Source organism: Zosterops lateralis (assembly GCF_965231275.1).
Source record: "Zosterops lateralis genome assembly, chromosome: Z".
Taxonomy (NCBI): domain Eukaryota; kingdom Metazoa; phylum Chordata; class Aves; order Passeriformes; family Zosteropidae; genus Zosterops; species Zosterops lateralis.
In genome coordinates, this window is record NC_139800.1 from 56,189,337 (window position 1) to 56,302,468 (window position 113,132).

The 113,132-nt window shown below is 39.2% G+C and overlaps 1 protein-coding gene across 1 annotated transcript; it reads right to left on the reverse strand.

Annotated features, from left to right (window-relative positions):
* Positions 1 to 27,570: 27,570 nt before the first annotated feature.
* On the reverse strand, positions 27,571 to 101,075 carry PRDM6 (PR/SET domain 6; the record flags this gene model as incomplete). The annotated part of the gene is made up of 7 exons (XM_083883820.1): positions 27,571 to 27,685; positions 34,808 to 34,984; positions 45,540 to 45,882; positions 49,046 to 49,170; positions 52,780 to 52,907; positions 91,271 to 91,578; positions 100,553 to 101,075. 7 exons carry the CDS (start codon positions 101,073 to 101,075, stop codon positions 27,571 to 27,573), a joined length of 1,719 nt encoding a protein of 572 aa, XP_083739946.1.
* Between the last annotated feature and the right edge of the window lie 12,057 nt (positions 101,076 to 113,132).

The following is a 113,132-nucleotide window of genomic DNA, read 5'->3' on the forward strand; positions in this document are numbered from 1 at the left end:
TTTAATTTGAGGACATGGGTTTAGGTACTAAGCATCCTGCCTGCCCACATGTAAATCCTATGTATCCCTGCCAGGTTGATGGGAGCAGAACTCTTCAGTGAGTCTGACAGGGCCAGATCCTGAAGCAGCCAGCAGGAGAGAGAAAATTTTTCTAAACCCATTTGCAAACAATTTTCACTAAACACTTCCGTAAACCTTCTGGGCTCTGTAATTCAACACTGGCTTTGAGCTCCAGCTTTTTATTGGCAGTGTATCTTGGCTTGATCTCATGCCTCCACTGTTAAAAGCCAAGTTTTGAAAATTAAACTGTTGGGTTGACTATGGGTTAGATACACCCTTGATCCAAGTACAGCAGTTTTTGAATCTGTTTGTACTGATTTACAATGAAATCAGTCTTTCAATCTTTTTTTTTCCAGTTTTCCCCCTTTTTCTATAAGAATAAATAATAAAATCTGTTCATTTAAACTGGTTTGCTTTCTATTTAATTCTGGAATTCTTATGGGCATATGTGGCTCTGACTGTTGTAAGACTGCTGTTTCCAGTGCTTTCAGATAATTCCCCTCCCCCAATCCCTCTCATGGCAAAAAAGTATTTGATGTGAATAGAACAAAAGATGATGGAAATGAATGAGATTGTGCAATGGAGACATACTTTAGGAATCAGGCAAAGATGGAAAGAGCAAGGAGCAAAGATGTCATCCATATTCTTTCTGATCAGCAGTGAGGACGCATGACAGTTTTTAATTTAAATCTTGCAGTTTACTTGTCATGAGAAAAAGAACCTGGTGAGATTAATTAGTTTAACTTAGTTTTGAATTTAATACAAAGAAATCTTCACACAATTCTGTTCTATCATCTGTGGGCCTCATGTGACACCTCACTCTTGTGCTTCCATGTGTTCTGCTGTTGCCCTGCAATGACATTCACTTTTCATGTTGTCTTTCCCATGGACAAGAGGCAATGTCTCTATTCCCAGCTCTCAAGGCCACTGAGTGTATTGGCAGTGCATTGGACTTTCTGTGTCCTTAAAATGAAATGCAGACAGGAGGTAAACGATGAAAGATTTGCCACCTGTGTCATGGGATAAGGGCAATTTAAATCAAACAGAAGATATATGTATATATGAAATATGTATATGCATGTCTGATTTTTTTTTTTTACTTTTACTGGCTTGTGTTACTCCCTTCGTTTTTCCCTGACTAATAATACAATACCGTGTTAGTTTAAAGCTAACTTAGGAAACTATGTAGCATAAGGGACTCATAATTTCATATTCTTCTGGAAACCTGCGGAGAGACTCAAAGTATTCCCACAATGAGGTGGACTAAGTGTTTGCTGGTGAGACATCATATGGCAGCTTTGAGATGTCTATCACTCATCATACCAGTTTTCTAATTTTTTTCCCTTACAATTCACTGTATCTCTTGGGAAAGTTTACCTTAGAAAACCTTGTGGAAGTAGAATGAAATGTTTTGGTCTGGTAAATGGAAAATTGAAGTTTTGATCACTTTCCTCACCCTAAATACCACAGAAGCTCAGCACTGCTCTCCTGTCAACCATCCTGTCAAGCAGACAGGTGCTGCTCCAGTTCTGCACTCATTTAATCTGGGATGCATTTGCATTTCTCATTAATTTGTCAGCTTCCATTTGGGGAGCATTCTTTCACAAATATTTGAAGAGGCTGTGCCTAATAGGATCATTCAGGCAGTTGTTGACCACAGTGTCACAGGGGTGGGAATGCATCCTTGGGAAAAAATTCATGCACATTTGTGTGTGTGTGCAAACTTATGCACTTTTCCTCACACACCCCTTCCTTCCTCTGCTCCTCGAAAACCCTGTGCCTTCAGGGGTACACATGGACTCAGTGCATGTGCAGCACTAGAATCTCACTGAAGCTAAAGTTTAACTTCCTCATGTGAATAAAACTAATGGTGCTATTTAAATACAATAAAAACATGCAGAGTTTCACTGCCAAGTTGTGTAAGGTTACATTGCAATGTGTCGGCTGTAAAGATTTCTAAGGAGCCTGTTTTCTTGAGTAATAGCAGTTGGAGAAACAGACTTATCTGGAGAATGAGACTGTTATAGGTTTCTGTAAGTCAAACCCTAGCCAAAGAGAAGTTCCTTAATATCCATTTTCCACTTCAACAGTTTGTGGCACACACACTGGGCTAAATCCTGCCCAGCTTGCAGAAGCAGCCCACTCAAATTGATGCTAGCATGACCAGCCCTGTGTCAATGTAGAAGATATCTCAAGTGACTCCATTCAAGAAGGAATAGAAGGGTTTGCTGCTTTCTGAACATAAATATTGGAAGTAGTGCCAGTCCCAAATTTCTCTTCTAGATGGGCTCAAGCCATACAGGGTTCCAGATAAACCAAGCTCATGGGAAGTGATATAAATCTAATGGAATGGAGTATAAAAAAGCAGTGGATCCACAACTACCATTTTTTGGTGTTCTAATCACCCCTCTTGCACTCTCAGGCAATGCACACCATTAGTGAGTGTCCTTGGAGTTCAAAAGAAGTGATCACTGAAAGCTCTTCAAGGTGGGTTTGAGATGGCTGTAAGTATATTTCCCTTTAAATTTCCACTTGTGGTTGTTAGTACCAGGGAAATGAGGCTCCCATCCAATCCAGATTCTTGCCACAGCTGGGCATGAGACTGGCTCAGCTTCCTCCTATTTGGGGAATATTTGGTCAGGATAAAAAGAGCTGCTTTGGGGAATCCCCTCTTATGCAGAGCTATCACAAGCAGTAGGTGTCAGCTGGGAGGTGGTGTGGCAGGGTGCAGTGTGAGCCCCCACAGCTGAGGTGTGCCTGAGGGGAGCTGGCTCGTGGTGTCACTGCTCCCTGGCATGGCACCCAGCTCTGCACCACAGCATGTGGGGCTGCCCTCTGTGACAGCCCTGCCAGCCAAAAACATGGGCATCTGAAAAGGGTTTTTTACAGATTCTATTAAATGTTATTATTCACAGGAAGCCTTAGAAAAATCTAACACTGTATTCACTTCTGAGGTATAATAGATGTAAAGTCTTTTTTTTAAATCATTTTAATGCGATCATTTGTTGGGCCTTAGGGTAAAATTACATTTCACAGCTCCCTTGTTCCCATGCTATGTTAAAAAAGAGATTGATGTCTGAAATTTCAACTGTATTTGTCTTACGAATTTGTCTGACTCCCTGGAGAATAATTGTCTCATATCATTTGAAGGCTGGTAATTCCTTTGGAATGACCTCTGTGTTATAATTACAGCAAGGGTATTAGCATGTAGCTAGTCAAAGTGAAAGTTAATGTTCTTGGTTTCTAGCTTTGTTATTTTTATTAAACTGTTCCCCTTTAAAAGAAATACCTGGAGATATGGACTCTTACTCAAAAGAGCTTTTTGCAGATAACACAAAATGTCATTTTTCCTGCAAAACACTTACATGCATTAACAATTATCTGAAGGTTGCAATGTATTCTTAAAGTCATGTGCATTTCTGGAATATATTAGAAGAATTGGAGACTTCAACATGTCATTTGCCTCAGGATTATTTATTTTATCCCACTTCAAATGTTTTGAAATTTTTTGAATATATATTCAGCCATGGCTCATGTAGTTTTTCTATCATGATATGGGATTGAACTGAGAATAACCTAAATATACCTTCTCCTTGGGAAAGAAAATCCTGCAGAGCTGGGAAGAAATCTGGAGAAAACTGGTGAGCAGATCAAAAAGCATAGAGAATTAGAGATGCACTTGCAGAAGTAACAAGAAAGAGGATGCAATTGAGCATACAGCTTTGTCCTGTTTGTGTTGGTCTCTGTGGACCATCAGCCCTGAGTCTGAGCTGTGCTGGGGCTGCGTGGGGGGGTTCAGAGGGAAAACGCCCTCTGCAGCCCTGGGGGCACTGTCACTGATGTGCAGGCACTGGGATGTAGAATTACTGTTACCATTACAACGATTTACATGCTCAAATCCTGTCTGCCTGGGCAAGGTGATAAATACCTCAAAATATTATACATTATAGAGCCTATTCTATTCTTAATTTACAAGGTTAATTGCCTATACTAAGCCCTCTTAGTGTTGCTGGGAATTTATTTTATAAATTTTCAGCACACCCAGAAAGGACATGGGAGTTAATCTGTCGTGATTCTTCTCTCTAGGGGCAGGACCAGCATCTTACTTCCCACAACCATAGTTTTTACGCACATTTTTGGGTGATATTTGAAGGTAAAAATGTGGTTTGGTGAGTGGGATGGGGCTGCATGCTTCATTTAAAAAGAAAACATAGGCTCAGCTTAATACATTTACTGCATTATAGTTGTGAAATGGGAACATTTATCATTTGTTATACTAATAGCTGAGATATTATTAGTATTTTTTTAGCCTCTGCCCACTGTGAAACTACAATATCTTATAGTGGATATCCATTATTTATTAGTGGATAGGTTTTCATACAGGTTATGGCCTTAGACTAGCCCAGTTACAACTCTGAAACATTAGACTAGCCCATTGTCATTATTAATGTATACATATTTATAACTGTTTAATAATGACTAAAAAAATGGTAACACACCATCTTTTGTATTCTCTTGAACAATGTCCTTGCTCAATGTCCTTGAACAAAATCTTCTTTTGTCCAGTGAGCACAAAACTAAAACTGAGACATCTGAAACCAGATGATGAATCTTTCAGTATAGTCCTTGCACTTGTAGACAACAAGAAAGTTTTGGTCTATGTTTCAGCAGCTGAGTTCATCTCTATTTTTTCTTTGTATTTTGTGATAGTTCTGGAGGGCTCTGCCTATTTTCCAAGCTAGTATTGACAATATAAAATTTCACATTTTTTGGCTGATTTAAAACATATATGCTTTTTTAAACTTAGAACAGGAGGGGCTCAAATTCATGTCATAAATTGCCTAGAAGTCTTACAAACGTATGGGCATAAAGTCACTAAAAATAAAGCTTCCCCAAGTTCTTTTAGTTAAATGACTGGATATATTTGTAAAGCAGTCTTGCATGGAGGCAGTATGGTGACAGAATTAAAGGCAAATGAGAAACTTTGTTGAAGCTTAATGAGAATTAATGTTTTGGCCACTGAAATTGATGGATATGTTGGAAAAATAGTTAAAGTGCTTGCTGTGTTAATGTCAGCTGACATAACAATTGTTTCCAGAGAACCAGACTTCTGAATCCTCATATAAAGCACTGGGGAACTTGAACAACACAAAAGAATGTAAGGTTTGGAGAGAATGGGGGCAGGGGAAGGAAAGAAAAACATTATATAAGTTTAGCTACTTCCAGCTCATTTTTCCCCATTGAAATAATGAATATAAGGATGTCTCAGCAGCAGTCCAAGCCAAGTTTAGAGAGAGCTTCAAGACTGCTATCATAAGCCTAAGAACCATCCTGTGCATTTACCAAGCTGCACCAAAATCATATTTGTAGACCTACATTGAAATGAAAACTGGTTTATTGGATGAAAGGTAATAATGACCTTGGGGAAAAAAGCTAGTCTCTTGACTAGCTGAAAACTGAGTTCCTCACTGAACTCAGAGGAGCCATAGCAGTACTCCGAGCCTAGTGCTGTGCATGCTCAGCAGGGAGGCAGAAAGTCAGCCCTGACCTTTTTCCACAGCACAAGCCCACCACTGCCCTGCTCAGTGGAAATGGAGAAAGCAAAGAAGTATTCTCAGTGGCTGCAGCCTTGGACCCAAACACTCCATTGCTCTGAAGTTTTCGGTCTTCTGTGCCATGCTTCAGCCTCCAGGCATCAGCCGTGCCCTAGGGGTCCCTGATGGCTCCCAGAAATCTCACACCCTTTGTAAACTCCTTTCTATAAGGAAATTTGTACTTTTTTTTTTTTTTTTTTCCTAAGTGCATCGTATAATTCAAGATGCTACAGAAACCACTTTATTTGGTCTGGATCAACCAATATTTGAGCTGGCAACCACCCACAAAGATCCTCTGCCATAGTTATCATGTTGCATACACTCATTAACCTCCTTGTATAAAATAATGAGTAGAATATGTACAATGTTACCAGGTTTTTTTAAGTTCAAAACCCAGAAGAACACACAAATCACCAAAGGAAAAGTTTACAGCACTGGGGTAAATTGGAGGACACATCTATTTCTGTGCCAGTACCAAAAAAAGCATTTTCATTGTGAAGAAAGATGTCTTCATTCTCACACAACGCACAAATTAATATCCTGATGGTTTCCCATGGACTGAAAACTTATTAGTGGAAAACGAAAAAAGATACACTATCTCTCCTTTCTCTCCCCTTCATATTTTTTTTTCTGAAGCTGTGTAGAGGGCTCCATGCCATTTGTTCTCAATCGTTAAAGTATCAGGGCAGTGAGGGGATCTAAACAACAGGTTTTGTGCAAATAGGAGCTTTGTAGCTTTTGCCTCAACTCCAGTGTTTAGCTCTTGTGATAAAGCACAGCTAAGAAAGGGGTTTTGATGGAATGACCCTTGGTTTCCACCCACTACTTGGGCTGTGATAGTCAAGATTGTTCTTCCAGTCTATTTCAGTGACTGTGAGAGGCAGCTGTGAATCATTGTGAAGTATAATATGTCCTTACTGCACGTTTTTTAAGACCCTGACCTAGTGAGGGCAAGTTCTTCATTACCAACTTAAAGTTTAGGTTTTAAAGCTTTGATGGTCTCCATACAAGGCAACTCTGTGGGCTGCTGCACTCCCAGTGTACATGTTGCTTGCATATAAGGTACTTCCATCAGTTTTAAAGTGGCCAGCTTCATTCTTGAAAATGCTTAAATAGCTACAGATTATATTTCACAAGATAACGGCTCTGACTATTCACAACTGCTTATATGTTGCTTTGGTCATGGAGAGTGTTAGCTGTTTCTAGAAAAGGGTGATGACTCTGGTAACTGCAGGCCTGTCAGTCTCACCTAAGTTACTGGCAAAATTACAGAGAAGATTATTCTGTTATTTAATGAAAAATCCCTGAAAGAGGGGATTGTCCTGCTCTGCTGTGCACTGGTATGGTTTCACATGCAGTATTGTGTGCAGTTTTGGGTGCCACAATACAAAAAACACATTGAGCTGTTAGAGAGGGTCCAAAGGAGGGCCATGAGGATGGTGAAGTGCCCTGAGGGGAAACTGTGTGAGGAGTGGCTGAGGTCACTTGGTCTGTTCAGCCTGGAGAAGAGGAGACTGAGCTGAGACCTCACTACAGTTACAACTTCTTGTGAGGGAAATAGGAGGGGCAGACGCTGATCCCTGTAGTGACAGGAGACAGGACATGAGAGAATGTCCTGAAGATGTGTCTGGGGAGGTTTAAGTTGGATATCACGAACAGCTCTTCATCCAGAGTGTAGTTGTGCACTAGAACAGGCTGCCCAGAGAAACGGTCACAGCACCAGCCTGACACAGCTCAAGAATAATTTGGACAACATTCTTCGTCACATCGTGTGATTCTTGAGGTTGTCCTGTGAAGGGCCAGGAGCTGAATTTTGATGATCCTTATGGGTCCTTTTCAACTCAGGATATTCCGTGACTGAATGATTTTTAATCCCCATTGCAAACCTCATTTTAGAAGGGTTCAACTGCCCCGGCTTCAGCTTTCCCATATTTCTTCACATAGAAAACATGAGAAAAATGTGAGTCTCTTTCCTTGCGTGGGGAACAGATTGCTGGCAAACCAAAGCCTACAGTAGCCTTGCGGCAATTCCACTTACCAAGAGGAACATCATTTCTGTTTGGCAAAGGCCCCACTGAACATCACAGTGCCCACATATTTTCCTGTTCTATGTGTTCAATACAGGTTGAATGACCAAGACACAGCTGTGCTCACACCACAACTCTTTCAGAGGATGGTGGTGGCTGGGATGCTGTTAGCATTAGACTGAGCTCCCCAGGTTGCCATCAGAGACTCTCTGAAGGGAAAAGTTTAGGAACAATTTAGAAATTATAGACCAGATCATAGACCTATCATAAACCTTTCATCAGTCAATAAAACTGGCTTTCCTTTTCATAAAAAAAGCTCTCAAACATTTTTGTCTTATAAAAAGAATATTGATGCTGGAACCCTGAAAACTTCATCTGAACTTTTATTTTCTCTGCTTTTCTTTTCATTTCCTGTTTTTCTTTTCTTTCTATGTGGTGAGTGCTTTCATGAGACCTTTAATTCTTTTTGATCCACTTATGGGTGAGGTGCCTCAAATAGCACCTCCATCTTGCCTATCTCTGATTTCTAGCAGCAGGTCACCAGGCAGCCATGACCTCTCAGAAGCTGTGAGAGGAATGTTGTCTTCAGTCCTCTGCATCATCCAAAGCTGAGGAGGAGCACAAGATTAGGGGGGAAGAAATATGGCAATTTCAACTCCTCTACCATTTTTAAGGCTTCTTGAAGGATCATAATGAGAATGGCACACACTGAATGACCTTCTTGCTGTCTTTGCAAGAGAAACAATCTTTCTGTGAAGTGCTGGCGCCAATATCATCAGGAGATACTCCAGCCAATACACAGAGCAGGTGCCATGTTTTTCCATTTCAGTTAATTTTCCCTTCACAAGTGGAAAACAGAAGCCAGTTGTCCAGTTGTCACCCCTGGATAAGCCCCACCTTGCCTCATGCTGCAGCCTGCAGAACTGCCTGGTGTTTTCACTGCTGAAGCTGAAGCCCCAGCACTGGGCACAGGGTTCATGCATTGTGAAGGCAGTATTCAGGAAATATGTAGCTGTGTTTTCCCAATGTTTGTATAGTGGTAAAGGTTTTCTTTTTTAATATAAGTCTTTCTTGTAGGGAGAAAGGCAGTGCTTATGGCTGCTTGTGTTATACCCAGCGGTTGAGTATCTGCATTTAATTGTTGACAATCAAATATTACTACAGGAAATAATGATAGAAAAGAATTACAGTTATTTTCCCCAGGGTGGTGCTGCATAGGCAAAGTAGAGTGCCTCTCATGTGATTTGATTACTGTAATATACTCATTTAGCATTTGTTGACACATGGGTACTTCAGGACAAATCCTACTATAAGTTTTAACAGCATAAATATTTTGAGTCTATCTGTCATGAAGAAAACTGAAGAAATCAGAAATACAGAAAAAAAAGGAAAAAAGAAAATCACATAACTTATTATGTGAGTAAGTTGTGAATTTTTGTGAATAACTTATTTGCGAATAATTTGACTCATTCCATCTCTATCTCTGTACCATACAGAGATGACAGCCCTGGATTGATGACAGTCAGGAAATCAGTTCTCTATACCATTGTCCTCTTCCCATGGCTCAAACTTTTACAATTTAATAGTAGGGAATTTTAAATTATTGCTAGACAGTTGATTGAAAGTTGCTGTACCTGTTTTCAAAATGTTGTAAGTAAAAATTGATGTGATTTTGAAAATGGAAAACTATTGTATGAAACTCTTCAGCATCAAGAGAGCTTCCTGGACTATGGCCATAAGCTGCATTTGCTCAAGTCAATTTTGCATTAATCAGTGTGCCTTCAAGATTACGTCCTGTGTTTTTTTTATTTAGTGGGTCATATATTTTAAAAAGTGCCTTTAAGTGTTTTGATGAAACACATTAAAAATCCACTGTAATGCCTAGGTGGCTGACAATGTTAATATATAGCAGGTACCTTTGCCTTTGCAGTTTAAATAATCTGGAGGAGACGCTTCATTATTTATTTTTAAATTTTATCACCAGAGATCTGTAATATCTGAAAATCAAAGTTATGGTACTTGTCTTCAATACTTTCAAAAATACTAATGAATGTTTTTCAGTCACTCAACCACAAAATCAGACTTTTAAAGGAAGTTTTCCAACCAGAAAGTATATAAAAATGGCCTGATGTTCTTTTACACCACCAAGAGACCATGAAAATTAACCCTGGCTATCTTTGTGCTGCCTATAGAGTCCACAGAAGAAGTAGTGTAACATTTAGCAAAGTGGCAAAAGTCAGGCCATGGTGTATTCTGATTTTCTAAATATTCATGGGTCTATGTTTTTCTATATTCTATCCAAACATTTTGCTCACAAAATGGACTATTCACAACAACCAGACTTCATCTGAATTTCCCAGTTTTTTTGTGAAGAGATCTGCCTGTCTTGGAGGCCCTACCAGCAGCAGAAGAATTTTGTAATCTTTCCTCCACTCCTGGGTGCAAAGATGAGAACAGGAATAAAGGCTCTAGGGTTCAACCCTCCATTCTAAGTTAACACAAGTGTGTGCAGGCAGACACATGTCATCTTCAATACACAAATGACAATAATGAAAGACAAAGCAGTGTGCCTATGCTGCTTTAGCCAGTAAAAATCTCTTGACACCTCACATTGGAGCTGGTGGTTCTTTAACACAACTCTCTGTGTAGGGAAGAGCTCTCTCCCATACCTTGACCAGGAAGAAAACTAATTTTATGCTTCAGACTGCAAGCTGCAGAGGCACAAAGAGACCTCCCAAGAGAGCCTTGGAATCTCTAGGGATGTGGCAGAACTGTGTGAATATGGAAGCAAGTGCAGTAGCCAGGTTAAAAGACGTGTGCTTCAATTACTCTTTAATAGGAATCCAGACAGTTGGTTTTTTAGGGGTCTCTAAAATGACATTTTTGCAGGAAGAAGACAAACCCAAAACCCTGCAGCAAGAGCTGCCTTGTTCATGTCCTGGAACTGTCTGTCTACTGAGCTGAACTCCTGTAGGGAGGCAGCCTTCTCCTGCAATGGGGCCTCCAAGGCAGGAAGAAAGGATGGCTGTAGCAATTTACACATTCTGGAGGCCAGGATGTAGGGACCCAAGCTGTGAATATGAATATTCACGAAAGTTATACACACAGCTAAATGCAAAGCCTGACTGGCTTCAGCTCAGTCTAGGATTTGAGCACATATTTTGTTTCAATGTTTGTCTATCCAAACTAATTTGTCCATCTCTAGTAATTTTGCCCAGTGGGTCCCATCTCACAGCTTTTAGTCTTTATTCAGGCTATAAGCCCATTGACCTCAGTAAAAGCTGTGCCAGGATAAAGATTGAATGGGGACCACAGGACTCAGGCTGAATATCTTGAATAGCATTTAGATATGATTTCTGGTATAAAGTTCTCCAATATTTTTAAAATAAAATCACAGAAGTGGGAGGATGATAACAACTTCAGGCACATGTATCAGAATAATCACTTCTCAAATGTAGACATGAGGTAAAAGATAGGTAATAAACCTTTTGAAAGAAATACAGTCTATGTAACATGCTGGGAGTGGTCAATGGTAAACAAGTTCTGGCAGAGTTATGTGAATACACAGGGATTATTTAGTACTTTCCTCTGACTAGAAGCAGGACCACACAAATACAGGCCTGTCACAAATACATATGACGGGAATGATGACTCCAATTCATTACATTTAGTGGGATTCCACATGTTTTGATGGGCTGCTGACCTACTGCAACATTATTAAAATGTACTGGGATGCATTTTTTAAATTACAGAGGAAAAATGAGAGGAGCCTTTAAAAGGCCTTGCATGTACAGCCAAGTTCACAGTTGGTGCAGCTCTCTGAGGCTATACCACCAATAAGGCTGAGTAAAGCCCTGGGACTGGAACAGAAGTGCTCAATGACTGCTGTCCTACAGAAGGTCATTTAACAAGTTTTACAAACTGTCCTTTAGCTATATTTGAGTTGCTATTATTTTGCATTATTGTGCAGTTTCACATCCCTTTCTATGCCCAGGCACTGTTAGAGGCTTTCCTGATCTTGGTTGCCATTTGTTAAAAGTAGGGGGACTCCCCCACTCAGGGTGGGAGAGAAGAAAAGATGAGAGGGCTGCAGACAGGGACTTTGAAGAAATTGAATGTTAAAGCTGGAGATCTAGTAAGCTTGAACTCCACTATTTTGGCTAGCTCTGAAGTTGAAATTTGTAGAGTTTTCTTGGCCTTCCATCTAGATCTGACCTATCCTCTGAGAGTATGTGGATATTTTTGGCTTTTTAGAATATTCTGCACAGATCACAGATCAGAAAAATTACAGCTGGCAAAAACCTCTCTTCATTTATCTTGGCTGCCTGTCTGTGAAGGATCATTCCCTAGAGTCTGTTTTTGTAGTATTCATAACACAGTCTAGAACTAGTGAAAAGTGGAAAGTTTCTCCAGAGAAGCCTACTATTTAAGAGAAGGGCTTGATTTGGATTATTATTTTTGGTTGTTGCTGCTTTGTTTTGTCTGGATGAAACATGCTAGAACTTACACAGTTGTCCAGCAACTCTCTGTACACCTTGGTGCAGGAGAAGATTTGCATGGCTATTTATTTTTGTGGTAACCTGTGCTTTATACAGATCTGATGAATCTGTTAACCACCATCTGAGCTGATTTCCACCTGGGTGAGAAAGAAGGACTACTGCATGACATGTGAATAATACATCACAACAGAGGCTATAATTTAGTATTTGCACTGCAGCAGCCCTTTCTTCTGTCTGGATGCTTCTAGGTTGCATGGAAATGCACTTCAGGGGAGCTCCCCCAGTGCTTACCCAGAAAGGTGAGCTGTAGGTGGTAAAAATCCATTGGGCAGCCTGGTTGCACTGCATTTTTTCTCCCTACTTTTCACACCATGTGGAGTTGTAGGCTCAGCTCTCTGGATCCTGCCTGGCTAGTGGATGGGTCACAGAACAGCATATTGCTGGTCTGATTGGGAATAAGAAGGTGATTATATCATGTCCTCACAGAATTGTATTTTGCTGGGTTAAAACAGAGAAAAATAACCTCTACTTTTCTCTTGTTTTGAATTACCAGTCCAAGGTTTAACATAATGTTTTACAAATTGCATGAGCTCCATATTGTAATTGCTTTTTGACAGGTCTGACTCTGCTTCATTAACTGGCTCCTTCTGGCAATAACACTTTCACCCATCAAATTTACCTGTTCTTAACTGTCTTGAAAGAAACTCCAAACTGTGAGTAGTAGTTAATACTTCTCTCTGTACCACATCTGGTATTGTTTAAGGTTATGCATACGCTCTTAACAGTCCTTTTCCTTTCTGCAGTACAAAATGAAACATATCGATTATAATTTGTTTCTACTCCCTTTTATCTTTTTTTTTAATCAGAACTTGGAAGAAAAATATTCAAAGAGTACTTTTCTCTATTTTTGATTTGTTTCTGCAACGAGCTAATTTCTATGAAAAGTAACCTTCAATGAAGGTGAAAGGATAATTTTCATTGCTATTTTGCCAAATGTATGTTTCCCCTTATGAAAATCCTCTAATAATCTCAAAATATTAGATAGAGATTTTACAGTTAGGGCACAGAATATAAATCTAAGCATCCCTCAGAGTTCTGTAGCATTAGGAACCAATCTAATTTTGCTCTTGGGGTTATCACAATGACCTTGTGAAGCATGTGGATGGCTTTCAATAAGAGGGACTGAAGGCCGCAAGTCAGTAAATGTTATTGTCTTACAGACAAATGAGTGCAGCAGCATAAGTCTGAGAACATGAAATTTCAGTGAAGTCAGTGGGATTTACCTTGTTCATGAAAGAGGAACTGCAAGGGAAATTGACAAGTGACAAAAGTTTCTTCTGTGTCCCTTGATAACTGTTAGACTGGACTTGCTGTTCAGTTTTTTCCTACTTTCTACTTTTTTCAAATTCAGAATACAAAGAGTTTAAGGATCCAGTTAGCTTCTATGACAGATCTGGCACCCAAATTATTAAAAAGAGTTTGTTTCTTAAAGTACTGTGCTGATGTTATTTTTGATTTGGAATTTGTTTTTCTTAATATCCTCTGGCATTGCAGGGGAAGAATCAACAAAACTCTTCCAATGATAAGGCTCAATCTAACCTGGGAAATGTTTAACAGTACGCAGTTCCCATGAGAGGTGTCCCATCTGACTCTGAAATGCAGTGGGGTCTAGGAACTTTTGGACCCTTTTTCCCTACTTCAACTGCCTCTTTTAGGTTTTCTGTCTGCACAGCCCAGCCACATCCTTGACCCAGATCAAAAATGGAACTAAAATTGTGGCATGTGCCATGCAGTGCAGCTCTCCTTGATACAGCCTGAAGGACTATTTTATACTTTATTAAGTTAATTAAGGTTTTGAACTGGATTTTAAGATATGTTCTTCCATCATATTGGCTTTTAAACAATTTCCTAACTGCGTTCTTTCCACCTATGGAAGAATTTTCTTCCAGCCCACTGCCTACACATGTCAAAGGTGCTCTTCAAGCTATTTCCATTTCAATCTGCTTCCCATTTCTTTCTTCCTTTCTGAAACAAGTGCTTCTCTTGCACTAGATTAACCATCATCTCCCTGCCTGCCTTCCTGGAATGTTTTGTTCTATGAGGAGGTTCCCAGCTGGGCTTCGGAATTAGGAGGAGAGAGTGACTGACCTGTCTTTCATAGTGTGGGTAGTGTTTGAATGTGCTTTGTGCAATTCCAGCAGCAAAGGAAACAGTAAAATTCTAGGAAAATGAGAACTGTATCTACTCAATTACTTCCTTTGCTTCTGTCTTCCTCAGTAACTTTATTGGGGAGTGAGGTTATTTGGGAACAGCTTTCTTGGCAAGGACAAATACTACTGTAGTGATGCAGCTATACTATCCCTTGGCCTCATGGCTGGTGAATTACCATTTCTTATACCATGCCCAAAACTCACCTAATTTGATCACTTCTTTGTTCCAAAAGGTATCTGTAAATGATTCTAACGTGATATTCATGGACAACATCTTTATTCTGTTACAGTTATCTGAAAAAGAAATATAAGCAGTGAATAAAATTCAAATGTCTTTTGACAATAGCCTTATGGAATGACAAGTAAAATTATCCAATAGAGATGGGTTGTGCCTTTCTTTGCACAGTGAAATTTTATTTTCTGATCACACTTTTCATGAATAGAAGGCATTTAAGTGCCACCAGTATTACCCTGCGATTCATTGTACTTGCAGTACCATAGGATGATGAATTCAGACATATCTGCTGGGAACCAAGCATTATCAAGAGGATTTCACAGAGGAAAACTAATTATTTAAAGGAGCAGCTGAAATGTATTTCTGTTCTGAATGTCCCCTAGAGCCTGGCTAGTAGGGACATTCAGCCCATAAATATGGACTAAACTCTATTTTCATAATTGATTTGCAGTACATCTTTAAGTGCTAAGGAGGCCAGGTGGTTCAGCAATGACTGCAGCTTGATTCCTGTACAATAAAGAATCTGTGCATGCTGCACTCAGGCAAGTTATACCATGGACAGTTGAGGCCGATAGGAATCCATGTAATAATTCTCACTCCATCATTTTCGAACATTAGTGACTTACAGGTCCTGATCTTAGTTCTGAATTTGCCTTCGTTTTCATTGATTTTGTGGTATATCTCATGCCCACTGCAGTAAATTACTGAGATCATAAATGATGACTCATGAAGCTGAGAGTGAAGTCAATGCCATTGGGGTGAACAAAATTAATGGATGCTGGTGGATGATCTTTGTGCTTTCCTGTATCTGTTGTTTGAACCTTTTCATTGCACATAGGCCTTAGGAAGCCTGGCGACGTGATCACAAAAAATAGGTTCATGGCTCAGAGTTTTGTTGTATCTCAGTAAATAAGCAGAGGGCTGAGGAAAGGGGGTGCAAGAAGGATTTCAGTATTTTTTTGTAAAACTTCTCTATTTCTTAGGTAACAAGGTGATGCTGATCTAGTAGTTCCAGGATTGTGATCTTTACAGCAGTAGGCCAGCAGAAATTGAGGTAACATTATCTAGGACAATTATAAACTTTCAGCAGCACAAAGTTGATCAATATTTGGAATATCTTTCCCCTTTTTCAGGGCAGGAGGGAAGAATCGTTATTGTTGTATTTATTGAGTACCGCTGAGGCAATCTTCATGCTGCCCAAAAGCCTGGCATAATCTTTCCTTAGGAGGCTAAGTCACTCATAGCAATGAGTGGACTCTTTGAGAAATACTTTCCATTCTGCTTAATCCACAAATTGGGAAAAGCTCTTCACTAACTTCAACAATGGAATCTTTTTTGAGGAGAAATATAGTCCAACTGGGGATAAAGGTGCTTGCATGGACTTACAATAAAAAAGGGCTCTTTGATAGACTTAAACCAGTGTTACTGGCCATCCAAGTTGTCAGTTACCACAGATACCACAGAACAACATCTCAGTTATAAGATGTGCAGCAATAGAGATTATATTGATTTGCAGTTTGGTGGCTGCAAAGTAACCACTGGTGTTTGGATGGCTGTGTGCTTCACCAACACAGATACAAGTCAGCACCTGCTACCATGAATGTGACAGGAATCTTTCATAGTCCTCATCATATCAAGAGACCTTACCAGAAATGATGCCCAGTTGGCTCCAGTCAATGACAGTGTCCCTGTTCTAAAGGATACTGGGTTTTTAAGAACTGCGAGGTCAGTCTTAAGGCTTCTAGATATGTCAGTATCTAAGAGGGGCACCATATGAAAGTAGTTCCAAGGACAAAAAATACGATGTTAAAGAAACTATTTCTACTAAGCATGAACAGTATCTGAAAGAAACACATTGGGAACTGAAATTAGGCCATTCCTTGTTGCTTTTGATGTTGTCACCATTGCAGTGGTCAACAATGGAACAGCGCTTGAATGGGAAAGTATTTGGTCACAGAGTGACCCCTCTGATAAAATACAATACCAGTGCAAGCCTTGGGATTTCCAACACTGTAAGCCATATAGAGAAGCATTGTTTTAGAAAGGTTGCCAAATCTAAAAGGTCTTTTAAATTCTCATAAAAAGCCTAAGAAATTTATGACTCTGTTGCTAGATGTGGAGGCCAAGTAAACTCACAATGTTGATCTTAGTTGTGTTTAAATTTCTCCTGCCTTCTGGAACTTTGAGCTGTAGTGGAAAGAAAGCATTTACTTCTAGCAGTTTTAAGCATTTGGAAACACAGGAGTATCATGGAAGAGCATTAAAAACATAAATTATATCATACAAATGGTCCCAGAACTGGTGTTGGGTACCTTTCCTCTCACACACTGCAGATACATAGTGACATGTGCGGGCACATTAAAAAAAAGCTCCTGAACAAAATGTGGTGCCACCCCCTTGGCTATTGGCTTTCTCCATCAGGATGCACTCATTTAAAATTTCATTGCAAGCAAACAAATAAACACAAAGCTTGAGCTTCTAACCCTGAAGGTCCTTGCTGAAAACATGATTGCCTTTGTTAGACAATTGATATTTAAAGACATTCTTTGTTTTCTGTCTATATACATCCTTTTTGATCCTTTTAAGTTTAGGATGGAATACAGAATGTGGTCTTCCTCCTCTTGGGCTTTTGATTGCCCTGCAAGTTTCACATTTAGGAAAGAGTCTATTCAGCTTTTCTAGAGATCAGAAGTTACAGGGTGCTCATGGAGCCCCTTGAGCAGGGCAGATGAACATGAGGGTGCAATCTCCCTCTCCAAGGCAGGATATGCTGGACAAAATCTCTTGGGCAGAATGGCAGTCATTTGGAAAGGTTTGGCTAAAAGAAGCTTATTTTTCATTCCTTTATGCTGCGTTTAATTTTAAATGCAGGTTAAAGATTGTCAAAAAGTCTCAAGTACTGCCATGTGTAAGAACAGTCAAATGATCTATCATGTGGAAGATTACCTTGATTTAATGCAGGGCAAAATGCAGATTGTTGAACCCAGGGACAAATTAAACACTTATCTCAATAGTAAATTTAATGAAAAAATTATGTGTGACATATACATGTTCTGGTTAAGGTTATTAAAGTTAGACAGTAAGATTTCCTGCTAGAATTTTTTTCTTGTTTTGACAAGATCTCAACTTTATCACTTTATTCCCTTACCTTTTTAACTTCTTTTCACTTTTGAAAAGTCTGGATCTTTTGAAGAAGAAATAATTAATACAGATTAGGGGGAAAGAGAATCAGGATGAATGCCTGCATGTGTTCCTGTACACACAGAAGGAAGAGAGTGTGTCACCATGAGTTAAACAGAGCAGTAAGACTATATGCTACTAGAGACACTTATATCAAGAAAAAACAGGATAGGCAAAAAGAGTATAAAACCATCATGGCTTAAATCTGGCCTAGATCTTCAGTTACCTGTTAATTTAAGCCATCTCTTAAAATCATTACAAATCATACTATGTTTCCAAATGTGAAAATATTTATTTCCATGAAATCAGGATTTTTTTCCTGTTGCTTTTCCCCCCCCTGCTTTCATTTATTTTCTTTTTCATGCCCCTCCCAAAACCCACGCAAGATTTTTTTTGCTTGAAAGGCATGTTTCTCTCTCCTTATGGCAAATCCTTGGTTTTGTGCTAGACGCAAGACCTAAGCAAAAAAAAAAAAAAAAAAAAAAAAAAAAAAAAAAAAAAAAAACCTATGCAAGAAAAAATACTCTTTACTCTCTGAGCAAAATTTCATGTGATTCTCCCCAGAAAAGACCCATTGTTGAAATTTTGTTCTATAATGTAGTGAGATCTAGTGTTTTTCTTTGTTTTAGTATAGACTGATTTCATTCTTCAGTAGCATAGATTATTATTACTAGTTTTTTCTATTTCTGATGAAAATACAGATTAATTATTAAAATACATGTATTATTAAAATATATGACTATGGTTAGGCAGAACCACAGGTACATTTTATTTTATATTGAAGCGGAATAATTTTTCTGATAGTTCACTGCATGTGTGCTCTGAACAAGAATATGTTGCCTGCAAAAATAGATCAGTGAGGAAAGAAAAAAGATTTGGCGAGGCTGTGTTTATTGTTCAATAAATCACAGTCACTATAAGTGACCTGCTGACTTCAAGTTCTTTAGGTCAAGGAACCCTTTGCTATTCTGCAACTTCACCTCTTTGCTGAGCCTCTTAATCAAAAGTGTAAAGCCAGAAAGAACATCAAACAATCAAGAGCTGGATGATTGGATTGGTTATTTTAAATGACTACAGCTATGGTTGTGACAGATTTGAGGATAGATTGCATCATCTCAGCCTCACTAAGTAGGTTGAATAGGTTGAGCGTTTTGTGAAAAACAGCTCCCCTCCCTCCAAAAGAAATTTACATGAGGCCATCACTCAAGGTACTTTAGCAATTAATTTACTACACATGTAAAAACTGCAGGGATTAGGAAAATATTCCAGTGTAGTGATACCTCAGCTTTGCTATAATAGAAATTAAAGATATTTTTTAACGTCTTTACTATTGACACATATATGCTGTGCTGTTATATTCAGGCTTAGTAATTCAACCTGGTAATTTATATTGGTGCCTGTGATTTTACCTGTGCTGCTCATGATACATTCAAATGTGAGAGGACTACAAACCAAATTAAGGCACAAAGAAATTAAGATTGATGCAGATTCCCTTCCTCTTCTACAATTTCTGAAATGTACAATTTCCATGATGGCAACATCAAAACAGAAAACAAAATAAAACCAAAACCAACATCTGGATCGTTACCGTGGGGTTGTTTTAGATAACAAGCCAATAATATAAAGGAAGCTATCCTGCCTTTTACTGGGGTGGAGCCAAATCTGGGAATTTTTACATCTGAAGACAATCTAGAAGTATACTAGAAGCATGCTACTTACTGGAGTATCCATGGGACTGCCACGGGATTTTGTAGGCAAAGAGGCCTTGTGCTTAGGCTGCTGGCAGAAAGGGAGCTAACCAGCAACCTCATTTAACACAGGAAAATACTAAACTAGAAAGGTGCCAGCAAACAAAGGAGAGGGAAGAGAAAAGCCACACATGGCTTAAAATTCTTCCATAATCTACAGAATAACTTGTTAATACATATCATGTGCACAATGCATCCCCTCCACTAGGACTTAACTTGGGGTGAATTAAGACATGAATGACCATGCAAGATTGATAAAGTATTTTTGCAGCCATGGTAAAAAGTAAAACAATGATTTTAAAATCAACAATGTTATTCAAAAGCTTATACAGAAGAACCAGCCATTAAATTCTATGGAGAATCATGATCTGTAGTATAAAAATGTTACTAATTTTTTGCTTAGTAATTGGATCTAAACAGGAAGCGTCTCTTGAAATATTTTTAGATGAAAATGAACTCTTGAAGAGAGGAATCTTGCATAAATCAGCCCATTTTATAGAGATGTTTTAAATTATTTTCCCCTAAAACTTACAGAAGATATTTCTCTCTTCTTTTTTCTCTTCTTTTTTCCTTTTTTTTTTTTTTTTTTTTTTTGGGGGGGGGGGAGGGGGGAGGGTCTCTTTTTTCCCCTCACTTCAAGTAAACCCTTTATTTTTCTATAGAGCAAATTCTGAGAGGAAAAAATGAAAATTAGTCTGAAAAATCTTTATTGATAATGTGCACTTGAAGGAAGATCTTTCTCTAGGAGCTCTGCTATTAACACAGAGCAAAGCAAAACTAGGACAATGGAGGGCAGATAAAATACGGCTCTAAACTACCTTCAGAGCTTAAGTGCCTCAGACCTGCTTACCTCCCATAAAAAGACAAACGCAAACAAGTGCAGATACCCTCCTATCATTAGGTTTTAAATATAAACAAGCTCAACAAACTCTTTTCAGTTGTGTCTGCCTGTGGTCATGGAGCATATATCTTTGTCACATAAGATATTCCAAAAACTGAGATGGGAGTTACATGGTGTTATTATCATGGACTGATCAGACACTGCTGCAGTACTTCTTTGTGCAGAACTATGGTGCAATTACTATTACAGCAATATCTAATCCAAATTCTTGAGAATTTTATGCATAAGTAGAAGAAATTTGCTTTATATATTTTAAAGAAAAATAATATAATTAAGAGAGATCCAAACAAACATATAGACATTACAAATATGGCTCAGTGGATGGATTTATTGCACTCTTTTTTGGCTTGATAGAAAGCATTTTTCTAATGAAAATTTTTACTTATTGCATATATAATTACTTTTATGTCATGGGAAATACAGAAAACAATTGTCCGGTTATAAGGCTAATAAAAAGGGAAAAAAATTAAATAGCTTCCAGAAGAATTATTTGATCTCTGTAGTGTGTGCTTTAGGCTAAAATGTTCTTGGCTTCCTAAAAAAAAATAAATTCCAGGTTGAAAACTCTGCATGAGTGTTATAGTTTGACTCATTCTATTGAGGCTAAGATTATAAAAAAAATTATTTCTGTGACTTGTTGTGCCAATATAAACAAATACAAATTCCTTCTCTGGTCATTTGCAAACTTATTTGGAGATACTCTAGAGATGAGAAGAATGATTGAATGCAGTAATGTCAAAGGGGAAAAGAAAAATAGAAGTATAATAGATGAAAATTATAACAGGCAAAATGGGAGGGGGAAGAAGACTAAAGACTGGAAAAAGTTTAAATCCATGGAGAAGTATTGGTAACACTCATCTGCTGTGGCTAGTGGAGAAGACAACACTGGGGACAAGAGTAGTGATTCAACTACAGCCATAATGGATGGCCCAGGCTTCACTAATATCCTTTTCCAAGACAGCTAGTGTCTCTAAAGTTATGTTATTTGTAATTAAAAAAAAAAAAAAGTCCAGGTTTGTCAATGCCTTCTTCAAAGATGGGACACACTGAGTCCAAAGATTTTGATTCCTTTGGTGATAAACTGTATGTTCCTCTTCCCTTCCTATGTCCTTGGACCAGTTCCAACTGTATTTGGTTATCTAGGTCTTCCACACCATTAGTTTTCTGATGTACTTACATGAGTAGGAAATCACCTGTGGTTGTTTCAGATATCTCTGTTCTTTGTTTTACATCTACATCAGTGATTCAGATTTAGAGCAGAGCAGCTGCTTGCGGCTGTCCCTTGACTAGCTGGTCAGGGATTGTCCTCAGGGTGGCCATCAGGAAATACTGAGAAGAAAAATAATGCCCCCCTCTGATGCACTGGCTTGTAGCATGCCTAATTTTGAGGCACCTAATTATTGTTGTACAATAGTTGGTGTCTATTTTCACCAGACATCTGGGCATGTTAAGGACCCTGCATTATATTGGTTAGTTCAAAGCCAGACCCCCTGCAACCATGGAACATGAGTTTGGCCAAAATGCTCTCAAAATGTTTTGCTGCCTGTCTCTTAGCAATTATGGAAGCAAGTAAGTCTGAGGACGGGGAAATCAACACTCATTACATGGAGGTCAGAGTGCAGCTTCAAGATCTGCGTGCCATCAGTTCAAGTGTAGCTTGGGTTTGTAGTGTTAAGAAGTCATTGGACTTGCTTTAACTGGCAGATGCCATTTGGTGCCAAGGGAGTTACCTCAGCACTGTGTGCAGTGACCGGGATGCTGTTGATGTCTTGCCTACTTGTATGGGAGAAAGTGTCCACTTTATTTGAAAAAAAAAAACCAGGAAAAACCAAACATTAAAACTGATGCTATCTAGCTTTCCTTGTCTTTTGCACTTTAATATCACATTGATTCTTCCCCAGATCTCATTGAACACATTCAGAGACAAATTAAATAAGCAGCACAGTGCTGGTCCTCAGTGCTGTTAAAAAAGTTCAGTAAACAAGATAAAAGAAAAATATTAGATCTGAGTCTCACCCCTTCTAAATCATGTACCCAAAGAGTTTCAAGGTGGTGGACCCCAGGACTTTTCTATATCATAGCCTGGGCCATCAGCCAAAGGACTCCTCCACTCGCTACCCCCTTTAGACATTTGTGTCTCATTAGCTCATGACAGATTATGTGGGTTTGGTGATATAATCTCATATAGCATGACTCAATACAATTCTTGTTAGAAAGAACTTTCCTTGGATGTATAGAAACTCGCCCTGAATGATTGAATATCCCTGCTACTTGCAAATCAGCAGGCAGTCTGCTGGCCGATTTACCTGAGTATTTTCTCAAATACAGTAGTTTTGCACAATTATTCTACTATGGTGGTTCTTGTGCTTATGTAAAAGGTCATATAACATGAAAAATGACAGAAACAGACATATTTTTTGCATACTCAAGTAATGTTTTTTCAAGTGGAACTTAGCGGACTAATCGCTGCTCTTCGACACACACAGTGGCAGTGAAATAATGCTGAAAAAGGCACTGAGGGTCCTTTGCAGTGGAGCATGGTTACTGCTTTTAGCTACAGTTTTAGAGCGACTTCTGAAGAATGAGTTCAGAGCCCACATCAACTGGAAGTTTGAAATTCTGTCTTAGTCCACTAGATGGTGATCCTTTTAATCAGGATTCAGGTAACTGAAAATTACTCAAGCCATCAACCACAAAAAAGCTGGGGACTCGAGTGGGCAGAACAGAAAAACTTGATAATAATAATGCATTATTTACATCATAAATGGCTGAAAACACCTTTTGGAAGCTGTTGACAACTACAGCAAGGCATGCTGATTATTTGAGGCTACCTTCAATGCACAAGCATTCAAGCATATCTGATTTTCTGCAGAACACAGACAAAATTCCATAAGTAATATTAAGATAAGACAAAGTCTTAGGGTACAGTAATAGAAATGTTTTATTAATCAAATATATTTACATTTCTTCATCTTCCTTTTAAATGTGTGCCTGTTTCATTTAAACACAATGTAATCTTTACATTTGATATCACAAGAATACAGCTACATGCATGACTTAATTGGTCCTTTACAGTAAAAAAAGAGGCAATTTTATGAAGTTTAAAAAATGCAAGCAAACTGTTGATATTTCTAATTACAGTGTCATTTTTGGGTTTATTACAACACAGGACCCCTTCAGTATAGTCCACATCTATAGGGTGGATTTATGGATGTTTTCAGATTGACTTGATGAGGTTGAAACTTCCAAAATGTAGGACAAAAAGAACATTCATGCCATCCCAGATTTTTATATTTTCTGGAATCTTATCCACAGAAAGGACTTGCATGGAACAGAATAGCATTTGAATTGTAATATCTAAAAATCAGAGCAACTTAACTACTCTTAAAAGCAATGAGGACTTAATTTTGGACATTCTCCTATTTATTTGTTTGAAATCATACCATTTTTTCAGCTATAAGACAGCATCACATAACACAATGGCACCATTAAAAAAATAAATATGAATTCAAAGCAGAGATGATGTTACCAAAAGTAAAAGTATAGATATAATTTCTTGTAAGTTTCTAGTACGTAATGTGCTGTAATTATTGTATTATTTCCAATTCAGGTTTCTTCATGGGAGGAAAATCAAAGTGTATTTAAAACTATCATCTTTAGGGGCTATAAGCAGGTTTATAAAGGACCTAAAGTCTTTCTGAAAAGTGTAACTCTATGAACATATAAAATTTAATTCCATACTGAAAAAGAATCAGAACTAGGCACGATTTTTAAATATGATTTCCAACATGTTCAGGGTTGGACAAAAAAAAAAAAATCGAAATCCAAAAATTTGTATTTTTTTACCAGACTACAAAACAGAGATGCCAAGTGCTTCAGAAATTCTGAAATGGCAGGCACATAATCACTACATTTAAAGATAATTGTATTACACTTACTGCTTCAGATTACTGTGTGCAAACACATATTGTATGCTTAATAGAACCTAAATGTACAGTTGTTCTGCTGATACATGAACTGAAACTCACTCAGCATTTGGGGATTCCAGACAGGAGCTGAATTCTGTTTAGTCCAAACCTAGAATGTATTTTAGCTTGTTCAAGTTGGTTTTACATTTGCCATACTGTAACAAAAGGCAAAATGTGGTACTCAAGAAAATGCCTCTATGAAATTGTGGGTTTTCACTGTATTACTTCTGTATGCTGCCAAATCTCTTGTGAAAATGCAATGTATAAAATAATACAATAATTAAAATTATGTTTAGGCATATGGAAAAACATAGTGATTTACACTAGAGAGAATTATTTGGAAGGAAAAAAAAATAAGATCTGCAGACATACTACTCTAGTGCATTTAAAAAAAATCCAGTATAATCTTGAAACAATTGACCTTTACTTCAAACCTATTCAGCAGAACATTTAGACAGGTTTAAATGAAAACATACAAGTAAGCCTACCTGTAGTCAGCAGGGAACTTGCAATATTTGTAAGCACATTCTTAGGTACTATTTGCACCACAGGATTCAAATACAGTGGAGTGCTCTTCACTGCTACAAGCCTCACCCCTGACCATGAGAGCATGGTTAGATAATGCAACAGCACAACTCACTGATCTAACATAGCTCACATTTGCTTTTCAGAGCATGACATTTTCCCAATTACTCCATTTATAAATTTTCTGATCTCTTGTTCTTTTTTCTGTTTGCTTGCAGAAATGATCAATAGATATTGTTCAAATAGTTAACAAAAATAGATATTGTTCAAATAGTTAACAAAAAGTTGGTGCCCTACCAGAATGTTACTCTACATTAAGTCACTTAAGGGAAAATGTGAACTACCAGATATGAGTGTCTGAAAGGTTTAGGATTTTATTTTGGTTTATTCTGTTTCATCAACTTTGCTAGGAACAAAACAATGTTCAAATAGTCACCTTTAAGTTACAAGTCTTCCTACCCAGCTTCCCATGCTTCCATGAACCTAAAAACAAACAAACAAAAAACAAACACACAAACAAACACATTTATATAGTAGCTAAGAGTTTCTCATAGTCTTGAGGATAGAATCAGGCAGGTGACAGAATCGCTCACTCCACATATCTCTGTACTCAGAAATAGAGCTGAAAACTCATAGGGATGAAGCTTCTTTATGAGATAATCTGTAATTGTTAAGAACAATGATAAATTTTTTTCCACAAATGTTTTTTACATTTTTAATGGCCAAACACAAATACTCCTGAAGTAATTCCCTGCAAAACATTGGAAACTCCATATTCTGCAGTGTAGTTTTTAGAATATAATAAATGAACATCATGCAGTATGGATGTCTTAGCTTTTAAATTCCTTTTAAATGCATTTGAATTTTATTGTAAGCTCCTTTTCTGCTTGAGCTCTTTGCAGAATTCATAAATGGTCTGAACCTGGTGTTAAATTTGTAGCTGATTCTGTCTAGCCCTTTACAGAACTGGATACTTTATTCTCTAAGTATTTAAAATCATCCCCATAAATGTGTTTAAAATATTTAATATAATCAACTGAGCCCTTATGAGCCACTCAGCACTTCAGTTTTGGTACAAAACTGAATTATTCTGTTTTCATCCCCATATTCTCCACAATTTTATTTTGTAGTTTTACCATATAGTAAAGCACGACCTCAGACTGTTAAGGTTTTGCTTCTTGGTGGTTGTGATTTTGTTTCTTTTATCTTAATTTTTTTTTTCTTTTTTTTTTTCTTTTCATTTTTTTTTCATTTTTTTTTCCCTTTTTTAAAACATTTTTATCAATCTACAGTTCTAGCATTGAGACAATCAATATATAAACAAAAGCCACTGGTCTCCAAAAGTGAAAATATAATTTAATTAGACAAAATTGTGAAATCTGAAATACTTCATGGATAAAAGCATGGAAAAAAGCCAATACGGAAATTGTTAAATCAGACCAATGTAATGATGTCTGAGCTTTTTATATTTATGTTGGGAATATTTTGGCTTTCTTTCATTCATGGTACCAGCCAAATTTCCATGAAGTGAATGCTATAAAGCCTCCAAGAAATTCACAAAGTATCTGTATTCAGACTTATCTTTTGTTTTGAAGTTCAACCCAACTGTATTGAAAGCTTCATCTAATACAGGAGCATTTCCAATTTGATCCAGATAACAGACTAAAAATATCAATGGACTATAGTTTGGATTTCTGATTGGTTTTCCTAGAAATCAACATTACATTAAATCAGTTCCCCCAACCAAAAGTATCTTCGTGGTTTTCTGCTCCTTGTAATATGATTTACACATGGACTGGAATATTTAGTGTTTAAAAAACTTTCTACCACCTCTGTCTTTCATAGCTATTAGGTTGAATTTGAAAGCTCTATTAATTTAACACAGTTTTCCTATTTGTTTCTCTATATAATGAATATTTGCAAGTATACAACATTCCTCTTTTTTTTTGGTTTTTTTTTGGTTTTTTTTTTCTTTTGGGTTTTTTTTTCTTTCTCAGAATATCTATGCGAATGCCAATGCAAACTACTTGCATGAAAAAGTGCACACAGTGTGAGGCATGAGACTATGGAAATGGAATGCCCTTTGGTCTGAGGCGGCTGACACTGACCCAGGTATAGCTCATGATCACTTTCCATCCCACACAGCAATTTCTATTACAGCCATGTCAAAACCAGCTTAGCCCAGCCCAGCCAAATGTACAGATTACATCTGGGTCCTTTGAGTCATGCTACAAAAAAAGGTGCAACAATAAACAAGTCCATGTGCATTCTCAGTCATAACTATGAGCAGAAGAACCCTTGAGATCCCTCATTTTGGCATTAAATAACAATTATAAAGGCTTTTCGAATTAAAGCAATACATGAAGGGACTTCAAATGTTAGCAGTCCCAAGTAACTTGTCAATTGAAATAAGACTCATCCCTAGTCATAAATAAATAATCTCTTTCCTGGTCTCACTTCCATGCCAGGATCAATATCTCTTAACATCTTACTTATTTTATTACTGCTTTTGGTTTTCTGGGACTGATTGAAAGTTGCTCAGAGGAAATCTTTGGTTTTGCTTAAGTGTCCGTGACATTTAATCATGACTTTCCTTGCAGTTTAATTCCAACCAGTCAATCAGTTAATCCACTTCAATTGATTCTGTGCTCTCTGTTATTGGCTTGCACTCATTGGGCATCCTCTGGTGTCGACTCAGCTGGGTGGCTTGTGTGAAGCTCCTCTCACACCTCTCGCACCTGGTGAAGGCAAGAGAGAAAATTGAGACCAGGGAGCTGCTCTGGAGGGGGGGTGATGGGCTTTGTCTCATCCTGCCTAATCAGAACAGACACTCAAAAGTGGCTTCAGATTTTACTGGCTCAAGAGGTTTAATTGGTGGCTACTTCCAAGGCCTTGATGCCTATGATGGGACAAGGCCTGTCTGATTCAGAACAGAGGAATCTGTCAATAGACAGGGGGAAGGTGATTTCTCCAGAGAGGCCTGTCCTGCTGTAGCTCTGATCACTGTCAGTTCAAATAGATAAAGAACAAAAAGAGATTTTTAGGAGTGAGCCATCAAAGAGGCAGCTTGTCTGCAGTTTTCTGCTCTGTATCCTCTAAGAGAAATTGATGACAAATAGAATTTCACCTTCTGCTTTTATAAAATCCACAATTGCCTGTTGGAGGGTGAGAAATCACAAAGAAGTAATCCTTCAGTCCTCAAACAAGAGCAAACTCTTTGTTTATCTGATTTGATCATGCAGTGGCATTCATTTTAAAAAGGCACACAGAGATAGCTGTTACTCAATTATCTGTGAACATCCACACTATATGAAAAATCTGTAGATTGAGCAAAAACTCGTAACAGCCATCAGTGTTTCTTCACTTTCATTTTGTCTCTCTTTCTGCCCTGTCCTCTCTTAGAGAACCATAACCTGCAAGAAAAACAGTGCGTGAATGAATGAACAAATCCATTGAACTTTGGAGAGGACAGAATAGGGGCTATTGTTGCCTTGGAATTAATCCCTCATCCCTGCCCTTAAAGACAAAATACTGTATTTAATCTCCCAAATGCTGCCTTCTTGATTTGCATTCTGAACACTAGAATCAGACACTAGTGTTTGATGATTCACAAACAAGAAAAAATGTTTTATAAGTTTCATTTTTTCTTTTTCCTTACTATATGTTAATAAACTATCTATTTACTTTTAAATTGAACCTATTTTATCTTTTTATCCCAAAATCCTATCTCCCAATTAGCAAACAAAATTAAACAAATGTGAAACCACCACTAAAATAGAAGCAGATCTTTCTTCTATGGTACTTGCTCCAAAAGCCATCTTTGGTTTAATGCTACCATGTCACATTTTATCTCCAAATATGATTTTCATAAAAGTATCACTGCAATGAATTCTTCACCTTCAAAGAAGTGAGGAAAATAACAGACTCAGCAATTCATTTTAATCTTTCTCTCTTTACTGATGTGAATGATAGAAAGTGAACTGTCAGTGATCTGCTTATAAAAAATAAGATATTTACACATATGTATAATTGTGAGTATTCTTCGCATAAATAATTTTTAGTGATAAAGTTCTGCTTCAGGACTATTTAGCACAGATGTTACAGAGTAGTTCATCCAGGTTACTGTGCCAATCTAAAATGTCAACACTTTTAAGTTGTATTTCCTTGATTTTCTTTCATGGAATATTTTTAGAATCCTATGCCACTGTTAAAAACTGCACTGTGATCTTGACAAATGTAAAATGTCAGCTTTAATGTATCAGACCTATCAGCTCAATGAAAATAACTCAGAAGTATTGATTACTTAATGATTTTTGGGGTATTCATTAATGTCTACGTGCAGATCATCCACTCTCCAGAGCTCCTGAAGTGCTGATGACACATTAGTGCACTGCTGATTGTTTATTAGAAAACTGATTACTTACTGGATTAGTGTGTCAAAATATACTACCTTTCATTGCCTGACAAACTTGCAAATTATTGTATTATTTTTATATACATACATATATATCTATCACAGAGGCATTATAATCAATTTTATGGCAAGGGGGGTTAACAGTCTGTATGAGATATTACTGACTACTTGAACTTGATAGTTTTGTTATTTTGATGTCTACAACGACAAGTACTTTGCTTGATGAGTAATAGGAGGCTTGGATTCTTGCCTAACTAAGCTGTAAGTGATACAGTTGCAAAAAAAACCCTATAAAATCAGGTGTGGCAACCCCTGATTTTGAGAGCCTGGCCAAATAAACAAAATACAGGGTTAACAGGATGCCTAGACACCATTAATGACTTAGATAAAGGCTATAGAGTGATCAAAAGACAGTGCTACCCACTGAAATAATTTGCTGTGGCAGGCCTCCTTACCCTGTCTGGAGCTTGTCTGGGGGGCTAGATTTGGGCAAGCATTCACTCAGCACCTTACACTGCTAGGGAAAGTGCTGAGCAAGGTTTACCATATTTCTTTAAAATACAACTTCCCATCCTTTGTCCACAAGATTCTTCTGCGGTGGGAGTGCTCTGCCTTCCCAGCTACAGGCTGATACACTAACATAATGGCACAGGAAAGAAGGGTGCTAAAGAAAGAACAGAAAAAGGATAAATCCCTCAATACAAGCGTCTACCCTTTATGAATAGGAAGGCTGTGGGTGCCAAGCGTTGCTGCTGGTCAAACTGTGATTTTTGCACTTACACAGCCCTTGGGCAAAAGTCAGAATAAAGCCTCTGGCAAGGCACTTAATTTCCCTGTCTTTCTCTTGTACCTGGATAACCTTCAGATAGTATCCAAGGTGCCTAGGATTTTCTAGGCACTTAAAAATGATGTGGGTGTTGCTTTCAGGACCATAGTTTTTGATATATAAGTACCTGGCTTATGGGCAGAGATCTGTATTAGGCTCCTGATTCCTCTTTTCAATGTGGTCCAGAGAAGTTGTTGCTGGATACAAACTGATAGAAAAGGTGAAGATAATAGTGTCACAGCAGTCAGCATTACTGTCTCACAGTAGGTAGGAATGGGAGGAAGGGCAGGAATATTTTTCTTCTGGACTGTGATGTACCCTGTGATGCAGTCTCTCCCTCTACTAACATTCCTTCCCAGTCCATCATAGCAGAATAACCATTCCCATTAACTCTGTCCATGAGATTGGTGAGCATGTGTGTGGTTTTGTGTGCATGTTCTTGTACTGTAACCCACACATGTTTAATGTCGTGTTGGAAAGTTGAACAGCAGTCAAAATTGTCTGAAAGGAAAGAGAGTCTATATCTCATGTGACCACACACCAACCAACCCTTGGGCTGAGCCCAAGCCTGAATGCTAGACATACCAAGTTTTGGTTAAACCTGCCCTGTAGATACCAGTATTGGTAATAATGCCACTTATTAACCAAGATACAATTTAATTTCCACTTAGGGCCATCAGATGGCATTTGAATGGAATTTAAACAGGCCCATAATTTAAACAGCATATAGGTCAAAAGCAATTCCAAAGTCCTCAAAAAATTAGGTACCATCAGTGAAAACTGGATCCATGTTACCTTCTTTTACAATGTATGTGTACAATTTAATTGTAGGGAACAATGTACTATAGCATTCCATCTCCTCAGCTTCAAGACTTCACTCTGCCACAAGGTTTTATGGTATGATTTGCTTGGGTAGATGTGGTAAACAGAATTGTTCTTAAGTTCACAAAGTGCACCAATAGTTTTGGGATATTTCTACAGTACTGGGGTTTCCAATTTTGTTTAGATAGCCCTCATTGTTATGGATCTGCTTGTTTGTTTCATAGTGCTTTCAAAACGTTGACAGTAAGGATTATAGAGAGGATTGGTTTAATTTGCACATTTATGTCAACCTCTCTGAAGGGCTTTGGATGGAGGAAATGCTGAGAGTCTGTTTTTTTTTAATTGCAAAGTATTAATTTGATACTCTCAAAATATATTTTAAGATTTCATTCAACAAGTACATTTAACACTACATTTTAAACTCCTTTGGAAGGGTATCAAAAATTCAAGAAAAAATATTAACCAAAAAGAATCCCTCTTGACAACACTGAGATGTCACTGCAGGTACAACATACATATTCAACCTAAAATGAATGCTCCCCAGTTTTGCATTTCAGTAAGAAACAATGTAAAAAAATGTAAGCTATTGCAAGCTGAAAGAATCTCTCCTCTTAATTCTTTTGGGTTGACTCCTAAATACTAGATCTTTGCATAACCTTGATTCTGCAGGCAAGTCCCCTCGCTATTTTTTAATTTTGCTGAAATAGAAGAAGGTAGTGGGGGAGAATTTAAGAGAATGGGGGTGACAAATAATTTTCCTTTTTCTCCTGCATTTTAATTTACTTAAGAGCTTTGTTCCCAGACTAGCAGCCATAGTGGAGACTTCAGTAAGATAAGAATACACAAAAACTTTACAGTGGTGAGGCTGGCTTGATAGCTCGTGATGACATGAAAAGTCAAATTCAGCTAAAGTTCCGACTACAGATAACCTCACTTAGCATTGTTATCTTAATGAAAAGCAAATAGCAAAGTCTTCCACCATACATCCAAAGTTACCTAGGACCTACAAAGAAAATGTCTTCTCACAGAAAAAGCTTTTTAACCAATCCCAAATGTCTTCTTACAAAACAATTAATCTGAAATATTTTTTAAAATAGTGTCACCATATATTCACCATTTTTAAGACCAGCTTCTGGAAATAATACGCATAGAAACATACTAAGTGCTTAACATATCTGACTTGATCCATGTTCACTGTGAAGTGTCATATGCTACTTATGAACATAGCTGCCTTGCTGCATTAGAAATCATGAGATTGAATTCACAGCAGAAGCACATTTAAAATTGAACCTAGTAACACCTTCAAAATGAAACTTTTTATTTTGAAAATAAATTAGCTAGAATTTAATTTATCACTATCCATGCATGGCAATTTTTTCTAATATTAAAAACATTATTTAGAAGACAAGTGTACATCACCACAAATACAAACTTCTCTGAGGTACAGAAACACTGTCTCAAGTGGGCTTTTCCATCTTGGGTTTTTCTTTTGGTAAGTGTACACTCAAAATTCCTTCATAAACAAACATTTTAAACCTAAATTGCATGATCAAGAGACAAAAATTTTGTTTGTTCTATTTATAGTTCTTGCTTAATTGAATTTGTAGACGGTTTTTTCCTAAACTTTCTTAATACCATATCTTGTACACCTCTTTTCCAAAGGAGGATCTAAACAGTGATGAGACATCAAGATGAGCTGCAGCTCTCTCTTTTTCCTCAAGCAGAGATAGTAGATTGATTTTTTGATAAGTTTTCTGCCACTCCTCTCTCAAATGCAAGCAATCCTGCAAGAGAGACAAATCTGCCCTTTTGAACAGCTTGCAGGAGCAAGGCTTGTTTGTGCTCTTATCCGACTAGCAGGAATGGGAAGACCTGCAGCTCCAGTTTTAGCTTCACATGAAGTTACTAGTCAGCCTACTGCCAATACTTAAACAAGCCTTTCAGAGAGAAAATGGTACTACTGTTTCTTGTGGTTAAGGAAGAAACTAAAGAAACATCTTGCACAATTGAAATTATGTCATACATCATAAAGAACCAGGACAAAGTATACACTTTTTTTTTGTTGCTCAGTCCAGCAACTTAAGGATTAGTCAGATATGTCCTGGAATACTTATGTGCTTCCACATGAGCAGGATGGAATAAAAATACAAACAAAGAAACAAATCCCAGACCACTGGTTAGTTGCATGACATACATTAAGCTCTTTCACAAATAAAATTGTTCTGTAATCAAGCCCGTTTTGGAAAAGAGTGAAAAAATTAGTAAACCAAAGGGGAAAAAATTACTCTAAATGGGGCAAAATAGCAGATCTATTGGAAACATGACAAAAACAGGATGTTAAGGAAAAAAATTAAGTGGAGCCAACAAGGTTACACATAAGTAACACCTTAACATTAAATGAAATCTATTTTCCATTTTGACCTGGAAACCTCTTCCATTAATTACTAAAATCTATTTACACAGCAACTAGATAAAATCAATCTGATTGCTCACACCACTTTTGGCTCACTTTCTGTGGGCTCTGAGCATTCAAGAGACTGGCTCAAAAGAAGATGATATTTAGGTGCTCTGAATTTCCATGTTTTCCCTCCTACAACACTGTCCTAGCCCTGATTTCTGCTATGCAAGTTCTTCTGTACTGGATATGCAGCATTTTTTCCTGGCTCTGTCCCCTTGCCCCAGCAAAGACATGTATGGGGGCCATGCTTCCTTCCAACCTTATATGGAGGCAAAGCGTGCACCAGTATCTCTGTTGGGCTCATTATGAGGGATTCTGACAGGCTCCATGGCTGAGCTCTCTTACATTAACCAGATCAAAAGCACAGTTTGGCAAAAGCAGAAAATAAAAAAAAGACAAACAAAGAAAAGTAGACAGAGAACAGACAGTACTCAAAGAACTGGGAGAGGCTCAAACCTTCTTCTACATTTACTCCCCTTCCTCCTAGGAACATCCAGGAAGCTTTCAAAAGAAGTGATATCAATATCTTAGGTGGAATTACTCCAGTTGACCACATACACACACTCTGAGCCTGTCAGTTCAGCCAAGACAAAGACATAAGTGTGGGATATATTTCTTCTGCTTTGGAGAACACTCCCTGTTACGTAGGCAGAGTGTTCACAACAGAAGGCAAAATATACCTGGATCAGCTGCACTGTGGCTGGAAATGAGCACTGCTGGAAGATTTCTGAGACAGATATGTGCTTAGCTTTAATATCAGTAATTAAAAACTTCAGAAATTAACAGTCTGTTTAATGTAAAATCATCTTTATTAGGTGACTTATTTTTTTCTTGTATCTTGGACATCTGAACACTATCAATTTATTACTATGATCTTTCAAAACTTATGCCGCAACTCAGAGTTACATTTTCTATCCAGTGATTCTGAGACTAAAAGAAGGTGCATATTTGCCCCTCATATATAACTAGAGCCAAATTAGCTTTTAAGTGAAGTTCCATCTACCTCAGCATATAGATATCAAAAACTCATAATAATGTTCTCATAGCATGTCTCAGTCTTGATCATATTTTTAGGTGTGATTCTCTGGCAGCAGCTTGCCACTTAGTTAAAACAATCAAGGTATCATTAGAGAATGGAAAATTGTGCAAGGCTTTCAAGAAACCCAAAATCAAATCCGTATGAATTCTGATTTTAACAGCACCACTAGATGTTTTAACTTTTGGTCTGACCTTGGCTTTCAAGGGAACCTCTGCCGAGTGCTGGTGACACTAGTGAGCAGCAGCAATGCATTTCCCTCCCTAATCTCAGCTGGCAAAAGCCGCTGGCTTCAAGTACTTACTTGAAGGGCTTTTCCCCAGTGTGTGTCCGGATGTGGTTGTTGAGTGTTGTGGCACCAGCGAAGGCGCGCCCACAGTAGCCACACTTGAAAGGCCTGTCGCTGGAGTGCGTGACAACGTGGTTCCTTAGCTCTGAGGGCTGGGAGAAGGACTGGGAGCAGTGACCACATTGGTAGGGCCTGCAATGGGAGAGAGAAACAGCATGCCATCAGTGCTTTCTGCTGGCATGAGCAGGAAATCACACACAAGGGAGCTCCTGATCTCCCAGTAATTTCCAAAGAGAACTGTGGGTGCACATCTCTGGCTGTTTCTTGGGGAAACACATACCCAAAACTTCACAGTCTCTTTAACAAATGCAAAATTCTTGGGCAGGAATTAAATGAGAGCCCACAAACCATAATTCAGCAAACTAGTGAGGCTGCACTGCACATCATACGCCTGCTTAATTCTCTCAAACTCAACACGGTACTCTTTGATAAAAAAAAAATACCCACACACACTGGAGCCGAGGGATTCATGACATCCTCTGTCTGTTGGTGCCAGCTACAGCCTTACTTACAAATGCATGTCTGATGGTTATGTGTATATCCTAGCTGTATTCTGTAGCTGTTCACAATTGAACTCCTCATCTTGCTTTGGAGGTAATTTTAGAGATCACTTATTTCAATTAGAGACTTGGAAAAAATGACCAATATATTACAATTATCTTTCTGTTTTCTTATTTCAGTTGAAAATTTTTACATTTTATTAAGATGTTTTTCCCATCCAGACTGAAAATGCCTTTTTTAGGGATCTTGAAAGAAAACTCAAACCTCACATTTTCAACAACACATCTTGTTAAAAGTAAACAGAACAAACAAACACACAAAACTGACCAATATGTTACAAATTCAGAATCATAACAAGCGGACTGCAAACACAGATAAAAAAGGATACAAGACAGCAATGTGAGACTGGTCTGCTGAAATGCTAACTAAAATAAAATGCCAAGAAATCATGTCTATATATTTCTCTTTGTTAAAAATGGCTTAATATCAACACCCTATGGGGTTTTTTCCCATTTCCCATTTGTTTTAAATTAGTAGCAGAATCCTGAATGCTTATCAGATGTTTTGCTAAGAAAATTACGATTTTTTTTTTTTTCTGGAGGGATAAAAATGATTTTTACCCTAACAACATTTTAATTCTTGGTGTCTGCATTTCCAGAGCCAATGGCCACCACAACTTAATTGCTCTCTCTGTAATAAATGTATATGTTTAAATGGCTAGAAACCAAAACTAAAGGGAAAGAGACAATGGTGACCAGGCATGTACAATTCAATTAAGTGCAAAATAAAGTGAACTATCTCATTTGTCAAGTGAACTGCTTAATTGTGGCTACTTGCATGACTGAACACAAATACTATTATTTTACAGTGCTTCAGAGCACTGAACCCTGATTGTAGAATTTTTTAGCTTGATTAATAGCTCAGTATTCATCAATAACTCAATAGCTTACAATTTTAATTACTTGCATTTGAAAATCTAGCTACTTTCCAACAAGTTTGAAAGCAATATATAAAAGCTGTGGAAAGGTAATTTAGACGATATGGCCCTTAAAGATACATAGATATATGTAAAACAATATTCACAAAAACCCCAAACCAACAACCAACCAAACCAAATAACCTCCCAAAAAAACCAAACAAAAATAAACAAACAACAGCAACAAAAAAATCACACCCAAAATCAAGAAAGTATTTATCTGTTTCTCTTACTGGAAGGTAAGAAGCAATATGTCCAGTTTTCACCTTTCTTGGAATCCAAAGTCAATTTGCACAGAAAATATTTATCAAATTTGGTATGAAATTTCAAGAGTTGGTAAAACAGAGATAATTGTTAAATGCAGTAATAAAACACTTTTAAGCAAAACAATGCAATAATATATTCTGTATCTGAGAAACATTGATTTTTTTTTTAATAGTGAAAGAGACCATTAACATCTATTAGCCTCTGGTTATCTATTTTTAACAGCAACCACAAAAAATGATACAACGCTACATAAAACCAATTAATCTTTTATTTTTTTAAATGATAAATTAAACAATGTGATTAATTTAAAGCAGTGAAAATTCACACTGTAACTGGTCTGTAAACAGTCAAAATTTCAAACCAAATATAAGTGAACATTGTGGTGCCAAACAATATAAGCTCATTGGCTCAAAAGAAATGCCTTCTTTACAAAATATTTAGAATAGATTTCACTGGCTTACACTCAAGAAAATAAGCCCTATAAAAAAATTACCTATTGTTAGATCACTTTGACTGATTTTTTCTGATTCATCTACATCTTGGGAGAAAAACTATTAAAGAAGTTTTCTTTCTCTTTGCAGAGGATACATTTATGCTGTTTATATCAGGTAATTCTAATTAAAATTAAAATGTGTAATTTTTTAAAGCTTAGAAAAATGACACACATTAGGCAAAATTAATTTTAAAATGAGAGCCTTAAAATGCATTCAAATACTTAAAAATGCTTTAATTTGCATAATTGTGGATTTAAATATGTCAACTTCTGATAACTTTTGGATACTACTGTTTTTCAAAGAGCGAAAAAATTTACATCAATAAGTACAAAAATTATCATTCTATTCTCTGGTAACCATTTTACTGTGCTCAGAATTATTTTTTTTTTCTTGGAAGAAAATAAAATCAATATGTTATTTTTCAAAAAAAATGAATGCAGTGCTGAAGGACTGAGCAGGAGCAATGCTTGGTTCAGTGAGCACATTGACATGGGCAGAGCACGCCTGCCTTTGATGTAGCAGTTATGTCTTCTGCCATCACTTTTGTCTGCACTGGGACAATGAATTAAGCTGGTGACCTCGCTATAACAGAGTTTTGCAGACAAGAACGAACAGCGACAAAATGACAGAAATGTTGGTCTTCATAGGCTGTATGTTCAAAAATCCACTGCTGGACTCCCAGCTCGGAAAACCTCATTTCCTTGGAATAATCAATTGTACCTTCTTGAGCTTTGCAGTATCCATGTGAATCAAAATCTTACCAGATAGTAATTTTAAGTTATAGTTAAGAACAGCTAAACTGATTATAGCAATCTGCAGATGAGAATGATGTTCTGACAGCCATCAAAATAGTTCTAAAGTTTTTTTATTAAACACCTAGTTACATGGGAGCTTTTAGTTCCACATCTTTCTTTTTGAGCTTAAAGAAAGGAAATCTACTTACCCCAAAGAAAAAATTCCTGTTGGAAAAGTTTTACTGTTGTTATTAAACCCATTATTGATAAGCTCTCTAGGTTTACTGGCATTTAGAATCTATCAGCTTTTCCTAGAGATGATAGTCCTACAGTTTCTGACTATATGATGGCCCATATATGAACACAGGCAATCTAAAGTGAAATTCTAGAGCAATTCTAATGTAATATTTTCAGGTTTTGTGATAATTTATACTTTGAGCTTTTCCAGGTTGTTCAAGACACATTTTTCAAAATGAAAACACTAAGAAATAAATTTTACTCTTTAAGCTAGACAATCTCTTGAATGGTTTTGCTCTTTAGTGATGTCTTTTCCTGTCTTAAAATTTTCTTAATTTTGCAGTTGATATTTTTCTGGGTGAAACTACATCATGTATGGGACCAGTACAAAATTCATGCCTCCCTATAAGGCTTACTGAACCTCACCAAAGCTCATGCGTTGGGCAGGGAATGTAGAACCCCTAACTTGTACAAAGCATTTTAAGATAATAGAAAAATCCATATGCTTTCATCTGGAATAGCTACTGAAAAACAGCTGCACATTTAGATTAATTCTTTCTAGATTTTCGTTTAGCAAAACTGATATAGCTTTATTTGTCTTTTACTATTCCTCTGTCAAAAGAATATCTTTTCCAAATTCTGACTCCTAAATATATCTAAGTGTTATAAATTTATTTTCTACATCATAAATCATTAAGTCTTTGAATTTTTAGAACTTGAAAAATCCAATCATTATTTTCCACTGCATTTTCAAATTATTTCCTTAGTGATGATTGGGTTTTTAGTGTAGCATCTTCAGAAGCAAATTTGCTTTTTTCAAGGGGCATATGGAATTCTAGTGCAATTCTTAGAAGAGAAATTGCTTGTAAAAGTGAGTTCCTGAATACTCGTAACTTTGTCATTGAAACTCTCTTAGTCCAGTGAGACAAAATAGCACAGCACAGCACTCTTTTCCCTCAGAAAGAGCTAGAAAAGCACCAGCTGAAAGGAGAGACTAGCATGTGATTGAAAGTGCTTTTCTCCCTGTTGACAACTAAGAAGTAAAAAAACAACATGATCATAGATTTATAGAATGGTCTGTATTGAAAGGGGCCTTAAAGACCACCTTGTTTCCAGTTCCTTGCTATGGACAGGGACACCTTCCACTCAAGGCTCCATCCTATTTGGCCTCGATCATTCCCAGGATGGAGCATGGTCAGCTTCTCTGGGAAAATTTCAAGTCTGTCTCATTGCTCTCACACTGAAGAATTTTTTTCTTATATCCAGTCTAAATTTGCACTCTTTCAGTTTAAAGTCATTATCCCTTGTTCTATCACTAAATGTCTTTACAAAAAGTCTCTCTCCAGCTTTCTTGCAGGCTCCTGTGGGTACTGGAAAGCTCATATAAGGTGTCCTTGAGCCCTTCTGTTCTCAACAGTGAACAAGCTCTCTTCAAGCTCTCTTCATCTCTCTGATCATCTTTGGGATTGTCCTCTGGACTCTCTCAAGCAGATCCACATCCTTCTTATGTTGGAATCCCCAGAGTGCTTCAGGTGGGGTTTCACAAGAATTGAATAGAGGGAGAGAATCACCTCCTGCCCATGCTGCTTTTGAAACAGCCCAGGACATATTTGGCTTTTTGGGTTGCAAGTGCACATTTGGCTCATGTCCAACTTCTCATCCACCAGCATCTCTAAGTCCTTCTCAGTTGATCTCACTCCATTCTCCACTCAGCTTGCACTTGGCTTGGGATTGCCCTGACCCAAATTCAAGACCTTGCACTTGCTCTTGTTGAACTTTGTGACATTCGCACAGTCCTCCCACCTCTCCAACCTGCCAAGGTCACGCTGGATGGTATCCCTTCCTTCCAGAATGTCACCTGCCCCACAGAGCCTGGTGTCATCAGGGAACTTGCTGACGGTGCAGTTGATCCCACTGTCCCCGTCTCCAGTAAACACTGCTGTGCTAAATTGCATCAGTCCAAATAGCAGCCCTTGAGGAACATCCCTGGTCTCCACTTGGAGGTTGAGCCATTGACCACAACTCTTTTGAGTGCAACTTTCTAACCAATTACTTATCCATTGAGAGATCTGACCATCAAATAAATCCATGTCCCTTTAGAGACAAGGCTGCTACATCCAAACACTGAGGTAGAAGACCTCAGCCTCTATATTTTATTTACTAACTCTGTAAACACTGTTGTAGAAGGCTACCAAATTTGTCAGGCATGATTTGCCCTTAGTGAAATTGTGTTGGCTGTCATCAGTCACAACATTTTTTTCCACGTGCCTTAACCTAGTTGCCAGGGGGATCTGTTCCATGCTCTTTCCAAGTACTGAGGTGAGACTGACTGCCCTGTAGTTCTCCAGGTCTTTCTTTTAACAATAGAGGTTATGTTACCCCTTTTAGAACCAGAAGGAGCTTTACCAGATTGCCATGATTTCTCAAATATAACAGTGGCTCAGCCACTTCATCCACCATTTCTCTCAGGACACACTTCTCACCAAGCCCCATGGGCCTGCACATCTTCAAGATCTTTAGATGGTCTTCAATCTGATCGTTTACAGCTAGCAGTTTTTCATTCTCCCAGTTCCTGCCTTTGCCTTCTGTGACATGGGTGGTGTGACTGGAACATTTGCCAGTGAAGTTACTGACTACTCAGCCTTTTCCATGTCCCAGGTCACCAGGCCTCCTGCTTTCTTCTAGAGAGGGCCCACATTTTCCCTGGTCTTCCTGTTGTTGTGTAACAGAAGCTTTTGTTGTCCTAGATGTCCCTGCCCACATTTAATCCTAGCAAGGCTTTAGCTGTCCCGAAGAGATTCCAGACTGCTTAGGCAATCTGTCTGTATATCTCCCAGGCTACCTGTCTGTGCGTGCATCCTCTGGAGGCTTCCTTTTTTTATTTTAATTCATCCAGGAGTTCCCCATTCATCCATGCAGGCATCCTGGTGGTTTTGCCTGACTTCCTCTTTGCTCCTGGGCTTGGAAGAGGTGATTGATCTCACAATCTCAAAGAGTGGGACACAGGGCTCCCTTAAACTCAGGACAGTGTTTCTCATTGGTACAGGGTGGAGGCTGCCACGCCACAGCCTCTGCAAGAAACTCCACAAGCAGGGCAGGTTGAAGTGGGGCCAGCATCAGCTTTCAGGACCAGGCCTTCATACAGTGAACATCTTTAAGAGCATAGCTGCAGTCAGAGGAGCTAGGTCACAGTTGCTCTCACAGGAAGGTATTTTTGAGGAATGACATCTTCTAGCAAGTTGAATTAAGGCTGATAACAAAATGACATCTCAGGATCCTGCCAACTTGCACACTTGATCCCTAGTATCAGCAGAGCCATGGGTGGCTTACTTCACTGTCTCTGGACTCCACATCCCCTGCTGCCTTGGTCTTCCCCTCAGGCAGCACAGCTGCTGTTCCAAGCACCTCAGGCACCATGCAGCAGCAGGGATGGGAGAGCTGGACCTGCTGGGAAGTTCTGCAATCATCTGTTACAAATGTTTGAGAAGAAACTTACAAAAGCAGAAAGCCAGCATGCTTGGAGCATATGCAAGCTTCTGAGAGAGCAACTGTCAGGGAGAGTTGCTGCTCTGTACACCTGTTATTGTTATTAGTTTTGAGTACTGGGCACTTCCAAACCTTTATGAAAAGATTATGCAAGAAGCAGCATTAAATTCAACATGAAGTGTACTTTAACTAAGCAATGTCTAATAAACAGAAATAGACAACTCTTGCTCAAAACACATATTTTTTCTAAGTCTGTTTTGGAAAGGTTCAAATAAATTAGAGGACTTGGAGAGAGCATCAAGGTCAAAGACATAGAACCTATAATGAAAATATAAACTTAAAATGGACTAAGCCATGATCTTAGAGAAAAACATCTATTAAATTGATAACTTCAACTTCCTGTTAAGAAAAATGAAACAAAACAAGCTTACTATTTAATTTGGAGGTGATATTGCAAAACATGAGTATAATAGTATCTTTTGACTAAAGAGAATTTTGAGTGCCAGATCACACCCATAATCTATCATCCATGAACACATTTATGGAGTGTTCTTTCCCTCAAGATTCTCAGCTTGAATATCTGGCAATCAATGAGAATGTATATCACACAGATGTACTGGTTGTACATAAAATATGCCACACTGAACTCTTGGGAACTGTAGCCTTCTGCTTCCCCACAAAGCCAATGTATCCTGAATCTGGTGATGACAGTGATATGGAAGAGTGATGTCTTTAAAAAAGGCTGTGTCATTATCAGAAAAGTGGTTACTGTTAAAAAAAAACCGAATCAACTTTTCTAAAAATTGTTAATTGTAATAAAGAGTTTTCATTACCCCCCTTTAGAGCCTTCCAAACATGGTTGTTGGGAATTTCTGCTGCAGAAGAGAGGAAATAATAACAATAATAATATTAAATTTAAAAAAATACCCACCAACAAAATAAACAAACAAACAAAAAATCCTACTAATATAGATTTTCAACTCTTGCTTCCAGATATATCTTCTCAAACTGCGTCTGTCTGGTCAAGGCTTTAAAAAGTCTCAAAGTCTCAGAAGGTCCCTGAGTTCAAGATTTTACAGATTTAAATTTCTTCTCCCACACCAACTTCAACCCTAAATACCATTATTTCAAAGAGAAGCCTTGCAAAATGTAAGAAAGCTAAAAAAATTGGTGAAATGGGAGAAGTATATAAATAAACCAGTAAATAATTAAAGGCTATTTTAAATTAAAAATTTAATCTTGAAATAAAAAGCACAGGGAGTGTTTTTAATAATTTCTCCTATTTGGAATTCATAATATTTTTAAATTATTTTTATTTTTTAAGTGATCTGCCTGTTAAGGAGGCAGATAAGGATTAATAAGGATTATTTATTTCTTACTACTTCATGGAATTGTGTATATTGTGGCCTGTTGTATGTCTGGTCTCATTTAGATGTTTTCTTAATCTCAGTTGTTGTATTATCTTTGTTTGGATTTCTCAAGCTTCAAGCAGTCTGTTTTCTCAAATTTCAGACCATGAATTGGATTCCTGGGTAGATTCAAAGGTGTGTTCCCTACACCATTGCTGCAAAACAAATACTAAGCCAGAACAGATAGACTAAAGTCTATTTCCTAGAGACTACAGGCTCTGCTGCTTCAGTCACATCAAAGATGCAATGACTGGTGTGCTCACAAATTGCTGACAATAAATGAGGAGTTGTTTATCAGCTGGAGTGGTGCTGCCGATGTCATTGAAGAAATAAAACCCAGAGAGTTGCATCCAGTACTCTGGGCTGGAAAGCAGGTATTTTCTCAAAAATCATACCTTAGTTTCATGTCTCCTGGAAATTTTGTACAACACTGTAAAAATTTTACATCTAGAAAAGTGCATTATGTTTAAGAAACCAAAGGCCACTTTTTCTAGACACTCTATCACTAAGTAACTGGTACCTGCTAAAAGACAGAAAGTTTCCTGTGATGTAAGCTCAAACAGCAATGGCTTCTAAGCAGGGATATGAGAAGGCGGATCTTAGGGCAGTATCGGTTATTTGTGGGAATTTCAAATATGAAATGAATTGCAATGACCTTAATCATAGCAAGATGATTTCCTACTATGCCCTAGAGTATTCTGAGATGACAATGCTCCAGACTTTCCTGAGGAAGCTGCTGGCTGGGTAGGCACAGGATGGACTGAGAGGTAAGACACCATGAATCAGCACCCTACTAATGAGAATGTTCCCTTTTAAAACTGAAGACCAGAAATCCAGCCTGTGTTTCAGACAATATTTGGCACAAACATCTTAGAAGTAAATAAATAAATAAATAAATAAAGTAAAATTTATTTTAGAAAAATTAATCTCTCACCTCCAAGATGGAAGATCTAATGGTAAGACAGACTCATCCTCATTTTCTTTCTCTGACAAAATGAATATTTAGCTGTCACTTAGAGTGAAGAATAGTGCCATTAAGAGAGACTCCTCTTGCACTAACTATTATCTGCGGCTTGCTTCTTCATAAAGGAAGACACAGGTTCAAGTAAAGAATGGAATCTAGGTGTCACACCTGATTGGACGAACCACTGAAAAAAATATGTGGAGGGCCTCACAACATACCTCTTCCAGTCTCTAGATTCTTCCGGATGGATGCACCATTTTACACTTTACAATATGCTTGGGATGCTTTAATACTGGAAACACAGCAGTCCATGATATGTAGGAGAGCAGACATTCTATATTGTGGCACTTAAATTATTAGGCAGTTTTGTCCTATGGCTTCCTTAGCAAGGCATTTGCTTCTGCTGAGGACAGCATAAAATCCAGAAAAATGTTGAAAGGACTTGTTTGCCTTCACAATACTATCAATTCTTTAATTTTTATGAATATTAACTTGGGATCTAATTAGCCCCTAAAATGCTTGAATTTTCTTCTGGAAAAATGGACTTACTCTCTGCATACCCACAGAATCACACAAGTACATGTAGATAGTACACAAACTACACAAGGAGACAGAGACATACAGACAAACACATGCACAGACTCACTCTTTGCTATTTTTTGGTAGTGTTTTGTTAACTGTAATTTACAATTAAATGCTGCTTTTAGAACAGCCTTCCAGGGATTCAGCTGTTCTGCTCAACTCTTCACAGCTGAAGAAGAGACAAAACACGGGCAGCCTTTTTTATTGAATTAATTTGATTTTTGTCTTTTGTCCTGCCAGCTATCAAAATTGTCAAATAAACCAGCTTTGATTCATAAATAATGGTTCCATTATATTTACTGTGCCACCGGTCAGAGTACCTGAAATTTTAATTCACTTGTTCAGCTAAATTTCATCCTCAGTTCACAGCCATAAAATTCTGTATTGACAAACTTTCAAACCAACTTTGACTCTGAGGTATCTAGTCAACATTTTTCTTCTGTGTGGATATTAGTTTATTGAATAAGTGGCATCTGTTTTCCTCCACATCACTGGTGGAGTAGGTATTTCCTTTTGACAGCTTTGTACGATTTATGGGTTTGCATGCTATGAAGAAAAATAGTACTAAGCAAAAAATTCCAATTCATTACCTCTTAGTACTTAATTAAGTTCATACGCATTGCACACTATAGGTGAACCCTGAAATGACTGTGACAGCCACTGAGCAGCAAGTTAGATTATCTTTGGAAGACAGAGAGACTTTTCATTATCTTGACCTCATTTTTTCCATCTATGATATTCATAAATTTTCATTCTATTTTGTTGCCTCCATCAGATGTACCAAACCATTCTAAAAACAAGATTATATCCTTAACTATTTCCTTTTATCTGCACATTTAGGCACTGAATGTTTTTACAAATAGCGAAGGCAAGAAATAGTTTTTATCAGCTTACTTCACGCAGCTGCAGATGAATTATGTCATACAGGCTCCTCATAATAATGGTTTGATTTTGAAAACGATAACAGCTTGATAAAAGAAGAAAGCAGTGGATCTGGCTATGAGTAGATACAGAAATAAAGAGAGCCTGGGCTTTACCTGTCAGGGTTCTGTGTACACACATGCATCTGTAAGAGGATCCGCTGGGTGAAAGTCTTAAAGCATTGCCCACATTTCCAAAGATGCCAGTCACTGAACTCAGAATTTAGTTGGCTTGTTGAAGTTGGGCTTGCAAGAACTCGTTGGTTTTTGACACTGATCTGGTTAAATCCTGACTCGATGGACCCAGACTTATCCAGAAGAGAAAAATTTCTGCTACACGGAGTCTGTGGAAATACTACGGATCGCTGTGGAGTGGCAGGGGATAGTTTGCTACTTTTATTAAATGGCTGTAGGGTGTCTTGTCTGGACATGGCCTCCATTACAGTCGAAGGGACATTCACTGGGAGAAAACAAGAAAAGTAAATAAGATCCTTTTTATGCCTTTTAAAAACTAATACAGTTTTGGGAGACACCAAAAAAAAAGAAATCAACATGCATTTTCTTGACACTACAATGAAACAATTTTATTTTAATAATGTACCAAAAAAAAAAAAAAAAAAAAAAAAAGGAAAAAAGAAAAAAAAAAAAAAAGAAAAAAGGGAAAAAAAAAAAAAAAAAAAAAGAAGGGCTTGAATGAGACATTGATTTGAATGGATGGTGCTGATTCTGTGACACTGAAATGAAAATTCATGTGAGAGTGAATGAGAATGAAAGGACCACGAGAAGCCTGACTGTGATATACATTTATTACACTATGGGATTGTCATCTGAAAGAAAAAGCTGCACTGCTTGTGATATCTGACTCTGCATGTTGCAGTCAGCATGTCTGACTGCTGTATCACAGATAAGCATGAATTTTGAGAGCAAGGAGAAAAAAAATCTCTGCTAGAACACTCCTTGAGGTACAACAGGGCTTAAATATCTACTGCAGCAATAGTTATCCTACAAAGGATAACTACAGGCCTCTAAGGATATCATACTCTTGTATCTTAAAAATAGTCACACTGCCAATACAGTAAGAAGCCAGGGACTTCATCAGGTATCTTATGCCTGAGGTTAACAGCAGGTAGGTCACCACGAAACACTGCCAAGTGCAGGCAGAGAGATCTTTGTGCATCAGTTTCCCACCTGCAAAACAGGCATACAAATGTTTTAAAGTCCCATGAAAATTGTTTCTAGTCACATGATCAATAAACTATGGCTTATGAGGCACTCAGATATTTCAGCAACGAATGTAATATGCTTTTCACAAAGAAGTGATTTAGGGCTCAGTTTGTGACACGAAAGGCTGGTGGTCAAGCTGCCTCACACCTTCAGAACCATGTAGATCACACAGTGAATGAGGCAAAGGTCCTGTGGAAAAATAAAGTCAGCTGACAAAAGCTTGCATCACAATACGAAAATTAACATAATTTAGGCCATTTGGACCAAGTAATTTCTAATGCTTTCTAATTTTGGCACTCAGACTCACAAGCTAATATTGTAATGGAAATTTTTTAATTAAGTAAATTATATACACATATAACTCTATGTACACAAATTTAGTTACTGTCACAAACTGTCTATATCTACAAGTAGGTACATAGCATGTATTAAACTGATTATTAGAAACCACAACTCCGTTTTGGCAAGCCATGATGATAGATTTCTAAGAGCAAACATGAAAACTAAATGTTAGTTGTAAGCTGGGATCAGCCAACATTATCTAATATACAAAAAACTCCGCCCAACAAATTAATATTTGGTAATATTTTAAATCATGTCAATTGCTCTACAGTTATATTTTAATATGTATGATCAATCATAACAATTCCAATATTATATTATTACAAGATATTTATATCAGTTGAGGTCCTTCCTAATCTATTCTATTCTGTAGTATCTGAGAACCTAATTTCTAGATAGAGTTACATTCATGGAGCTATCACAAGTTTCTAGACACAGATTACATCTTCTATGTCTCTTCAGTACCAGAAGCCATTTATATACTATCATTTTGCCTCAATATACTCAGAAGGCGATCACCTTTTTTTCTTTAAATTGTACTCATAAAAGCCCACAGAAGCCCACAGGCTACTAAAGACTTAAGGAATACAGGAAGAACTTGTGCTGCTGACAATAACCCTGTGCAGAAAATAAGCAGAAGGTACACTCTGGGAGTTTAAATGGGACTTGAGTCCTATACCAGTCTGCAGCTAACTCCATGATCAGAGATTAATTGAATCTACTCATGTCAGTGTTTCTGTGGATGAAACTCTAGTTTGTCTCACAGAAAAATAGCAAGAGACAATATATACAGATTTTAGCTATAATGCTTCTTTTCAAATAAAATTTTTGTACCCTTTGGTCCCTGAAAGAAAAAATATTTCCATATTGTACACTGCAGAGCAGTGTACAATGACTTTCAAAGATGACTTTCATCAGCAAATATTTCTGCCCAAAAACTAAATCTCTTTTAAACTTTTCTCAACCCAACAGACTTGAAAACTCAAGATAGGAAAGGATGTTTACTTTTGACAACTTAATCCCTGCTATTTTGCTGTTTAATTGCTGCATGATTCCATATTTAAGTTGCTGTAAGGCACTAGATCCTCCTAGCAGTTCCTCCTGTTCAAGTATCCAAGTACAGGACCAAATGCGTACATCTTATATATCATTTTTTAAGTGTGGGCAGTCACAGAGTTACTTTAGACCAAAGTCAATGGGTCCATTATTGCTTTCTTTACTACATAGGTACATATAGTTGCCAAAATGGATGCAAGCTCTAAACAAGACTCACACACAAGCAGTAAAACTGAAGGACGTGCCTGGATCACCCATTTCCATTACAGACAAAGGTATCCAGCACTAGATTGTATCTATGTTATAAGTAACTATGTGTGCTTAGTTTTGTGAGGATCCCTAGCAAACTGGAAATAAAATGTTGAGAGCAAGTAAAAGAATGGATGACAGTGCAGATGGTCAGGATGGGATAGAGATTTATTGTCATTTCAGGGTACTTACACTCAGTTGGTATTTTTAAAAGTAGGTTTTAATGTTTAATCACAAGGATCTAACCTCTTAAATCAGTCAGCCAAAACTTTTCTCGACATGCTCAGAGGTAATGGAAAAAAGAATCACCAAGAGAGGCCCTGTGGGCTTGCAATGCATTTCTGTCTTGGCAAGAGAGTGTTTTGTGATAGGTCTGGTAAGACTGGGGAGAACCAAACTTGTTTACAATAAATTAATTAATCACTTATACAGAACAATGATCCTAATCATAGAACCATAGTTTCACACAGTTTAAGTGTATCGCCTTACCTTAAATATACTATCGCTTCCATTAAATGACATAGAATCAGAGAATCATAGAATGTTTTAGTTGGAAGGGGCCTTAAAGGTCATCTAGTTCCAACACCCCTGCCATGGGCAGGGACACCAGGAACAGGTTGCTCAAAGCTTTATCCAGACTGGTGTTGATGTTCCAGGGATAGAGCTCCCTCTGAAATACTCTGATATATATCTGATTAGACATGAAAGAAGAATTATGGCTTACACAGGTAGAAATGCAAGGAAGAACTTACAATTTTCATCTTGTGCAATGCACTGGAGAGGGATTCCAAAGAAAGATGTGTAGCTGTCATTGTACCATACTAACAGCTCAGTGCCCCTGGGGATATCTATACAAGCCCGGTAGAATATATTTGACCTAATCAAGAAAAAAGAAAACATTGCATAATTTAGAGACAGAGAATTCTCATCTTATAGTACATGGTATAACAGTAGAAATTAACTGTTTTGGAAACATTTATGCAGACAATTAAATTAATAACCTACTAATTGTTTTAAAACCAAATCTGTCATGAAAGAAGGACTTTGTTCCTGTAGCACAGGCTAACAACATTACAGACCAGTTTATCTAGACTATATTAAACACTATGGTTTTAGAAGGACCAAGATACTATAAAAATACAGGTATTTTCTTGCAATATCTGTTTCAGGGGGATTTTATAATGGCATATTTTGCTTACATAGTATAACCATGTGAGTGGTGGCAACAGATCAGCAAGTACATCCATTTAAACAGCTTTGTATTTGCCATCTAAGCTAAAGTTAAAATATTTAAGGGGTAAATAGACAATATCTTTTTTATGTGAGTAAGTTCATTTAGCAAGAGCTTTTAAGTAGAGTGAAGTGACCTTTCATGGCAGTAATATACCATCAAAAGAGAGATCTTGGGTTGTTGAGAAAAACAGACTTAGGGGAAATGAAAAAATTTGGGTTAATTGGATCATGCAGTGCTAAAATCTGCCCCAATATGGAACATGAGGGCAGTGCCAATGATTTAGAATGTATAAATTAGTGTTACCATAAGTGTGATATCTCATTCCTCTGAGAGAAGACTGGGGGTCTATTTCTAGACAACTGAAGTGGGAATTAAGGGCGGGGGGAAGCGAAAAATCCTAATGTCTTTAGTATTAAAACAAGAGCCTTATCCTGATCTTGCACTGATGTAAATAGCTTCAGAGTGAGACTTCTGCAGTTAAGACACTTACATGGCAGGAAAAACTGTGTAAGATCAGAATCAGGCACAAGATAAAAGACAAATGTTATCAGTTTGCAGTAGCTTTTCCCTTATGCTTCACATGGAACAGTAAAACACACTACTGTGAAATGGATAGAAATTCAATATATACAAGAAGAACAGTCCACTCTTGCTGAAGGATTACACACCAAAGTGATACAGTCAAAGTACCAAGAAATGATCATTTTTTAACAGCTTATGTAAGGCAGAAAAATGTCTATAGACACAAAAAAAAAAAAAAAAAAAAAAAGAAAAAAAAAAAAGAAAAAAAAAAGTTAGACCTCAACCAGAGTGAAGAATTGCTACAAACATTATTCTGAAGTTCAAGATAAAAGTGTTTAGGGTTGGTAGGCCTTAAATTTAGACTTTCTATAAAGAATTGGCTGTAGGAATGCAATTTGTTCCTTGTATAACACTGCAGACATAAGGAGAATCTTCTACCACATTTTTCATGGCAGTGAGATATGCACTTGTCAACATATTTTGTCACCGCAAAGTGGCTCTTGGCAACAGGATCATAAAGATCAATAAAAAAGTGCAGATTCTCAATATTTTACTAGCAGCTGCAAAAATTTCATTTATCTTGTTATTTTCCTCGCTTACTGCCACCCTGTCTCAGGAGGGCACTGCTAGCTAAGCAGAACGGTTTTCTTAGCCTTCTATGAATATCTGACAAAAACTCTCCCCTTTGTGTCTCCCCTTCATCTTCCCTCCTCCTCCTTCTCCTCCTCTTCTCTCTCTTTCTTCCCAGAGCTTTGCATTTAGTTAATTCTTTCCACTGTTACATAAAAATGAAAATTGGAGCCAGCTATAAATTACCAGCATCTCTTAACTTGAGAAAAATTGAGTCTACTTTGTACTTCACCCTTGTAACATTTCATCTCTCAGTTTGGCTTCCCTTAACATAAACACAGCAGCCCAGCAAATGAATGTGCTAAAACCAAATGACACTCTTTGCCGCTGAAAGAGCAGAACTGTTTTTGAGCAATGGGTGGTCTGTGGGGCTTGGAGTAGGCAGGGAAAAAAAAGTGTAAGTGTACACCGTCCCTTACAAGTGTGCAGAGCTTCCAAAACTTGCAGAAATCTCTGCATGCTGAAGTACATCAAAGGGATTTTTCCCTTTTCGGATAATATTTCCTTTGCTGACATGTATTTAGTATTGTGGTTGGATGACTCATAAAGATAGCTTCATGGCGTCCCAACGCAGTTGAAGCAGAACACATGCCAACAAACATTATTGTCAGCCTCAAAATAAAAACAAAACGTTCAGCTAAGGGTCAATCAATCAAGAGCACTTTGAAGAAAATTCCATTTAGATATTACAAATCATAACAGAATGAATTTAAACCAGCTGACTTTCTGTGAGGAGGACGTCCATGTACAATAAAAATTAGGCTGGTTTTTCAGTGTCCAACTTTTCTATTTTCTTACACTTGGATGCAGTCACTGGTGATGGATGCCAGTTTTTTAAATTGTGTTTTTGTAGTTCATTTTATAAAGATCTGAAGTAATCAAAAACAGATCAACAGAGGGAACTCTAAGTAAAAACTCCATCATGAAAGGAGAGTTGTAAAATCCACTTAATATTGACAGATGTGTAATGACTTTCTCATGTTCACTTTTCATTTAGTTTTGTCATATATATATATATGCATATTTTTTTCTTATTTTTATATATATATGTGCACGCACACATCACCATATAGACCAATAGTCCACAAGATACCTACAAAAATATTCTTTCATCACAACAATCTTTATTCATTATCCAGTGTGTTTATTTAAAATCCTATGATATTTTAGCTATAGATAGCAGATATTTAAGTATATCATAAAAGATTTGTAAGGTCTAAATGGGATTGTTATTTTTTTAACTGCAGCTTTGTTTAGTCAACTGGGCAGAGAATAAAAAAAGTTGAAAATGCAATTGAGCAATTTTATCATTGTTAAATTGGATCCCTATGGGATAATCAAACTTCATATATTTCATTTTAGCTTGCTTTTGTATGTTTTATTTTTAATTTTAAAGGTACCTTAAATAAGTTTAAGAATTTTCCTAAATAAAAGAAACTCTGCTCTCTAAAGCAACCAGCAAAAATGATTGCTCACTGCAACTGGCAAGCCAGGGGCATTCTTTGATGTACTTCCTACCACATTCAATAAGGCCAAGCAGTCACTTCTGATTCTAAGGCAAAAGGTTTGTTTATAGCTGAGATCATGTATTTATGTAATGTGTTGTCTGGGTTTTCTGGATCTATTTGCATGTACAAAGTAAAATACACCATAATTCTTTACATTTTTCTTCACATTTTGACTTTCTCTAGCCAGCAACATAAGAGGTACAAGCTCTAGCAATCTTGGCTAGCAGGTGCACTCAACAAAAAAGCTCAAGATGTAAACACACCCCATGACTGACCCTCAGGATGCCTCTGGGTGCCACTTTTCCCCCTCCCCTATCACACACATCTCTGTTAAGGGTGGAGAACTGCTTGTGTTGGCCTGCCTCTGATGAGGTTGTTTGAAAAAGTGCAGCGAGCTCTCTGTGGTGTGGTGGTCACGGAAGATACACAGGGCTGCCCTCACTCCCTGGAGCTTCACCCCGTGTTGGCCCAAGTGAGCACATCCTCCAAAGCTCTGATACTATCTTTGCAATCAAAGGCAGCAATACTGATGGTCACAGTCTGATAAAACATTCTCATTTTGTGTCATTGGATGAGCCAAAAATCACTTTACCTGTACTGAACCACTGTTAAGTTCTGCTCCCCACAGTGCCTGGCACATCGGATGTACCTCATCCAGCTTGACTTACTGGGTTCTCCACCATCGATAAAGTGCTGCAGTGTCCCATCTTGGTCATATATCTGGGGGAGATGTCACAAGGTCAGGTAGTTAGAACAAATCATCAGCAATCATTTTCACTGCTTTGCTGGTGTCTCTCTGTGGCTTTTCCAGGGCTGTATTGCCATGAAGTTTGTCATCTGTGTACTGATATTCTTAGAAATATACATGAAAAAGCAGAGAAGTATTTTAGGGGAGGCAAGTTTATCATGTTTCTCTTATCAAGCCAATCTTTTCATATTAATAGTATTTGTGGTGTCTCAAAGACGCGACCATGTTTCCCAAAGAATATTTAACCTATTTTGACAAGCTGGCCTTAAATAATGAACTGCCAGATAAACAAGAAAATCTGGATGTAAAGTGTGCAATAGAATGGCTGGGACATTGGAGCAAGGGGCAGTAGTAACCCCTAAATAAGGATCCCTTCTTTCACATCACATCTTGCTGTTCAGTTGCAGCAAGAGCATATACTTCAGCAATCTCACATGATATGTTAGGGAGTTGTAGGATTCATAATATCAAAACAAATGATACTAGAAGGAAAAACAGTGTTGATGATGCTTTTAGGAGCTCCCTTGAGACATACAGTTTTTTTGAAGTATTAAATGAGAAACTGGTCCTGAGGGAATAATTGTTTTCCTAAACATGACATCCCTGTAAGGACATGAGAGCCAGTTAAGGCAATTTAAAAAAAGACAGTATTATGTTTCTATTCAGAAGTGGATGCTCTCTCTGAAGTTAAGAATAGTTCTTCTGAAGGCTCTGAAATGAAAAGATAAATGTATCAGGCATACCTGCCCTCCTGACTGCTTAAAAAATGTTATCTAGGTAGGTCTAATACTAGTAAAAGCATATGATCCCACAAGATTTTTACTTGTTACACAATTAATTAACTTCACAAATGGATCTAACAATTAGGTGCCTATCTGAAGTAAATCTCTTTTTCATGCCTTCTGCTCCTCTATGAACACTACTTGCTTTAAGATCCATACTCCAAAAATGTTATCCCTTCTGAAACTGTATGAACCTAAATTGATGTCTTCTTGAAAGCATTAATTCTGTTACCTAAAGAGGAAGCACATTTTTTACACTGAATTGAACATTTCTAGTATAATACAGATATATTTCTAGTATATTACAGTATATACAGATAAACAGTCTTGAATCTATGAAGAGAATAGTCTCAGAAATTATGTGACTATATTCAATACTTATGATTTTTTAAAAGAGGGTTTCCTACAGTTCACACAAATACATACACAGGATTCCAAATCTATTTTTTTCCTCCACCAAAGGAGAGTCTGAAATTCAGGAACAAGCCTTGCTTTTGCTTTTGGCCAAGAGGGACAAGAGTGAGTTATCAGGAGGAATACATACATTGCAAGAGTATGAGAGACACAGAAATTGTGTCTGAGGTGGTCACATTCTTTGTTCTTGAGTGTCTGTGACAAAAACCAGGTGGAACCTGGCCAAATACTCCTGTGTTGTATAAACAAGATGTTAGTCCAACATGCACTGAGTGGAATAAAGTCAAAGAAATCAAGAGTCTTCAGAAGTAATCAAACACTCCAATCCCAGGGATTATGTTTATTTTTTATATATGGTAACATGCTGATTATGAGCAAGAACCTATTCCTATGCAACTATCTTAATAGTATGTTGAATATGTGAGCAAAATATACTAAACTATAAAAATCTGTGAAGAAATCAGAAAAGTTCTACAGGACATCAGCCTATAAAAAGGAAGAGAAGGAAAAATTAATGACTAATAGTATTTAGATGAAACCATCTTGGCTTCTCAGCAGTGTTTATTAAAACATTCTCAGCAGTGTTTATTATCTATCCATTTACATGCTGCTTATTCACATAACAATATATGACTTAACATGAGGCAAAAACAATTTCCATAAATAAAGAGCTGATAACTTTCTAGTCATCAGATGATATGAAACAGGAAAGACAAAGACATCTGCCATTATCAGTAGTGACACTCATATATTGGCACACAGGGTCCTACCCAGAACTTTGTGTAAATAGACAATCATTAACTGATATGAAAAATTCAAATCTGTCATGAAAACATAGGACTGGATCTTTCCTGGGCCTTGGTCTGGAATTGGAGGGTCTGTGCTGTAAGACTAAGAATTTTCAAATACTTTATTCTCACAAGTACTGATGCAACCAACAATGATAAGAGCAATCTTTTGTTATTGTTATAATATCTTATAAAATTTTCTAATATTTTATAAAATATTGTTATAATATTGGTAATCTGTGCAGTTGTTACTGCACAATTGCAGTAATAACATAACTTCTAAAGCATATTTCATCTAATATAAGTGATGCTCTAAAAGCTCTGAACAGCCACAACTAACATAAATAACAGAATTAACATAAACATGGACCATCTAAGATTTAAGCAGTATTAAAAGACAAGGCAGAGTGCTAAAGAGACTTCTGAGAACCTTAAATTACTTCAGTACTAATATAGTCAGTTGGTACTGATATGGCTCACTTGGATCAATGGGGCAAATCTAATTCCAATGCTAAAAACTGTTGCTCCATTTTCTGGTATAGATGCCACAAAATTTTAGATTAAAGAAGTTCAAATGAAACAGCACAGCTGCAGAGAAAGCCAAGTTGTGAAGCAACTAAAAATGATTTCGCAGAAGTGGCAGGAAGAGCAAAAATAATTTGCTGAAGTTCTGTCTTCCCTATTTGTTGCCTTCCCTTGTTCTCTTTCCATGGTCTGCTGAAGAATTATGCCTTTAGAAATTCTTCCCACATTTTATTTTTCCATTTAGTCAGATAAGAAAGGTATTAACAGATAATTATTTGGCTGCTTGGTTTCGTTTCAAGCAATCAGGGAATAGAGTTATCCTGAAAATAGAATTTTTCTTTGCACATATATTTGTATTATACAAGGAGCTATTAGAATATTTGTTTTATGTTGCAAGGCATCAAAAGACATATGAAGAAAATCACAAAATATGCAAGATTAATTCTTACCATCATAGAGGCTCTTGCATTTTGCTGTTCACTGCTATTCTCATTGATACCACACGTATAAAATCATAGAATTTTCAAATCACTTTATATGAGTCTTATCCTCTCTAAAGTTTTACTCTTGACTTCAATGGGAAGAGTCAAGACAGCAAAGATGTACCCAAAACTACTGGTGTTATGGTAAAAAACATTGTAACCAGACATGTTAGATGTGATAGCATCCATACAAGTTATATTCTTCCTGTAACAGTGTATGAACCTACAAGCACCAGTAACACTGAAAGTTTCTTCTTTACAAACTTGGACATCAGAACTCAATAAGCTCTATATTAGGCAAATCTCACTACTGTGAGACTCTGCATCTTCTAAAGGTGTCTATCCTAAGCAAAATTTGAAAACATTGCCAAAAAGGGTAATGGTTATAAGCCTGGCTATTAATCTGACTGTCTATAAAAGGTGTGCAGGTACAAAATCATAGAATTGTTTAGGTTGCAAAAGACTTAAAATCATTGAATGTGACCCTTAACCTAGGACTGCCAAGCCAGGCACTAAATGAAGTAATGCCACAGCTATACTTCTTTTAAAATATCTCCAGGAATGGTCACTCTATCACCTCCCTGAACAACCTGTTCCAGTACTTGACAACCCTCTTGGTGAAGAGCTTTTCTCTAATATCCAGGCTAAACCTCCCCTGGCATAGTTTGGGGCTGTTTACTTTTTTCCTGTTGCTTGTTACTTAGGAGAAGGCACCAAGTCGCACACTCCTAGAACCTCCTTTCAGGCAGAGCAACAAAGTCCCCCCAATCCTCTTTTTCTCCAGACTAAACACCCCCACCTCCCTCACCTGTTCCTCACAGGACTTGTGTTCCAGAGCCTTTTCCTGCTCCATTGCCCTTCTCTGGACGTGCTACAGTGCCCCAATATCCTTTTTGTAGTGAGGAGCTCTGAACTGGATAGGACTTGTGTGGGCTCACCAGTGCTGAGTAAAAGGGGATGGTCACTGCCCTGGTCCTGCTGGCCCCACTGTTGCAGACATAAGCCAGGATGACACTGGCCTTCTTGGCCACCTGGGGACAGCTCACTGGTGTTCAGCTGCTGTTGACAAGTACCCCTAGTTCTTTTTCCACCAAGGTATCTTTCCAGCCTCTCTGCCCCAGCCTGTACCATCATGTAGAGTTGTTGTGACCAAAGTGCTGGATCTAGTCTGACGTCATAGACATGGCTTCAGCCTTTCAATCCAGCCTGTCTAGATCCCTCTCCACTCTCCAGCAGGTCAATGTTCCTGTGTAAATTAGTGTTGTCCACACACTGACAAAGGATGCACTTGAGCCCCACATCCATATCACAGAAAAAGATTGAACTGTTCCCCACCACTGAGCCCTGGGGAACAGCACTTCTGACCAGCCACCAGCTGGATTTAACACCACTCACCTCTATTCTCCGGACAAGGCCAGGGTCAGTTTTTTATTTGAAGAGTACAAGCCATCAGCATCTAGTTTTTCCAGCAGAATTCTGTGGGAAATGGTGTCCAAGGCTTCACTGAACACCAGGTAGATGATATCCACCGGCTTTCCCTCATCAATTAGGTATGTCACACTTTAACAGAAGAAGAGTAGGTTGGTCAAGCAGGACCTGCCTTTGGTAAACCTGTGCTGGTTGTGCCCAGTCCTGGCTGTCTGCATGACAGCACTTAAGATGATTTGCTCCATGACCTCTCCTGGCACCAAGACCACACTTACAGGCCTGCTGTTCCCTGCATCCTCCTTCCTGCCCCTCTTGTAGCTGGGCTTTATGTCTGCAGACTTCTGGTCTACTGGGACCTCTCTGATGACCTATGGCCACTTACAAATGATTGAAGAAAACTTAGTGAGCTCTTCCCCCAGCTCCTCAAGACTTATATCAATCCCACCTGACCCCATAGACTTCTGTATCAGAGTAGCAGGTTTCTTACCATTTTTCTCTTGATTATAGGAGGGAAGAAGCAGATTACATTCTGCTTCCCTCAGCTTGTCTTTCAGCTCAGAGGACTGGCTATTCAAAGAAGAATAGCCTTACTGTTAAAGACAGAGGCAAAGAAGTCATTAAGTTCCTTAACCTTTTCCTCATCTTTTGTCACTCTTTCCTTATGTATCCACCAAAGGGATCCTACTTGCCTCTCCTTAAGTTGCTACAGAATTTATAGAAATCTTTTTTGTTTTCTTTTATTGCAGGTAAGGTCTACTTGGGCTTTGGCCTTTCTAATTTTCTCCCTGTATAACCTCATGATATCATTGTAGTCCTCTGGTGTTGCCTGTCTCTTTCTTCTCTTTTCACCCCTAACTTCCAGCCAAAGTTCTGTTTCATCGGGCTAATCTTCCTCACCAATTCATATTTTGGCATATGTGGACAGTCTGCTCCTGTTCCTTTAAGATTTCCGTCTTAAGGCACATGCACCCTTCCTGGACTTTTTGCCATTCAAGACTGTCTCCCTTGGGAGGGACTCTGTCAGCCACTCCCCTAAACAGGCCAAAGTCTGCCCTCTGGAAGTCCAAGATGGCAGTGCTGTGGATCTTCCTCCTTACATCTCTGAGATTTGAAAACTCGATCATTTTGTGAACATGGTGCTCACGACAGCCTCTGATGACCATATAACCCACAAGTCCTCCTCTACTCACAAAAAACAGGTCCAGCATGGTATATTTCATAGAGGGCTCCCTTACCACCTATTGCAGGAAGTTATCTTCCACATACTCCACAATGATCCTGGATTTTTAGTCTTCTGCAGCATTCCATTTACAGCAAACATTGGCCAAATTGAAGTTTCCCATGAGAATAAGGGGTGAAAATCATGAGACTTCTCCCAGCTGCTTATAGAATATATCTCCTGCCTCCTCGTCTCGGCTGGATGGTCTAAAATAGAATTCCACCAGAATATCTGCTATATTGGCCTTTCTCTTTGTTCAATCTTGTCATCAACATCATCTTCTTTTGAAGGAAACTGAAGTATCTTCATTTAATATTTTTTTAAATTCACTTTGCAGCACTTTATTCATTGTCTGCAATAAACTATTACTGTGAGTAAAGTTGAATACATGTATGCTTTCATAGATGGGGGAAGAGTGTTAAGTGGCATTACTGGTAGAGGACAGCTCTATAGCCAACAGAACAAATTATAAGGATGGTTACCTCTCCCATAAAGCTGAAGAAATAGCTGTCTCTTTCCTGAAATAGCTGTTTCTTAGTCCTGAGACTAAGATAACTGAACAGTAAAATTCAATGATTTGATTTGCCTAAAGCAGTGATTGTTAAGCAAAATGCCGATGAACTCTAGAGATTATTATGACACATATATATTATTTGTTTGTTAGAGCTTCTACTCATGTCAAACTGAAAGCAAACTGGATTGTACGCATGACTTGGTAACTTACTTATTTAGGTTGGATTTTGTGTAGTGTACTGGTGCCTAGCTGGCTTTGAAACCAGCACACTGCCAAAGGACCTCATTATCAAGACAGTTGGAAACATTCAGAAGATGCTGCATGAACCGAAGAAGAGAAGACTACTAACAGAATTTGTTGAAAACATTACATTTAAGAAGCATAGTTTAGGCTGAAAATCAAAATACAGCTGGGTTCATATTGATAGCAACAAGTGTTCAAAGAATGAATGTTTTTAGACTGTAAATGCCTTATATTAGGAGCTAGGCATCTACTTTAGGACAAGAGAGCCTTTCTAAATATGTGTCTTCTCCTTGTTACACACTGAATGAGAAGGGTGAGTAGAATAAATCATGCATGTACCAATCTCTTTTTTCTCATTTCTTTCACTAACCCGATGACCAAATAAGGGTATTCAGCAAACTTTCTAAGAACTCTTTGCTCTAACTTTATAAAAGAGAAATGAAAGATATTGGAACTCTGAGACAAACTAAAATGCATGGAAAACTCTCCAAATACAGTTTAACTAAAAAGAAAAACTGATGTTGATTTATGGCAATAGTAATATTATATAATCACATCTTTTGCCAAGACCACATCTCAAACATTGAAATATTTGTAAATTATATGCTTTTAGATTACCTATACAGCAAACAGGCTGAACAGCCAGAATAAAGAAAAGACTATTCATCATGTTCTGATAAATCCGATTTCAATGCCTAATAAGTATTATTTGATCTGTAATAATCAACTATAAATATAAAACTGGTATGGAACAATAGTAGTATACGTGTCATTAACCTCATTCTGCTATAAGCGGAAATGTTTGGACATGTTCCCTGTTCAATTGCATGGTCATTATTTCAGAAAGATATTAGCTATAAATACTTCTCATACGTTCCACTGTTTCTTGATAAGACTAATTGATTCGTTTTACCAGTTAAAGTATGCCTTCAGATTATTTATGGACAGATAGTGGAATCAAAAATATAAATATGTTTCAGATAACATTCAAGCTTGTTGTTTTAGGAGGAGATAAGAATGCTTTGGTTTATTATTACCTAGAAAATGAAAGTCAATTACTGTAGTCTTTATATCTATATGAAATAAATCCATGTCAATAAATAGTTACTTGCTTTGAAGTGCTTCTACTTTTATAATAATAATCGATGGTATCTTCTTGCCATGTAGAAAATGCAACAGTCCATTCAAAGAATGTTTTTTCTTTCTTGCAACATTTGCATTACATGCAATTTTTTTATACTTAGAACTATCATCAAGTTTTTCAAAGCAATTAGCAGAATAGAAATCTGAAATAAATAAGCAAGGGAGAAGTATCAGGAGGTCTCACTGGTTAAAGTCAAAGCAAAATTTTTGTCCAACTGGATTCAACCCCTCTGAAAATGTGCAGAAATATATCCTGACAGCCAATGGTCCTCTTCGACTGTTCACACAATTCAAAGCAATTTTCTAAACTTAACTATATCTGATACGGAGTGTACATCTTGTAATATCTACTTAATGCTTTTCTCTTTAATCTAGCAGGCATCATCTAGCAAATTTTATAAAAGAGGATACTTGCCAAATAATATTAAAAGCTATTTAGTTTTAATGTTTCTCAAAGGATTATGGCATATGAAACTATAAACATTGGTTTGAACTGTCTGTGCTAGGTGAAAGGCTTTATTTCTCACTTAGACCTCATTCCAGCAAACACTTCTGCACATGTTGTAGTCCCATTGATCTCAATGGGACTACTCGTGTGTGAAATCAAGCATCTGTGTAAGCAGTTGGAGGACTGGGGCCTTATTCCAGAAAGTGTCATGAAAGCAATGCCCTGCTGATTATGTGGACTTCATAAAATGACTTTTTTTTAAGTCAAGTCTCAGTGGTTTGTTTTGACATTAGCCCATGGAGGTCCTGGAAGAGGAAAGAATTTCATGTAACACAACAGCGTTACTCAACACCAGGGCAATGAGAGGAAGACACAGAGCAGAAAAAAACCCCATGCATGAAGCTGGAAACTTACACACATGTAAACAGATATGTAAAGGACGAGTGCTCTTGCAGCATCCACTGACATCATAGGGCCTTCCCTGTGAGGTTTTACATTCTCCTGACAGGTCCACTGATATTACAAATAGAGCTATGGTGCTCCAAGCCATGAGTCATTCTGCAATGGAGACATTTTTGTTTAACATTGTTGTTTCTATCCTGCTCACGACACTGTGTTTCTGTGCAGCCCTGGGAGCAGAAGATTGTGTAGAGGCAACAGACTAAAGTGGTTGTCTCCATTCTTTTCTATGTGAGACATGGAGTATGAAGAGAAAAAGTGTTACCAATCTAGGCTCACCATTCAGAGACAATGAAAGAAACCAGGCTAAAAATAAAAAGAAACAGAGAGATAAATTATCAAAGCTGAAATAACCCAAAAAGAAGACTCTCACACTTGTTGACTGGTAGATGTATATCCTAGTAAATGTAACAGGGAAGGGGTTACAAGCAAAGGCCCAATAATTAAAACCCTTATTCAACCGGAAATAATCAATGAACTTACTCAGTAACAAAGCTCCTAAAATTATATTCATAGCCAGAGAATCAAGATTCTTTCTTGCTCTCTTGCCTCTGAAGAGAGAGCACTTTTTTCTTTTGCAAGGCAATGATGGAGCTTTGGCCATTTTCTTGGAGGTTCTTACAACACTTAGACACTGAAAATGAAATTAAAAAGTGTTTGTTTCATTTTTGTTTTCATTCCTTTCACCACCAAATATTCCAGAAGGATTTTGGTAGATTGAATCCAACTGGACAACTCAGCTGAAACAAGTGAGCAGGTACACACTCCTGAGGTGACTTACTGATGACTCTATGACCCCAGAGAAATCACTCAAACAAACTCATAAATGGAAATCATTCTAATTGTCTCTGATTCTTGAACATATGAAAGAACAAAAGTATGGAGAGTCTGTTCTTTAAACTCAAGGTTTACCTTGCTTGTAAGAGGAAGATGGTGGCCTAAGAACAGCACAGGTTTTCATCCCTCACTCCTGTAATTTCTGTTCAGCACTTTTCCAAAACACTGTTCCAGACTGTGTTTTCATAGTTTTATGCATGAACCAGTACTTCTAGAGAGGTAGCAGATCTCAGACATACAAATGCCAGACTCAGTCCTTAGGGATATTTTCAGACATACTGAAATATGGTGCATTTATCATTCTGTAATTGACTTTAGTTTGGTTTCAGTTTGCAGAACTTGGGGATTCTCATTGTTTTATTTACATTTAGAATTATTAAAAGCTCTAATGCCATGTTCTTTTAAACATTTTAAGAACTAGATTGTAAAGGTACTTCTCAAGCACAAAGCTGCTAGAGATTCTAAGCATTCTCCAGAGAAAAGGTCAAGAGGATGGAGTCACTCTTCTTGGTGGTGCCAAGCAAAAAGACAAGAGGCAATGGTCAGAAACTGATGTACAGGAAGTTCTGCATGAATATGAAGAAAAACTTCACTGTGAGGGTGACTGACCATTAGACCAGGCTGCCCCAAGAGGTTGCAATCTCCTTGTAAGGAGATATTCCAAAGCTGTCTGTACACAATCCTGAGTAGCATGCTCTAGGAAACCTTCCTTGAACAGGGAGGTTGGACTATGTGACTCAAATGGTCCCATCCTTCCCTATATAAAAAATCCCATCCTTAATGGGATTGCATCCTTAAATTGCAGAAATGCAAGACATGTGAAAATAGTCTCTGAAAAGAAAGTCTGTCCACAAGTAGTCTCCCCCTCAAGAAATGTTGAGAGCATTACCTTGTTCTAAAAACAGTATTGCTGCCTAATGTAATGGCTGTGATCCATTGATAAGGGCTTGTTCCTGGACTAGGCCAATAATAGTTATATTCAGGTGTGTAAATTTAAGTTCCCACTGGTGTTTCTTGTATTCAAGTATTCCACTAAATTTCCACTAAGTCATTCCAGTGACTGCTCCAGAAGACAAGCAGTTATCCTAAAGTTCTGAGCATTACTTGTCAGACCTGTCTGTATGTCTTAGATACTTTCCAGGATTTAAAATTCCACTAAACACCTCCATTCAGACACTTGAATTGCTCTGCAGATGCCTGGGCTTAGCTCCTGCCCTGAAAATGGTTTGTCACATGGCTTACAGCAAGTACTTAAAGTCTTGATCCTGCGGCTGTAGAAAACAGGGATTTTGATAACCTTTTTTGTGCACCATTTGCTTATCTTCACTCTGAGTTTGTAAGTAAATTTGGAGAGGGACTGTGTTTACAGTGCATGTGTAGAACATCTATGACAGCAGAGCACCTCTTTACTACTACTCCACAGATAATTCTTTCAATCCTCCTTTAAACTTCTCATTCAGGTTTACCATAAATGAGGAATTTCAGTAAGAATTACATACCTTAGAAAATATACTTAATTCCTTTGTGAGTTTTAAATAATGAGGCACTGTGATATTTTTAGTTTGGAATATTTTGGAATGTCTGGAATGTCAAGTTCCCCAGATGATGATTAAAAGGTCAAGTTATAAAGTATATGATAAACTGTGCCTGAGATTCCTCATAAAACAAATGAGTAATGGCTGTACAAACTATGTTGCCATGTTTTCATATCAAACAATTCCTAGAGTCTATTATTCCTTCAAATTTGTTAAATTATAGAATTGTCAGAAAAACAGCACAGGAATGGCTAGTGTGCAGCTTCTTTGGGGCTGAAGTCAGAGTCAAGAATGAGAAGAGAGCAGTAAGGAGTAGTGCTGGACGTCATAGCAGAGAATGAGAAAAGGGTTTTATTTTTTTCCTGAGTGCAGGTCTGGTGTTGGTAAGTATCACACTAAGTTTCTTTAAAAGTGTGTTTGTTTCTGTGAGGATTATAGCATTAGATTAGAACATTGCTTGAAACACAATCACAGGAGCCTTCCAGAGCTGTCAAGCATTTGGCATATCTCAGTTATCTCTAAGGGTGGCAGGGGCCATCAATACAAAGTGGACCATCAATCAATATGGGGTCTTCTTCAGACATTGTCTGTCAGCTGATCAGAGGAAGGCTTTAGGGAATCAGCTTTCCATTATCAGGATTTGGTCTGTGATCAGAACAAGCCACTAAACCTTTTACTTTTCACTTGGCAGAAACATACACACTGGAAAAAAGTCCTGACAGTTCATTCATTTTGCTCCATCACTGGAGCCAGATGATGTTTGACTGGGGAGACCCACCCTCTTTGATGTTGTACTCTTTTGAGAGTGCCCTGCTGTGAAGAAAATTTTCTCCTTCCAAATTAAAGAGAAATATTTCTGTGTCCAGCTGTTAAATGTGACGTTTGCCATTTTTCAGTGCACTGGCTTTGTGCCATCTCGCAGGCTGTGTTTCAAGCCTATCTTTTTCCTTTCCCCTTCTCAGCAGCAATATCCACAATGTGTTAGTGTCTCCAACTTCTACATACATCAATACCAAAAGGGAAAATACAAGTAATACTGCATTTCTCTGAACTACAGCAGCAATATTTACATGTCTCTTCAGATTTTTTTAATTAAAGCCAGTGATCTTTCATGCAATGAAGGATAAAGCCTTTAAATATGATCTATAAAAGCTGAGTTCAGTTTCGTTTTCATTGCAGTAGGCAAGCCATGCAGAAGTAAAGCCTCAGTAGAAAACATTTACTGGTTAAATGAGTGCAGATATTACTAAAACTTGTTTTGTGTCCACATCAAAAAAATGGCACCCATTCAGCAGCCCTAGCTCTGTTTAAATTAAGACAAACTTCTCATGAAGTCTTGAATAAATATTTAGGTTTATGTAATCAAGAAAATCTGTATCTTCTCATATTTATTAAGTGTAATTTTTAGAGTTATAAAAACCACTGTCACAAACTGTGTACACAGTAAATAAAGGGTGAACTCATCATTACAATATTTTGCCTATCCATTGAGGTGGATGAAATGCAACAGGTTCCAAGTATTCTTCAGTTCAAGCTCTCCATAATCCTTTTCATTTCCATATTTGCTGATGCAGAAAAGGATCAATGTTTGATGGATTTTGGCAAAGTCATTATTACAAACCTGTGTTCTGTAATTAATCTCAGACTGTGACCAGCAAATCTGAATAACTGCTCATGTACTCATCACATTTTCATGCTGTGAAAATTAAAACCTGACTGAGAGCCTCAAAGGATGAGAATGGAAACACTTAATTTGGAAAATTACACGGATTGTAACAAAAACAAAGCACTTCCCCTTTAGGTATTCACTTTGTAGATCCATGCCAAGAAAGAGTATATTCAGATAGATTTGATCTAGAAATAAGCAGTAAAGATGCTCTTAATCTGGACTACAAGTAACTCATGGACACAGTTTTTTTAAGTTTTAGAATGAGACAGGTTTACGAATAAATACAAATTAGCCTCTCTCCAAAAGGCTAGCAGAGAGCCAAGCCACATTCTGCGGGGCTTAAGGCAGTTCTCAAAAGCTATCTGGTATCTAACAAAGGCAGAACTGGAGCTGGAGATGTCCAAGCAACACAGAGATGCTGGCTGTAACGGTGTTGGCAATCCAAGAGCAGGCATGCTTACTTGTTCCTGGAATAAATCAATCACTGCCACTCCCAACATTGCCAGGAGCACATATATACTCTACGAATGGTATATTTGGATCTCTACACTATGCTGGTTCCATGGCTCTGGTTCCAAAGAGGTGACCTCGTTAGATGAATATCATTTATGCTGCTATGGTCTTTCTCTGTCCTTATTTTTAAATTGATTACGAAATAATTTTCTTACTAATAATTCTTTCTCTTATTTAGCAAACCAATGTTATCCAAAATGTTCTTTACATGCCTCTAGTCTTCCTTCAGTCACTGTTTCTTCATGTTCCTTCTTTTTGTCCCTCAGTCTACCAGGTGACAGAAAAACACCCAAGAATACCTCATTAGAGTGAAAGGACTGATTCTGAAGATTTGTGTTGGTCTCTTTCACTATTATTTTTGCATTATTCTCTTTCACCTTTAAAAGTATATACCTTGCTTTTATCCTTCCAGATTTTCTCAACTCTCCTCTATGCCAAATTTTCTGTAAAAGAGAATTTTTTCTCCTAAATAGGTCTAAGTAAAAATGTATAGGTGGCTTATATAGACCAACACAGATGAAGCAGGACTATTTCAAAACTAGTCAAGTAGCTTGAGTAGCAAATCTGCTGGCCTTAAAGGACAACATTTTTACAAAGAAATTCAAGGGAGATAAAATAATTTGAAACCACTAGAACCAGTGATTATAATCCATCTTGAATATATTACCAGTAAAATGATTTATGCAAAGCAAGTTTTTTTTTTTTTTTTCTCAAGGCTAAATAAAAAAAAAATAAAAGAACTTAATTATTTTTATGGTTTTTTTGACATCCTCAAAATTTAATACCAAGAGGAAATGAATAATTTTCTAGAAAGGCTGCCTGTAAAATTATTTTGCTGGATCTGTTCAAAATCTCACAATGGCTGTAAATCAATAACAATAACAAAATATTTTGAACAAGGGTTTTTGGTTTTATTTTCTTAATTTGGATTATTTCAAGATTTTATAAACCAAAATATAAAGTTTCGTTTAAGCTTACTGTGCCTTAAAAATTAAAAGAATTTTGAACTGAGAAATAGATTTCCTGTTTAGAAAATGTAAGAACTCAAATTTAGATAATTTTGAACTATTTTTCCCCCGGTTTTATTCAGGAGAAATTTGCATGAAACTGACTTTTTTTGAAAAAGTTTTATTTTCTGAGCATTCACTTGAAAACAAAAAATTGTTTTCTCAGGAAACTCCAACAATTTGTAACTAGTTATCTATTGTACTCCAGTTAAAGACATTCATAAAACCAGTCATGGCACCTAAGAGCTTGCAATCTAAAAGACACAGATAAGGCTAAATGAATTGAGAGACCCAGAAAATGTGATGAAAATGTAACCTTTCTCCACTCCTTTCCTGTATCTTTCTCCTTCATGCTCAATCACAAAAATTGTCAGGCTAAATACAAAAAGAATAGTAGGGAGTACAACTTCACAGTTCTCCTGCCTAAAGCAGGAATTGCCATGCTTCCCCTCTGCCCCCTTTGGATGTATCTGCAGGCAGGTTAAAATCTGAGCCCTTTTTTGATCAGCTGGTATCCCCTGACTGCTGGTACATGGGAAGGCAGGCAGGGTAAGTCAGATGTGTCAGATGTGTATTACTCCAGGCATTTGAGGGCAAAGGGAAGACATACTAAAGAAAGGGCAGAGAAATTAAACAATGTAGAAATTAGATATTTTTGCAAGGGGTTCTTCAAGAACCCCTTGCTGATAGTAAGCAAATGAGTCCTTGTTCAACTTCTTTTTAATGCTTCACAGAGTGCATGTGATTGACTTTTCTAACTGGTTTGACCATTATATTTGTAAGATGAGAGAATATTAAATATAACCGTGAGCCAATTCTTAGCAATATCCTCAGACTGTTTTCAAAGCATTTGATGATGCTGTAATAAAAAACAATTTATCCACAGAAAGAAGCACTTCTTGTTCTCAAATGACAGATTTATGATTTCACACAAGCATGAATATCCTAGAGCTCACCCTTTTTAATAAGGAGTCTTTTGAAAGACATAAAATATTTGTCCTAATGAAGTAATGGTTTCCTAAGGTTTTGCTTCTTTTCTGTACTGCCTACAGTTTTATTTCTTTGTTGAAATGTGTCACTTCTTAAATTATGATGTTTTCCTAAGTCTACTATATTCTTTTTCTAACCCACGCTAAGAAAGCACAATTGTCAGACATTATGTTTTGAGGGCGAACTGACCTCCAACATATTGTGGATAACGTAAATTTAATATTTTATAGTTATTCTGAAAACATTCCTAAACTCAAAATCCTTGGTTGCTTAGTATGTTTAACTCACTCCACCTAACAACGGTAAACTAAAGAGGCCAATGTTTTCTGCAGAAAATCAAAGTAAAAGGTGAGAGGCAAAGATGAAAAACTACTTTAACTTTTAGGGAGTCACTGCTAATACACTATTACAGAGTCACTGCCAGCTCTAGATAAGACACTGTTCTGAGACAGCCCAAAGAGCTGCTGCAATCCCAGGACTGTCATCTTAGCCTATTCAAATTTGTCTAAAAATTCTCCAAGAAACTGGGAGTATAGAATGCGTGAGACAGGAGAGGTTAATGCACTGTGATTCTAGCCTCTGCTGACTCATTCTGTCAAGAAATAGCGAGATTCCTCCTGCAGAATATGATAATATGTCAGTGTGGTAGATTTCGCTTCTTTTTCTCAAACGCTTTTCGTTCTCCAGTAGAGAGCAGAGAAGGATCTGAGTTACTCCAGGCTTCAAAGAGAAGACATTTATTTTGTCCAGATAAGTAAATTGTCTAGTAATCCCATGTGGCATCTGGATAGGAAATATATTATACTTACTAGAAAATTGAGCAAATCCTTGGAATCAAGGGTGAATAAACAAACTGACTGAGAGGAAAAGACACTTACCAGAGTCTTAATAATGAGGTACATTCAGGAGCATTCCATCCTTTAAAGGGTAGTTTTGCAGCAAGTGTGACTAATGAAGCCTGGTTTTTAGTATGGATGTGTATCTTTTGTCCCCAAAACATTCGCTGCTGTAATAATCTCCACTTTGACACTTATACCAGTGTATGACACTGATATGCAAATACTTTTCAGTAATGATGCACTTAATGCTGCTGCTATGACTGGAAGTTCAGCACACAGAAGATCAAAATGAGAAGTGCAGTCTGTGACTGTGAGTGCAGGAGGAATGGGGTCCTGGGGCACTGTGCCTTGTAATGTGTAAGCAGAGAAAGCTATAGTGCTGACTACAATTGCTCCCAAAAATACCCAGTAGCTTTTGCTCAACAGTGCAATATAGATTGGGTCACTGAGCTTTGCTGAGCCCCAAAGGATTTTTTTCTTGAAAGTATCCCAAAAGCATGTAACTTCTTCTAGATGTCACTTTGTGAAATGTGAATTAACAAGAAGGTGAAAACTGGAACCATGCAGGACAGAAAAGTTTTGATGCACAGTTTGCACATGGTAAACAAACCTCATGTGTTTTACCAATTGTGCAGGAAATAGTTCCAGATTGCAGCTATTGTTTTCCCAAATCTCTGGAAATTTAAGATGCTGCATATTTGGAAAAGTACAGTTGCCATGACAATATCAAAAAGAGTGTGCCCTGTGTGCCTTTCATATTTGACTTCATTATATATACAGGATATCCTGTATTATACACACTGTCTAGTGGTTCTAAAAGACGAAAACTACATTTCCTGTTTTCTTCTCTCTTTTCCCCCTATTTTTTCCACATTTCAGGAGATTTATCTTCTTACCTATGACATCAAAATCAGTGAAAATGCAGGAGGAATTACTGTATTCCTACCAATACAGTTCTGACTGTTAATGAAATCCATTTTAATCTCTACAGATAAATCATTAGCAATAACACAGTTCAATTGTAGGTACTGTGCATTCAATTGTAGATACTTTCCATAATCATTAAATTTAAATGTCATGTTTTTTAACATTTTCTCAATCTAAAATGTGTTTTATCTAAAAATGTTCAAAACCAACAGTGACCAAAACAAACCTTCAGATTCTAACAGTTTTTAACACTACACGTAAGATCTGAATAAGACCCAAAGTTGTACTACTATGAGCAGCTCTTAAAACAAAATTGCATGGAAGTTCTACGAACAGTGTCAAAAGGCATCACACTCCACAATGCAGAGCATCTGTGTTTCAGTCTCTTAATTACAGTGAAAATCCTCTAAAAGTTAGTACAATAATTACCAGCAGAAGCACATAGCTAGCAGATTTTTAAATTATGGTGGTGGTGGGAGAAAAAGAGCAGGAAGACCTTGCCATATTCATAACAAATGATTGCAGCACTTTTCACCTGTAATATTACAAAGATATGTATTGCAATTCCCATTTTACACCTGATGTAAACCATACCATTAACTTTGTAATTCTGCTTAAACAGTCTGTCAACTTTAATGTTACATCTAAATATAGTGTTCATATAAATTAAAAAAAAAAATCCAAACCTCATCACATATGTCATTCACATACTGAATGCGGTCAGTTCTGAGATTTGTATTGATTTAATATCCTTGAGAGTAAAAATAAACAGGACTCAAAAGATCCATCATGATGCAATTATCCAAAGTTTTCCTTTTAAAATGCATCTCTGCTGGTTCCTGACAAAGTAATTTTAACTGTAAATTTGCAAACGTCTCAGTTGTAAAACTGCACAGATCTGAACTATAATAGTCAAAGCTCACATGTTTTATAAATACATTTTAAATATGGCACTAATATAAAAATCCCATATCATACAACCCAAACAATTTAATATAACTTGCTATGGCAATAACCAGGTCATTAAAAAAAAAAAAAAATAGATACACTCCATCATGTAATTTTGAACTTCTTTTGACCTTCTGATGGCTACGATTTGGAACAAATGTTACCCAATAAATACACTGGCAGCATTTTATTTGCAAAAAAAAAGAGGACAATAAGTTTAAGCAGACTTCGTTTTGGTAGATATGTTGGATGCATTGCATAGTAAAAGATACCAGTCTTTATATATATATATATATATATATATATATATATATATATATGTAATAATCATAGATTAAAAAATCTTACTGATTCAGAGCATATCTGCAGTGCAATCCAAGTGGCTGAGACTGGTACAGACAAGTCTGTTCTCTGGGTCTAAATTAGTTACCTAGGTCATGACAGCAGGGGATGTACATACAGCTACATACTGTGCCTTACTGAGAGTTTTCTATCCTGTGGTAAGCTAATTTTTGCTGGAATTACATCACTTATAAGACTGAAATAATTACCCTGATTAAAAAATAATTACCCTGATTAAAATTATTTGGCTTGTGTCTACCAAGAGGTGCAGAAACATCTTTGGAAGCAACGCAATATGTTCTGAGTGAATTTGCAATAGGGGAACCTGATAATAAATACTGGGGCACTACAGGTGATTCCCTTTGTTCAAATGTAGTGTAAAATGAAGCTTCTCACTCACTTGAGGGTAGGATTTGTTTCACACAGCCATAACCAGCTCGGGTTAAGTATATAACCTCATTCTATTGCCCAATGTCCTTTTAGAGACAGCAGACAAAATCAGGCAACATCAGAGGGCAACACATAATAATCAAGGTTAACTCCCTTAGATCAGGTACTTACTGATATAGAATGTTATTGCCTAATGCTGTAAGCACAACTTGCTGTAAATTGCCACACCCTAGATGTGGACCCTAGTCTATCACTGAGACTAGTACTCAAATAATTCAGCCATTTTTTGTATTGCTTACTCATACTCTTGAAGAAAAGGGTATGAATAATTTTTATAGTCTCAACATTGAGGTGCAACTATTGTAGTACATTTTCTACTAGAAAAACAAAAATACCTTCTTTATACAAATTCATTTATAAGTAAATGTATAGAATCGTATCAGTCTTAAAACAGTTAGCCACCATTATGACTATGAAAGCATGCTGTCAACCAGTAAGGAGTCTGGGGTTTTCAAATTTTTTTTTCAGCACTTTTTCCAAGATGTACATCTCCATTCTTCCTTTTCTAATTTTTTCCTTTTTTTTTTTTAACATTAAGTACACAGCAGTAACACCAGTTTTTAGGAGAGTTGTGTTTTCTAAGGCTGCTGAAAGCTGCTTCCCTAAAATGACTTTTCCTACTCAATAAATGATTACAGCAGGACAAAAGGAAAATAGCAAAAGGGAAAAAAATTTTTTTCTCCTATTGCTCACAAAACTACTATGTTGGTGAAGCTTTTCAGACACATGTTCAAAACTTAAAATAAACAAATAAATGAATTAAAGTGTTGCCCTTCCACTCAATTTTCATTTCAAGACTTGACAAGCTGGCACATCTCAAGCCATTTTATGGAAGCCTTGAGATAATATGTGGTGGCAAGAATATGAGATTTTCTGGAGCATGACAAGAATGGGATACCACTGCTTGAACTGCAGCAAAATCTTGATGTTACAAATGGCAGCACAAAACAGTAAAGGATTGTGAGTCTAACTATTTCAGTCTTATCAAATGGAGGAGCAAAAGCCTTTACTTAAGACCAGAGGCTCTAATTCCTCCGCTGGGAGGAGGGCCAAGTGAAGGCATAGGTTCCACATGGAAGATGCAGCGGCTCCAAACAGTCCATCCCTCCATGCCAGAATCGGGCTGCTCTGGGAGGGCAGGTGGGATTCTGGCAAAGCAGCTGTGGCTCCCCTTGCTGACCTTTTCTCTGCAGTGACACCACACCAGATAACTCAGCAGGCCCAGTCTAAACACAGCCTTGTCCCATGGTGCACAGGACTATCTTCTTCTGAGCTCTCCAAAGGTAGAAGTCTTTGCAGATATTTTTTGTAACAGTGGAGAAATCATTGCTGTCAAAACTGGGTCTTTGGGACTCAAACCATACTCAACCTTGTACAAAATAAAGTGCCAACTCTGCCTTCCAGCAACATCTAATTAGAAAGACGAAATCAGAGAGACTGTCATCATGATGCTTGCAGCAGTATAAACTAAAAGGAGCTGAAACACCAGAGAGCGTTCAGCATATCTACACAGGCACTAAGAAAAATGATTGTGTGAAACTATGTAACAGTGTCATCTAGTGACTCTTGCCACAATCTAATTATCCAGACAGCACAACCAGCTGCAGGGAAGTCTGGTTTTTACCCTGCTGAAGTGAGCTGTGCCCACACACTCTATTGATGTATGGCATTCAGCCGTGGCAAGACTTCACAAGCAAACTGAAAGCATGCATATTCAAATACAACATTTCCAAACAATTGTCTGGTGGGTACACAGATATCATTAACTCTGTGTGTGGAAATTCTAGTGGAATGCCAATGCTAGTCATGGTATAGGTCCTGTCTTGTGTCATGGAAAGCATCTGTCATGATGGTGCTGAAATACAGCCCATGATTACACCACCTAGTGAGACTCCTTTGAACTCAGTCCTTCGTGTAATCTGCGGGACACTTCACAAGGTCCTGCAGACCACCAGGGAGCTGAGGACAGCAGTTTAGTAGCCTGCGGTGAGAGTAGCCACAGCTATGAGCAAGCAACCTGGTTGTCTTCTTTTTCCTTTCTAACATCTGACCCTAACACCAAGGATTACCCTAGGAGTGCTCAAGGCCACGATGGATGGGAGGAAGGAATATTTTGTCTAGCAGGAGGTGTCCCTGCCCATGGCAGAGGGGTTGGAACCAGAGGGTCTTTAAGGTCCCTCCAAACCTAAACCATCCGAGGATTATGTATCAGTAACCACTGACTAAATACCATATCATACTTCCTTATTTCTAAGCACATTCACTGAATGCAAACTAATCTGCCCATAAGGCCCATGAGAGCCCTTTAGCATGTAACTGGAGAGTTGTTTCTTTGTTTTTTAACTTTTTTTTTTCATTATTCTTGCCTGAAAGTCTGCTTCCCACACAAGCAACCACATAACAAAAACCATTAATAAAAATGAAAAAGCTTAACTAATATATTGGATTCCTTCCTTTTTAGAGTTATGAAGTTCTTCATAAAGTGCACTACTTGCCAAAGAATACAGTTAAAGGCATGAGCATTTTGTTATATTTCCATTATAATTAATTAAACTGTCAGAAACATTGTCCAAAGAGCATTCATTCTGACAAACTTGGAAAATCTGGAAAATGTAATGGAAATGTAATGCTTGTCTATAATTCATGCTCCAGTTCACAGGGGCATTAACTCCACTGCAACCTTTATTATCTGTTTGTAAATAAAAATAAAATAGAATAAATGCAGTTTAAGTGCATTGGATTATTTTGCAGAGAGTTTAATTTCTGAATCATATACACCTTCTCCCTTTACTTTAAACTGTACTGCTTAGTCCTTTAAATTATATGCATCAAAACATAATGTAACATTCCAGAAAATTAAGGAAATGTTTTCTTGTTGGATTGATAATTATTTTTTTCTAATTCTGCTGTAAGCTTAATACTTGGAATTAAATTTAACACACACACACACACACACCTACAAAAATTGATAAAGGGTTGTCATCCATGTTCAGATATTCTTACTTGAGCTTTGTACTTACCATGCAGCTGAAACATCTTTACCATCTAATTAGGTACCATCATAATAATATCTCAGAACAACAGGCAAATTGAGACACCTTTCTCCTTCCTAGAGCACTTAAATCTTGTATTCAGTTTAATCACTAAGTTCTGTTCAGAGTCCTGATCACTAATTTGGGTGCTTTCAGAATCTCAAGCCTTGCTAACCTGTGAATGCCACTTAGTGCATCACACCCAGGCACCCTGAAAGGATGCATCCAGGCTAGCAACATTGGAAACTCACCTACATTGTGCCATGCAGCTCATTCAGAAATAAGTCAGCTCAACACCTCATTGTAGAGGGCAGGTATACCCCTGGCGACCAAGGGACACTAACCTCTGAGGAGCACGCCTTTGGTTTTGGTAGTATCAGCTCAGCCCTCTGTGGGCAAGTGCTTTACACAGCAATCTCACAACTAGTTCTAAATGGTTCATTGTTGGCAATCCAACAGAAAATAAATTTAAAAACCAAAGCATGGGAGGGGGGAAAGAGTGAGGAAAATGTTCACAGTAATGCTCTTAGAGCAAGGTTAAGGCAAGTTGAAAGAATGAAGAGGAAGAAAGAAGATTCCAGATATGTGAAGGAGTCCCTTGGCTTTCATTTTGAAACAAAGTTATTAGCATTTTGCTTTGCCAGAACAGTCTTAGAAATCTGTAACAAAAAAAAAAAAAAAAAAAAAAAAAAAAAAAAAAAAAAAAAAAAAGGAAAAAACCTAGCAGTATTTCAGCTCAAAAAATTCCTGAACCTCATTTCTGTACTATGAATAAAAGAACAGGCTTCTTTGCATCCTTTCCCAGACCTGATCCAAGGAGCAGCTCACTGAGGGACCCCAGGGCTCAGAAATAAGCTGTACCCAAAGCTGAAGCAGCACAGTCTGTTGCCTTTACAAAGAGGAAATCTCATGATATCACGAGCTGTTCTCAGGCCCCTCTTCTCAAGGGGAACAAGGGGGCCAACACTACCACTTCTTCAGCACAATATCTCAGGACAGCTCATGTCCAGCTGTCACTTCATGTTTCTCATCTGCAACACTGCTGATTCCTCCTTTCTCACACTGCCTGGATCCATTTCTTCATTCCTTCCCTGCCCCCTCCCTTTATTCACCTATTCTTTCTTTTTCACCATCACATTGTCTTCTTTCTCAGTCTTTTCATCCCAACTCCACCCTGTATTCCCAACATAGATAGATATAGACACATAGTTTTCAATATTCCTTTCTAAAACAGAGAAGCATTTGGATACCTCAACAATCTGTCAGCTCGCATGTAACAAACCCAAGAAAAAAGGGTATTTTTGTTGCCTTGAAACTCATCCTCCTTGTCTGCCCTCTTCCATGATTTCCTTTATGGCACCAAAATGACCATAAGGTAGATTTTTGTTGGGACATGATTTATATATTTATCAGGCAGGTGACTCCAAGGTGCTGAAAAGAGCCAACATTAAAAATGCGAGAGGGAAAGAGATTCTTGTACAGTAAGTTAGCTTAGTTCTTAGCCCACTTTATGAGAATAAAATGCAATAAAAATGCAATGAAGATGAGAGAATGCTCTGAAATCCTTCAGCATATGAGTTTGGGCTTTAATTTCACACAACACCCTTGATACAGGCACATTTGGAATTGCAAGGCGTATCTGTGAGAACTACTAGACTGAAATGATTGAATTTCAGACAGTACTTTTTCTTTGTAACTGCAAAGAAAAATCAAACATACATGAATGATGTTCAAAGAAATAAAGCTAAATTTATAAAGCTAAGTCTAACTTAGAATATTTATAACAAAATAGTGCAAGTTTTTGTATGTGCTGCATAGACTTATTGTTAAAAAATATATTTAATAAGTGACAAGCCCAAAAGAAAAGTTTTATGTGCTACTGAATACCCACCCAAGTAGTTAAATCAATTCCTTTCTGTTTAATTTTGCTATTTGTTTTTCTATCTGAGCTGCCAATTTTCTAACATATTAGGGAAGAAGTAGGAAAGCCTTTTTGATTGATAACAAGTTCAGATTTTTGTGTCAGATCAGTAGAGATTTTTTTTTCAAAGTAAGAATTTCTTATGTTGCTTTTACATTCTTAGACAATTATTCTACAAAAATTATTTAAATGCTCTTTTTTTAGCTGCTTTGACAAGAACACCAAAACAGTTCACATCACCCTTGACCTGCAGGGTGTACATCATCTTGTCAACATATAAACAAACACATGATGGGCTGTATTTTAATAGATTCTGTAAATATCAAGATCCAATTCATCAAAAGGTTTGCCAAAGTGACAGCTGTGGGGGTTGCAGTATGTGACTGCATGTCCATTCAGCATTCTTACAATAGGATCATGGCAAGAAAATGCAGAGCTACTGTTGCTATTTCTTCCACATTATTATTTCTCTAGAAATCTGGGTTAAGCTGCAGTCTGTGTAAGCCACTTCATGTATAAGAGAAATATGCAGACTTCCGGGCAGAGCCACAGGGATAGCTTTTATAATAATCCCTCTCCTCTCTCCCCGTTTTTATCAGACAGTTCCTCTGATGTGCTGCACTCTGTCATAAAAGAAGGCTGAGAGGAATTTATAAGCACAGAAACTCTTACTTTGGAGAATGAACAGAACCCAGTTTTGATAAGGTTTACACAGACACAGTAACTTTTCTTGGTTGGCTTCATAGCTTTATGACTTTCAGAGTTAGAAGGGACTGTTAGATCATCTGCTCCAGATTATACTTCATGGGCCATTAGCTTCTATACAGGAAAAGACACAGAAAAAAGGGAGAAGACCAGTATGTGCTTGAGGACTGAGTGACATGGGTACTCACTGACCCTATAATGCTAGGGAATTGTTAAGGGAGTTAATGCCCTGAGGCCTAGAGAAAGCCAGGACAGCCATACCTGAAGCTGTAGAGATCGTGACACGTGCAAGAACAGTGGCAGTCAGCCTAGGGCACAAATGTGCTGGCTGTGAAATGAAAGACTAACACCTCACACCTGACCCAAGGCCCTACAGCAGCTCTCTGTCTCCCAAAAAAAAAAACCACAGAGAAAGTAGAATCTATATGGGCAGCTGAGAGAAGAAATTCTCAGAAAACACCCCAGTGAAGACGAGATTCTTATGCAAAGTACTAGAAGGAAGAATCAGCCTATCTTGCTCTCCTTGTATGCAGCCTGGGAGGTAAAGTAAAGGTTTTGGAGTTCCACAGCCCATGAAGTCAAAGCGTGAGATTGTTGAATCCAAAGATGCACAACTTGACACATCTAATGACCTTTTAAAATTCAAAGGTGCCAGATTCTTTCAGCAAGATATTCTTATGTTTTACTGGTAAACATATTTACCTTCCTCTTTTGAAAAGCATTTTGTCTAGCTTCAGCTTCTAACCATGGCATTTGGTTTATCATTTCTCATCCATTAAATAGAAAATCCCTTCTGCCAGGCTGGATTTTCTTTTACATATGTAAGTGTCTAAACCAAGAAGTCAAATCAACTCTAACCTCTCCCATAATGAAGGCAATACATCACGCTCCATTAAGAACTATATTCAAAGGCTTTTTTTTTCAGAAGCTGATCATTTCCACAGCCACCTTGTACTCTTTTACCATAGTACCTACTTGTGGTCTCTAGACACAAGGTAACTTTTCAAAGACATTTCAGTCATATGATACTAGTCATATTATAAAATTTATAGCTACCATGACCCTTTGCTGGAGAGTTAAATGCCGTAATGTTCATGGGCCACTCAAACATAAATTCCTACGCTCACACAGAAAGCCAGCTTCTCTCTTCTTGGCCCCTGGTGCCTTTCTAACAGACTCCTCCAGATGAAAAATTAAAGAGACTGATGTATGAATTTTAAATATTTTTCTCTCTTTGAAGATCCTAGCATTTTTGGTTTTGCTTGAATGGAAAGTAACATTGGAGTCTTTTTACTAACTACAAAGTACAAGAAACCATGAAACAGAATGAAAATGCCCAAAAAAACCTGCAGTCTTACAGCAGGGTGAAGCTCAGAAGTCTTGATTCTGGAAACCACTTCATACTTTCTCTGAGCACCAGCTCTCAACAAATTTGAAAGGAATAAATGAAAATGCAGAACTTTGCAGCAGTGTTGTGATATGAACTCAAACATCCAGGCCTCCAGTCATAGAATTCAGAATTGTCATGCACTTAAGAGAAGAGTTTTCCAACCCAATTGGTTTTAGTCAGGCACAGTAACTGATTTTTGGTTCGGTTTATTTTGGTTTAAATATTGAAATTTACTTGGAGTTCTCAAGACCTTAATATGAAACTATTCTATTTTCACCGATAAGATCAGTGAGCAGTTTGAGAAAATGTTAAAATTGATTTGGCCTTTGTGTATGTGCAAAACTGCTTCAGTATAAAGCACACAATATAAAATCTCTTCTGGCATTTGCCATTGCATCATTTGGTCCTGATTAACTTAATCCCACTGGGTAGCCCAGCCAGTGTTAGAGATAGGATAAATCACCTGCAGCTACAAGTGGAACATAATTAAAATTATCTCTCCGTTTTCAGACAGTCTAGTAAGGTGTTGGTCAAATAGTCACCTGGGGTTTTTTTTTCCCCGACAGGAACAAAGCAGAGTAATGTCAGAAGATGTAGAGATCCATTTCCCTCTACTCATAACACTGTCTGGCCACAATTGGGTTTCAGCCCATAAGACAATTACACTTGCAAGGATTTGCACCCTTAGGCGTGGCACTGTGCCAGCAGACACATGTCCATGTGGCTTACACTCTGCAGCAAACTTCTGTCTGGTCAGCTTAGACCAGGGACACAAGCTGGTGCCCAGGTGTTCCTGCCCATGGTCCACCCTTGGTGATACCCCGTTTCCTAGGACAGAGTTGAGGACACTAAAAGGTCTTTAAAAAAAAACTATATATGGAGCTATCTTTTAAGGTACTTTCAAGTTTTGAAATTTTGACCTAGATAAAATATCTAAATTCATCAGTAAAAGAGTGGGAAAAATTCAGAGCAGAACATGTATGTGAAAGTTACCTATTCTGAATGCTATAATTTTTAAATGTTTTGCCCATGACTTTCTTTGGGATATCCATGACTTATCATCAGACAGCACCAGCACAAAAACTGAATAATAGATCAGCAGTGCAATGCTCCAGTGCTCTTGAGACAAGTCTAGCCTGGTTTATGAGAGTGCTAAAATGTCCTGTAATCTGTGAGAACAAAGAGAAAAATAGCAGTAATCTTCTACAACACTCATAGTAAGAGAAAGCCCTGGCTTTTTCTCCAAACCCACTGGCATCACACTACCTTGCAGTCTTCATCTTCTTCAAACACATTGTTTTAGCAGCCTACATCACTCTGTTGTCCCAATTTTTCCTGTGATCTAAAGGCCTGCTTTTTCAGCCTATATAGATAATTGAATTTGCTGAGAAAAAGATATCTAGCTCTCTGATTTTTACATTGAGGCTTTCAAAGGGTGTGAAGGAGGAAGAAATTCAGTCAACCTCTCATTCTGTGGCAATCTAATCCTTGGATGCTGAACTACAAAGTCTTTCTTATAGAAAATTTTCTCAACATTAATCCTCTTAGACATTTACTAGATAAGTTAATATCACATTGCAATGAATGGCTGTAGCATTATTTTAATAAAACAATGGAATTAACTGTAGAAATATTAATGTACATCCAGACCAACTTTGCTTTTGAAAGAAAAATTCTTTTCCACATTTAATGTCAGATGACAGCTAGAATTGATGCTTTCAACAGCAAGCTTAGGATTAATTTTTCAAATAAATCAAATCACTGTCATTACAGAAGGAAAATTCCAAGATGCTTGTTCCCTTTGTAGGAAGCCCTAAAATGAAAGCATATCCCTTTGCACAAAAATCACAAGAATAATTTTTACATCAGATTTTTACAGTAACAAATAATAATTTAAAGAAAAATTTAATTTTAAACAAATAGAAAATAATAAAAAAAGCAAGAAAAGTTAAAAAATTAGTGAAACAGACACAGTGGTGGTCCATATAGACACTAAGTTGCCTGTAATCATGAATTATTGCCAAGACAATAAATTACCTTATCTTAACTATCACTGTAGCCAGCTATTTTCTCTGCAGATGCAGCAGCAATGTTAAATTCTTGATGTCTTTCATCCCTTAAAACAGACAAATGAAAGCCAAACGTGGCAGGGAGAGGAGCATTTCTCCTAACCTGCCTGCCAGCCAGTGGGTGGGCACACGACAGCAGCAGTGTTCTGTCAGCTTCAGAGAGGGCATGAGGCAGTGCGTAAACTTCTTCAGTGGCTATCCCTGTTTTTTCCAATTGTGATTGACAGCCTCCTGAGAGGCATTGCTAACTATTTCTGATCAAAAATACAGCCACTGCGACATGCAGGCCATGGGGTGTAAATGACTTGTGTAAAGTATAGTATGTGGACCTGTGAGATTTCAGAATAATAAGTAATATTATTCTGAAAGTAATAATATGGAAGAAATATAAATTAAGAATGAGGGATTAAGGAGAGTAAGACTCTACCAAAGTCCTTAAAGTGATCCAAAATGGCAGTTACTGTATCTTTGAAGGAAACATCATCTGATTTGGCTTGGTAGCAAACTATATAATTGCACACAAATTAGCCTTTCAAGAATAAAAGTAAAATCTGTTTTAGACAACAAAGTAAAACTTCTGCAATGCTACTGCCACCGGTCGTGTAATTTGGTCATGAAAATTAACATCTTATTGAATAAACAAAAACTCACAAAGGTTAAGAAAAGAGACAGACAAATATGGTCTTTGGAGGAAAGGGAGGCTCCAGACCTCAGCCTGACCTTCGGCCATCTTTTGTTGGGAATGGCAGACCCCAAGGTCAAACAGCTACTCAGCCAGAGTTACAGTCTGAGCCCACCCAGGCTCAGATACACAGCCTACTCTACTGCAGGCTCTGCCATGTGCTGGGCTACAGACACCCCTGAGCCCAGGCTGTGGGGTTGCTGCTGAAGGGTCCCAACTGCTCAAAATTCACCAACCCGTTAGCCTTGGGGCATATTAGTACTATCAAGGAGAAACAAGCAGAAAGGTTAATATTCCCAAAATACAACCTTTCATTCCAAGTAACTTGAATGTGATCTTGGTTTGATCAGAGAATGGAATTCAGATGAGGCAACACTGATGCAAAGATTTCATCATCTCTTTGGTACCCATTTTTTTTCTATACATTTTCATGATTAATGTGTGGTCTAAGGAAATGCCAATGCTCATCTTCATTTTGCTTATCTTTTGGATAAAATTTTATCAGAAACTGAGCTTTCTAAACTCTGAGTTTTAAACATGCTGAAAGATATGCAGCAAATTAAACTCTACAGTGTTGGTCCATGAACAACAGAAGAGATTCAGCTGGGTGAAAAGCTTTGGTCCCCACACAGAAAGAAGACCCTGCATCTATCAGGAAGAAAAATGCCAGAATCAGGGCACAGTATCTAACAATACACAGGCTTGGGTCCATGGAAAAAAGAACACTGCTGAAAACACAGCTGAAGTCCCAGCTTGGTACACTTCAGTAACTGCCCCAAAGGGTTAAACAGCTTCAAGTGAAATTTCTAAGTTTGTGCAACTTTTTGTGCATTTCTGTTAGAACTGGTCAAAACTAATCTGCAATTTACACTTTTGGATGAAAACTACACCTTTTTTAAAATCAACCTTTTTTTTCAGAAACCTATTAATTTTGTATAAGTATTGTGATGATTTTTTTGCATCAGTTAAAAAGAAACGTATTTATGTCTATTAAATGTTAGTGTTTCTTCTTGAACTTTCTGAATGCACACCATCTAGGAATCCTACCAGTCTTCTTGCACTGAGATGGCCAATGGCCTTAAGTCATGGATGAGAATCTTTTTTCTTTTTTTTAAGGGTTTGGGGTTTTTTTATCAAATGTCAAATCTCATAATGTTTGCTCTGAAAGACAAATAATTTTTTAGTGGCAGAAAAATGTCACTTTGTTACTGCAGCTGTCACTGAAATATTGCTGGTCACAATAAAATTAATTAACACAAACCAGACTAAAATCTACAACTCTCTCTTCACCTCTCCAATTGGAAATTAAGATATGCTTTATTAGAAAATGATTATACGAGGAAAAAAGCCAACCCAATCTGAGTTCTCATCATTTTTGTCAAAGTGATTGAGCATCTCTTTCATCTGTTTTTACTGGAGCTGTGAAAATGGGGAGAACATTCAAGACAGCTTAATACAGGAATAGGAATAGGGAATAGGAATAGGAGTAGGAACAGAAACTGAAATAGATATAGAAAGTGAAAATAAAAATAGAGAAAATAAAAATAAAGAAAAAGAAAAAGAAAAAGAAAAAGAAAAAGAAAAAGAAAATAAAAATAAAAATAAAAATAAAAAGAGACTACTTAAAGAAAAACATTTTTACTTAAATGGTGAGCCCTTTTTGCAAAATTATAGTCTAAAAATGGTGCTATAAAATTCCTTTCACAGATTGATAAAAAACTAATACCTTGCTTTCCACAGTGAATGCTGATGTGGCAACAGGCAAAAAGTATATAAATAATATTTGACCTTTACCAAACTAGATTAGTCTAGGTAAAAACAGTAAACCTTAGATTTACTTCATATGCAGTTTAGATGACACTTCCCTTAATGTAGTTTAGGACTTTAATACTGACCACTATTCTATTTGCAAATCCAGGGCTCCATTACAGGTGAATGACATGAAGAAGAGAGCCTTCTTAAGGTCTCTATTTCATAGGAACTGATAGTCTTGACAAAAACATAGACTACTTTGTAGTTCCACAGATGAATTCAAAATATCTTTAGAGGTACCCTCAGGTCAACAAATTTGCTTTCTTATACACCGGTAGGTCTCCACACAGAAAGTATCAGGTTGAATTACTGATAAAATTCAGAATTGTTTATGTACATCTTGCTAAATCTAGGCAACTAAATTGCAATGTAGTACAAACAACAAATTTATGAGTGACACATTTTTTGCAAGATACAGAAAAAAAAGGTTTTTCTTTGATTCTAATACTCATCTAACTAAACACAGTGCACTACCACACAGCCACTGGCAGTGCATGCCTCCCTTTCTTCACAGCAAAATATTGTCTTAAGGTTCAATGAATGCATTTATACAAAGGTCCCTTTACATTTACTGCAATATTGTTGCTGTATAGACAGCAGCAGACAATATGCAGGTGGTTCTGCCAATCTGAAAGAGCTACTAACCTATCTTTGAAAAAAAAAAAAAGATTTAAGAACTGTGATTACACTGGTACTATGTTACTCAGTCATGCCTGAAGACCTCCTTAAATCAAAGTTCCTACTGACATCAATGGCTATCTTGTCTAGGCAAGGACTGATTAACAACTGCAGGACATCAGTCTTGGAAACTCCTGATATGTATATGATACGAAATAGCTTTTTGCCAGCTACAACTGGACCTCATGTACAGGTTGCAAAAAGAATCTCTGGAACTGAACTGCATTTTAAGGTTTTTACCATGCACATTGCTTTTTTCCATGCAAGTAGAAAGCAGTGTGGTTTTGTGGTTGGCAGCTAGCATTTTGTGGGTTTATTGTACTTGTTTAAATATAGGAAAACTTCTAGAGCATAGTCATTTGTGACATCATTTCTTGATTGTGTCTTACAGAAATAATTGACCCAAATCAAGGTACTGTACTCTCTATCTATTGGTTAATTAGAGCTTTAAGATGCAACAAATAAAACTCACTATTGACTTTTAAATCTTCAATCAAATAAATATTTACAGCTGCAATTTGCCAAAATTATTTACCTTTCAATAACAGATCACAAAAAGTATATGTACTACAGATTCAAGTGAATGCCTTGGCTGTCAACAAACAAATTACAAACAGTATTTTTGTATTCCAGCTGTCATTACAGGCTATAAATAGCTGATGTGGTTCCACTTTAAAGATGTGTGATCTTCTATATTAGTAGACTTTCTCAATGCATAATTGACCTTGAGATGGAGAATAACCTCACAGTAGAGTGGCTTTTCTTTTAAAGAACAATGAGTATAGGTATTAGAGGATGTGCCTGTTGTCAATGATCATTGCTGAAATCTGCCTATACCACACTGGGACAATCAATTTTGTAAATGATTGCAATAATCAAGGAAATTGCCTAATTTATAAATCCTGGCATACAGCATTTTAATGGATTTCTACATTTTAATGCTGATGCTTTCAAAGCCAAATGAATTGTTGTCCAAGCTGTCACTACACAAAATGATAAAAACATTCAGTCTTCCGGGTAACTACATCTCATGGATATTCAGACCATCAGGTACATAATCACTCATTAGTGAAACCTGTGATAGTTTCCAGTTGCAAGCCAATGACAAAAAAAGCCACAGCTTCCTTATGAAAAAACCTTCTGGGAACTGAGGACTAAAAATAGTTAAGAATTACTGAAACAGGACACTGAAAACATTCCTAGCATCCCTTGTCCAGGTAAGACAGCCCACTATTCTACCCCCTCCCCTTTTTTTCCACAGGCAAAAAACCAGAATAATCATATTTCTATAACTAAAAGTCTGGTCTAACAACTTTTCGGCCATGGATTCTGTCAGAGCAGACATTTTTCCGATGGAAGGAGAACAAATGCAGGACACGATGCCACAGCTGTGGCTGGTGGGTAATTCTGCCTAAACCACCCCCCAACTCACTCTCCACCTTCAAGCTAGTTGTGCAGATGTAGTTGTACACGCATTGCTATTCTCAGTTAAACCTTAAGCAATTGATTTCAGCCAATAGTGGGCTGGCAGTGCTTTACTTACTGCTCAATCTCACTAACCTGACATTTATGGTGTACTGATTGGCCTATGTCAGTGGTGGTGGTTGTAAATTCACTTTGAAAAGCTTTGTGTTAACAGCCTTCAACCAGGCTCCAAGACGAGTATGAGCAGGCAAGCTGACAATTGCTCGACCTCCTGCCCTTATTACAGTGAGTAAATCAGGCTTTGAGCCATTAGGCTGGAGCCCGAGGCCTACACAAAAAGGATTGACATGACTAAAGGTCAACCTCTGTCACACATGTGTAACAATTTGGATAATGGAATTCTGTAACTTATCTGGAAAAGGTGCCAAGTGCGTGGAGGGAAGGTATAGCCTGGGCTGAATTTTCCAGCTTTTATGTTAAGGGATTGCTTAAAAGTCTGCACTTTAAAGTTCCATGCGCATTTGGTGCCACAGAATCTGGAGGACCAAAATGTGTAGAGCAGTGATCGAGGTAGTTCTGCAGAATACTGAGTGCCACCACCACCTGGAAGAGCACACAGCACTGTTTCACTTAGTCAAATCTATATTAAATACATTATTGACATCAGGCCCACAACACGTTTTGGACACTTGTATAGGTCATTAAAGTGCTGCCTTTATTTACCAGTTTTGAATCACAACTGGGTAAAAATAATTACCTGTTACTGGTATTATAAACTAATTGCAATTTCAGGCCTTACAAACTAGTCTCATCCAACAGTGGAAATTGCTTTTATAATTAATTAAATTAAAAGGTCAAATGTTTCCATAACACTTGTGCCTAGTCAGCAACGCGGAAAGGTAGTGGTCAAATAAGGACAGAATTGAGCGGTTATATTTATTTGTGTTCCACTTCAGTATTTTTGCATATTACATAATGAAATCTCCAAGGTGAGATTATGTGCCATGGAAAAACAGATAGTCCCTGCGTGATCTAGCAATTTAGAAAATATTTTTTTTTCTGGGAATAGTGTGTGTCCAGACATTTGAATGTTCCACGCAGTCCTTGAAATTCCTGTTTTCAGTAACACTGTTGAAATTCTGGGGCTGTATCCAACTCCAAACACCAAAGTTTATTCCAAACTTCACTTTGTTCAATAGGAAGAGAATCTGTCCCTGTGCCAAATTAGATTTATTTTGTAGCACATGTGCATACAATACATACGTTGTGTAGACAGAAAGAACATACCAAAAACACAGAGATAACGTGAAAGATAATGCATGAGAAAGTCTTGTAAAACTCACGAGTCTTCTAAAAGAAACATCAGGGGTTTGTTTCGCTTCCCTAAAACCAAAAATTATTAAATATTAAGCACCTTCTATACTTGGGCTCACACTGGCATTTATGGACCTTAAGAAAAAAGTTTGTAACTTACAGAAGTTATCTGGGAAAATGTGTTAGTAAGTGATCTGGAAATACTAATGATAGAGGGATGCTTTCTTAGATGCTTAGCACAATTTTCTTTTAAGGTACATAAATTAAGGAAGCTGTGGCGCTGAATGTCTTTTTACCATGCTTATATCTTAGCTTCCCACTGACCACAATATTAGTGATATTTTCCCACAGCATGGGAACTTAAAATACACATAAAAATAAAAATTATTGGGCTTTTTCAATGGAAAATAAATGCAAGAGTCATATATCACACAAAATCTTCAGAAATGGCAAAATGAGAAAATAACAGAATGGCACTAGCTATTGCTCTGAATAACTTAGGATACAATAGTAAAGTAACTAAGAAGGTTTTTCAAGACAAAATTACTCGAATTTCATGAACATGAGAAATTTGAAACAGAACTGACAAGGAGTCTGGAATACTAGATGACAGATTGCTGAGAAACATAATTTTCACTTTAACAGAACGACAACATGCACATAATTCTATCCCCCAGTGCTTTTCTGTAACAGCAAATTTAGTCCAAAACTGCAGCCTTGAGAATCTGAATATGAATCTATCACTATAACTGGAATGAGTGCTTTATTTGAAGGGTAAGGATCCTCTGTGTGTATTAATTTGTTCAAAAATGTCCAGTATTGCTGCATGGGCCCCGGCCAGCAGGTATCCCAGTGAAATGTTCTTGGTCCAGCAGAAAGCAAAGGCAATGTTTTCTTTTGCTTCAGTTGAGATACAAGAAGGCCAATAAGTACCCATATGGTACTTTATTAAGATGACATGCACATTTTCTTGTGCCAGGTAATTTGGGGGAGGAGGGAAGGGGGGCAGGGGGAAAGGAAGCAGGGGAGAGAGGGAATTTTTTAGGGGGAAAATCAGTTACACAGATTTAGCATTTTATATTTACTAATGAACACCCTGATACATTTATATATATATTATATATAGAATTTTGCTCATCCCTGTAAAAAAAGTTGCATATGATCAAGCATTTCTTCCAAAAAAGCTAAACTTCAATTAATTAAAGTTGAAATTAAGTGAAATAATATATTTGACATTCTTAGGCTGTTGCAAGAAAAAAAAAACACTATTTGACCACTGATAAAAGAAAAAAAAGAGACTACAAACTCTTTATCAGGCACATGAAGAACAGGAAACTATAAGACTGTATCTTTTGATACGTTTGTCAGTAAGAGTTTTTTTTGTCTAAACTGTATTTGCAGGGGGAAAGACCATTTACAAATTAGCTGTTTCCAGAATTCACAGCTTAAAATTGAGAGCCTGAAAAATTTTGACTACTAAAATGTATGCCCATTTAAACTTCAGTGTTTTATTCTAATAGAATTTAAATGCATATCGTATACATTCCTTAAGTCTACTCTTATTAAATTTTGATGTTAAACAGAAAGGGGAAACCATGTGCAACTAGATTAATTTATCTCCAGGGAGTAAGGACACATTAATATTTGAGATAATGTTTTCATACATGTTGGAATCAAGTGTGCCTTTCCATTTCTTTACTAGAAAACACATTAGTGGAAAATTATCTCATTCTCATAAGTAAGACCTAATTGCTAAGAAAGTCTCTGTTTCTTTGCAATAACAAAAGGATTATTCTCACTACTTCAAAATAATAATATAAAAAAGGGATCAGAAACATTATCAAGCACTGCTGGAATAAATGCCTGAATTACCAAAGAGAATGTTTACTTAATACACCCAGTCCTGTTTTTGTTTTAAACAAATCAGAGTTTATTTTATTTTTTATGAAATACAAGCAAACTCTGGTTATAGAAGTGGGCCAAAGGGGGGGGGGGGGAAAGCAGTACAATTGAAATGACTAATATTTTTGGCTTTCTGAAAGACTGATCTTTCTGTAAGTTATAAAAAATTATCTTGGCTGATTGTGAGAGAGCTCCATAATTTCCCATGAACACCCATAGGTGTCAAGGCCTGTTGTGAGGTAATGGAATGGTGTGTAATTTACTCCGTGTCGCTGTACATTATGCTGTGTGGATTACATACAAAGCAAACATCGAGTGCATGGTGGGAACACTTGTGCAGACAGGCTGAAGAATATTTCCATAGCATTGAACTATACATCAAATGCAATCCTTCTGATGTTTCCCACAACAAAGAGCATTAAAAAAAGAAAAGCAATTGAAGCAGTAACTACACTTAAAAGTGTTCGCAACAGCCCTTCTGTTTTCCTGGTGTACACAAAGAACTGCAAAGTCAAACAAATATCTATCAACTTTACAGTGCTGAGAATAAAATATTAAAATACAATTTTTGGTACTAAAACCATGAAATTCTCTTCATAAGGTCCATCAAGACCTAATGCTGAACAGCTGATCTGTAGACACACTTGTATTTGCAGCTGTCTGGGAAATACTGGTGGAAGAGAATTTACTAAAGTCACAACTTTATAAAGAGATTATGATGAGACATTCCTTTATCATTTACAGTGATTTAATCCACACTTTTATACCATGTAGACTAAATGATTACAGACTATTCAGATATATACTGTCATTTGCTTTTATGTATTTTCAGAGATCAGGTTTTGTAAAATCACACACACACTATGATTATTCTCTTTTAATATGTTTTTCTTTATTAGTTATTATTTTTTCTGATAGATAATGTATGCCAAATTGAAAGACAAAGCAAATGAGAAACAGCAATATTTCCATTAAAGTTCAGAGTATGTGTTTCTTTGATAACAGTTTTTGTCATTAACAGAAATAATTCAAGACCATGAGCTGCCTAGCAATACATTATTGTTAAATCAATTTGAATTCTTATTTTTAAGATAATTCACTTAAAATACATGCATTCATTTTGCTAGCCAACAGGAAATCTGTGTTGTGTGTTAAGAGCACAAGAGTAGTTCTGCACATGAAAACTCAGCTGACAACCACTTATGGCCTGAATCTGGTACATATAATACTATTGGTTTTTATTTTTTCCTTAAAATATTTTTGGTTTTTGCTTTTAATTTTTTAAAGCCCTAGCTCCTTTCATTGCTTCAAAACAGTTTTTATGTTAACCTGAAATATAATTGAAAATTCTTCCTTATTTAAAAAGATACTGTCAAGATTTGCAACTTTACTTGCATAAAATTAACTCATTTAAAAATTAAATTGGTAATGTAAATATTTATGGGAAAAAAATATCTGACTCCACTTATTTTATCTAAATTTCAGTATTTTATGTAGTATGTGGATCTGGCAATCTCATTTTACTGTTATATATTCTGTTAATTAGAATAGTCTAAACCACAATACCCTTCTTAATAAGTAGAGCCTCTAACATAATTATAAAGTGTTCCATTAAAAATATTTGATTGATAACATATCCCAAAATACTGTAATTATAATCACTGGGCTTTGGTAGGAACAGATTTAAATCCAAATTATCAACATCTGTTGTACAACAGAAATTTCATCTCCACTGAAGGCAGCAGCAAAATTCCCAATCATTGCAATTCATCCAGTTCTACCGATCACATTCAGGTGTGTTACAAGACTGATCTTTTTAATGTGAAAATCACCTTCTTGCCACAATGATATTTTTGGGTAAATACCTTGAGACTAAGACCCTGATATGTTGTTTATTATTTGTTTACACATAGTTAAGCATAGGAGCTCCTACTCTTCCACACCCCCAAATATCTTTCAAAGATCTATTCACTTTCACTGTACACACATTGAAGACAGCAAAAACACTCTGCATCTTCATGGCTTCCTTATGTCCTGAAGATTTGGATTTGCTCTAGATGAGCAAATACAACAGATCTATGGGTGTGTTTCTACTGACTGTTGCAGTTAGTTTCAAGGCAAGCTACAGAGGACTAAACAGAACTAGAAAATTATACCTTCCAGTAGAAATGAATGGCAAAAGACTAGGAAGAGAGTAAGCTCTTTCTGACACACAGGGATTATAGCTTTTCCCTAACAGTTATCACTGTTACCCTCTCTAAGACAGTGACAAATTTAAAAAAAAAAAAAAAAAAAAAAAAAAAAAAAAAAAAAAAAGCACTTTTTGAAAGTGGCTTTCACACAAAAGTAGGTACAGGACCAGAGCTGAACTAAACTGAACAAGCACTAACTCCTTTACTCTGGAAAGGGTCAGGCTGTAGAATAGTGTCCTGGGCTTGTTTCAGCAGCTTTTTTTGGACTGTCTGGGGGCCACAGCAAAGGTGCTGCACTCCATCTCAACCCACATGTGCTGCTCTAACATGATACAGCTGGGGCTGTGACCTGAGAGCTCCATCAGCTCTTGCAACTCAGGTCAAAATGTAGAAAGCACTAGGTGTTGTAAAAGCTTCAGACTTTTCTGATCAAGTCTCTCTACTACACATTACAGCACCTGCAACAGTCAGGTCTTCTTCTCCAGACCAATTGGAGCTCTGTGCTGTCCACTGGTTTTCTGGCTACCTTTATCACAGCAAGGCTGCTGCTTGCACTGGCTGCATTTTCAAATCTGCTTACTTAGTTTATTTGAATTGTGGATTTGTTTGCTTATTTTCATGGCTAGTTCTGGTGCTAGTACTGCATACAATCAAACTCCATGTTTACTTTAAAAAGACCAAATTTGACAAGGAAGGAATGATACAACTTACTTCCCAGAGATGCTGAGTGTTCCTGATGGCACCTGCTTGGACCTTCTCTGGCAAGAGCAAGATTCCCTGGAAGGGCCCAATCCAGGTGCCCTGCTGGATCCGTTGTGCGGCACAGATGCCGTAGGCCAGGCCGGGCACGGTGCTGGTGCACAGACACACCTCCCGGGGCAGGTCCCGGAGCCACTCCGGGATCTCGGGCGGAGGCGCCGCCGCGGCCGCGCTGCTGGTGCCCACCAGCCGCCGCAGGGAGTGCAGGGGGCCGTGCATCGGGCACTCGCCATTCCGGTTGTCGGCACACATGTCACATCCTGGGGGACAAACAGGGAAAACACCATCAGTAGGGTGCTGCTGGCCATAGCCATTACCAGTGCCACGGGCCGTGCCATGCAGACCCCTGCGCTGTCATTGCATAGCAATGCAGCCTGTACCCGCACACACTGTGCCCGTCTGTGTGCTGCTTGGGATGGCTGTTCTGATCTCACGAAAGCCCTAAATAAGAAATTCCAAAGTTGAGCAGAAATCCTGCAGACAATTTGCAAGCCTGGTGTATTCACAAACCTGCCAAGATTCATTTACTCTAACAGTGCTTTTAAAGATGAATTTTTTGACTAATATAAATAGCCTGGTTAAACCATCCCAGTGTGTTTAAGTGAGACATTTTAAAACACAGTCATAGTGCCTTACAAGTCCCTCTCAACTGTCCTACCACAGCTCAGCCCAAGGGCTTAATTGGAACAAGATTTAATTTAATCTTTATTTTAAATGAACATTCATTCTGTTTCTTACATTAACATGTGTGTGTGGATGCCTGTCTGTTCGGAAAATAAAATAAATAAACCAGAACCTCATGAGTGACAAATTGGAGCCTGCATGCACGTTTGCTTTCCTAAAGACAAACCTAATCTTAAAACTGAAATTATGCAGCAAATATTAGTAGTTCCTAGAACACATTTGAAAATTTATTTATTGAATGAGAACGCATGTTTTTGGCCTGTTACATAGAACTGAAGCCAGGCAAAAAAAACCCAAAACAGCATATCCGAGTTTGTGAGCAATTCCTGTGAAAAAGATCAGTCTGTAAAACAGTTAATTTCCCTAACTGTTGCTAATAATGAATGATGTGTCTCTATTTCGGGAAGATCCTACCATGACTTTTCTTTTCTGAGCAAAGAAAATTTTGGTTAAATGTTTCCACTGCACACTATTCCACATGCCGCAAATGTAGATCTTCCAGGAAAATGTTTCATGTTCAAGAAATTAATTTCTCTGGAGATATGCTGAGTTAACAAAACAATGAATCTCTTGAAATAGGTTGCCATCTTCTTCACATTTCATTTTTGCAGAGCAATAAAGGTTTTCATATAAATTTATTCCAGAAGTACAAAGAAAAAACAATAATTATGGTGTAGTATTTGTGTAGCAAGTCCTACATCTTTCTCCGAATAATTTTATATACTACTCCTTATAAAAACAGAGCACAGCATTCACTACAGAAGTGGGAATTTCTTGGTCAATGCCACAGATTTAGACTTGCTAGACTGCCTGCAACCAGTTTCAATTCTCAGGGGCCCTGACTCAGATGTTCTTCTTTCCAAAGTGGATGTACTGTATTAAGCAGGCCTCTTGCCTACAGATCCTTCAAAGGAAAACCCTCTCCTCATTTCAGCAAAAGCTGCTAAAGGACAATAAAAGATGCATCTTCAAATTATGGCTTCTATGTGTATTTTCCAGTTTTACATGTGCTACATAATCACTCTTTCTTGTTATCCTCTTTTAAATTTTACCATTTAAAAAATGGTGCATTCAGTAATAAGAAATTATTACTAAATTACACGTGGAAGCTACTTTCCCTCAAAATCCTTACACCTTTGGGTCTTGCAGAAAATGTTTGTCTCCACCCGCTGCTGGGTCTGTTCAAGTTCCCTGCCTGCAGCATCAGTCACAGAAAGTAAGGAGACAAGCTCTGGGTTGTGCATTACTCTGGCAGGTGCTCCTGAAGAAGGGCTGCATGTGAAACTGGCCCTAAGCCGCCCATCCCTAGCAGGCCCGGGCAGGAAGGAGGCAGGAGGCAGAGGAGCACCGACCTGCACGGCGAGACAAAGCCACCTAGTGGGGACCTCGCTTACATCGGGAAAAAGCTTCACTTTTGGCTGGAGGGTGCAATTTCTCCTGGCCTTAAGGACATAATCCCTGCCGCGAAACAACTTCTGTTGGGCTAAACTGCAACTGCAGAGGGGTTTTGCTCTCGCCGCCACGCCAGTTAGAGGTGGATGGAGGATGGGATTTGCAGGACCCCAGGGAAGATATTTCTGGCAAGTCCTAAAAGAAGATTACACAGCAGATATTCCTACAACTATTCTGAGACATGATGAATAAAAGTCTTCAAGTATATGCTGGGGGGAGTGGGGGAGGAGGGGGTAGTTGGGGTTTTTTTTTGTTATTATTTCCACAGCTAGTTTGGAAAGTGAGGTATCACCATAGTATCTTTTCTTCCCTTTCCTCTTCAAAACCAGTCATCAAGAAACCCCATGGTTTTGGCATATCCAAAGATGTTAGGGACAGCACTGTGGTTTGGCACTGGAGGTCACATAGGAAAGGATCCCAAACAGGGAAAAGGAAGAAAAAAACCAAAACAACAAAAAACAAACCCGCAATCCGAAACAGTCTGGCATGTGATACACTCTAAGCAGATTATGGCTGAACTCTATGATCTACAGTTGGACTCAATGACTTCACAGATCTTTTCCAACACAAATTGTTCTATGATTCTATGAAATCTGGCATCTACTCATGCAAGTTAGAAAGAAAACATCTTACAGGAAACTGAGAACTTGAAGAAATTATGTCTAACCATGATGTCACTTAGCACACAGGGTAGACCCTTGAATTCTAATTGTTTGCACTGTTTTAATATTTTCTAGATGCAACCCTCCTCACAACTAGCTGATTACAATGGCTTTCTTAGAGGAACTGTATCTCTGGAGAAATTTACGTTAAATGTGCTAAAGTGTCTTCATTACTGCAGTCAGACAATTTCAGTGTCAAGTTCCTGCATCTGACCACCAGATATGCGTAACTTTCCATGCACAAAAATTTCAGTACCTGCCTAGAGCAATAATTTCTTTTCTTCATCCTGACAATATGTGTGCATGAACTTGGGTTAAACACTTTATTTCTACATTTTGAAGAAAAAGAAACTAAGAAATTGTTGAGGAGTATAAACAAACCCCGTGTCGCTGTCATTTACCCTTACAGAAAGTCACACATGGTGATATTTATTTTCCACTGTCCAAAAACAGTGGTAATGTCTTAATGCTTGGCAGTCACAGTATCTGATCCCCTGCTGTGTTCCTTTCGCTTTGTCCTGCCAAAGCTGAAAATTTGGAAAATGAAACATCTTTTGAAACTGTTTTGGCTAATGGCTTGTTGATCAGAAGGGAGGAATCTGTCTTTAATACTAAGCAGTACTGAAATTCTTCTTAGTTTCATGTTTTATACATTTACCTTTAGTTGTTATATAATCATACAAATAAAATCTTAAAAAATTCTCATAAATGTTATAAGGAATGGAAGCCATCCTAGATATATTTTACCATGCTTGGAGTAAAAAGCTACTGTGCATCTTTTCCTCCTCTGTGACTAATTTTCGTGCAATACATGGAAGCATCCATTTAAAGACTATCACTGTAGGCAGTGTATTCCTTTGCCTCAGAGGACAAGGAAAGGATTTCCTTCCGATCAGATTGGGGAAAAAAAACCAAGAACTCCAAGACTTCCACAATATCCTGCCTCACAACGGGATCAACGGCATCATCTTTGTGTCTACTGCAGATTTCAATGTGACACGCTGCACCCACACACTCAATAAGACATGGAAAAGAAACGGGGTTTGAGAGGAAGAGTGTTGTGCTCCGCTGACATCACCAGAGTCTCCAAACTGAATGGTGGCCATCATGACCCACACTGGTGTGGGGAGTTCACATGAGAGGGACGCTTGTACAAGTGTGAACTTCCCAGAGGATGGCCACACAGAGTGACAAGGAGAAGTATACTGTGCCCTTCCTCCAGTTTTAGCCTCAAAGAGCAGCTGTGTGTGAGTACAGGGCTTCACTGAGAACAGTTGAAATGGATAATTCCACTGTCTGTAATAGCATCAGTCAAGCACCAAATCAAGTCAAGAAGCAAGAAATGTGAGAAAATTGGAGGACTTTCTGAAAATGGAAAAATAAAGGACTGCAGCCAGAGCAGAGTATGTCCTGATAAAATCTAGAGATGTAGAAGGTAAAGTCAATGGGAATACTCCATTGCAGGCCCAGATACGGCCAAACACTTTGGAAGGAGATCAGTTTCCTACTTTATACCTTCATATTCCATAGATAAGGAGGATTAAGGAAAGGAAGACACAAGAAAAAGAAAATTAAAGGATTTTCTAGTGGAGCTGTTTGGCATGGTTCTTATGGAAGGACTGCAATATGTTACTGTTATGTGCCTCCAGAAAAATGAACACAGTGTATGCCAATACTATAACTCTATGTGAGTACACTTAAAAGTACTAAACCTAAGCAAAAAAGACATATTATTGCCCCAAAAATGTAATTTTAAACACTCACCAACATAAATAGCACTACTACTGCATGCTTTAAAGCGAATCTGAAAAGAAAAACCTTTTGTCAGTGAAAACTAGGGTTTTACATGGTGTTTTTACCAGCAAACCAGCTGTAACAATAAATGAAAGAAATACATCTTTTCCTCAGCAATAATATGCTTCAAAGGTGCAGTTAGACTGGATACCTGCAGTTTGCTGGTATTAAAGAAGGGTGGCCTCTGACCCTCTGCTTCATAATTCACCACAAGCATGCAGGTATCCAGTGTAAGTGGCCATCATTTCACATGGTATTACTCACTTGCAAGTATAAATCACTACGGCTGGCCCTGCATCCCGGTCAGGGCCTGGGTGCCCAGCTAAGCAGGAGGGAGGGCTGGAAGAGAGTACCCTTTCGTTTCCTGAGGGCTGGAGCTTTCCAGGGAAGCAAAGCCCCCCTCTTCAGTTTCCTCATCGATGAGCTGATATCTACCTCCTTTCACCAAATCATTGCAGTTTATTTCAGACTGCCTCACTGGAGGCAGACTTTCAGGGGTGGGGGCAAAACACAGGTGGACTTTCCTGTTGAGTGCCCTCTATTTATTTACTTATTTATTCTAAATACTCTGCAGAGAGTGGCACCAAGCTCAGCCCCCTGACCCACGGCTGTCACCGGGCCCCGGACGCCCGACCCCCTCTCTGGCAGGGCTTTAACCCCTCGCACTCCCCGGCCGGAGCCCCGCCGGCGGCACGGGCGCTGCTCCCGCCCCAGAGCAGGAGCGGCCGCGGGCTCTGTGCCTCAGAGGAACACCCCGCCAGGAACACCCCGCGCCTGCTCCTGCGGGGAAGATGTTGTTCGAGAGCCCGCCTGGGCGCCCCGAAGTGGGTCAGGGGGCCCACCCAGCCTGCAGAGAGGCTTTCGGGTTATTTTTAAGAGGCGATTAGGGGGCGGGTTGAGAGGAGGTGGGTTTGATTTTGCCTGCCTTTTACTGTAGGTATGAATGAATTAAATTTCCGTGTCAGGTATGAGAAGGGTAGGAGAATATTGTATGTAGATAAACCTTGCCACCCTCTGCCCCTGAGAGACCCCCATATACAATGCAGAGATGATGAATAGGCGCTAGGAGAGGAGATCGAAGTTCAGTCCGCACCGGCTCCACTCTCTCCTACAAAACTATAGGGCAATTAATTGTGGCTTGTCCCCTCATCCTTCATCTCCTGGTGGCACATATCGATGGAGATTACTGCTGATGGACCATTTTATCACCCTAAATAAACAGTCACCACCTTCTCTAACCTCAATCTAATGTATGGCTATCTGCTATGTTTAAGGGTGCTCGGTAACTAATGATGTAAAATAGCTAAATCATACAGGTTACCACCAGTCCAGAAGAAAAAAAAAAAAGGTCCGAATATTTTCCACACTGATCCACTTCACTGCGCGTTATATATACACTGTCTCCCCATAAATTGAATGGGAAAAGGCGTGCAAAGTGCTTGGCCGCGTGACACTTCAGTTTTACACAGCGTATTTATTACAGTGGCAGGTTGGTGCTTTCTGCTGAAGGTGGGGGAGTCTCAGAGCTCTCAGTGCGGAAGCGTCTCCCCAGGAGCGAGGGGCAAACCTCCAGCAAGCCAGTCCCGTAGTCCCCCGACCCACCTTGGATCTCCTGGCCGCCCCAGCGCCCCTCCCCCAGCGCCCAGAAATACCCTTGTCCTTCCAGGTTCGAGGCTGGGAAGCAAACAGTCCCCAGCCGCCTGCCACATTATCAGGGCTTTAACATAAGCTCCTTTACTTCCCTGGGAGTAAAGACTGCTGGGCTCTAATTGGGGTTTTGTCTCTTGATTGCTTTTATTATTTTTTTTTCCCTAGCTAACTCCCTTTCAATTTAAAACAATTACATACAGACGCTTAACCCACAGCTCCTAGGGGGCCCTCGCCCCCCTCCCTCGCCCAAGACCGTGCCATATCCATTGATATTTGACGATCAAGGCGTGTGTCTACTGGGAAACCGCCGCCCATCCATCTTCCCGCGGCGGCCGCGCGGCGCCGGGCCGGGCGCTGGGAGCGGGGCCGGGCGGGTGGCGGGGCTGGGGCTGGGGCTGGGGCTCCCCCGGCCGGCCCGGACCCGCCCCGGCCCCGCAGAGCCGCCGGGACACACGCGGGGTCCGCCGGCGCCTCTCTGGAGCGGGTGGGACCTTGCCGGGGAGCGGGGACACGCCAGGAGCCCCGCGGAAAGGAGGGATGCTCAGAATGGAGATAGCGGTAGTATTTGGGAAACAGGGGGAGACGGGGCGCTCTCTCGCTTGATGAGGGAGGTACAAGTAAGAACACAGCCCGAGAAGCAGACGGAGGCCTGCTGGGCCGGGCCGAGGAGCAGACCGATGCCCCCGCTGCCGGGAGGAGATTAATCCCGGCGCGTTCGTGTCTGTGCGGGGCGGGGGAGAACCGGCCTGTCCCGGGGTCTCGGGGGGCTGTCCGGACATGGAAGCAAGTACAACCCAAACTAAGATAGACGCTCCTCATCTCACCCCCTGCTCCAACCTCTTCCCCTCAAATGGGCAGCCAGGGTGGGAGTGATGCGAAAGGGGAGTGAGGGTGGAAGTCAAGGCAGCTGGAAATCCCGCCTGCCCAAGGACCGCTGGCCTGACCCCGGCGGCGCTCGGGGAGCCGCGCAGAGGCAGCCGGGCCCTGCAGCCTGTCCCCTTGATCCTGAGAGTGCTTGGAGTGCGTGGCACGGCACAGGCTGTGATTGCCGCACTCCTTCTTCAATGAAAGTTTACTTTTTCTTTTTCTTTTTTTTTTTTTTTTTTTTTTTTTTTTTTTTTTTTTTTTTTTTCAGCACGAGTTGCCCGAAGCAACTGAGCTTGGTCCCAGCAGACTGAAACACTCGCGCTGAAAGAGTGTTAGAGGAAGCCAATAACGGCTGGAGCGAAAGCCGCCCTGCAAACAAGTAAATTCAAGAATGTTTAGATCGAATTGAAGAAAAACAAAACAAAACAAGAAGGAGAGATGAGGCTGGCCGCCCTCTGCCCGTCCTTCCGACGGCGGCGGCTGTCCCGTCAGGGCCGGACGCGATTCCTTTCCGCAATCGACCCGTTTGCTTTCCCCAATCCACCTTTAATATCGCGCTCAGGAAGAAATTATCCAGGCTTCGCCCCCGACTCTGCGGGGTGCTGCTATTCCACTCACTCCTTAAAAAACTTAAACCGCTTTTTAATATTCCTTCCTCCTTTTAAAACCTTTACCCCTTAGATACACAGAGACGCTCCGAGAAGCAAAACATGTGTTGTCTGAACGGTTCGGTTATTGCTTAGAAGGCATTTCGTATTCCATTTTTCTGCTGGTAATTTATAAGATCACGTTTTCTTCACCCGAGAACACAAAATACACGAACAGAGTAAAACTAAGCGTAAGGAAGTTGCTAAAAATAAAGTCGACATCCAATATAGAAAGATTTGCAATGTTAAGAAGGCGGGAAAAATCTCCACCAAACTCCGACTCAACTTTCCTCCCTCACATATGCACAGAGCTGAAGCCTGTGCTGGCATCCACGCAGTTTAATTAATACATAATAAGGTATCATGGAAACTTTCGAAACAGTCTTCTCATCTGAAATTAAATTAAACGAATCCGCGTTTTGTTTGGTGGTGTGTTTAGGGATTGCTGGTTTGGGGTCTCGTTTGTCTGCTCGACAGCCTTCCTTAAACAGACATTTGGGGAGTGGTGGTTGAGAAGTACAGCAAAAATGAAGAGTTTTAAGAAACCTTAGGATAAAAGAGAGTGTTTGAAACAATTTTTTTAAAAAGTTCATGGGCAGAAGCCCATGTGTTTTAAGAGGGACAGATCCGTGTGCTCTGAATGCAAGTTATAAAAATGATTAACTAATAGGAGTTCATATAGTTCTTTTCATCCCGTGAATTTCCTCTGTTGCGTCGTATTGATAGATACAGGGAAAAAAATACAGGCAGAACCAGTTTCTAAAATTACAAACCTCTCATCCATACAGATGTTTAATAATAGGGGCGCCCCCTCCCACCCACAAAAACCGTCCTCGCTGTATAACTGGCAGCGGCATTATAAAACTCTTCATAACCATCAAGTCCTAAATTAATTCTGACGCTCAAGCAGACTTTTTCGTCTAGAAAATCGGGTTTTCTCTTTAAATTACCATGTCATGCTTTTCCGTAGGGGTGAAAACTAAAACCAGCGAGGTGTTAACGAGGTCTGAAAGGAAACGATACTCCGAGATAAAAAAATAAGAAAACTTCGCCCTACACCGTCTTTCCCCCTGCCCAGCTCGGAGGAGTAATTGATTGCTGAGTACTCAGCGAAGCCTGGACTTTCCAGGCGAGAGTGGAGTGGGACATACAAGGCGAGACAGCTCCAGGTTTGTAGCTAGTTGTCCTGAACCTTTGCTGAATCCATTTTCCTAATCAGCCCTCCTACCCCCCCACAGCCTCTCCGGTGAAGGGAGCGTTCCAGGGAGGGACCTGGTTTCAGGCAAGACAAACTGCTACTGAAGGGTTGTCTCCCGTCTCCTGAAACAACCGGTAACAGCGCAGAAACTAAAGGGAGGGAAGGGCGAGACGGGGATGCTCCTGGTGGAGCGGGAGCGGCACCGGCTGCGGTCCCCGGGCCGGCCGCGTTCGGAGGAGGGTTCGGGGCGGAGGAGAGCGAGGAGGGGCACGATACGTACGGTTGTTGGGGTCGCTGGTGTGCTGGTTCAGGGGGATGATCTCCATGCGCTGCTGCCCGTACAGGTAGTAGTCCAGCTCCTCGGCCGTGCAGCGGTACCGGGCGGCGCCACGGTCGCCGCATTTGCCGCCGCCGCCGCTGCCGGCCCCGCACAAATCCTTGCCCTGCAGGGGAGCGGGCGCTGCCCCGGCCGGGAGCTCCGAGCTCTGCAGCGGGCCGAAGACCGGGAGCTGGGTCACAGGCAGGGGGGTCAGACCGGCCAGGGAAGCCGCCGTCGCAGCCACGCACGACGAGGCGGAGGAGGAAGACGGAGTGGACGAGGAGGAGGAGGCGGAGGAGAGGGAGGTCGGGCGCTGGCGGAGGCTGTCAGCCGGGGGCTCGGCTCTCTCGGGCGGCTGGAGCTGGGCGAGGGGCCCGCTGCTTTTAAGCTGGCTGCTCTGCGGGAAAAGCTGCTGCCAGTGCTGCAGATAGGCGGGATCCACCTTCAGGAACGCGGATCCGCCGGGGTCTCCGGGCTTCAGCATCGCTCTAGCTGTGGAGCGGGGAGGAAGGGGACAGAGGACGTGAGACCCCCGCCCCGCCCCGGCAGGGCCGCCCCGACCCCGCGGTCGGACACACGCTCGGACACGCGTGGGCTCTGCCCGCGGCTGGGGGGGATCGGCGGCGGGACCCTGCGCCCCTCGCTTTCCCTGACCCTGCCCAGGTTCGTCAGGAGAAAAACTCGTCCGGAAAAGCCTGAGGCCGGAGCGAGAGGGCTGTCCCCGGTACCCGCCCCGGAGCGGGCAGCCCCTCAGGCCGGCCCGCAGAGCCCTCCCGCCGCCCGCGGGGCGCGCAGCTCACCCCGGCCCCGGCGCACGCACCGACTGCTCTCCTCACTCCCTGCCCTCTCTCCGCGGAAGCAAACGACTCTCCGCTGACAACAGGGAGGAGGAGGAGGAGGAGGAGGCGGGGGAAAGTTCAGTCACACGCACACACGCGCGGGTCTCCCCGGCCGCTGCTCTTTTCCATTCGGGCGCTAGCGGGCCGGCCGTGTCCCGATCCCGGCCCAGGGAGGTGCCCCGCTGCCCGGGACAAGTTGCGGGCCCGGCCCGGGTCTGCCTTACCTGAGCAGGGTGAGCGCTGCTGCGCCCGCGGCGTGCGGAGCTGTCGGCGGCCCCGGGAGCCTTCGAGCCGGACAGCGGCCGGGAGCAAAGACTTCTCCGGTCTTTGTCCAGGCGGGAGCGGGGTGATCCTCCTCCAGACGCCGGGACCAGCGGGCCGGCTAGCTGCGAGCCGCCGGGCTCCCTCTGCTGTGGCTGCGCATCGCAGTCGCGGCCGAGCGCTGGGCTCGGCTCTGGCAGGCTCCGGGCGAGACACGTGGGTTTTACGACAGCGCAAAATACAAGTGTGTGTGGTGTGTACGAGAAGGAGGGGAGGGATCGGGAAGTCAGCGACTCTGGACGCAGAGCTCTTTTTTGGCAACTTCCCCCACTTTGTTCCTTGCTCAACTTTTAAAGGTGCCCCTTTCTTCCCTTCTCTCCTCCTTCCCCCCTTCTTTCCCTGTCTCCCTCCCTCCCTCCCACCCCCAGCCTTCTACCTCTTTCCCTCTCTCCAGTTTTCCTCCCTCCAATTTCCCTCCCTCTCTCCGTCTTTCTTTTTCTTTATCGCTCCCCCCCCCCCGCTTCCCGCCCCGTATTAATCCTAGCTCCAATGCACAATCACCCCGAAAAGAGCTGGGCTTGTGTCTTTTATCTTGACGGAGAGGAGCGGTGGCTCGGCGCCCTCCCGAGCCGGATCCGCTCCGCTGCGCCGACCCCAGAGCCGAGCTGCGGGAGCTCCCGACCCCAGAGCCGGCCCGAGCGCCTCGTCCCCGGCCCGTCTCCCTTAGCTCTGCTCTTGCCTCACTTGCTTTTTGCCCCTCGGGGGTTAGGGTGGATTTTAGACACCTACCCGAGCTGTCCTGCCCTGATACTGCCTCATGCTTAATGTGTGTGCTGGGTGACATGTCTCCCTTTGGCTCGGCTGAGCCCAGTGCCAGCAGCCGGGGGAACCCCCCGCCCCAGAGTTTCTCCTCCTCAGACCTCGCATCCTCGAGCAGCACTAGCACGCCGCACTCCTCCTCTTTGTACTCGGTTACAGCGCGGTGCAAGAAGTGTGCCAGAGAGAGATGCAACCTGTGGCGAAAAACTTCTCACCTCTGGTGACTTTTCATCCCCATTCTGCTTAGAAATTTGCGTTTCCCGCCCCACTGTCCAGTTGTCGATCTCACGTATCAGTGAGTATTTAACAGGTTTGGGAGTTTTTTTTTTTTCCCTTTTCTTTCCTACACCGTATGAAAAACCAGACGACAACTATAATCTCTCAGGTATCTCGCACGCACACAGTGTGCCTCGCATTTAGGGCAAAATGTACAAACTGTTTATCTTACCAAAACATCTCCCTAGTGTCAGAAGGGCCCTCGTAGACAGGTGTTACGGTGACACTGATTGCGCAATTGCCTGCAAACATAACGTGTGAGCGTGCAAAACGTTTTCACCATTCTCCTCACCCTGTTTCTAGTTTGTTTCTTTCCCACCCTTCATTCTCGCGGAGCCTGGGAAAGCTGCTGCTGTTTAGACTTTGTCTGTGTCTAAGGCAGGACATTTTAACACGAATTTGAACAGGGCTGGGGCAAAAAATGTTTTGGCTGGAGTAATTTTGACAAGGTCATCCGTCATCTGCTGTTTAGATTGATAACACCTAAATTAAAGGCAAACACTAGTAGGATCACCCCCAGCACCCATTTTTAGAGGTTGTAAAATTGGTTATAAAAGCCTTCTTTAAGTCTTTGATCAGTCCTGTTGTGCAATATGTAATAATGTTCATCCCTCTAGACCTATTTATCCTCTTTCTGAAGTTCTGAAGCGCTACCACTCAGCTGAGGGACAGAGGTGCGGACTGCGGGTCTGCACCGCCGCTGACAGTCGGTGCGCTTGGTTTTCCCTCCTGTTTTCACTGCATTAATACAATGTCTTGTCCTTGCCCAGCTCCTGGTCACAATTTTCACGATTTTATCCCACTCCATCCGGCCTTTTTTTTTTTTTTTTTTTTTTTTTTTTTCTTTTTTCTTTTTTTTTCCGTGCACATCTGCGCTATGGTTGTTTTCCTTTTACTTACCGGACTTCTTTTGAAAATACTGAACTGCTTTAACAATCTCAAAAAATTCGTTTCGAGCTAGAAAAATGCGATGAAGTAGAGGAAAAGATCTTAACTAATGGACTTAAGTACATAGTCAATACCTGCGTTCGCTTCGAGCTGCTAACAGCAGTATTCCGTGAGGATTCACATTCGGGCGAACTTCAATCTGTTGCTTCTGGCATTTTTTTAACAGACAGAAAAGTAGTGCTTTGAGCGACCGAGGTGGCAGAATACAATTTATAGATTCCCCTGACACTGTGGGACCCTGCCGAAGCAGAGGAGGGGGAGAAGGAAGGAGAGCTGTGCCGGGCCGTGCGGGCGGCGGGGCGGGCGCGGGTCACCCCATCAGCCGGGCTCACTCGGGCGGGGCCGGCGGGCTCACTCCGCCCTGCCATTTGGCTTTTACGCTTAGCCACAGGAAGCCTCGGGGCTTCTGCGCGGGGTCCACTCGCCCCAGGGTGGGGACGGAGGAAAGCACCGCGAGGAAGGTCGGGGAGCCGCGGGCCGGGGCGGGCGGGGAGAGCGGGAAGGGCAGCGGCGCCTCCGCCAGGGCAGGGCACGGGGACGGCTCCTCGCCCAGCCTCCCCAAATCCTCACCGCTCCTGGCCCCTCTACTCCCTCGGGAGGAGCAGAGCAGGCGGATCCGCCGGCAGGGCTGGCAGCCCTGAACCTGGACCTCCCCGGGGTGGCTTTAGCCAGCCGTGACCTCTGGTCTCGCTTCCCCTGGCAGCGCAGTTGGTGCGCGCCCCTCCTGTCTCTCCCGAGTTGCTCTGTTTGCTCCTATTTCTTAGGTTTGCTTTTGTTGCGAGGGTTTGTTTTTTTTTTTTTTTTAATCTAAAAATTATTTTATTTCTTTGCTCCTGGATGTAAAGATGATAGGGAAAAAAGAAAGGAGGCTTTAACTACTGCCATCTCCTTCATCTTCTCTCAGGCTTTTTCATTATTTGGAGGACAAGTGCTGAAACAAATCACATTGACCGTTTAGAAGGCGATCAAACCTTTATACAAATCCATCGCCTACGAATCGATTGGTGAATATTTGCTAGGAATTTGTTCAAAAGAAATAAATAAGGAGGGTAAGTGTATTAAATGCAAAGAGGGAACACGGTGGTGTTTTTCTTCATTGATTAATGACCTCTAAAATAAAACAAGCGGGAAGAGGAGCCAAGATCGATAAATTAGCTACCCAAATTCATCATTTTCCCTGCGATTTTTTTTCCTTTTAGGGTGTTTGTTTGGGTTTTGTGGGAATTTTTTTTTTTTTTTTTTTTTTTTTTTTTTTTTTTGGTGGTGGTCGTGGTGGGGGTTTTTTGTTTGTTTGTTTGTTTTTGTAAACAACATTTATGGAGGAAGTCCTTCTCTTTGGAAACACGAAGGGTTTATTTTGGCTTGGGTTAGAAAAGGGAGCTAAACCCCTTTTAACAAGGGATTGAATCGGGGACACCCTATCTGATTTCGTTTGACACACAATTAAAAAGTTTGCCTTTCATATTAATTAATTCTCCTGATCTGGGGAAGACAAATGGTCGGCTACCTCTGACAGGAGTCCGATAAAGGATTCAGCAGCTTTCCTTCTTGCCCTAGGCGTCTCCTCATTCCAGTTTTAAGGTCACGAGCGGCCGAGTTAATAATTCATTAATATAGACATTTATTCAGATGGGATTCACGGGGATTCGCGCTCCCCTGCCTCTCACCGTTCGGATTCCAGTTCCCCTCGAAGAGAAGAGGGAGAGGAGAAGGGATAGAGGAAGGCTCTACTCAGTGGCTCTGCGCGGATCTATCTCTACACACGTGTTTAAAACGTGGTGCTCTCAGCGCCAGCCCTGCCGGGGCAGCCCAGCCCGCTCAGGGGGCGCCGCTCCCCAGGTCCAAGGCTCCCCGAGCCCAAGCCAGGTGCTGCCCTCCCTCTTCCACTTCCCCGGAATCACCAAGCGGCCGAAGCGCGACTGGAGTCGGTGGAATTGCCCGAAAAACCCGCTGGCAGCGCGCCCGGGGCCGGACACGGCGTGCAGCTCCAAGAGGCTGCGCGGGAGCGGAGACCAGCGGGCCGGGGTCGCTGCGGGGGGTCACCGGGGTGTCACCGGGGTGTCACCGGGGTGTCAGTGGGGTGTCAGTGGGGTGTCAGTGGGGTGTCAGTGGGGTGTCAGTGGGGTGATGGGGTGTCACCAGGGTGTCACCGGGGTGTCACCGGGGTGTCAGTGGGGTGTCAGTGGGGTGTCAGTGGGGTGATGGGGTGTCACCAGGGTGTCACCAGGGTGTCACCGGGGTGTCACCGGGGTGCCAGTGGGGTGTCACCGGGGTGTCAGTGGGGTGTCACCGGGGTCGCTGCCGGGGACGGGTCCGAGTGCAGAGCCCCGGAGGAGCCCCCGGGGGGCGCCCTGGAGGCCCGGCGGGGGGGGGGGGGGTCGCCCCGCTGCACGCCCCCCGGGCCCGGGGCGTCCCTCCGAGCCCCCGGGTCGAGACGGGCGTCCGGCCCCGGTGTGACACGGGCGGCGCGCCCCGCTGCCCTCACCGCGGCCGGAGCAGAAGAGCCGGTCCCCGGGGGGCCCAGAGGGGCTCCTCCACGACAGGGAGCTGTGTCCGTTTCCTGGGAGCAGGTGGCGAGAGGCTGTCCGAGGGGGTCGGCTGCCAGGAAGAAAGCAAAACACCTGGCCACGTGGAGCCGGACAGCGATTGTTAAATGATTTGGCGAGGGCCGCGAGGTAGATGTCAGCCAGATCCGTAATGACTTTTTGCCGCTATTGACCTGATACGGATGTGAACTAGTGACCCTTGGGGGGAAATGTGCTATAGTCTATTATCAATTCCCCCAACCACCAAATCCTCCTCGCAGGTTCAAACATTTATGCCCGTCAACAAAACTCTGCTCCAGGCAAGGCACGCCGCAGATGGGATAAAAAAAAGAATGCTCAGTTGTAAAGACCAACTGAAAATAAATCAAGCCACAGCATGAAGAAAGTTGCCATGACAAATTTGGGTTACTTTCATTCCTACTTTCACACAGAACCCATCTGAAAGCACTCTCAATTATTTGAGAATCATAGGTGGGGGTTTTGGTTCTGCTTTTTGTTTGTTTGTTTGGATTTTTCTTGTTTGGGGGTTTTGGTTCTGCTTTTTGTTTGTTTGTTTGGGTTTTTCTTGTTTGGGGGTTTTGTTTGTTTTGTGGTTTTGTTTGGGTTTTTTTGTTTGTTTGTTTTTGGTTTTAGTTTGTTTTGTTTGCTTGGGGTTTTGTTTTGGCTTTTGTTGTTGTTGTGGGTTTTGTTTTTTGGTTTACTTTTTTTTTCCTTTTTAAGCCCAAAGACAATGTTTGATGTACAATGGGTACTTCAAGATGTTTTTTTCCTGATAGGATTCTAGAACTTAAAATCCCTTCTCTGGGTAATAACAGGATTAATTGGCAGAATATGTTAATCGCCTCTGACATCTTTAAGCCCAGCTTATCTGCTTTTTGATGTTTGCACTACGAGTGCACACTCTTACTGAGTGTACTTCATTCAACAATTCAAAAAAAAAAAACAAAACCCAAAAAACCTGTAAGGGAGCAGTCTGAAAGGCAGACCTCCTTTAAAATCCCTGATGTCAAGCTTTCCAAAACCAAGTGACTCAATATTTTGAATGCAACGCTGGGTGGTTACTTCAAGCAGCAAAACAGTCTAGAGAGTTTTCCTTTACTTTATCTAAAAATATCTCAGAAATACAGAATCTATTAAATATGATTGTTTGCATGTGACATAATGATAAGGTCTGGACAAAACTGCCATAATATTTGCAGAAAAAAATGGAGATTATGGGGTTTCTTTCCAATTTTGGTGCAGGATTGTAATAGTGACTCAATGTTTTGGACAGAAAAAACCTCACATTCTCTGTTTTCCATTTAAGTACTTTTTCAAAACTTTTACTTTTCTAACAGATTTCTCCAGGCCTGAAGTCTAGTAGTTTGTTTTGGTGGGATTTTTTTTAGGAGGGAGAGGGGACGAGTTTTTTGGTTCGTTTGGTTTTTCTTGTTTTATTTCATTGGGTTTATTTCTTTCATAAATCACCACTGAATCTATAGATGGGAAAGGAAAAGGCTGGCAGTCTCAGAGAACAAGAGTTTGAAGCAGGGATTGTATCTTCCTTTGCTTTGTGTACCACATGGCAAAAGGCTGCAGGTACAATTCTGAAATATCTGTCAGTGTTCACTGTTTCTTACTGGTCTACGTCTGGTAGATGACCTTTTGCTTAAAGTAAGACCATATGCCAAGCTACCTTCAGCAAATCAGATCCTTGAATACCTTGTTCATTCTGACACCTTTATTCAGGAATAGTTATCTTGGATTTTATAGTTTAATCCCAGCCAGCAGCCACTTGCTCCTCCCCCACCAGTGGGATCAAGGAGAGAATGGGAAGGGTAAAAGCCAAAAAACTCATGTTTTGAGATAAAAACAAGTTAATAGGAAAAGCAAAAGCCATGCACACAAGCAAAACAAAACAAAGAATTAATTCACTGATTCTCAGGGGCAGCCATCTCCAGGAGAGCAGGACACATAAAGGTGACTTGGGAAGACAAACACCATCACTGCAAGAATGCATCCTTTCTGCCTTCTTCCCCCCTCATCTTATGTACTGAGCATGATGTCACATGGTCAGGAATATCCCTTTGGTCAGTTGGGGTCACCTGTCCCAGCTGTGTCTCCTCCCAGCCTCTCAGGCACTCCCAACTTCCTCACCAGCATGGAAGTACAAGCAGCAGAAAAGGCCTTGGCTCTGTGTAAGCCCAGCTCAGCAATAACAAAACATCTCTGTGTTATCAACCCCGTGTTCAGCACAAATCCAAAACACGGGCCCATTGCCAGACATTGCAAAGAAAATTACCCCAGCCAAACCCAGGACACTGTTAAAGTTTTGTGTGTAGAGAAGGAGCTGGGGAGAGGGTAACAGTCCTGGAAGAGCTGCCAATAAGTACCATAATGTGTACCATGCACACTGTGAATAATGTCTGGTCACAGCTTTAGCAGCAAATAGAAAATTTTAGCTGCTACAACATTATTTCTAGATAGAACCTCATGAGCGATGGAGTTTTCTAGGTGAATGAATAAAACATTATAGAACATTATATGAAGATGGATTCTCAAGGAATATCTGTATCAATAACCGAAATACCTAAGTAGCTACACTAGAGTACTTGCCATTCCACCATAGTTGCTCTAGATCAGTTTCCAATGCTTTACCAGACCAATGTTTTTTTCAGTTCTTCATGTGGTTAAGTATTTCCCATAAAGTTACCTAGAACTATAGAAGTCCAAAACTGAATCCAGAAGCACAGATGTTCAAAAAAAAAAAAAAAAAAAAAAAAAAAAAAAAAGACATAGATAAAACACCTGGCTTTTCAATACAAAGCAAGCATACTGAAGTTGGCAATTTTCTGCAGCAAGGTTTACATTCTGACATACTCTAGTGTGAATTATTAAAAGTAAGGAGCCAAAACCAAAACTGCTGATGTATGGAAATATACAGAATGACTACACACTTCACGTGCTGCCTAAGTACCTCCTTGCGAAATCCTGCACTCTTCCCTTCTGACTAACAAGAATCAGTTTTTCTAGATTCCTGTTTGGCTTCTGACAACTAGCCTTGTTATTTCACCTTGTGCACCCGAGCTAAATCTATACTGGGAGCTAACCCCTTGATGGAAAAAAACAAGTAGGCTTTCTGTAGCCTGTCACAGGTACTTTGCCTCCATCCAGCCTAACTGATATAAAAAAAAATAGACAACCCTAAAAAGCAAAGCTCTAGAGACACATGATTTTGTGGGCTATTCTACATTTTGGCTGGAATGGGTTAGGTATTCTGCTACACTGGCAGTGCAAGTACAGATTTTGGGTTTAGAAAGAAAAGAAAATACAGACTGAGAAGAGACACTGTGGTGGCTGAGTTTGGTACACTGACATTGCAGTCAACTGTGGAACAGCTGTTAAGCCCAAAAAGTTTAAAAATTAATATTTTCTCTTTACTGTATGCTGTAAGAGCTCTACCCTAGCTCTACCTATCCTTCTTCCCCTGAAAATACCCAATAAGAATCTCAGGGCTTTCAGTAGAAACAGGAAAAAAAACCCCAAACACACAATAAAACTTCAGAATACAATTCACCATAGGTAAAGAAACGGAGCTCTGCTCTGAGACATGGGTTGGTCAAGTGGAAATGCCTAAGGGACTTCAGAAAGTGAATACCCCAAAGAGAACAGAGGAAATAAAAATGTCAAAGTGTAATGGTCAGGTTTATTTTATATTCATATAAAACCAGCTAAAACCATAACCCCCCCAAGACATTAAGCACATTCAGTTCACTTTTATCAATTTCTGATATTTGAAAGAAAGAAAAGCACAAATAATTTATCAGAACATGATTTTGTATCAAGAAAAAATAGAAAAAAAACCCCATGCAAAGCACCTCAAGGTGGTATATAATGATTCAATTAAAAAAAAAAAAGGTGAGATTCAGCCTATAGCAGCTGGGATCAGGCAACACCTGTCCTGGCATTTTGGGGTAACCATTAAGAAAAATGAAGGGCTAAGAGTCAAACAACAAGCAATGAAACTCCATCTAACTTCTTGACAACAAAGGATGCAGAAACATCAGAGACTCAGGCAGTGGTTATCTGCACCCCTGCTGGGCACCACACTGTCTACAGAACAGCCAGAGGCCAGGAGGGCAGGAAGAACTCGACCAGAATGGGAGGATTCAGGGAGCATGCTGCTCCACGTGGAGCCTGGATGAAGCAGCATGGATAGTTTCGTGGAAAGTTTCAGCTTTGCCTGACAACCACTGTAGACAAGTCTCAATTATCAGAGCCACTGGCTAAACCATGTTCCTTTGCAAGAACATGACACGTCCCTCACAGCCACTGCTGTGGTCACAAGATCTCAGTTCCATCCTAAAGCCAAGAGCAAAGCATGGAATGCTGTTCCTTCCACACTCCATTTCTGGCATCCAAACAATTTCTTCAAGAACATGTATGGGATATCTTCTTCCACTTAATCCCAAAAGGATCACCACTGCTACTTTTGTTCTAGTGAAATAAACTCATTGCAGATACATTGCCCTGATCTTAATGACAGGAGAGCCTGGAAGTTCTTGGAGTTTGCAAACCATGAAATTAATTTTCCTGACATTCTTTTATGTTGGTTATTTAATTTAAAGTATGAGAAAGTGCACTTTAAGACAGGTTCAACAATTATTACAGGAAACTTATAGGACAACACATGAGTAGTAAGGTACAGGTGTTTCAGATGTTGGCAACTTAACCAAAATATTATACTTACCCCCTGAAATTTATTCTTAGAGCACAAGAGGCTATTGTCCGGAAATAACTTTATCACATTTCTTCTGGAGCTTACAATCTACAGACAGCATTATGAAAAGGAATAACATTCCTATTCAGTCCATACCAGTCAGACTAATGCAAAATACCCTAAGAGGCAGGCTAACGTAAGTCTTGCACTGAATGAAAGAGACCTCCCACATTATTTGTCCTGCTGGTTCAATATGTTGTAATTTTTAGCTGTCAGGTGAAAAAAATAAACTATAAGAAGTAAAAAAATCAACTATATAAAATTTTCTTTTATCATATTTTAAGCAAATTAGTCATATAAATGCATTTATTTTTTATTGTATAGTTTCTAGTAGGACTATTGTTTCCACAAAAGCCTTTATGGATTTCAGATCTCCCTAAAATTAATAATTTCAACCTGTTACATTTATATTTCCAGGGAACGTAAAATAATCAAAGTCATGCTGTCAATATCATGGATGATAAGAAACTTGAGGGACAAGCAGCAAAGATAGCTCAGTGGAGTTCTTGCACAAGTAATTACATCTGTTGCCCTTTTTCAGTCATACAAACACATATCACACTTCTTACATATGAATGGATTACTGGACTATTAATCTGAAATAGATTTATAAAATTCTGGAATGTTATCACTACTTTTCATATGAAACAACCCATTTCTCTGGTGGAACAGATTTATAATGCATGCACCTGCATGGATTATTAAAACACGTCACACAATTAAATACAATGACACTACTTAAGATAAAATTCTCTAAAACCCACTGATAAAATAAAAAAATGACACTTTAGCTAATAGTATTTGTACTATACTATATCTACACTAATACTATGTCACTTATCGTGTAAGTGATCCTCATTATAGAGAGGAAACAAACGCAATCATCACACAAATCCAATGTGATCTAAACCATGATGTGTCCTAGACATCTAAACTAAACCTGCAGTACTTTAAAAGCGCAAACAGATGAAAATTAATTAAATCAATTATTTTTATTAATATTAATTAAATTAATATTTTACATTCTCAGTTGACAGATTTCTGCTCTTCTTGTTCCTGAGCAGCAGATTCCAGTTACACCTCCAGGAGCTGAGGTGAGTACACTCTTGATCTTACTCTTCTGTTCTGTTAAACTTCACATTCCTTGAGTAACCCTGGCATGTACCTTTTCAAACATGTTCTTCCTGCCATTTTCACTGTTAATTTGACTGCCTAACATGTAATCTTGCTTTTCTTGGAACTACCAGAGAGTTCTTCAGATTTGCACAGCCATTAGAGAAGAACAGAGGCAGAAAAGTTGAGCAGCTAGCAAGAGAGCCAGAGACACTACTTTCAGAAATCAGCATCAGAAAATGTAAAGATACAGAAGGGGTGCCCAGGAAAAAAAATCAGAAAAAATGCAGATTATGTTTTTCCTGAGTACCTTCTAGTTCCTTCAGGCTGTAAAGCCTCAAAATAAAGGCTTGATACATTTTACGTAGGACTGCAATATTAAACTCCCTTCAGTGAATGCAGAGCAACATAAGTAGTCCAGACCATAACAAAATGTTATAGTAAAACATTCTTTTTATGATTATATTTATAATTACAAAGCAAAAAATTATAGGCCTGGAAGGGAGGAAGTACCTCAAACAAGGACAAAGCATACATTTGAGAAACTCCCTTATACACTATAAATGATTTCTTCTTTTCTATTTAAGTTTTTTGGTAATCAAGAGTAAAGGGTAATAACAGTGGGAAAATTTTGATGACATCTGTGCATCCAAGTCTCACTGATTTCAGCAGGACAAGTGCTATAATAAACACTATCAGGCACTCAGAGTACAAAGCTTGCATTTTTAAATCAAACACTCATTGTCCATCTTATTCCTAGAAAATACTGAAGATTTGCAAGATGTGACTTTGATCACATGTTTTAGAAAAAATAAGTAAGAACCATTTTAATATAGATTTATGATATATATTATTTACATAACTAAAGACTGCAGTAATTCTCTTGAGTCATTTAGAGGGAAAATGATTCCTCAGCTAAAACCACATGACCTGAAGAAATTACAGATTCATTATTACTTCTTTTGAAATTTGCCTAATCA